Source organism: Artibeus jamaicensis, unplaced genomic scaffold (assembly GCF_021234435.1).
Source record: "Artibeus jamaicensis isolate MK-2021 breed Jamaican fruit bat unplaced genomic scaffold, CSHL_Jam_final contig_793, whole genome shotgun sequence".
Taxonomy (NCBI): Eukaryota; Metazoa; Chordata; class Mammalia; order Chiroptera; family Phyllostomidae; genus Artibeus; species Artibeus jamaicensis.
The window spans coordinates 10,974,944-11,096,839 of NW_026521975.1; the positions used below are offsets into that span (position 1 = coordinate 10,974,944).

Here is a 121,896-nt window from a genome sequence, read left to right on the forward strand (position 1 = left end):
GATATTCTACATCCTGGATCATCCTTCCGTATAATTTAAAACTGCAGCAATGCCGGTGGCTCTGGCCATGCAGTCCTTCTCAGGCACAGTCTTCCCAAAGGCTGGCATCCCAGTCTGCCCATGTGGCCTGAGCTCCCTCCCCCTGGTGCCTGTGCCCCCATTTCTGAGGGACTCATCGGGAAGATTCCAGGGAGAAAAGACCCTCTGAAGCCCTGCTTCTTGAGCCAAGCACAGACATTCCTCACCTCAGATTGGTCCTTTCATAAGCACTGACCTCTCCACTAGTGCATCCTCTTTCACTCTGTGAAGAAATCACAGGCTCTTTCAGCTTTGGGGAAATTTAAGTAACAAGGGCGAAGAGGCTGTGGAGAAAGACAGACCTGCATTCTAATTCTGGCTCAGGCTCACTATGAGCTCCATAATCCTGGACAATTTGCTTGGTGTCTGAGTTTAACATCTGAGGTGCTGCCTAGGGAGGAGGGAGTTGGGGTGACTGGCCATGGCTGTTTTCTCAGAAAGCTCCTTTCCCCTGAAATAACAGCTTTCAAATTCTGGTTCCCACCCACCTTCTTCTCTCTCTCACTTCCCTCCATGAACTCAAGTCCTCCATTCCAGGTGGAAAATGAGACATCCACTCCCAGGGAGCCCTCAAACACAACAACCCTCTGTTCAAAGTGCCGCCTCCGCCTCCCCTGCAGGGAAGTGTTCTGCATGGCGTGGGGAATGTAGCCCAGCCCCTAACTCAGAAAATCCAGTGGGGAGTGAGGTCCGGCACACAGGACCCACGCCCATGGGTAGGTTATCCCCTGGGGAATCAGGCCTGCATTGTACCTAGGCTGCTATAAGACTTGCTTTTGCTAAAACTCCCTCACCCTGAATGGAGGCAGGAAACGTTTACTGTATATTTTTAAAGTAACTTCTTAAAATCTGTGCTAAACCTCTCAAGTATGGAGTGTAACCAGCTCAACCACTTTTCCCTTTGCATTTGCAAATATGCTTCTTCTGTGATGTAATTAGCAACATCATCTCCTTTGATATCTATAAAAGATAACCACCTAAAGTGAAACTGTGCATAGTAAATGAGGACCATCCTCAATGTAATGTACCCAGAAAAGCAATAAAAGCCTGTCCAGGCAGGGGTCAGGCCCTCTCTCTCACTTAGAGAGTGGCCGTACCGTCCCTTTTTCTCCACAGGACTTCTGTAGTCTGTGTGAATTTGTTCATCTCAGCCACAACACATGGACTCCATGGGCCGGGGTCCACATCAACCACCCCTGCACCTGCCAGGACAGTTGCTTCTTACAAAGCAGACCTGTTGGGCTCTTCTCTCCAATTTTTCTCTTTTCTGATGCTCTTCCACTCCAGGCAGGCACTCTGCACGCCAGCCAGGTACCCAAAGGATCTCACCCACATTTAAGGGAGTTTGGGTGAGTCAGCTTACCAGTACTTAACCACATTTCTCATGGTACCATTCAGGTTGGCAGCATTAAACCACTAGCACCCTGACAAAGGGGCTCTGGTTTCATGGCCCCATTTATTGTTGTTAACAATCCCTCCACCCTCACACCTGGGCATCATTCACAGGGGCTAGACCCCCGCTTCCACCTCAGTCAAAATGACTCTTCTGGTATCCCAGAGACTCTGCCCACAGCCGCATTTTCCCATCATTCAGTAGTTCAAGGACTGGCCTGGGTGCCTGAATGAACCTGTGGATTTGCTCAGCACTCCCCTCTGGTCTCCCCATTTTCTCCTTGCCTTCTTCACCCTCTGTATTCACCCGATGAAATGTCGTATGTAAGTTAGGTCCTGAGAAGGGTAGAAGTCATTGTTTTTTAAAAATGCATTAGTCATTTATACAAAAATACAGACTCACAAATATGAATAAAAACATGAATAAATTTTAATTTTGCTTCTCATTCTGCCCATGGCTAGCGAGGAGGCAAGGAGAAGCTTTAATCAAAGAACAAGAATTTGGGCTTCATGTTTTTAAGACTTTAGGCAAAGCATGGTGGTCTTTACTCCGATGGCATGGAGTGGGGGTGGGGTCGGTCTTCCCATAGCCAGGGTCCTCTGAAAGCCAAGCCTGTGTCTTGGCAGACGGGCAAACAATGGCCGCAAACAATGGCCCCGTTGTGTCAGAGCAGCGGGGGTCTGGCCACCCAGGTGCGTTAAAGGAGGTTAAATGTTCAGAGGCTCCCAGGCGGAAACAGTCACGAACCCCTTTCAAACATGTTTACAAACCACCTCACATTTAAATTAGGCTAATGAAATAATTATGTGTAATTTATGCTATTATGTTACATATCACAATGTATTCATTATTATATAATACAGTACTTATTATAATAAGATATTGAAATCTATGTTTGGACTCCCAGTGGACAGTCAGGCTATATCTAGGGCCTGCTCACTTTCACTGCTCTGTAAGATTTTCTAGTGTTAGACTACAAAAAGCCCTCAAAAAAAAAAGTCCTTCCAGGACCACCTCATCCTTTCCTTCCCATTATGCTTTTTAGTAGATTGATTCAATATTATTCCTTTTTAAAAATATGTTTTATTGATTATGCCATTAGAGTTGTCCCATTTCCCCCCTTCATTCCCTTCCACCCTGTATACTCCCTCCCCCCATATTCCCCCCCCTTTAGTTTATGACCATGTGTCACAAGTTCTTTAGATTCTATATTTCCCATACTATTCTTGCCCTCCCCCTATCTATTTTCTACCTACCATCTATGCTACTTATTCTCTGTACCTTCTCCCCCCTTTTCCTCTTCCCACCCCCTGTTGCTAACCCTCCACGTGATCTCCATTTCTGTGGCTCTGCTCCTGATCTAGCTGTCCTCTTAGTTTGCTTTTGTTTTAGGTATGCTTGTTAATAACTGAGTTTGCTGTTCTTTCACTGTTCATATGTTTTATCTTTTTTTCTTAGATAAGTCCCTTTAACATTTCATATAATAAGAGCTTGGTGATGATGAACTCTTTGAACTTGACCTTATCTGAGAAGCACTTTATCTGCCCTTTCATTCTAAATGAAAGCTTTGCTGGGTAGAGCAATCTTGGTTGTAGGTCTTTGGTTTTCATGACTTGGAATACTTCTTTTCAGCCCCTTCTTGCCAGTAAGGTCTCTTTTGAGAAATCAGCTGACAGTCTGATGGACACTCCTTTGTAGGTGACTGTCCCCTTATCTCTTGCTGCTTCTAGGATTCTCTCCTTCATTTGAATCTTGGCTAATATAATGATGATGTGCCTTGATGTGTTCCTCCTTGGGTCCACCTTCTTTGGGACTTTCTGAGCTTCCTGGACTTCTTGGAAGTCTATTTCCTTTTCCAGATTAAGGAAGTTCTCCTTTATTATTTGTTCAAATAAGTTTTCTATTTCTGGCTCTTCCTCTTCCCCTTCTGGTACCCCTAGAATTCAGATGTTGGAACATTTAAAGATGTCCTGGAGGTTCCTAAGCCTCTCCTCAGTTTTTTGAATTCCTGCTTCTTCATTCCTTTCTGTTTGGTTGTTTCTTTCTTCCTTCTGGTCCACTCCACTGATTTGAGTCCCAGTTTTGTTTTCATCATTATTGGTTCCCTGTGCATTTTGCTTCATTTCACTTAGTGTAGCCTTCAGTTTTTCATGTAATTTGCAACCAAAATCAACCAGTTCTGTGACCATCCTGATCACCAGTGTTTTGAACCGTGCATCTGATACATTGGCTATCTCTTGGTCACTTAGAAGTATTGGCTCAGGGGCTTTGATCTGTTCTTCTGCTTGAACCATAATGTTTTGGTCTGTTCACGCCTGATTCGTATGAGGGGCAGAGGCTTATGTGTTCACCAGGGCATGTCTACTCAGTCTCTGGGTTGTGACTGGGGGCTGGGTCAGAGGGGAAGCAATGGCATTTGTTCCACTCTCTCTCTTGGATTTTGGTCCCCTCTGCCACTTCCCACAAGCAAACTGGGCCCTTCTGGTGCTGGTTCCGGGTGGGTGGGCTTGTGTATGTTCTAGGACCCTGTGGATCTCCCCAGTGAACTCTCCTGTGAGGCTGAGAGCCTCTCCTGGCACCTCAACCCCCGAAAGATTTTCCAATTGGCGCTTTTAGGCTTTATTTTACATTGTTAGGGCCCAGGGTTGCGTGGTCTGTCTCACTGACCATTTTTAAACCTGCCTGGTTTATCTACACGTGAATGTGTGTTCGTGAGCAGCCAGCCGCCTAGAGAGCCTTACTGGGTTTTTGTCCTGTGCCCTCCTGGTCCACTAACCACCACCTTTTCCTGCTGGGACCCCTCTCTGCCAGCCACCGACTCCACCCCTCTTATCTGTCTGGATGAATGGTTCATTGTTTTCAGACAGTTCAATTTTAAACCACATGTCTAGATCCCTCTAGATTGTGACTCTACAAGGTCAGAGGGTATGTCTTGCTTGTCTCAGCATTTCCTGTGCCAGGCACACAGGTTCATGGACTAAGTTGGCTCTTGAATTACCAGGCTGACCCTCCATCTGAGTTCTGGTGCTGCCACCATACGCAGAGTGTTGAGGACTTGCTGGGATGCCTGGTTCTGCTCCCCCTGGCCTTCCCCTGCAGCTTCAGCTGGTTCTTCTCCCTAGAGAGCCAGTTAGGCTTTGCTCCAGGACCGTTTACATTGTCTTCTGCTCTAATCCTCTGGCTAAATGCCTCCCCTCAATCCTATCTCTTTCAAATTCCTTCTGGATCACTTCTCTAGGATATTCACCTGGGCTCTGTATCAGTACTCAGGCATTCAAATGGAAGGCCTGGCAGTTGGTCATGGATCGTGGCTGGGAGCCTACCCAGGAAGGCATCCTTGAGTGGCTCCACCTGTTTCCCAACCCACCTGTAGAGTCCTTAATCTACCCATCATTTTCAGCTTACCCTAATAACTACCTCATTTTAATGTTGGTTTTACCTCTACCATTAGACTCTCAGCAGTAGAGATTTTAAATGGACCCCAGGTGTCCAAGAATACACCCACCTCCTGTAGACTTAGCTAATTCATACTCATTGACTTTCTGCTGTAGGAGAACGAACGTTAGAGCAACCTAACAAAAACACCAGGCCCTGATTTCAGCTTAAGGAAATAAGTCTAAATACACAAGGAACTTCAGGCACAAAGATTCTCATCTCTGAGTTACTTATAATAGGTGCAACTGTAAATAACCCAAGTGTCAAGGGTCCAATGCAGTTAAGTGACTTATAGTGGTGGTCTACTCAGTGGAATACTATGCAGTTTTTAAAAATACATGAATAAAATATTTGTAATAACAGGAGGAAATGTTTAGGTTCAAAGTTATGTGATAAGTAGGAATTCAAATTTTGTCTGTGATATGATAGATTAAAACTATGTGTATAAGCTATTCACGGAGAAGAGACTAGAAATCTAACAGTGTATCAAGAGGGGGTTTTTCTTGGGTGAAGACACATTGAGGATGTTTTTTCTTCTCTCCACTTGTAAGTATTTTCCAAACCTGCTAAAATAAGCATGTATTACTTTCATAATGGTAAAAACAACAACTAGTAAATTTTATTTTAAAAGACTATGTTAGGCATAGGCTGGGCTCTCTGTCAGAACCCTGTGTTGCAGATCTCTGCCAGGGTGGCTGCCATGTCCAAGAGGACAGTCTATCATCATTCAGTACCCAACGCTCAATAAAGGTTGTCATGACCCACAGAGTTTTAGACAAAGGGCAGTGGTTCTTTTTTTAAAACATATTTTCTTGATTATGCTATTATAGTTGTCCCATTTTTCTCCTTTTTATTCCCCTCTGCCTGTACCCACCCTTCCACCTATAGTTCCCTCACCTTAGTTCATGTAGATGGATCATATATATAAGTCCTCTGGCTTCTCCATTTCCTATACTATTCTTAACTTCCCCCTGTCTATTTTCTACCTAACATTTATGCTTCTTATTCCCTGTACCTTTTACCCCATTCTTCCCCCTCCACCTGCCTGCTGATGACCCTGCATGTGATCTCTATTTCTGTGAATCTGTTCCTGTTCTAGCTGTTTTCTTAGTTCATTTTTCTTTCTTTCTTTTTTTTAGGTTCAGTTGTTGAGAGTTGTGAGTTTGTTGTCATTTTACTGTTCATATTTTTTATCTTCTTTTTCTTAGATAAGTCCCTTTAACATTTCATATAATGAGGGCTTAGTGATGATGAACTCCGTGAACTTGACCTTATCTGGGAAGCACTTTATCTGCCCTTCCATTCTAAATGATAGCTTTGCTGAATAGAGTAATCTTGGATGTAGGTCCTAGCTTTTCATGACTTTGAATACTTCTTTCTAGACCCTACGTGCCTTTAAGGTTTCTTTTGAGAAATTAGTTGATAATCTTATAGAAACTCCTTTGTAGGTAACTGTCTCCTTATCTCTTGCTGCTTCTAGAATTCTCTCCTTATCTTTAATCTTGGCTAATGTAATTATGATGTACCTTGGTGTGTGCTGCCTTGGGTCCAACTCCTTTGGGACTCTCTGAGCTTTCTGGACTTTCTGGAAGACTATTTACTTTGCCAGACTGGGGAAGTTCTCCTTCATTATTTGTTCAAATAAGTTTTTAATTTCTTGCCATTCTTCTTCTCCTTCTGGCACACCTATGATTTGGATGTCAGACATTTAAAGATGTCCCAGAGGTTCCTAAAGCTCTCCTTGTTTTTTTTGTTTTTTTTTTGAATTCTTGTTTCTTCATTCTGTTCTAGTTAAATGCTTATTTCTTCCTTCTTCTCCAAACCATTGATCTGAGTCCCAGTTTCCTTCCCTTCACTGTTGGTTTCCTGTACATTTTTCTTTATTTCACTTTGCACAGCCTTTACCTTTTCCTGTATTTTGCAACCATACTCAACCACTTCTGTAAGTACCCAGATTACCAGTGTTTTGAACTCTGCATTGGATAGGTTGGCTATCTCTTCATCACTTAGTTGTATTCTTTCTGGAACTTTGATCTGTTCTTTCACTTGGGCCATATTTTTTTTGTCTTTGTGCACCTGTTATGCAGTAAGGGGCAGAGCCTTAGGTATTCACCAGCATGGGGCGACCCACCTCACTGTGTTGTGGTGCTATATGTAGGGGCAGGGTCTGAGAGGGAACAATACCACTTGCTCAGCTCTCTGCCGGCTTTTAGTCACTTGTGCTGGTACCCACATGCAAATTGGGCCCTTCTGGTGCTGATTCCTGAGCAGGTGATTTTGTGTACATTCTAGGACCTTTTGGGTCTCTCCCATGGACTCTCCTGTGAGGCTGAGAGTTTTTCCTGACTTCTCAACCCCCATAAATTTTTCAGTCAGAGGTTTTGAAGTTTTCTTTTCCTGCACTGGAACCCTGGGTTGCGAGGTCTTTCTCTCTCTACAGTTGTTCCTCCAGGTTTACCTGCACACAAATATAGGACCACCTGGTCTGCCAGCTGTCCCCTCACCCAGTCTGCCAGCCATCGCCTGGCCATGAGTCCTCTCCACCCTGGCTGCCCATCCCCACCCCTCCTACTGGTCTGGATGAATGTTTCTTCTTGGTTGTCGGACTTCCATACAATTTGATTTTCTGGTAGTTCTGGCTGTTTTTGTTTTTAAATTTGTTGTCCTTCTTTTGCTCGTGCAAGGAGACACAGTGTGTCTACCTCTGCCTCCATCTTGACCAGAAGTCTGAGTCAGTGGTTCTAATTGGGGTGCTAGGAGTTTGCAAAGACAACTTAACAAACATGAGAGGCAGAGCAGCAAAGCAGAAAAAAGCACTGGAGACATGGGTTCAAGACCTGCACCTGCCACTTACCACCTGAGTGAACTTGAACACACCCTTTCCCTTCCTTGGTAGAATGAGGAGGGTGGACTATATGATTGCCAATGTCTCTTTCAGTTCTAAAATTATGTTGAGATTCTTTTTCTTCTTTCAAAATTTAAAGAGGAAAGCCTCGCTGTAGAACACAGCAAATCTGGGCACATGGATTCTGGGTTTTTGACTTAGCACTGTTGCTACATTCCTGGCCTTAGTTTTCTTCTTCTTAAAGTTGAGTGAATGGATACATTTAGATTCCTGAGTCACAAGTCAGTGCTTCCCTTTTATCCCCACCCATGTACTCAGTATGGCCCCTTCTTCATGGGGATCCTGTGCCCAGAAGGCATTGCTTGGGTAGGCATTATATCCCCATCTGTGTCAGAGGTAAAGTGAGAAGGGAAATGAATTAATTGGTGTGAAAATGCTCTGCACTTTTAGAAAGTGGCTAAGAAACCCAATCCTGGGAGGATGATAGGGGCTCTTGTGTGGCCTGAGGGCCAGGGCTCCTGCTTTCACCATGGCCTGGGAGCCAAGGCCTCAGGAGTGAGGTTTCCCTTCACCACCTCAGTGTCCTCCTCTGCAGTAGCACTGATAGCAACATGCAACACACTCCTGATGTAGGTCTAGTCACTGGCTCTGGTGTCAGTTTCATTGGTCTGCAGCTTTGCAGTATGAGAATCTTGTCTCATCAAGCAAATCATGTACTTATCATGGACAGGGACTGTGTGTGGCAGTGTGCCGGACCCACCAGGTTCATACACCCTGTTGCTGAACAGTTGAGCACAGAGCAGTGAAAAGAGAACTTGGAGGTGTGCAGATCTAGGTTTGGATCCCAGGTCAGAGGGTCAGTTTCTGTATCTGTGAAATGGGCATCCTCTTTTAAGTGAGTGTTTCAGGTAAGTCCTTCTAGAAGCAAACACTGAGATGGAGTAAAATGAAAAGGTTTATTGGGGAGTAATACTTATGATAAGAGAAGAAAGGAGGCAGAAGTGGGTGGAGGGAGCCAACAGAGCTGACAAAGTCACAGGGTCCCTTTCAGCCTTATAGGGTGCTCTAGAGTGAAGACTGCCTGTTAGAGGAATCCTGTGAGGGGGGAAATAGCCAGGACCTTGCTCCATTGCCTTGCTCAGTCATTGGCCCAAGGGTCACCCCAAGAAAAGGTTGATGTTGGCTTGACAGCTGAGGCCACCCTGAAGTAGCTAACAGCTAGAGACTGTCAACTAACCACTCTTTCTTACAGCTTGAACTGAGTCCTTTCTTAAAGGTGCATCTCCATGTCTTCCTTCAGAAAACAATATAGTTCAGCACAGAGTGAGTACTCAGTACATGTTAATTTCCTTCATTTGCTTTGAAGCCAGACACACCTAGTCTCGAATTCCAGCTTTCTGACTTACTGTGTGGCCTGGGCAAACATGATCAAGGAAATTACCATCCTTCGGTTTTACTTGATCATCCAACCTGGACCATGACTCAGTGATGATGACAGTAAATGTTCATTTCCCTGAACCTCAGATTTCTCATGCATGAGATGGGGAGAATGATATGTACGTCACAGGGTAATGGGGACATCCGTAGGACCTGGTACTCTAGTTTCATGTCTTTTTATTCAAGACTTAATAAATCAAACTAAATAAATGTCTGCCTTCCTGCCCCATCTCAGTCTAAATGCTTAAGTGTGATCAGAAGTAACTTTATTAGCATCATGAGGGTCTGTCAAGATATAAATTATATGGAGGTAAGTGATTTTAGGGAGCAGGGCACTCCCAAAATTGGTTAACTTAAAAAAGAAATCTCCCTTTAAGATCTTTTCTTTACTTTTTTTTCAGATTTTATTTAATTTTTTGGAGAGGTGGGAGAAGGAAGAAGAAAGAGAGGGAGAGAAACATCAATCAGTTGCCTCTTACACACCCTCAGTGGGAACCTGGCCCACAACCCAGCCATGTCCCTGACGGGGAATTAAACTGGAGACCTTTTGGTTTGTAGGCCAGTGCTCAGTCCACTGAGCCAAACCAGCCAGGGTTCCCTTTAAGATTTTGACTTTGCCGTCCAGAACCCAAGCCATGTTTGTTCAAACAAAACCTGTGTCTTCCTTCCATGTGAAAAAGTTACAATCTTATACTTGCTCCAGTTTACTTATACCCCAAATCCAGACTGAGTTATCTTGCCTTCCCCACCCCCCACCGTGGAATGTCAAGTTAAAGTTGATTTCGGATCTCTGCCCCTGGGTAAACCCAGTCATCATGGGTAAACCCATGATTTCTAGGAGGCCTCTCCCAGACAGAGCTCAGAGAATCTACTCGTTTCCTCCCCTCCTAGTCACCTCTCTCTGTCCTATCAGATGCCTTGGGAGTGGAGAAGGAAGGAAAAATAGATTAAAAAAAAGAGAGGTATTTATCACAGAGGCCTAAAAGCATCTCAAGTCTGGAAAATTTGCCAGTTAAGATGCAGTTGGGTTCCAAGGGAAACTGAGAAGGGAAATGGAGGTCGGCAAGGAGAAGACGAATTAGATTTGTATGCGTCAATGTAATAAAACCCAAAGGGGACACAGGAAAGACCTTGGTATGCAGATAGGCCTGGACATTCTTTTCTAGACTTTTCCTCCTCCTCCCTGGCTTCCCTAATTTGTTTCTTTTTTTCTTTCTTTCAGAATTTTACATATATTTTTAGTTTTTATTTTTATTTTTTATCGTATTTTTCCATTACCACTTAGTCCCCTTACACACCCTCCCTGCCCTGTAATCACCACAGTGTTGTCCACATCCACGAGTCCTTTTTTCCTTTTTGCTCAATCCCTCCATTCCCTAACCCCTCCCCACCCCCTTCACTGTCATCCTGCTCTCTATCTATCTTCCCTCACTTGTTCCAACCTGTCAGAATGAAATGAGGAGCCGAGGAGCCAAGTGCCCTCTACAGGTGTCTTAACATTTGTGAAGCACTTTAACGTTTACAGACGCTTTCTCTTCTCACAGCATTTTGGGTAGGTATTTATTTGGCACAGATTCTCTGCTTGGTGAAACTTTAGTCAAGCCCCTGAACTTTCTTCTAGGCCTATCTGTCTACTTCTTTGTAAAACCCAGTTTTAGCAATACCCATGCTAAGTCAGTTTAGCCAAGAGTGTTCTCTCCTCAGTATCTTGTCATCCCCCAAATCTGACCAGGTTGTTCATGCTTCACAATTCCCCAGGAGATGCCTGATCACTCTGGGCTGCCATCAGCAAAAAATCCTGTTAGGCTGGTTTATCCAGAATCCCCCTCCCCCTGATGTGTTCTGTTATTAATATTTTATTCACTGATCCCCTACCTGATCCTTTGCTATAAATTCCCACTTGCCCATGCTATACTTGGGAATTGAGCCCAGTTGTACACCTAGGTCCCTTTTCTCCTATTGCAATAGTCCTGAATAAAATTCCCCTATCGCAATAATCCTGAATAAAAAATAATCCTGAATAGCTTTTACCATTTCAACTACTGTCCAGCTCTGGCTTTTCTTTGACATATTACCCCTATTTTATAAGTGAGGAAAACAAGGCTCAAAGAGGCTGTTACTTGCCTTGGATGACAGAGGCCAGATATCCTGTCTTGGCCACCACAATGGCCGCTGGAGAGTGCTCTGTGCCCTTTGCCTTCCTTGTGTTGAAAAGTGAGAGGTTATCTGTGTTAGGTCAACAAGACATCCCATTCTTACTTTGGTCTAATCTGGAGTGCTTTTTACCCCTCTTCTGTAGACGTGAAACTGAAGTCTAGAGAATGTCACCAAACAAAACACACAGCAAACAAAATACACAGCAAGTTAATAGGGAGAATTCATGAGCAAAAACTGACACAAAAAAATAATTAAAAAGACCAAGTTGGACCTTGGTGTCTATGAAAATTCTCCTCAGTGATATCTTCCTTCTGTCCTGTCTGGGTGCTCTAGTCCTAAAATCTCTCTTTACTTCTGTGAGTTTCTTGCTCCCAGGAAAGAATGAAGTCCACTCTCCATGCAGAGGTGGAAGGACTGACAGGGGCACCAAACTCCTTCTCTGTGGTATCTGCACTATAACTGGAAAGTCCAGCCTTTCGGCTTCAGCTATAATTGGACTTTGAACTTCAGAAATCAAGTAGCCAACAGGGTGGGGGGTCTTCATGGCCCTCTGAAATGGCACCACAGTGTTGGGCATCTACTTTTCCTTGGGCAAGGCTACTACTGCCAAGGAATGTGGAAATGTCAACTCCTCGTTCTGAACTGCATGGTGTCTGAGAGTCTGAGCTCCCTGCTCTGGAACTAGTCACTCCACAGACCCCACACTCAGAATCAAGTCTTCATGAGCCAGAATCAGGGATTCTCACAGTGCCAAAGGGTGGGGGAAGGTCTCCATTGCTTTCCTTTGCAGAGCTACACCAACTGCCTTCTCTTACCTCAGAACTCTGTTTGGCATGTCCTGCCAGGAGTTCCTATTCCTTTTTGGCACCTGTGAATCACAAAAAGTCAAAATGAAGTGACCTACGGTCCAATATCTCCATTATACCCTTGTTTCTTCATGTGGTCACAATTACTTCTACCCAGGTTCTACCCATCCCTGACCCCTCAAGCTACTTTTCCAGGTTGCCATGGCTCTCCAGACCCTGGCTCTCTGCTCCCCCTAAAGGAACCCACCATCTGGCCAGGATCTACCATGTGCCTAGCACTAAGCAGATATCCTAAGCCTAACACTCCTTCCCCAAAGTCACATACAGGGTATTTCTGATTCCTACCTCTCACCCTACATTTTTGCCCCTGCTCCCCAAGTTTCTTAGGGACTTCTCAAATTTCATTCCTTTTCCTATTCATACAGCTCTTTCCTTCCACATTCTCCCCTTCCCTTCTTCTGGAATGATCCAGCTGCATCCCACTATAACAGTCCAAAACTCCAGCAGGACAGGGACAGCCCTTAGGGAGGCAGAAGAGGGCCCAGGATCTCAGGCCACTCATTGCTAGTGTTCCCTGGTTTCTATTTCTTCATGTCCCCTCCCTCCCCTCCTCCTACTTGGCTCAGGCTGACCAGGAGCTGAGCAATGAGTACATAGTTTTTTTCCTGGTGGGGGAAGGGGGTGGAGATTGAAGAAAGAAAAGACAGGGTAAGGATGATTGGCATGGGGCCCCACCTTCTTTTGTCCTCTTTCTGTGGTACTCTGGCCCCTCAGGGAAATACACCTGTTTCAAGCTAGCAGCTGGTGGGGACAGGTTCACCTCTGCTTCTCACACCACTGCTCCGTGCTCAGTCCCGAAGGGCTTTTCTGAAGCTATGAGGAGAGCAAACTGGAGCAGGGTCCCCTCAGTGTTCCTGGGCTGCTTATGTTCCTGCCTCCTTTGGCCAGTGGTCACAGGTAAGTGATGCCCTTGGGGCAGCATTCTAAGGGGAAGGGAGATCACTGGGGAAGCTGGATCCTATCAAAAGCAAGGGGTGAATGGATGACCAGAGAGGGGCAAGATGAGAGAGAGGGGAAGAATGTTAGAGAAAGAACAGATAGAGACTGAAATAAGCAGAGAGATGTCTCAGGGTCAGGAGTGCCCTGGTTTTGGGAAACCCACTGGGGGAGCTAGCACTTCTTTTGAAGAGAGAACAGGTCAGGCAGTTCTATAGAAAGATGAAGAACGGGTTGAAGAGAGAGACCGATATGAGAAAAACAGGAAAGCTAAGTAACAGAACCAGGAGAAAAAATTATATAAAGATGTGGAGACAGAGGAAAAGATGAATGAGAAACAGATGAATCAAAACAACGTAGACACACAGAGAGGAAAAACATTCGAGTAGACAGGCAGAACTGAAAGGAAGAGGCAGCCTGGCTTGGAGAAACAAGGTGGGGACTAGAGGGCCGCTGACCTCTTCTTGGGCTAATGTCTTCAGGGTACGGCTCTTAGCCCTGGTGTTGGCCTGGGCCTCCCCCCATACCCCAACTTCCTCTCTGTATGGAGCTAGTGTGGAAGCAAGGCCTGTTGCAGAAGTTCCCCCTGGGTCCCCCACCGGCCTCTCCTCACCACCTCCTAAGCTGCCCCTCTGGCTCCAGGACCAGGTTTCATTCTGTATTTCTGGATGTCTCAGTCTTCTGAGGATCTGGGGCTCAGGGGATTGTGAGGGGTCAGAAGATCAAACCAAAGATATAATCACAGCTCCTTCCTTTGCTCTAGAAGCCTGGAGAGGCTTTCACCCAAGGAATCATTTCTTGGGGAGCAGGCCAGAAAAAAACAGGCTCTCTTACAAATAGTAAGAGACAGGATGCTGGTGAAGGGGAATATTCTGCCTTCTTTGAAATGTTTAAAGGATTAGCTAAAAGCAGCCGTCCCCATCCATTCCCCACCAATCCTCTTCCCCATTCAGCATACAGAAAACAACATCCAGAAGAAACCTTCAGAGCCTAGCCACTAAGAATCCTGTCCTAGGGGTAAAATAGATGGATGTGGAAGAAGGCATGTCCATGGGAGTCATGACTATGGGTAATGGGAAGAAGGTAGTTTAGAGTTAGGGGCCCTGGGACCCAGTCTTGGCTTTGCCACTAACTGATCTGGTTCCTGTGACCAGGTCCTATTTTATCACTCTCTAGGCCTCAGTTTCCCTACATAAAAAGTGAGATGGTGATTTTCTGTGATTTAAATTCAATGCAAGAAGTGGCACCAGCTCCACACTTGGTCCTGTGTTAGAGCCGTCAAGCTTAGGAGAAGCCAGGAAGTCTGTGGAGAGGAGCCTGAAAGGGCAAAAACTAGAGTGGGATTGGACAGGAAAGTGAGGCGGGGAGCAATAGGGTGTGAGGGATAGAAGGACTGGTCCCTGAGATAACCCTGGAGAAGTGCGGAGATGCCCTGCAGTGCTGACTGAGCCCTATGCTTTGTTGAAGGGGACAAAATGGAGAAGGGCCAGGAAAGGAGGGGCTGTGAGGTGGGAAGTGGCACCCCAAGCATCTTATTGAGCACCAAGAGGACATTGGAAGGAAAAGTAGTTTCCACGAGCTGACCAGTTAGCCACCCACATCTTCTAGTGGGAGCTTCTGGGAGAGTGGAAAATGGTCGGTACCATTGTCTTGGATCCCTGAGGGAACTTGTGGGTGTTCTGTCTACATTTGAGTCTAAGCTCTGTTTCCACACTTACTGGCCAACACCCTTGCCCAGGCCAAAGGGAGGAACCCCAGAGTTTCCACAAATGTCCCACAGTGCTAAGGGTGTCCTTATGGAAAAGTCTTGACTCTTGAATATGAAAGGAGAAAAAGATGGTGAATATAGGTGGGCTGGGCAGGGAGCCAGAGGAACTCAGTGGCTACTGGTGGCTCTCAGCAAGAATGACTCAGACAAAAGCCTGGCAACCCTGATTCCATTCAGTAATAAACCTGACTCAAAATAAGCCTCAGTCTCTAATACTATCAATGGCCCAGTAACCAAGGAGCTATCACTCTATGGGGCCACTGGGAGGTTATATGGGACTGTAACAAGAGTAGGACAGGGGAGATCCATGGTCATGGGGGCCCCAGAGGGAAGGGTCTTCTGCTCTCCCTTTCCCAGAGACCCCCAATCTGTCTGTTGGTCTGATAGAGACCCACCCAACTTGCCACCACGGCCACCAAAACCCTCCACAGGCCATCTGTACCACCCCCCGCCAAACCGTCACTATTTGGGGACACTCAAAAGGAGATAGTTTCTGAACAAGAGACACTGACAAGAAAACTGAGCAAATTTAGGCCAATTGTTCAGCAAAGTGTACAGCAAAGAGCAGGGACTTCAAATCAGAAGACCCCATGTCAGGGTCACCACTTACCAGCCCAGGGTACTTGAGAAAGTTTCCTTTAATTCACTGTTTTTATTGGCAGGATGAGTCAAATGGGAAGAGGCTGTAGAGAGGATAAAACAAAATATAAAATGGAAGAGCCATAAAACCTAGTTTGAGAGAGGAACCACTCCATTTTAGAGCTGGGAGATTGGGGGTGAGGACAGTGATGGAGCCAAGGATGGAATGGTCACATCTGTCAGCTCAGAGACATTTCCATTCATCCAAGGATCCTTGAGTCTCTAAAAATGAACCCCATTCTTCCTGTGGGTTTGCAAGAGCCAGCTTGGTTTATTCAGAAGGTGGCTCGTTTTATGAACTGAATGAACACCAGGTCTTCCATCAGTCAGAGGCCTTGCTCTGGCTTACACCACCGCTTTATGGTTTCTTGCCTGGCAACTCCTCCACACCCTTGGTTTCTGGACTCAGCTCTGGAGGCAGACGCTGTATTGGCTGTGTTTTATGTGTGAGTGATTTATGTCTTCATTGCTAGGAGAGGCCTTTTATGTGCTCAAACAAGTGAGTTTGCTACTGTGTCTGTTCTCTGGTTTTGTGGAACTGCTATGCTTCAGAGAGGCATAGAGTGTAGCTCTCAGAGCCACTTCTCTAAAGACCAGGACTGAAGACATTGTAGGCTGTCTCTCCTCCTACTTTCAAACTTTTGCCTCTAATGTTCATCTTCCTTTCTACTGAGCTGAATTCATGGCAAGCAGACAGTCATCACTGTATCCCCAGTCCCCAGCATGGTTCTGAGGTGTTGATTTGAAGTGAACTCAATTTATTGGCACTTTATAGAGGTTTGAATACTATACTTTTTCCTTGAGACTCTAAACAGGTCCCAGGAACTGGGCATCTGTGTGCGTGTTGCCTCTGTAACCATGGCCTTGATCACATGGAGGGCACTGGCTTGTGCTGCAGCTGGCTCACTACTCCACATGGACATTTTTAAGGTCTACACGACATCTACTCTCCATTTAGATATCCCCAACCAGAGTTGCATTTTGAGTTCTAAAAGTCCTGTTAGTGAGTTTAGGGGAATTCAGAATAGGAAAGAGCTTGGAGTTATCCATTTGCTGACCTGCTTGTGCCAAGTATCCTGGACACAAAAATGAATAAGTCATTGTTCAGACCTCCAAATCTTGTTTAAGGTCACATGGCTCATAAAAGAGGCAACTGGGACTAGAATCCAGCCTCCTGAATCCTTGTTCACTGGGTGTGCACCGCAGCTCACAACCCTTTACAAACAAACCTATAAATCAGCTCAGCCCATCAATGGAGGGAGAACAGAAGCATTTACAACCCCTGCTGATATACTCATTTGTTCACTCACTCATTCACCCATATATTTGTTTTTTAAAGTATATTTTATTGATTATGCTATTATAGTTGTCCCATTCTTTCTTTCTCCCTTTCTTTCCCCTCCACCCTGCACCCCTCTCCCACCAGCATTCCTCCCCACTTAGTTCATGTCTATGAGTTTTACATATAAGTTCTTTGGCTTCCCCATTTCCTATGCTATTCTTAACTTCCACCTATCTATTTTGTATCTACCAATTATGTTTTTTATTCCCTGTACTTTTCTTCTCATTCTTCCCCCAGCCCCCTCCCCACTGATAATCCTCCATGTGATCTCCATTTCTGTGATTCTGTTCCTGTTCTAGTTGTTTGCTTAATTTGTTTTTGTTTTGTTTAGGTTCAGTTGTCAATAGTTGTGAGTTTGTTGTCATTTCTCTGCATTTGTTAATTAAACTACTATTTAAACAGTGCCTGCCATATACCTGACATTGTTCTAGGGTAGCACTGTGTCTGTACACAGTGAGGAATGGAACAGACAAGGCCCAGCCTCTTGGATATAAGATCTAGCATACAGAGAGACATAAAATATATACAGAAAAATTCCCACCTACAAATGTCATGTTATAAGTACTGAATAAAAGTTATGACAACAGTAAAATAGGGAGACTTTGTTTAGATTAGTAAGTCTAGGAAGGCCTCTCTGAGGAAGTGCTGTACATATGAACTGAGCCCTGAAGGCTAAGTAGTAAGCCAGATGGAGGGGTGGGGCTGAGGCAGGGGGAAGGCACCCTGAGTTAAGAAAGAGTTTGACCCTTTGGAGCATTTGAAAGAGGTAGGCAGGTGCTAGATCATGCAGGACCCTATAAACTATGGGATGGGCTGCGAATTTAAGGAACTAAAGTGGACAGATGGTGATGGGTTTTAGGTAAAGGAGTAGCATGATTGGATTAGAACCTTGGAATAATTGCTCTGGACACTGTGGAGGAAAACAGATCGGAAGAGGGCAAGAGTGAAATGGCAGACCAGGTAGGAGATGGCTGCAGGAGTTCAGGCATAAGATGCTGTGGTTTGGCCTCCTGGTAGCCGTGGAGATCTGGAAAGGGAATGAACACATATAAAAACAATAGTAAGTGGAAGTTCTCCCTTAATAAAGACACAGTCTCAAGGGTAGCTGCCTCTGCTGGGATCCCAGAAATTTATGGAGACCAAGATAACAGGCAGCACAGAGTGCCATTTATTGAGCTTAGGTACTGAGCTAAGCACTTTACGTACATTACTCCATTGGTATTAGCGTTATCTACTATCATTCCACTTTTATAGATAAGGACCCCAAACCTCAGAGAGGTCAAGTAATTGGCCCCAGTTGCATGGTGAATGTTGGTCGGTTTAACTCTAGAACCCATGGTCTTGTCAGATTTTGCTGGTACTTGTCTATCTCAGACTTGGAAAGGACTTGTTTGTTAGGTGGTGTCAGAAAGTACCATGTGTGTCAGGAATCACCAAACCACAACAGTTACTACAGTACAGCTTTGCTGCTTCATTTCCTCCTCTCCCAAGTCAAAGACCAGTTGACCTGTGTTCTGAGGCAACTGGGATATCAGAAAAGTCACTAACATCCTTATAGCTTTCTTGAGTATCCCCTTCCTTTTTTATGGGTAAATAGAGCCACCTCCTTTGAACTGACCTCAATAACACCATTATTAGGTCAATAACACTGAGGAAAATAATTTAGAATCCGCTCTTTACAGTTGGCTCCAAGGCAAGAATCTTACCTCTTCTTTTCAGCTATGTCATTGAAGTCACACCTCAAACAATACCCATCAACAGGCGTTTCTTCACCTTGGATATTGCCCTGGGTCATTTGACTTAATTTCTCTCAGCATCTGGTATGACAAGCACCAAGGTTACTCCTGGCAATAACCCCAGAAGCTCCAGAACCAAGCCAGCTTTGGCCATATGCTCACCAGCTCAGTCCCCATTTTCTCTTCCCTCACACCTTTCCCTCCTCAGAAGTTCAGTCTCTAGCTTCCACCATCTTGGTTTTGGAGCTCATCTCTCCCTGGCTCCATTCAAAAGAGGCACACCCTCCTAGCCTAGGGCTGCCCACAGGAGTTTGGCTGCCTTCTGCCACCATGCTGGTCATACCTCCTAGGCCACAACCATCAGGTTGGTCTCCTCCTGGCTTGGGACCACTCTGACAGGCAGAGGAAAAACAGGTACAACCTCAACTTCTCTCCGACCTCAGCTAAAGGAACCAAAGAGATGGGGACATGTGACTTCATTGATTTAACAGAGGTCTATGAAGTAATTCCTATGTACCAGCCACTGTTCCAGGTGCTGGGAATAGGGCACTTTGAGGTAGCTTCTCTTCTCATTTTGGTTTCTAGGAACAATGGAGGAAAAATGCCCCTTAATCCCAACAGTGGTCAGTTTCTGTTTCCACTAAGATAACAGAAGGAACACAAACCCCTGTCACCTGTCACAGTCCCTACAGCAGCAGCTTCAACAACCATCAAATCCATCAGCTCACACCAGCCCTGAGGGGCAGCTCTGCATGCTGGCAGCTCTCAAACCCTGACCACAAAGGGGCAGAAGCCTGAAATCACCCACAGCCTCAGAACTTCTTGGAAATTTTAATATTTGGACAGAGAATCTTCACCCTTGAGCCTGGGAAGTGCCAATTTGTGTGTAATAGTTTCCACAGCCTGCTTCCTCCTCTGTGAGAGGGGCTGAGGCTGCATCCAGACACCATGTGGGGAGTGGTGTTGTGCTGATTCTAAAGCTGAGACACACACACAAGTGGCCTTGGGCTCCCTACATGGGGCAGCAAGGCTGGTGGTTCTGCCTCCCTCCTCCAACTTCCTCACACCTTTCAGGGCACCCACTGTTCATCTCAGAGTCAGTTTTCTCTTCAAAGATATCCTTGCAGTTCTGACCTTTCCTTGGCTCTATACTGCCCTAGGCATAGCCTGGTGAAGAGCCTCACAAATCAGGAAATAACAGCAGAAAAGTGAAACTCTGTGGGTGAAATGGCTAATGGGTTCCTCCTCTCCAGTTCCAGGAATAACTCAAGACAAACAGACCTGGCACTATAAATAAGCCTCTGCCCACAACACAGGCATGCAAGACACAAGCTTTGTTTTCTCTTCAGGGAGGGACTTCATCACTCTGTAGGAATGTTATTTCCCACACCATTTCTGCCACCACTCCTTTACCTAACAGCACACCCATCACCTCATCATCCCTGTGGGCCACACAGGAGAAATGCCTATTGACACCATTGACCTTGTCACCCCTGCAGCCCTGAGAGGACTTAGGACAACTGCTAGACATCTCCTAGCAGACACAGTTCAAGGGGGGAAAACCACCTTGCAGAGGTGGCAGAGAAATCCATGAGGGCTCCAGGAGTCACACTGAGGAACGCCACATCTCAGTATTGGCTCCAGTGCCCTCACTGTCCCATAGAGGACTTCTTTAAAATGACCAATTTTAGGTGATACCACATTCACGTCTTCTGACAATAGTCTTGTCATTCCAGGGGTCAAAAGCCATCACAACTCACTCTAACATCATCACAGAAAAGGAGACAACAGGAAAACTGGCAGAAATATTCTGAAATCATATCGCTAGCCACTGAAAATGTGCCAGACTCATCCCCAGGGTCATATCACTGCACATGTGGCAGGCCAAGAACTCAGGGCAGGTCAGTCATCATTTGTCCACTTCTTACATCAGCTCTTTGGAGGAAGGGTTAGAAGAGCCCAACTGTGGAGAGGCCATGCACTCGATGACAGTCCCACTGCTGAGCCACAGAAGGAAGGAAGACTGCCATACCTTCCAAGTTTTCACTCTTACCTGTGAGCCCCAGCCCTGTCACTCATAAGTTATGTAATCTTGGACAAATCACTTAGCCTCTTCAAATCTCAGTTTTCCTCATCTGTTAAGTGGGGGTACTATTAACTGAGAGAAACAATAAAGAACTATACAAATATACGGTATCAACACATCTGTACAAGTCATAAATCCCCAGTCAGTTGATACTCAAGGACTCAAAGTGAAGACAACATCTTCTGCAGAAACTGCCCGTGGGGTAGAAATGGCTTGATAGTGGGCATTCCTCACTACAGAAATCATTCTACAGAGCAAACAGACCCACTGACAACTCTTATTTTTTATTTTTAAATTTACTTTTAGAGAGAAGGGAAGGGAGAGAGAAAGAGAGGGAGAAAAACATTTAATCCACAATCCAGGGATGTGCCCTGACCAGAGTCAAACCGATGATCTTTCACTTTGCGGGTTCACTTTGCAGGACCTTTCACAACTGAGCCATGCCAGTCAGGGCCATTGACAAGACTCCTGAACACTTCTCAGCCATAACCAAAGGAAGGTTAGCCAGTTCCAAATGTCTTCCCTTTGAGGACACATGCTTCAGGACCTTAGTTTTCTTATCACAGTTGTGAGAGAACTACAGGAACAATTCCAATCAATATTCTCTGTGGCTCTGATAAGACAACTAGATCCTTGCCCCCAGGATCCAAGCAGCTGCTTCCAGGGCAGGCAATACAGGCCTTTTCTAAAGCAATCTCTGCTAAGAAAATGATATAAGAAACTTTTTTTCCTGATCTCCATAGCTGAAGATTGAATCCAGCAATGATGTGATAAAAGGTAAGAGTCAAGGTAGGGAATGGAGGAGTCAGGCGGAGCAGTTAGGAGGCTGTGGCAATAGAGTAATGAGAGTAACACAGCAAAGTGAACAGGAGACCATGATGGGAGACATAATTTGGGGGAATAATAGTTGGTACCAAACTATGATGTTGGGGACAAGGAAGAAGAAGGAATCAAAGGTGACTCAGGGGGTTCTGGCCCCAATATCTGGGTACTGATGTTACAATTAACATAAGGAAGGAGGATAGAAGAAACAGTTCAAGGAAAAGTTCAATTTAGGCATGTTGCATTTGACAGGCCAGCCAGGAAACCTCTGGAAGTGAGTCTGGAAAATGGGTATGAAGTCAGTGTAGTGTTAAAAATTTGTAAAGCATGAAAATAGGTGAAATTTAGCCAGGAAAAAAGTGTGGAAAGAGAGGGAAAGGGCTGGAGAAGGCACCCAGAAGATTGACTTCATCAGGGATCTGACAAGAGAACAGTAACAGCAAAGAACAGAAGGAACAGGGAAAATGTTGGGTGGAGAAGAATTGTCTAGCTTCAAGGAGGGCAAGTCTGTGCAAACACTAAGTGACACTGTTGAGGAAGGGAATGTTGAGGCTCAATGAATATTTGTTGAATGAATGAATAAATGGATGGCACCAAATTTTACAGAAGATAATGGGAACTGAGAAGAAATTGTTTTTGGTGACTAGAAAGGAGTTTTTTTGGTGAGTTTTGAGGAAAATGTTTTCAGTGAGGTGATTCAGGTGAGAAGTAGATGATGATAAAGAAGTGATGTTCCTGGGTGAAGCAAAAGAGGGGGATAAGGAGAAAATAAGATGCATGAAAGTCTTTTATTTTAGATCAAGAGAGACATAAATGTAATTGTCGGCCAAAGAGAAGGAGCGATGCAGAAAGTCTCTTGGACAGGAAAATGTGATGGACTAAGCCATCCAAGGAGGGAGCAGGGGAGCAGACCAGGAGGGAGGGAGGGAGGGAGAGAGAGAGAGAGAGAGAGAGAGAAGCCTTTCAGTAGAGATTTAGCCTCTCTTTTGGTTCGGGATAAGGGGCCTGAAGAAGGCAGAAACATTTCCTAATGGAGAGAGTTCTGGGACATTAAAGGAGATCAGATAAGATGGTTCTGGTCTTTTCAGTGAAGTAGAAAATAAAGTGTCATAGAGAAAGGAGGGAGAGGAGAGGACAGATCAGGAAAGGATAGGAGAGGAAAGGAGAAATCCGTTTTTCTCAGATACAATTCTTCATAGTCAAAACCCTAGCTCTCTGCTCTGCAAATGTTTGGGCAGGGTGAGAAAAACAGGCTTCAGTTGTCCAACACACTGATGGGAACTAAGGAGCCTGACTTGCATTCTGGTAAAAGACTAGGTCAGTTCATTCCAGCAAAGCCTGAGCAGCAAGAATAAGTCTGGGAATATTCTTTAGAATAAAGCTTAATCACCACATTTCTGTGCCTTACAACCTCAGTAAGGTTGTTTTAGTGTATAATAAATGTTAGGAGCAGATACTATCATTTTATTTTAAGGATAATATTTCTTTTTCTTAAATTTTTATTGTTGTTGTTGGAGGATAGTGTTTCTTAAAATGTAGTTCATAAACCACCTGTATCAGAATCACCTTAGGTGTGTGTTAAAATGCAGATTCCTGGATTCCACCCCATATATAGGGCCTTGGACTCTGGTCACGGGTTCCAGAATACATTTTTACAGGCTCTCCCAAAGATTCAAATGTACCCTAACTTTTAAGAATCACTTTCTTAACAAAAAAGAACTTTTCTGTAGCAACCTCCCCTTGCCCCCAGCCCACCAGAATTACTAGCCTAAGAATAACCTACTCAAGTTTAGTAGATTGGGTTACCTGAAAACTGTTCTCCTAAATAGATGAATAACCCGTTGAAGGAGTGGCTTAAGATTTATTGTTTAAATGGTGGTGAAAGACAAATACAACACTGTGGTTTTGATGTAACCAATGCTAATCTGTTCCTTCTAGCAACAAGCCCAAGAGATTTAGAGTCTTGTTAAGACTATATCTCCTACCCTCCTTACAACTCAGAGTCTCCTTCTGAGCAAGTTCTTATAATAAAGATTCAAAACACAGGCACACCCCTGTTTGAAATTGGTATTACCAAAGATTTTTTCAAAGGGAGAGGGTATTAGGCAACAGGTATCCTCTCATATATTGCTAATGAGACTAAATTGACATGACTTTTCTGCAAAGTATGTATTAATGACATGGAGATTTTATAACAGCGTTAACCAATAATTTCTCTTAGAGAAATTTATGTTAAGGAAGCAAGCTGAAATAATAAAAACAAAACCAAATATATACACAAAGATAGCCATCAAAACTTTACATATAAGAGCAACACATGGAAAAGAGTAAGTTAATTATGGGCTATCCTTATGATGGAATATTATTTAATGTATAAAGGCAATGTCCAGTGTTCCATAAGGGGCATGGACACACACCCTATTACACATACATACTAACAACATGATGGAACAAACATAAAGTAAATTTTCTTAAGGAAAATATGACAAGCAAAGAAGCAATATGCTTCTCAATTTCTGAGCTCTCATCAAGTCACAGATCGGTGGGTATAGCTGGACACATTCAGAAAGTGCTTCCAGAGAGAGAGAGACCTACCCCTGTGCTGCTGCTATTTATAGGGAAATGGGAACAGTAACAAAGAAAGGATGCCAGTTGAGGGAATGCCTTTGTTGGAAAGGGGTCCTCTAGAGCTCAGCAAAGGATGTTGATATGGAACACCTAAGATCTTGCTGTTGGGCTTAGCTGCCCAGTTCCCCTGAGCCACTTCCTCCATGCTTCCAAAAGAAGGAAGAGAAAAAAACTACCATCCAAGGCATAAAATATTTGTCTATCTTCAGGCTATGTGTACAAAAAATAAAAACATGAAGAAATGCTCATGATATCAGGTAAAGTTTAAAAACAGGATATAAGCCCTGGCTGGTGGATTGATGGATGGCCTATAAACCAAAGTGTTTGATTCCCATTTGGGGCACATGCCTGGGTTGCAGGCCAGCTCCCCAGTAGGGGGGGCATGATGGGCAACCACACTTTGCTGTTTTTCTCCCACTCTTTCTCCTCTTAAAAAATAATCTTAAAATATATATACATAATTCATGCTTAAAAAATAAAAGTAAAAACAGGATATAAAGTTATAAATTCTGTAACTAGAAAAACTGTATGTTTTCTTTTTAAATGTAGGAAAAAATCCTGGAAAGACATATAACAATGTGGTTGTTTGGGTAGTGAAATTATGGGTTTTTGGTTTCTCAATTACCTATATTTTGCAATTTTTATTTAATGAATATGTCTTATTTAATATAGTTCATGCTGTATAATTCTTTTAATACGCTACAGAACTTGATTTGTTGCTATTTTATTAAAGATTTTTGCATTAATATTCATAAGAAATATTGGTCATAGTAGATATAGTATTTCTTCTTATAGGATCTGTATCTGGGTTTGGTATTAGGATAATGCTTGTTCAAGAAAATTAGTTAGGAGGTGTTTCTTCCTCTTTGATTTATTGGAAAACTTTGAGCAGGATTGGCATTAGCTCTTCTTCAAATGTTTGGTAGAATTCATCATTGAATCCATTAAGTCCATGGTTTTTCTTTGTGGGGAATTTTTTAAATTGCTGATTCAATCTCATTACAAGTTACAGGTTTATTCAGATTTTCTATTTATTCATTATTTTTAAAAAATTATTAAGAATATTTTATTTTTATAGTTTTCATGTTTTATTTCTTTAAAAAAATTATACAGTATTTTATTGTTTATGCCATTACAGTTTTGTCAATTTTTCCCCTTTACACCCCTCAGACCAAGCCTCTCCGCCCACTCCCTCAGGCAATCCCCATGCCGTTGTACATGTCCATGGGTCATACATATAAGTTCTTTGGCTACTCCATTTCCAATGCTATCCTTTACATCCCCATGACTATTCTGTAACTAACAATTTGTACTTCTTAATCCCTTTACCACTTCACCTATTGCCCCACACCCCCACCCCATCTGGCAATCAAATGTTCTATGTGTTTATAATTCTGTTTCCACTATGTTTGTTTATTTTGGGTTTTTAGATTTAATTTTTGATAGATGTATTTATTGCCATTTTATTATTCATGTCTTTGATCTTCTTCTTTTTAAACAAGACCCTTTAACATTTCACATAATACTGGTTTGGTAGTGCTGTACTCCTTTAGCTTTTTCGTGTCTGGGAAGCTCTTTATCTGTCCTTCGATTCTAAATGATAGCTTTGCTGTCTTCTGGCCAAGATGAAGGTATAGATAGATAAGCTTTGCTTCCTCCCACAACCAAAAGAATGATGACAACAAATTTAAAAACAAAACAACCAGTACTTCCAGAAAATCAAACTATGGAAATCCAAAAACCAATGAATTAAAAAAGAAATAGTTATCCAGACTGGTAGGAAGGGCAGAGACAGGCAGCTGGGGCAGAGAGGATGCATGGCAAGGTGGCAGCTTTCAGACTGGGCTGAAAGACCAAAACTATGAACAGTAAAATGACAACAAACTCGCATTATCAACAACTGAACCTAAAATAAAAAACAAAAGCAAACAACTAGAACAGGAACAGAATCACAGGCATGAAGATCACATGGAGGGTTATCAGCAGAGAGGAGCAGGGGGAGAATGGGGGAAAAGGTACAGGGAATAAGAAGCATAATTGGTAGCTACAAAACAGATAGGGGGAGGTTAAGAATAGTATGGAAAATGTAAAAGCCGAAGAACTTATATGTACGACCCATGGACATGAACTAAGCAGGGTGGGGAATGCTGGACAGACTAGGGTTACAGGGTGGAGGGAGATAAAGGGGCAAAAAAATGTGACTACTGTAATAGCATAATCAATAAAATCTGTTAAAAAAAAAGAAATAAGTGGTAGTCTTGCTGGTTAGAGTAATCTTGGTTGTAGGTAAACTTCTCATCACTCTGAATATTTCTTGCCAATCCCTCTGGCCAGCAAAGTTTCTTTTGAGAAATCAACTGACTGTATTATGGGAGCTACCTTGTACTTAACTGCTTTTCTTTTTTTTGTTTAAGTACATTTTATTGATTATGCAATTACAGTTTTCCAAATTTCCCCCCCTTTATCCCCCCTTTGCCCTGAACCCCCAACCCTCCAGCATTCCCCCCACTTAGTTCATGCCCATGGGTTGTATATATAAGTTTTTTGAATTCTCTGTTTCCTATACCATTGTTAACCTTTCCCTGTCTATTTTATGCCTTCTGATTATACTTCTCATTCCCTGTACCTTTCCCTCCTATCCCCCCTCCCCACTGAAAACCCTCCATGTGGTGTCCATTTCTCTGATTCAGTTCCTGTTTTAGCTGTTTGCTTAGTTTTTGTTTTCATTGTTTTTCTTTTCCTTTTTTTTAGGTTCAGTAGTAGATAGTTGTGATTTGTTGTCATTTTACTGTTCATAGTTTTTGATCTTCTTCAATTTCTTAGATAAGAAATTTTTATTTTTTATTTTATTTTTTTAAATTTATTTTTTTATTGATTATGCCATTATGGTTGTTCTATTCCCCCCTTCATTCCCCTCCACCCTACCCTCCTGTCCCCACCATTACCCCCCCTTTAGTTTATGACCATGTGTCTCAAATTCTTTAGATTCTATATTTCCCATACTATTCTTGCCCCCCCCCCATCTATTTTCTATCTACTGTCTATGCTACTTATTCTCTGGACCTTCTCCCCGCTTCTCCTCCTCCCACTCCCCTGTTGCTAACCCTCCATATGATCTTCATTTCTATGTTTCCACTTCTGATCTAGCTGTCCTTTTAGTTTGCTTTTGTTTTAGGTGTGGTTCTTAATAACTGTGAGTTTGCTGTCCTTTCACTGTTCATCTTTTTTTAACTTCTTTTTCTTAGATAAGTCCCTTTAACATTTCATATAATAAGGGCTTGATGATGATGAACTCCTTGAATTTGATCTTATCTGAGAAGCACCTTATCTGTCCTTCCATTCTAAATGAAAGCTTTGCTGGATAGAGCAATCTTGGTTGTAGGTCTTTGGTTTTTATGACTTGGAATACCTCTTTCCAGCCCCTTCTTGCCTGTAAGGTCTCTTTTGAGGAATCTGCTGACAGTCTGATGGGAACACCTTTGTAGGTGACTGTCCTCTTATCTCTTGCTGCTTCTAGGATTCTCTCCTTCATTTTCATCTTAGCTAATGTAATGATGATGTGCCTTGGTGTGTTTCTTCTTGGGTCCAACTTCTTTGGGACTCTCTGAGCTTCCTGGATTTCCTGGAAGTCTATTTCCTTTGCCAGATTGGGGAAATTCTCCTTTATTATTTGTTCAAATAAGTTTTCCACTGGTGGCTGTTCCTTTTCCCCTTCTGGTACCCCTATAATTCAGATGTTGGAGCGTTTAAAGATGTCCTGGAGGTTCCTAAGACTCTCCTCATTTTTTTGAATTCTTGCTTCTTCACTCTTTTCTGTTTGGCCATTATTTGCTTTCTTCTGGTCCACTCCATTGGTTTGAGTCCCAGTTTCCTTTTCATCGCTATTGGTTTCCTGTGCAATTCCATTCATTTCAATTAGTTTCGCCTTCATATGTTCCTCTAATTTGTGACTAAAATCAACCAGTTCTGTGAGGATCCTGATCACCAGTGTTTTAAACTGTGCATCTGAGAGTTTTGCTATTTCTTCATCACTTAGATTTATAGGCTCTGGGGCTTTGAGATCTTCTTGAGCCATTTTTGGGCTGTTCACGCCCGTTAAGTATGAGGAGGGGAGCCTTGGACTCCCAGGTCGCTGGGTTGTGATGCTGTATGTGGGGGCGTGATCAGAGCGGGGAAATGGCAGCCCCCTCTGCTGTTTATTGCCCCTGGGTGAGGAGCAGAGCCTCAGGTGGTTCACCAGGGCAGGGCCACTTAGGTCGCTGGGTTATGACGCTGTATGTGGAGGCAGGGTCAGAGCGGGGAAATGGCGGCGCCCTCTGCTGCCGCTCGCCACTGGGGCTGCTGGGTCCCATCCAATCGCCCACTCCCTTGCTTGTCTATCCACGCACTGATGCGAGACCAGAGTCAACTCACAGCCCTGCTCCCTCGCTGTTTCCCCGCGGTCACTCGCTGAGTTGTCCACCAGGTCCAACCCCGCGCCTGGATTCCGTGCGCCTGAGTCTGTCTGACGGAGTTTTCCTGCGCAACCCCGCTCCTCCAGCTGCTGGTTTCGCCCCTTACCGGTCAGGCTGAAGAATTTGTTGTTAACAGACTTCCGAAAAGTTCAATTTTCTGTGTTCTGGCTGTGTTTTCTATTGCTAATATTTAGTTGTCTCTACACTTGGTTGTGTGAGAAGGCACAGCATATCCACCTATGCCTCCATCTTGGTGGAAGTGTGCCAGATAAGCCCCTTTAACATTTCATATAATACGAGCTAGGCGATGATGAACTCCTTTAACTTGACCTTATATGAAAAGTACTTTATCTGCCCTTCCATTCTAAATGATAGGTTTGCGGGATAGAGTAATCTTGGATGTAGGTCCTTGTCTTTCATGACTTTGAATACTTCTTTCCAGCCCCTTCTTGCCTGCAAGGTCTCTTTTGAGAAATCAGCTGATAGTCTTATGGGAACTCCTTTGCAGGTAAATGTCTCCTTTTCTCTTGCTGCTTTTAAGATTTTCTCTTTATCTTTTATCCTGGGTAACTTAATAATGATGTGCCTTGGCGTGTTCCTCTTTGGGTCCAACTTCTTTAGGATCCTCTGAGCTTCATGGTCTTGCATGTCTAGTTCCTTCTCCAGATTGGGAAAGTTTTCTTTAATTACTTGTTTAAATAAGTTTTTAATTTCTTGCTCTTGTTCTTCTTCTTCTGGAACCCCTATGATTCAGATACTGGAACATTTAAAGTTGTCCCAGAGGCTCCTAAACCACTCTTCATTTTTTTTTTTTTTGATTCTTGTTTCTTCATTCTGTTCCAGTTAGATGTTTATTTCTTCCTTTTGTTCCAAATCATTGATCTGAGTCCTGGTTTCCTTCCTGTCACTGTTGGTTCCCTGAATATTTTGCTTTATTTCACTTTGGATATCCTTCATTTGTTTTTTCATTTCTCAACCAATCTCAAGCAGTTCTGTGAGTATTTTGATTACCAGGGCTTTAAATTCTCCATCAGATAGGTTGACTATCTCTTCATTGCTTGTCTCTTTTTCTGGCGTTTCACTTTGTTCTTTCATTTGGGACATATTTCTTTGTTGTGGCACATCTGTTGAGTTGTAAGGGGGCAAGGACTTAGGTATGTACCAGGGTGGGCTGCTTTTTGGTGCTGTCTGTGGAGTAGGGGTCGGAGAGGGAACAATGCAGCTTGCCTGCTTGGCTCTAGCCCACTTTCCAATAAATTCTCATGTGAGACTGGGAGATTCTCTCACTGGGTCAACCCCCACCATAATCCACAGTCAGCTCTGAGTTTCAGTTTCCTGTTCAGTCAGCCCTGCCCATGCAGTCCATCACCTTGCCATAGGTCTTCTCCATCCACTTGGCTTCCCAGCTCCTTACTACCAATCCAGATGACTATGTCTTTAATTCCTTCATTGTTGGAGTTCCATGCAGTTTGATTTTCTGGCACTTCTGGTTGTTTATTGTTTTTAGATTGGTTGTTATCCTCCTTTTGGTTGTGCAAGGAAGCAAAGGGTTTCTACTTATGCTTCCATCTTGGCCTGAACATCTTAACTGCTTTTTTGCTGCTTTTAAGATTCTCTGTTTGTCTTTAACCGTTGGCATTTTAGTTCTGATTTGTATTTGGGTTGGGCCTCTTTGGGTTCATTTTGTTTGGGACTTTCTGTACTTTCTGAATTTCTATGTCTATTTCCTTCGCCGAGTTAGGAAATTTTTATTATTTTTTTTTCAAAAAGATTTCCAATTTCTTACTCTCTCTCATCTCCTTCCAGCACCTCCATGATGCAAACGCCAGAACAGTTGAAGTTGTCCCAGAGGCTCTTTGCACTATCCTCATTTTCCTGGATTTCTTTTTCCTTTTGCTGTTCTTATTGTTTTTTTTCCACTTCCTTATTCATTTTTGGCTTTATCCACTCTCCTGTTGATTCTCTGTAAATTGTCCTTTGTTCCTATTAGTGTATCCTTCATTTCTGACTGGATATTTTTTACACTGTTGAGGTTCTCATTAAGTTCAGTGAGCATCCTTATAACCAGTGTTTTTGACCTCTGCATCTGACAGGTTGCTTGTCTCCATCTTGTTTAGTTCTTTTTCTGGAGTTTTGTTCTCTTCTTTCATTTTTGTTATGTTTCTTTGTCTCCTCATTTTGGCAGCCTCCCTGTTTTTGTTCCTATGTATTAGGTAGAGTAGCTATGTCTCCCAAGCTTGGTAGAATGGCCTAATGTAGTAGGGGTCCTGTAGAGTCCAGTTGTTCAGCCTCACCTCTCACCCAAGCTGGGTGCTCAAGGTGTTCATCTGTATCATCTATAACTGTATCATCTGTTATAGTTGAGCCTTGATTGATGTTGGCATGTTCAAGGTCAGCCACCACCTGTGTACTTTCTGGGGCATAAAGCTACAAAGTGATCTGCAGGTGGCTAGAGTCTCAGAAATGATGCTTCCTGCCAGCTCTGGCTCTGTGGAGGGAGGGTTCAAAACAAGAACAATGGCCTCTGCCAGTACTTCTCTCTGGGAGAAAGCTACCCCCAAGCTCTTGCCCTGATGCGAGACAATTCAGTTCCTCCTCATATTTCTCTGATGCCTTTTAGTCTGTTGCCTTCAGGCTGGATCTCAGAGGGAGTGAGTTTGAGTAAGTCTGTGCATGGGCCCTTTAAGAGGAATTGCCTGGGACTCCAGAAGTTTCTGTCTTCCACAAGCTCATTTTCTGTTGTTGTTTTTTTAATTTTAATTGTTGTTCAAGTACAGTTTTCTGCATTTTTACCCCCATCCCAACCCACCCCCTCCATGTTGGTTTTTCCAACCAGAAGTTAAAGGATTATCTTCCTGGCACTGGAACTTTGGGCTGAGGTGTCTGATGTGAGACCCCCTCACTCCTGAGATACCATCCCAATTTTTAACCACCACATGTGGATGCTGAACCAGCCCATTTCTCATCTTTGCCCCTCCTACCAGTCTCTATGTGTTTTCTTCTTTAATTACATAGTTGTTAGGACTTCCATTCAGCTCAATTTCTGACAGCTCTGAATGATTGCTGTTGTGCAAGGAGGTGAGCTGTGTTTACCAATGCCACCATATCAGCTATAAGTTCTTCTGTTCTTTTAGAGATTTTGTTTTTAGATGGAGGGTGTAGCTACACCAGCCAGGGCCAGAAGTCCTTCTATCCGGCCCTGGCAGATAGATTTATTCTTGATAGGTTTTGTGTTTCTGATATAAATATTGACTATTTCAGCTAGGTTACCAATATTTTGATATGTAATTATTTATAGTTCTCTCTTATAATCCTTTATATTTCAGCAGAATTTATAGTATGTCTCCATTTTCATTTTTGATTTTAGTCTTCTCTTTTTTTTCTTATTTCATCTAGCTAAAATTTTGTCAATTTTATTGATCTTTTCAGAGAACTAATTTTTGGTTTCACTGATTTTCTCTATTGCTTTTCTCATCTCTATTTTATTTATCTCTGCCCTAATCTTTATCTTCTTCCTTCTTTCCTTCCTCCCTCCCTCCCTCCCTTCCTCTCTTTCTTTCTTCTTTTTCTTAATTAATCTTGCCAGAGGTTGTCTATTTTATCTTCAAAGAACCAACTTTTGACTTTATTAATTTTATGTTCAATTGTTTTTACATTATTAATTTTAGTTCTTTTCTTAATTAGGTTCTTCACTCATCTATCTTTTTCTTATTTCTTCCTGATGTTTCTAGCTTACCTTGTCACTGAAGGTTCCAGCTTCATGCAGAAAATATTCAATTCATAGTATTCTGATTTAAGGTTAGTGTTCCTTCCCCCATGTACTCCTTAAAACCCTAAACACTAAATCTCAGAAATCTGCAAATCCTGTGAGAGCACTAACTTACCATCTTAGTTTTCAACTCCTTCAGGTCTGCAAGTTTCCCTTTCTTTCTTCTGATCTCAGCTCTGCATTTAGAAAACAATTGTTGTACATTATCTGGCATTTGCAGGTTTTGTAGTTAAAGGCTTATCTCTTCTCCCATGTTGCTGGAAAATAGAGCTGTATTACTTTTATAAACAAACAAAGTCTTTACTTAAAAAATTGGACTGTGCTGTCAAAAAATTTTGCTGCTGATATTGACTTTTACAGAGATGATAGGCTTTGAAAAGATGCTACTTGTCAAAAATCTATAATAGTTTAGTATATTTGGCATGTCAATACCTTTAGTCTGGTAACTCAAGTACAGATGATAGACCATTGCTCCTATTTATGTTCTGAAGAGAATAAAATAAGGTTAATAATAATTGCATAGTGAATGTTTTCCAATCTAAACTTTATCTGGAGAAACTGTTTTGAAACCTTATTGAGTAGAGGACAGGCCCAGAATCTGCTACCCCTTAAACAAAGTTACTCATTATTCCAAATAATGGAAGTTCCTTTCAGGAACTACTGTAAAAGACACATGGACAAAAACCAAGAGGGAGGGTGGAAGCAAGAGAGGGAGATGGGTTTAGCTGGGGTGGCGGGGGAAGCAGTTGGGGGGGAAAGCAAACTGTAATTGAATAACAATAAAATAATTTTTAAAGGTTTTATTTATTTATTTTTAGAGAAATGGGGAAGTAAGGGAGGAAGAGAGGGAGTGAAACATCAATGTATTGTTGCCTCTAGCATACTCCATACTGGGGATATGGCCTGCAACCCAGGCATGTGCCTCAACTGGGAATCAAACTGGCAATGCTTTGGTTCTCAGGCCTGAGCTCAATCCACTGAGACAATAAAATAATTTTTTTAAAGGAAGTTCCCTTTTAAAGTTGAAACAAAGTCATTTTGGGTTAAGTAGGGACCAGGTTTCTCCTAACACACACTGAAGCTCAAACCCTGCATTTGTGCACACCAGCTGAGGAGTGTATCTCCTGTAGTTAGTAACTATTAATTGAGTTTAGAAGTAAGTCACTTATTTTAAATAAATTAGAGGTGGCTCAGGCTTTGTCTGTAGCTAGTTTGAGTGCACTCAAACATTTTAAACAAAACACATTGGTATTTAAATATTCTGCCTAGAAAATTAATTGGAAAAAATGATCAATTAAATTAACATCATGTTATGACGTCACCAAGGCTAGAGTTTGTGCACCTACTTAGGTTTTTGCTAGATTGGGACAAATGTTAGAAATGAAAAAAAAAAGGCGGGGTGGAAACTTAATTTGCTTTTAAAAAAATGCTATGATTCAGGTTGAAAGAGTTAACACTTCCTCCCACCAGAGTTTTAAATGGTCTGATCACCTTTGTAGTCTAACCTTGACTTCTTCCTCACAAGAAAGACAGCCATGAGTTGTTAAATTCCTGGATTTTTTTAAAAAATTGAAGCAACCCTGATCAGGTGCCTCATTCTTTGAAAATCCTGCACTTCCAGCCCTTAGTCTTTTTGTTGTTGTTAATTTATTGATTTTTAATGAGAGAGAGAGAGAGAAAATATTTATTTGCTGTTCCACCCACTTATGCATTCGTTGGTAGATTTTTATAGGTGTCCTGACCTAGGATTGAGTCCACAACCTTCTTGTATCAGGATGACACTATAACCCAGAGGCATCCAACCTTTTTGGCACCAGGGACTGGTTTCATGGAAAACAATTTTTCCTTTCCTGGAATATAGAGGGTCAGAGTCAGGGGAGACAGGAGGTTATGTGAGCAAAGCTTAACTCAACTGCTGCTGCTCACATCATGCTGTGTGGCCCAGTTCCTAACAGGCCATGGACTGGTACCAGTCTGCAGCCCAGGGATTGGGGACACTTGCTCTGATGAATTGACCTATGTAGCCAAGGCCTAGTTCTTAAAAATTTTTTTCACTTACAGTTGACATTCAATATTATATTAGTTTCAGGTGTACAGCATAGCGGTTAGACATTTATATAACTTAGGAAGTGATCCCCCAGATAATTCTAGTACCCACCTGACACCACACATACTTACTACAATATTATTGACTATATTCCCTATGCTGTACTTTACATCCCTGTGACTGTCTTGTAACTGCCAGTTTGTACTTTTTAATTCCTTCACCTTTTTGACCCACCCTCCCAACCTCCTCCCTCCTGGCGACCATCAGTTTGTTGTCTGTATCTATGAGTCTGTTTCTATTTGTTCATTTATTTTGTTTCTTAGATTTCACATATAATAGAAAGCATATGGTATTTGTCTTCTCTGATTTATTTCACTTAGCATAGTACCTTCTAGGTCTACCCATGTTGTCACAAATAGTAAAATTTCATTCTTTTTATGGCTGAGTAATAGTCCACTATATATACATACCATTTCTTTATCCATTCATCTATCAGTGGACACTTAGGTTGCTTCCATATATTGGCTACTGTAAATAATGCTGCAATGAACACAAGGATGCATATATCTTTTTCAATTCTCCACCTCAGTCTTTATTGCAGAATTTTTTCTTTAAGCTTTCCTCCAGGCATGTCTAAACTTTGTACCCAGAGCAGGTTTTAATTTTTTATTATCATCACTGTTATTTTTAATTCTCCCACAAATGTATGTTTTCATTGATTTTTTTAATAGAGAGAGAAGGTAGGGTGGGGGGAAAGAGAGAGCAAAAGTGAGAGAGACAGACAGACAGACAGACATCTATGTGAGAGAGAAACATCCATCAGTTGCCTCCCATACCACAGACTGGGGAAGTTGAATTCAATCTTTTGATGTACAGGATGATGCTCCAACCAACTAGCTACCTGGCCAGGGTCACATTATAGGATATTAAAAAAAAAATTAGAAGCTTCTGACCAAGATGGAGGCATAGGTGGAAGCACTGTACCTCCTCGCACAACCAAGTTTTAGTAACAAAAATGCAGCCAAAACACAGAAAATAGAACTATATGGAAGTCCAAATACAACAAACCTTCGAAATCCCTTCCACTAAAAAAAAAAAAAAATTACTCAGCCAATACAACATATAAGGTATATCTAAGTAATAAATCAGAGACACACGCAGACCAGTAAGAGGGGCAGAGCCAGTGACTGGCAAAGTGGGGTTGTGCAGGAAAACTCGGCCCCAGGTGTGGGGTTGTGACAGGCAGACCCAGTGAGGGCACAAGGTGGCTGGCTGACCGTGGTCATACATTCAAGTGCAGATGAACCAGGTGAAGGAATGAGCAGTGAGATGGACTGCGCAGGTCCCAGCGGCGGGAAGCAGCAGAGGGGACTAATATTGACCCTTTTTGACCCCGCCCCCACATACAGTGTCACAGCCCAGCGACTTGGGCGGCCCTGCCCTGGTGAACACCAAGGGCTCTCCCCCTCATATGTAACAGGTGAGAACAGAACAAAACATGATGGCCCAAGAAGAACTCAAAGCCCCAGAGCCAATAACTCTAAGTGACAAAGAGATAGCCAATATATCAGATGCACAGTTCAAAACACTGGTGATCAGGATGCTCACAGAACTGGTTAATTTTAGTCACAAATCAGATGAACAAATGAAGGCTAAACTAATTGAAATCAAGGGAAATGCACAAAAAATCAACAGTGATGAAAAGGAAGCTGGGACTCAAATTAAGGGAGTGGACCAGAAGGAAGAAAGAAACAACCAATCAGAAAAGAATGAAGAAACAAGAATTCAAAAAAATGAGGAGAGGCTTAGGAACCTTCAGAACATCTTTAAACATTCCAACATCTGAATTATAAGGGTACCAGAAGGGGAAGAGGAAGAGTGACAAGTGGAACACTTATTTAAACAAATAATAAAGGAGAACTTCCCCAGTCTGGAAAATGAAATAGACTTCCAGGAAATCCAGGAAGCTCAGAGAGTCCCAAAGAAGTTGGACCCAAGGAGGAACACACCAAGGCACATCAGAATTACATTAGCCAAGATTAAAATGAAGGAGAGAATCCTAGAAGCAGCAAGAGATAAGAGGACAGTCACCTACAAAGGCGTTCCCATCAGACTGTCAGCTGATTTCTCAAAAGAGACCTTACAGACAAGAAGGGGCTGGGAAGAAGTATTCCAAGTCATGAAATCCAAAGACCTACATCCAAGATTGATCTATCCAGCAGAGCTTTCCTTTAGAATGAAAGGGCAGAAAGGGCTTCTCAGATAAGATCAAATTCAAATAGTTCATCATCACCAAGCCCTTATTCTATGAAATGTTAAAGGGACTTATCTAAGAAAAATAAGATACAAAAGATGAACAGTGAAAGGACAGCAAACTCACAGTTATTAACAACCACACCTAAAACAAAAGCAAACTAAGCAGAACAGCTAGATCAGGAGCAGAACCATAGAAATGAAGATCATATGGAGGGTTAGCAACAGGGGGGTGGGAGGAGGAGAAGGGGAAGAAGGTACAGAGAATAAGTAGCATAGACGGTAGGTAGAAAATAGATGGGGGGGGCAAGAATAGTAGAGGAAATACAGATTCTAAAGAACTGGAGACACGTGGACAGAAACTAAAGGGAAGGGAATGGTGGGGGAGGGGGTGTGCAAGGTGGAAGGGAATGAACGGGGGAAATAGGACAACTGTAATGGCATAATCAATAAAATATATAAAAAAATTTTAAAAGCCTTTCAGAAAACCGATATTTATTAACAAAAAATCAAAAAAAATTTTAAAAAAATATCTAGAGAGAAGAAGAGGAGAGAAAAACAAGCACTGGCCCCACCAAACCGCCCAAACGTGCACGAATAGGAAAACAAGATTTCCACCCCAGCATTGATTATGCTGTTACAGTTGTTCTATTCCCCCTTCATTCCCCTCCACCCTGCCCCCCCATCCCCACCATCACCCCCCTTTAGTTTATGTCCATGTGTCTCAAGTCCTTTAGATTCTATATTTCCCATGCTATTCTTGCCCCCCCATCTATTTTCTATCTACTGTCTATGCTACTTATTTTCTGTACCTTCTCCCCCCATCTCCTCCTCCCACTCCCCTGTTGCTAACCCTCCTTGAGATCTTCATTTCTATATTTCCACTCCTGATCTAGCTGTCCTTTTAGTTTGCTTTCGTTTTAGGTGTGGTTGTTAATAACTGTGAGCTTGTTGTCCTTTCACTGTTCATGTTTCTTTAACTTCTTTTTCTTAGATAAGACCCTTTAACATTTCATATAATAAGGGCTTGGTAATAATGAACTCCTTGAATTTGGTCTTATCTGAGAAGCACCTTATCTGTCCTTCCATTCTAAATGAAAGTTTTGCTGGATAGAGCAATCTTGGTTGTAGGTCTTTAGATTTCATGACTTGGAATACCTCTTTCCAGCCCCTTCTTGCCTGTAAGGTCTCTTTTGAGAAATCTGCTGACAGTCTGATGGGGACTCCTTTGCAGGTGACTGTCCCCTTAGCTCTTGCTGCTTCTAGGATTCTCTCCTTCATTTTAATTTTGGCTAATGTAATTATGATGTGCCTTGGTGTGTTCCTTCTTGGGTCCAACTTTTTTGGGACTCTCTGAGCTTCCTGGATTTCCTGGAAGTCTATTTCCTTTGCCAGATTGGGGAAATTCTCCTTTTATTATTTGTTCAAATAAGTTTTCCACTGGTGGCTGTGCCTTTCCCCCCTTCTGGTACCCCTATAATTCAGATATTGGAGCGTTTAAAGATGTCCTGGGGGTTCCTAAGACTCTCCTCATTTCTTTGAATTCTTGCTCCTTGACTCTTTCTGTTTGGCCATTATTTGCTTTCTTCTGGTCCACTCCACTGATTTGAGTCCCAGTTTCCTTTTCATCTCTATTGGTGTCCTGTGCAATTCCATTCATTTCAATTAGTTTAGCCTTGATATATTTGTCTAATTTGTCGGTATAATCAACCAGATCTGTGAGGAAGCTGATGACCAATGTTTTAAACTGTGCGTCTGTGAGTTTTGCTATTTCTTCATCACTTAGATCTATCTCTGGGGCTCTGAGATCCTCCTGCACCATTCTTGGTCTGTTCGGGCCCTTTAAGTGTGAGAAGCGGTGCCTTGGAGTCCCAGGTCGCTGGGTTGTGACGCTGTATGTGGGGGCGTGGCCAGAGCGGGGAAATGGCGGCGCCCTCTATCGCCGCGTAGTGGCCGCCCTCTATGAGTGGAAAGGAGAAATGCGCCGCCGCGGCCGGTCCAACCGCCCACTCCCTCGCCTCACGCGCACAAATTGGCAACCACAGTCAACACGCAGCACCGCCTGCCCCGCTGTCTCCCCGGCGGTCGCTCGCCCGGTGGCTCGCTCGGTCGCTCACTAGGTCCAACCCTGCGCTTGGATCCCGCGGGCCTGATTCCGTCTGGCAGAGCCCTCCTGTGCAACTCCTGCTCCACCAGACGCTGGTTTCGCCCCTTACCGGTCGGGCTGAAGAATTTGTTGTTAACAGACTTCTGAAAAGTTCAATTTTCTGTGTTTTGGCTATGTTTTCTGTTGCTAATGTTGAGTTTTCTCTAATCTTGGTTGTGTGAGGAGGCACGGCACATCCACCTATGCCTCCATCTTGGTGGAAGTCAATAAAATATATTTTTAAAAAATTAGAGTATGTAGTTGAAAATTGTTTTAGTCCTAAATGTATGCACCAGAACTATCAAACACCAGAGAAGCACTTTCTACTAAATATTAACCTTATTAATGCTCTGAATATTTATTATATTTAAAAATCTCCCCTAATGACACTTTCGGAAAAAAGCTCTGTTGAAAAATGGATCTGTTTTCCTTGATTTAATATTCTTTCTTTAATTTTAAAAGATTTTATTTATTTATTTCTAGAGAGAGGGAAAGGGAAGGAGAAAGACAGGGAGAGAAACATCAGTGTGTGACTGCCTCTGGAACATCCCCTACTGGGGACCTGGCCTGCAACCCAGGCATGTGCCCTGACTGGGAATCGAACTGCAAACTTTTTTTTTTGCAGCCTGTGCTCAATCCACTGAGCTACACCAGCCAGGTGCTCTGGTTTTAAATAAGCTTTTTCTGAAGGTAAATACAGTTTTGCGGAAAATCAAAACAAGGTACAAAAACTAATGTGAAAAATAAAAAATTACATTGTCATCAGTGAACTTATACTACTAAGCCTTTTTTAATGGAGCTATAATTGACATATAACGTTATATTAGTTTCAAATGTACAATGTAATGATTTGATGTTTATGTATCTGTATCTTTATTAATGTGTCTAAACTCTTGTATAGGCCATTTGGCAAGAGGGCCACACAATGCCTTCCATGGAACCTAGGTACTTTTGCTTTTCTAGGCTCCTTTCTCTGATAAAAAATTTTTTTAATTATGTTTTATGATTGTGTTGGACTAAAGACTAATGTAATCAAGGCTGGATTCATTATTAAGTGTTCATTATTATTACACTATTTTTTCCTTCTGATTGTGAAAGAAATGAACACAAAAACAGTTTTGTGGGATTCTAAAAGCAGCTTGCGACACTGGGTCTGTGGGCGCTGCACCTCACCTATTCATGGTTTTGCTGGGAACTGCAAGGTGGTGGTGCCCTGAGAAATTGTAAGCTTGCGGAGGTTTGGGAAAAGCAGATTATCCTGATCAGTCCCACACATGATTCTGAAAAGTTAACAGAATTTACTCTCAATAAAAAGAATGATATAGGAAAGAAAAGCTATGGATTGTAAGTAGAGTGACTGCCACAAAGAAAGTCCTCAGGGGAAGTAAAATGAAATAAAATTAACAATATATCTTATGTAAGAGAAGGTGTATGCCCCTGAAATAAACCCCACATTATTCCAGAGTAAAGTGATTCACTTTTAACTTGAGTCCTTATAACTTTCTTGCGTTATTGGGTACACCCCAAAATGCATTAAAATGAAACCAGAGTTGATTATGACAGTAATCAATCACTGACAGTAAACAATATACTGTTTCCTCACCAGGTGGAAACACTGATATCTCACAGGTTACTCCACAGACGTCCTATGCACGTGAGACCACCAATTCATCCCATTCTACTGTCAGAGACACACAGCTGACAACATCAGAGAGGACGAAAGCCCAACCCTCCACAAACACCACACTGACTAACATAGAGGACACCTCACTCTCTGCAAAAATATCCACTCCACCCACCTCAGCACTCTCAGAGACAACTCAAGGACATGGAAACACAACAGCATCCTCTTCCAGCACCTCCACTCAGGGTACACCAGCTTCTTCCCAGACCCACTTCACAGACAGCACTGGCACCACCAGGAAAGCAGAGACCAGCATGGTCACTGGAGGGAGCACAACAGCCCTCCCTTCCATCACCACACGTGATAACGATTCCAGAGAGGCACACGTTCAAAACACAGGCAGAGGATGACAGGTCCCTTCCACTTACCCACACGTACACACGGAGGACACCTCACTCTCTGAAACTACAACTTCCACTCCACCCACCTCAGCACTCTCAGAGACAACCCAAGGACATGGAAACACAACAGCATCCTCTTCCAGCACCTCTACTCAGGATACACCAGCTTCTTCCCAGAACCACTTCACCGACAGCACTGGCACCTCCAGGAAAGCAGAGACCAGCATGGTCACTGGAGGGACCACAACAGCCCCTTCATCCTCACCAGGTGGAAACAATGTTACTTCACAGGTTACTCAGGACAAGCCCTATGCACGTGAGACCACCACTTCATCCCATTCTACTGTCAGAGACACACAGCTGACAACATCAGAGAGGACGACAGTTCCACCCTCCACATACACCACACCTACTAACAGAGAGGACACCTCACTCTCTGCAACTACAACTTCCACTCCAGCCACCTCAGCACTCTCAGAGACAACTCAAGGACATGGAAACACAACAGCATCCTCTTCCAGCACCTCTACTCAGGATACACCAGCTTCTTCCCAGAACCACTTCACGGACAGCACTGGCACCTCCAGGAAAGCAGAGACCAGCACGGTCACTGGAGGGAGCACAACAGCCCCTTCATCCTCACCAGGTGGAAACAATGTTACTTCACCGGTTTCTCCAGAGAGGCCCTATGCCCGTGAGACCTCCACTTCATCCCATTCTACTGTCAGAAACACACAGCTGACAACATCAGAGAGGATGACAGGTCCACCTTCCACTTACACCACACGTACTAACACAGAGGACACCTCACTCTCTGCAACTACAACTTCCACTCCAGCCACCTCAGCACTCTCAGAGACAACTCAAGGACATGGAAACACAACAGCATCCTCTTCCAGCTCCTCTACTCAGGATACACCAGCTTCTTCCCAGAACCACTTCACCGACAGCACTGGCACCTCCAGGAAAGCAGAGACCAGCATGGTCACTGGAGGGACCACAACAGCCCCTTCATCCTCACCAGGTGGAAACAATGTTACTTCACCGGTTACTCCAGAGAGGCCCTATGCACGTGAGACCTCCACTTCATCCCATTCTACTGTCAGAGACACACAGCTGACAACATCAGAGAGGACGACAGTTCCAACCTCCACATACACCACACCTACTAACACAGAGGACACCTCACTCTCTGCAACTACAACTTCCACTCCAGCCACCTCAGCACTCTCAGAGACAACTCAAGGACATGGAAACACAACAGCATCCTCTTCCAGCACCTCTACTCAGGGTACACCAGCTTCTTCCCAGACCCACTTCACGGACAGCACTGGCACCTCCAGGAAAGCAGAGACCAGCATGGTCACTGGAGGGAGCACAACAGCCCCTTCATCCTCACCAGGTGGAAACAATGTTACTTCACAGGTTACTGCAGAGACACCCTATGCACCTGAGACCACCACTTCATCCCATTCTACTGTCAGAGACACACAGCTGACAACATCAGAGAGGACGACACTTCCACCCTCCACATACACCACACTTACTAACACAGAGGACACCTCACTCTCTGCAACTACAACTTCCACTCCAGCCACCTCAGCACTCTCAGAGACAACTCAAGGACACGGAAACGCAACAGCATCCTCTTCCAGGACCTCAACTCAGGGTACACCAGCTTCTTCCCAGACCCACGTCACGGACAGCACTGGCACCTCCAGGAAAGCAGAGACCAGCATGGTCACTGGAGGGAGCACAACAGCCCCTTCATCATCACCAGGTGGAAACAATGTTACTTCACAGGTTACTCCAAAGACACCCTATGCACCTGAGACCACAACTACATCCCATTCTACTGTCAGAGACACACAGCTGACAACATCAGAGAGGATGACAGTTCCACCCTCCACATACACCACACTTACTAACACAGAGGACACCTCACTCTCTGAAACTACAACTTCCACTCCAGCCACCTCAGCACTCTCAGAGACAACTCAAGGACATGGAAACACAACAGCATCCTCTTCCAGCTCCTCTACTCAGGATACACCAGCTTCTTCCCAGACCCACTTCACAGACAGCACTGGCACCACCAGGAAAGCAGAGACCAGCCTCGTCACTGGAGGGAGCACAGCAGCCCCTTCATCATCACCAGGTGGAAACAATGTTACTTCACAGGTCACTCAGGAGAAGTCCCATGCAGGTGAAACCACCACTTCATCCCATTCTACTGTGAGAGACACACAGCTGACAACATCAGAGAGGACGAGAGTTCCAACCTCCACATACACTACACCTACTAACACAGAGGACACCTCACTCTCTGAAACTACAACTTCCACTCCAGCCACCTCAGCACTCTCAGAGACAACTCAAGGACATGGAAACACAACAGCATCCTCTTTCAGTACCTCTACTCAGGATACACCAGCTTCTTCCCAGACCCACGTCACGGACAGCACTGGCACCACCAGGAAAGCAGAGACCAGCCTCGTCACTGGAGGGAGCACAGCAGCCCCTTCATCATCACCAGGTGGAAACAATGTTACTTCACAGGTCACTCAGAGAAGCCCTATGCACCTGAAACCACAACTTCATCCCATTCTAGTGTCAGACAAACACAGCTGGCAACATCAGAGAGGATGACAGCTCCACCCTCCACAAACACCACACCTACTAGCACAGAGGACACCTCAATCTCTGCAACTACAACTTCCACTCCAGCCACCTCAGCACTCTCAGAGACAACTCAAGGCCATGCAAACACAACAGCAACCTCTTCCAGCACCTCTACTCAGGGTACACCAGCTTCTTCCCAGAACCACTTCACCGACAGCACTGGCACCACCAGGAAAGCAGAGACCAGCCTGGTCACTGGTGGGAGCACAATAGCCCCTTCATCATCACCAGGTGGAAACAATGTTAGTTCACAGGTCACTCAGGAGAAGTCCTATGCAGGTGAAACCACCACTTCATCCCTTTCTAGTGTCAGAGACACACAGCTGACAACATCAGAGAGGATGACACTTCCACCCTCCACATACACCACACCTACTAACAGAGAGGACACCTCACTCTCTGCAACTACAACTTCCACTCCAGCCACCTCAGCACTCTCAGAGACAACTCAAGGACATGGAAACACAACAGCATCCTCTTTCAGTACCTCTACTCAGGATACACCAGCTTCTTCCCAGACCCACGTCACGGACAGCACTGGCACCACCAGGAAAGCAGAGACCAGCCTCGTCACTGGAGGGAGCACAGCAGCCCCTTCATCATCACCAGGTGGAAACAATGTTACTTCACAGGTCACTCCAGAGAAGCCCTATGCACGTGAAACCACAACTTCATCCCATTCTACTGTCAGACACACACAGCTGACAACATCAGAGAAGATGATAGCTCCACCCTCAATAAACAGCACACTTATTAGCACAGAGGACACCTCAATCTCTGCAACTACAACTTCCACTCCAGCCACCTCAGCACTCTCAGAGACAACTCAAGGCCATGCAAAGACAACAGCAACCTCTTCCAGCACCTCCACTCAGGATCCACCAGCTTCTTCCCAGACCCACTTCACAGACAGCACTGGCACCACCAGGAAAGCAGAGACGAGCATGGTCACTGGAGGGAGCACAACAGCCCCTTCATCATCACCAGGTGGAAACAATGTTACTTCACAGGTCACACAGGAGAAGCCCTATGCAAGTGAAACCACCACTTCATCCCATTCTACTGTCAGAGACACACAGCTGACAACATCAGAGAGGACGACAGTTCCAACCTCCACATACACCACACCTACTAACACAGAGGACACCTCACTCTCTGCAACTACAACTTCCACTCCAGCCACCTCAGCACTCTCAGAGACAACTCAAGGACATGGAAACACAACAGCATCCTCTTCCAGCTCCTCTACTCAGGATACACCAGCTTCTTCCCAGACCCACTTCACGGACAGCACTGGCACCTCCAGGAAAGCAGAGACCAGCATCGTCACTGGAGGGAGCACAGCAGCCCCTTCATCATCACCAGGTGGAAACAATGTTACTTCACAGGTCACTCAGGAGAAGTCCTATGCAGGTGAAACCACCACTTCATCCCATTCTACTGTCAGACAAACACATCTGGCAACATCAGAGAAGATGATAGCTCCACCCTCAATAAACAGCACACTTATTAGCACAGAGGACACCTCAATCTCTGCAACTACAACTTCCACTCCAGCCACCTCAGCACTCTCAGAGACAACTCAAGGCCATGCAAACACAACAGCAACCTCTTCCAGCACCTCCACTCAGGATCCACCAGCTTCTTCCCAGACCCACTTCACAGACAGCACTGGCACCACCAGGAAAGCAGAGACGAGCATGGTCACTGGAGGGAGCACAACAGCCCCTTCATCATCACCAGGTGGAAACAATGTTACTTCACAGGTCACACAGGAGAAGCCCTATGCAAGTGAAACCACCACTTCATCCTATTCTACTGTCACAGACACACAGCTGACAACATCAGAGAGGACGACACTTCCACCCTCCACATACACCACACTTACTAACACAGAGGACACCTCAATCTCTGCAACTACAACTTCCACTCCAGCCACCTCAGCACTCTCAGAGACAACTCAAGGACACGGAAACACAACAGCATCCTCTTCCAGGACCTCAACTCAGGGTACACCAGCTTCTTCCCAGACCCACTTCACGGACAGCACTGGCACCACCAGGAAAGCAGAGACCAGCATCGTCACTGGAGGGAGCACAGCAGCCCCTTCATCATCACCAGGTGGAAACAATGTTACTTCACTGGTTACTGCAGAGACGCCCTATGCACCTGAGACCACAATTTCATCCAATTCTACTGTGAGAGACACACAGCTGACAACATCAGAGAGGACGACAGTTCCAACCTCCACATACACTACACCTACTAACACAGAGGACACCTCACTCTCTGCAACTACAACTTCCACTCCAGCCACCTCAGCACTCTCAGAGACAACTCAAGGACATGGAAACACAACAGCATCCTCTTCCAGCACCTCTACTCAGGATACACCAGCTTCTTCCCAGAACCACTTCACCGACAGCACTGGCACCTCCAGGAAAGCAGAGACCAGCATGGTCACTGGAGGGAGCACAACAGCCCCTTCATCCTCACCAGGTGGAAACAATGTTACTTCACACATCACTGAGGAGAAGCCCTATGCAGGTGAAACCACCACTCCATTCCATTCTACTGTCAGAGACACACAGCTGACAACATCAGAGAGGACGACAGTTCCACCCTCCACATACACCACACTTACTAACACAGAGGACACCTCACTCTCTGCAACTACAACTTCCACTCCAGCCACCTCAGCACTCTCAGAGACAACTCAAGGACATGGAAACACAACAGCATCCTCTTCCAGCACCTCTACTCAGGGTACACCAGCTTCTTCCCAGAATCACTTCACGGACAGCACTGGCAACTCCAGGAAAGCAGAAACCAGCATGGTCAGTGGAGGGAGCACAACAGCCTCTTCATCCTTACCAAGTGGAAAGAATATTACTTCTTGGGTCACTCAGGAGATGCCCTATTCAGGTGAGACTACCACCTCATTTCTTTGTAGTGACAGGCACAAACATATCTTCTCTTCTGAAATGATGATAGTTCCAAATCAGAACAACTGCCTTTTGGGTGGATAGAGGATATGTCACTGTTTGTAAGTATGACTTTTAGTGCACTCCCCTCAGCCGTCTCAGACAGAACTGAAGTAAATAGAAACACAACAGCTCCATCTCTCCAGTCTTCTGGTCAGGACACAGCTGCATGTTTTCTGAGTCAGTACCGGGAGAGCAATGAGACCACCAAAGAATCACAAACCATCATCCTCACAGATATGAGCATTTCAGGTCCTTCTTACCCATCAGTGGAAGCACTGTTACTCAGGAGTCATTCTATGTAGGTCAGACATCCACTACATACCATTCTCATATCAGCCACACACCACCAACAACTTCTCTAATGGTGGTAGCCCCTGTTCAGCTCACACCAGTTTTGGGAAATATAGAGGACATGTTACTTTCTTTAACTATAGCTTTCACTCCATTCACCTCAGGAGTCTCAGAGAACACTGATATAAATGAACTAGCAATAGCATCCTCTTTCACCATCTCTAGTTTGTACACATCAGTATTTTTTTTCATGACCATACAACTCAGAGCATGGAGATCCACAGGGAATCTCCAACCAGTGGTAGCTCAGCAATTGCACTCCTTTGTCTTCCACAAGTGAACACACTTTTACAGAAGGCATTTCTCAGGATAGTACCACTACTGATCAAACAATCACTTTATTTATTTCCAATGTCAGCATTACATCTCTGACATCATCAGATATTTCAACAACTGCAATTTCCACCTATACCACTGTAAGAAACACAATGTACATACCACAACCTGCAAGTAAAAGTATTAGTGCAGTCACCTTAGCAGTATCAGTGACAACTGGACTAGAGGGACAACCCAAAGCTTCCTCCTTCAGTGCAGCTACTCAGGACACACCTGCATCTTCTCAGAACTATTGGACTGAAGTCATGGAAACCACTGTGGAACCTGAATTCAGTGCAATCACAGTAGTGGGCACGTAAACTCCTTTCTTTTTACCAAGTGAACATACTCTGTCTGGGAGCATTTCTCTGGCAACCTCCTCTTTTGGTAAAACAACTTCTTCATCTTCCTTCAGTGTCAGCAACACAGTTCTGTCAACATCTGAAATGTTGACAGCACCAACCTCAAAGTATACTACAGTAAATAATACCAGGGAGGCATCACTATCTGTATCTAGAAGTTTTCTTTCATTCACTTCTAAAGTTTCTACAACATGGGAGTCTGATGTACTGTCAACAGCCACTCTCTATCAGTTCTTCAAATCCAAAATTATCCACAGTTTTCCACATCCACCAGAACAAAGGCACAAAGACAATGGGATGGCCACATAACAGCAGCTCATACTTTACAGATATTTTTTCATGAAACATTCACTGCCAGTGAAACAACAACCCTCCTTCATCTTTCATTGATAGCCATGTCACTCAGTCACAAAAAGAACTCTTGTCAACACCAATAGCTGCCACTATACTGGTCACAGAAAACATACCTACTTCTACAGCTAACACAATTTCCTGGGTTATTTCTAAAGTCTCAATAATAGGTGAATGGGGAGAGCTAACCACATACCCCTATTTGAGCATATCTCCTCAGGAGACACTTTCCATAGCACATTCCCAGACTCACTGGTGACAAGGCACAGGGACAACTGTAGATATTCATGTCAGAAGGACAGGCTCCAGTGTGACTCAAACCACCAAAACAGTCAAATCTGCATCTCCTTCATCCATACCAAGTAGACACTCATCTAAATAATCTGTAACAATAGGCCCGACAAGGCAGTTAGTATCACTCTCTACCACCACTTCTCCTCAAGAATCATCAATTATTCCCCAGATAGATCACACTCAAGGCACACAGACCACACAAGAATCACAAACCATAAGTTTAGTCTCTCCCATGACAAACACAATCAAGACAGTCAAATCTGCAACTTCTTCATTCAAACCAACTGGACATTCATTCTCAGAAAATGTTCCTCAGGACACATCCAATGCAGGTGAAGTGACATTCACCCCGGCACCCTTCAGGGAAAGTCACACAACTCAGGTCACTGCTCCTACCACAGAATTGTGGACAGCTCCAAGCAGCCCTGACACCATCCTGGGAACCTTAGGAGACATGTCATTTTCCATAACAAGTACCATCCCTCAGCCCACCTCTGTAGTGTCTACACTGACAGGCCCAGGAGGACCATCAAACATTTCCTGTGACCAGAACCTCACCTGACACAACATCAGCCATTTTCCAGACCCACCGGTTTCAAGACATGGTGACCACTAGGGAACCGCTCACCAGCACAATGGCCTCTTTGGTGATGGAAACCACTTTGGTGGGCATAGCTACAGGTTCTTCCTCCACTGTACGTAACCAAACAACTTCAGGAAGTGCTTCCCCAGAAACATTCATCTCAGTTAAGGTCAAGAGTTTCTCTACAACTTCCTCCAGGGAAAGCTACACAACTCAGTCTACAACTGAATTGTCCACTGCAACCAGTCATGAGACTACTCTAGGAACCATGGGAATCATGCCGACTATTCTCCCCAACACCATTTCTGCCATCATCTCTGAGGTCTCAACAACTGGGAGACCAACAAGACAGTCAACCCCAACTTCTCCCAGCACCTCTCCTCAGGGAACATCAGCTATTTCCAAGATAGCTCAGATTCAAAGTACAGGAACCACTGAGGGATCTGGAACTATCACTTCCACCCCCCAGAGGACTAACACCTTCTCAACAGTCACAGTTCCATTCACATAAAATATGCACACATTTCCACAAACTGTTACCCATACTCTGTCACCTTGAAGGACCAGCACAACAATCATCTCAAACCCAGTCAGAGGCAGCCACAGGACCCAAACAACAATGCCAACTTTGTCATTTAGGGCAACTGAAAGGCTAACTACAGTCAGTTCTACCACCCTGAGTGATGTAGCCTCTTGTTCTTCTTTCACTACTTTGTCCAGAAGTGGAGAAGTTCTGACAACAACCTCGAACTCACTCATCCATGAAAACATGACCACAGTGGTCATTCCCACCGTAGATTCTGGCAGTAACTCCTTGACAAATACCATGCAAGTCCCAACATCCTCAGTGAGCAAGTCAAGCACACCCACCCCTGAGCATCCTGCAACTGTTCAAATGGTAGCCTCCACTACCAACTCTACTACAAGGCCAACATATATGGGTTCTATGAGTAATCACAACAGCATAGCTGGATCCACACTGACTTTGTCATTTACACATACAACTTACCCTTTAATCAAGACCACCCCTGATACCTCTTCAGCATCTAAGTATTCTAAGACTATATCGCCTACACTACAGACATTAACAGGCTATGCTTTCTCTGACTACTTCTATGAACAAAGCCCAGACCATGCCAATTTTCTGTACTTCAACCAGTAATTCTTTATTCTCTCAAGCAGCCCCTGGCCCTGCAGTCACCTGGAACTCCACCACCATATTCACAGTTCATCCCACACTTCTATCTGGTATCAGCACTTTCTCAACATCCACAGCACCCTCAAGCTCCACTGTGAAGACTGAGACATCAGGTAGGAGGGGACCCCAGTGTCTTGGCCTCTTACTCAATATGGCCCCATCTGCTCAGTCTGGCCTAGAAGAGTGCTTGAGAGAGGATGGTGAGTTAACAATACCAGGTTATTGTTAACCTGGTTAGGACTGAGGTGAGGTTCACAGAGGATGAAGTGGATGGGGGTGTGGTGGGTGACAAGGTCACCATTCTCTCTGCCCCACCAGACACCTGCTTACCTGCAGGGAGTGGTTTGGGTATGATCAGAAGAAAGACAGAAAGGTTGCTAGTTGTCTCTTCCAGTTCTTTAAGTCTGTGACTCTTTTTGACTCTGCTACTCTGTGACTGTAAGACCCATTCCAGTCTTCTCTCCCTCCATGCCAGGAGCAATCACAACCTCACTGAGGACAGCCAGCAAGAGAAGCACAGCAACATCAGTACCCTCAACAACTTCCCAGGCCCTTATAACCTCAACTCCCAGCACATCCACAGGCACACACTCAACAGTTACCTCAGTCCCTATCAATCCCAAGAAAGGTAAGTGACACCACAGAGCTGGGACTTTTCTGCCCTGATATGGAGAGGATTGAGCTAGATGTGGAGCTTGTAGTTGTGGCAGCTGGACTGGAGCTACCAAAGAAGGCCCCTGTGGTAAGTTCTGTGGATATCTTCACTGCTCCTTTTGGGCCATGGGAAATCAAGCTTCTCCTCATGTCTTCACTATAGGATGATGTAATTGAATGCTCAGTCTCAGCCTGCTTGCTCCTAGATTCTGCTCTTTCATGTCAGAAGGGCCTCACAGGGAACAATGAGACAGCATCAGAGCTGGGTGCTGAGGGCTGGCTTTGTACATGGCACTGGAGTAGGAGGAGGTGAAGATAGAGAAGTGATCAAGGTGCTGTCCAGCAAGAGACAGGTCTGCTGCCTCACTAGGTGCAATTACAGGAATAAACCCAGAGTATTAGGCACAGACAATGAAGGGCCCCTAAGGGATGTGGGGGTGGGTTCAAGGTGATAAGGAGGCTTCCTAAAAAGAATTAATAGGAGCTGGGGAAGAGGAACACTCCAAGCCAGCAGGAGGGCCTGAACAGCTGGAATAAAGGTATAGATGTGAAAAACAGTCTCAGTATAGCATGGGGAGAAGATCCCCAAAGCATGGAGGGGGGTTGCTGGAAGTAAGGTGAAGAGTATTGAGAAGCGAGGCTGTGATGTAAGGGAGTCTTATGGATAATGGGAATCAGGGAATGTGTGGCTGGATTTTCATTTACAAATGGTGCTATGGTGGCTGGGGTAGAGGATGGATTCACAGGCCAGGAGAGCGATGTAGAGATTGTTGTGAATTCCAAGCAACACCAGGTGAGTATGGAAAGGAGACTCATTTGAGAAATGTTTAGGACAGAGTTTCTCAAACCACCCAAGGACCTCTAGGGGGTCCTAGAACAAGTTCTAGGGCATCTTCAAGTTTATACAGAGAAATACCATCTCAGGAAATGTCTCATTCTATGAAGTGATCTTTCAAGTACTCAACTGCACTGCATTGGAGGAGTTTTGTCTTTCCCCCTTTAAAACAATTATGAGTACCATAACAGATGCAGAATAATTTGTTGGTATTCTGACAGCAGGACTTGATTTTGTCCAAGCTGGGGAAGAATGACAATATCAGTTTAAAGAGTAAAGTGAGGAGATGGGTTGAACACAAGTGGAAAAGTGGAAAGAGGACAACTTGATGGCTCCTAGTTAGGGGAACAGAAGACAGGGTAGAGGAGGAGCTGGGGAAACACTCTGGGGATCCCTGTCAGCCAGAATAAAGTGGGAGCCTATGAGAACTTCCTGCTTTTTTTTTCTTTTGGTCCAGGTGTTTCCCTCTTTCCCTACGGGCCACACGTTAGAGACCAGGAGTTTATCAGGAGGAGAGTAGACTTCACCTCGCCGCTCTTCAAGCCCCAGATTGGCTTCCCTTTCGGCTCCTCTCTCCGAGATTTCCTCTATGTAAGTCCCTGGCTGCAGCCCAAAGAGAAGGATTTGAGACCTGTGTTCCCTGGGCTCTGGTTCACTCTCCAATGCTTCAAGATGGCCCTGTGACTGTGACCATGATCCTGATGGAAAGGAAGGGAGAATGAAAGCAACACTTGTTAGGCACCTACTGTATCTCTGCCTCTGGCTCAGTTTGCATGCACAGTATTTAATAGCAGAGCATCAGCCAAGGCAGACAGTGAGCCAGGCAAGGCTTGCCTAGCCACATGAGCAAAAGTGTCTACCACAGTAAAGAGATCCCAGGGCCCAGTAAGCTCTCTACCATTTCTTCAGGGCCCTTTTTATAAACAGAAAGCTCCATTTGGGAAAGAACTGTTTGGTGCTGTTTACATTGTTTGTAATTCTATGAAAGTGATGGAATGAGGGTTTCAGTCATTTAGCCCCATCTGTTGTGGCACCAGCTTCAGGATGGGGCCCAAGGGATTTACCCAGAAGAGTCTGTTCTGTGACAAGCTGGTCTATAGATGGTGCTGCTGTTGAGACCAGACAAAACCTAGCACCTTAGGAAGAACTTCAGGAGCAATGTCCTGAGGGTGAAGCATATTCGGGTGAGAATTAGGAAAAGTGGCTCTCCCAGCAGGCAGGGGGATGGATGACGCGACCTTCCAGAGGTTACTGACACACCTGAAGTGCTACCTAGTGAGGCCCTTGGGGGTCATACTTCTGAGGAGCTGTGGCTAGGCTGCTCTGCCTCCCTCCTTGAATGCTAACTGGAAGAACCTTTGTCCCCAGTTCACAGATAATGGTCAGATCATTTTCCCGGAATCAGAGTACCAGATTTTCGCCTACCCCAACCCTCCCCTTAGAGGCTTCACGGACAGGGACCAGCTGGCCATTGTGGCTCCATTCTGGGGCGATGCTGATTTCTCCAGCCACCAGGGAACCATATTTTACCAGGTGGGCCTTTCAAAGTATGGCATGCAGAATCTCCCAGAAGTGAGAGACAAAGGGCTGTGTGGAAGGTGGTGCACGAGTTACTGCTGTCAGAGCCGGGCTTGGTTTGGACAGGGATTGGTGCTTAAATATGAGAGTGGGGAGGAAGCGGGTCAGGACTATTATACAAACTCAAGAATACCCAGACACAACCGTGAGAAGGTCTGCAGGTGACAGGGATGGGGGTTGGCAATCCAGGGTTCTAGTTTAGAATAAGGTTGTAGGGGTCTTGCCTACCAAGCCTGAGTCAAGCAGGGCCCCTGCGTGAGCTCCTGGATCAGGTTAATGATTCCAGTTGCTGGGAGCAGGTAACAAAAGCTCCTGCAGATGAATGTAGGCTGTGCGCCTGCCTTAGACAAAGTACTGGAGAAGGTCCAAAGATGGAGAAACACATGCCTGTCCTCAAGGGGCCTTCGGTTGGACCTGGGGAGGTTCAAATAGGCACAGGTGGTTAATGCTGTCAGAGCCAATTTGTGCTAAGAGATGCACGAGTTCAGGTCCATAAGACTTAGGTTCCTGGGCCTTGACTCTCCACTCCACACACCCCAGGCTTCCCTGCTGCCCAATATGAATTGATCTTAAGGTCTAAGGAGCTACCTGAAAATGTAGGTCTGGAGGAGGGAAGGATGCCATATGTGGGTAGACTAAGGTGAACAGCATCACCATGTAGAAATTGGGGTCCTTTGGGAGTATTGAGCTGGGACCCTCATTTTCTTGTCCTTATCTGCCTGCCTTTCCTAGGAATATGAGACGCTCTATGATGACTACAAACCACTTGTAGTCCAGCAGGTGGAATCTTGGATTGAAAAGTTTACAAATACCTGGAACTACAAAGCCAGGTGGACCCTAAAGGTTACATGGGTCAATGCCTCTGCTTATCCTTCCCAGTGGACCTATGGGGTGAGTGGACTGATGGACAGCTCCCTGTGAAGCACCTGGAAATCAGACAGGGGCCAGTCTTCTAAAACCCTCTCTGACTCAAGGACAGATTGCTGATTATAGCGCTCCTGCCCACCCCCACCTTGATGCTGAGCACTTACCATGTACCAGGCTGCCCCAACACTTTACATTTGTGAGCTCAGCAGCCCAGATCACTGGATATTAGGAGGCCGAAATTTAGGAAATGGAATTTTTGTAAGTCAAAATAGCTGGCTATTGGCAATTTGATATGGCTCAACCTGATAATATTATCCGTATTTTAGAGATGAGAAAGATAATATTTAGAGAGGTTAAGCAACTTGTACAAGGTCAGCCAGCTAGCAAATAACAAAGCCAGGCCCAGAACCAAGGTTCTTCTGACTTCGAATGCTGGCTCTCAGCCATAAGCCCTCCAATGGCAAGGGGCACACCACATAACCCCCTGGTCTTCCCTCTGGGGATGCATAGCTCTTACAGTCAGAAGTTCTTCCTTGTGTCCCGTCTAAAGTCACTTGTCTCTTCACTGGTTCAACAAGTTCATTGATTACCTACTTCATACAAGCACGGTGCTTGGCATTTGCCTTCAGAGAACCTCCAGTCTCACCTGCTGTGGTTCTCCCCACCATTCAGGTTGAGGGGACATTTGCACAATGTTCTTAAATGTCCCTGAGGAAGCTACATAGGCCTCTCCCAGCTCTCTGGTGTCTTGGCTAATTTCTCAGGTTCCTGGTTCTGTCTTATATGAATTGTCTTCCAACTGATTTCTAACCCAGAGCCTCTTATGGCCCCTTCCTGCAAAGAAGTCACAAAGAAGGCAAATCTACCATGGTAGGTGCTTTGACACCAAGAGTGAAAGTTGTCCTACACTCTCCCAAACTTGTCAGCATGTTAAGCCCATGCCTTTCCTCCAGGTGGGCCAGGAAAAGGTGGTGTGTGCATCGAGGCACGGGTGCGGGATGAATGATGGGACATCGGGGATGACATTGCAGCTCTCTCTCATAGGCACCTCTTTGTTTGTCTCCAACCAACCCCCAGACCAGCACCTACCAGGCCATCCTCTCCACAGACGGAAGCAGATCCTTTGCCCTGTTTCTCTACCAAAGTGGTGGGATGCAGTGGGATATGACCCAGCACCCAGGCAACTGGGTCCTCATGGGCTTCTCCAGGTAGGACAGGGAGGGAGGGGCTGTCAGCACTAAGCAAATAATAGGAAATGGTGCAGAGCAGTGTTTTTGCCGCAGACATATTCCCATACCCCAGGACCAGGCTGATTCCTCATCGCTGATGCTTCTGACTCACCCTGGTGCTACTTCCCATTAAAAGATTCTATTTCTTGCTGTTTCACATGAAAAGATCTCTATTCACTGCCATTGTCTTTCCTCCCCCAGAACTTATGCAATATAATAATTCCCAGAGCTTTGATCTCTCGGATTTCTGCTGATGTTAGCTGACCTCTCTTAACTTCTCAAATATCATAATAATGGTAGCAAATAGGTATTGTACTAAGTACTTAACATGCATTATTTCATTTAATTATCACAACTCCATGAAAGAGATACCACTTATTACCCATTCTACAGATAAGGAAACTGAGGTACAAATAGATTAGTAATTGCCCAAAGTCACAGAGCTGGGAAGTGACAAAACAGGAATTTGAACTCAACAGCTGAGGCCGAAATCTGCCTTCCTGCTTTCTGGTGCCTCTGGTGGAGAATTAACTCCTCCTCCCCCAGGGCCATCAGTAGCTGGTGTGGGGTCACTGGGAAAGGTGTAGAGCAGGAGGGAGAGAGCTGTAGAGGAGGATGTGTGTTCCTACGTGTGAAGGTGGCTTAGTCTCTGACACAGCAGTTCTCAACCGTGGTATTTCTCAGTGCTGGTGTGTGTAATCAGTTGTGAACGTCCATGTAATTTGTTACTGGTAATTGCTGCAAATGATTTTCTCTTAGAGGGTGTTCAGGATTGTCCCTATAATTGTATGGCTTTTACTTTTTTAATGTTTGTGAAGGAGAAAGGAGTGGAATTATACAACTGTCTAGGAATTTCACACCATTCTGAGTGTGCCTGACCCCTTGCCCAAGGTGTCAAGCCTGCGTGAGTCACCCATCTGTGTCAGAAAAGAGTAGAAGATTAGGAGCCACTGCTCTGCAGTGAGGCTGCAGGCTTCTTGCTGGATTTTCTCCTACCTGGAGTGGAGAGATTTGAACCCCACCCCTGGGGGCATGGGGGCGGTACCCCTATTGCACCAGGTAACTGGGATTTGTAAATCCCAGTTCTGAGGGATTTACAAATGTTACATTTTATCTTTGCAATACTGCAAGGCAGATGCTACTGTAATGTCTTTTACACAGATGTGAAAACTAAGAATTGAAGAAGTTAAGTAACTTGCCCATGTTTACCACACTACTAAGGGTTGGAATCAAGAATTGAACTCATGACTGCCTAACTTCAGAGACTGGCTCATAACCTAACTATCCCAACATGCTGTCCCCACCGATTCCCAGTTGAAGGGAAACAAACCTGCAGAAGGCCTGAACTCTGATGTTTTCACACCCCTGCCTCATAACCAGTTTCTGGTGTGTTACTGATCAGATGTGGAATGAATTAGTCTCCCCACCCACCTCTTCCCCTTTCCTGCTTGGTGGGAATCAGTGATTCTGGCTGGCTGACTGACCAGCTCATTGAATAATTGCCTGACCAGCCAATAGCTGATGACTAGTTGGACTGAGTGAGTGACTGACCGGCTGACTGGCCTAATGAATAACTTGCCAACTGTGTGTGACAGAGGCCTACAATTCTTTCCTTTGCCTGCAGTGGAGATGGTTATTATAAAAACAGCCCGCTGACATTCCAGCCAGCGTGGGAGAGGTATCGTCCAGACCAATTTCTGAATTCCAACTCAGGTAAAAAGTGCCACCTAATCACACTTGAGCTAGACAAATCCTCTTCTGTCCTCTGCATTGTGGGCCATGACAGTCCTAGAGGGGCATGTCCACCATTCTGCAGGTGTCCCCAGTATAAACCAACCTCCCACAGATGTAATAAGCCCTTGGCACTGCCCAGGGAGCAGCCGGTAGCCCGGCTGGAACTTTGTCTCCTTCCTGGGATGAGCCAAACCAAGAAGGTCTCTCAGTGGGGGGTCCAAATTCTGGAAGAGAGGACAGGGATATGGCAGGGTATAAGAATGTGAATGGGGTAGTTGGGACAATACTCCAAGTGTCCTGTCCCAGAAATGGAATGTGAATCCACATGAGATTCCTTAAGGGAATCTACAGAGGAAGAGGTCCGACGTTCATTTAGTCATTATTTAACTGAGCACCTGCTACGTGCTGGACACTGTGTGAGAACCAAGAATATGAAACAAGAGGGAAAAGACTGACTATGTTTGCTCTCAAAGAACTCTCATTCTGGTAAAGAAGGCTAGTACTTTAGTGTCAGGAAGAAGCCCATTGCGCTTCCTTCATGACTCAGTGTACTATCTGGAGGCCCCAAAGGGAAAGAAAGTATCATTTACAAAATGAGAAAGAACAAAGAACATTTTAGCATTAGAAATCAGCCATGTAAATTGTGAAGCATAAATCTGGTTCTGTTTGTTCTGTGGCAAGAACTTTCGGTAAACAGAAGCTAAGTCAAATCATGAGCGCCATCTTGTGGAGAATGCTGTCCAGTTGGATTAGGGCCCTTCTATCAAGATGCATGGACTTGTGACCTAAGGGGTGCACTACAATAGAGAGATGGGTGTGTGTGTGTGTGTGTGTGTGTGTGTGTGTGTGCGCGTGCGCGTGTGCGTGTGTGTGTGCGTGTGTGTGTGTGTTTTGGAGAGAGTATCTGATGTTTTCCCTGATACCAGGTGATTGTGGAGAAGATACATGAACAGATAATCAAACAATGATTATTCTTTTCAAAGCCTTGACAAATTGTAATTATTTTGATAGTTACTTCTTATGTGTGAGTACAGGGTAAAGATCTAATGTCCTATCATATCTTACTGGACTCTGGAGCCCCACTTCTCACTCATGGCAGCTGGGGTGGGCAGTATGTAATTTACAATTAATTGAAGGTCTATTTCAGTTCAAACTGCCCACCAGGGTTTCTTCTCCCACTTACTTCCCCCTTCCAAGGATGGTATCTGGGCACAGCCTTGTGGTGTTGGAGCAAGTCCCAGTGTCAACATGCCAACTTCTTTGTGGCTCCCCAGCTGGCCTCTGAGCACTGGCCTCTTCCCTGCCTGCTTTGGCCACTGACATGTCTGGGCTGGGGAACCAGGGGTCAAGGGTGAAAGCCAAGTGTCTGAGCAGGTGGCTAGTGGCTGGTGGATCATTCGCTGATATACAGGGTGCATGTGCAGGAGCTGGTTTGGGGGGCATTGGAAGGTGCTAAAGCTTACAGGGACAGACAAAAGAGTAGAGGATGGGATGAACTGAAGGTCAGCGCCAGGATTTGGCTCTGAGTTGAGTATATGTGAGGCCTCCTTGCCCAATCCTCATCTCTGGGTTTTGCCCAAAGATCCAAGCTTTGAGGGCTTTTGGAGGTCACATCAAATGGAGTCTTTGGGGAGGAATTGCTGCCAATCTGAATTGGGTCCCCTCCATGGAAGAGCTATCCAGAGGGGAAAAGTGGCACACAGAGGGCACGCTTCTGAGTTTTGGTTTTCCCTAAAGCTAGAGCAGAACCTATGGTCCAAAGTCCTGGGATAACCCCTTCTTCCTTTGTTCCTCAGGCCTCAGAGGGCTACAGGTCTATACGCTACACAGTAGAGAAAGACCCAACTACCGTCTCAGGTGCCTGCAGCGGTTGAAGAGACAACCTCAGTTTTCCAGCTTGGGCTGGGACCACATCTCCTGCCCTTGCTCTTGGCAGCAGGGACTGTGGGACTTACGGTTCCAGCCCATCCACATAGGTAACACCTCCTTCCAGTCTCTTGAGGCATCTCCATTATCTCCCACAAGCCTACCCGCCATCCCTCTGGTCACACCTAACCTGTCCCTCCACAGAACCTCACGCCACACCACCCCCCCCACCGCTCCCCCACTGCCCAATCCTGGCATTCTGGGCCTGAGTATCTCTGGACTTGTTGCAGGCTGGTGGGGCCTCGGCAGCAGGCAGCTGTGCAGCTTCTCCTCCTGGCGTGGGGGCGTGTGTTGCAGCTACGGGCCATGGGGAGAGCTTCTCCAAGGCTGGAGAGTGCAGAGTCTTTGGCAGCTTGGTATGTGTGTCCACAGAGATCTGAACCCTTCCTTTGGAGCTCTCTGCTCTTCTCTGTCAGGAAGCAGCCCTGGAATTCACACTAAACAATGGGACCCACAGAATGATGCCTTTTGTCCCCATTCCCTCCAAGTTCCATCCCCTCACTGGCCCTCAATTTCCTGATCTTATAACTTCAGGCAGCTCCTAACATCCCTTCCAGCTGACATCTTAGGGGGTCATGATTGAATGCCTGCCCCACCTCCATTTGACTCCATAGCCCCAGCTCAGAGTGCAGTCATCCTTCTAGGGAAGGAGAGGAGTCTAGTCTGACCCTGTTCCTCTGGACCCATATTAGCAGGCTGTCCAGGGGAAGACATGGAATCATCTACCTCAGAGACTGACTCTTCAAAGGAGCTAGGGGGCACAGGGGGCAGGTAAAAGGTGTCCTCCCCCTCCTCCCTGTAATTGAAGCAGCCTCCACAGTCCCAGACCATCAGCCGTGCCCTCCCACTGCAGCATTTTTAACTCAGCACCCCACCCTTCAAGAAAGAAAGATCTTTATCTCTGACCCTGTGCTGGCACACCTGGGGGCTTGGCTGCAACAAGCCTACAAGGGAAACAGTCACTGGTCGATGGCCTAAAGTTATTGAGCAGGGTGGGATCTGTGCAGAGGTACTCCTGATTCCCAAAGCATCCCCCTGCCACACATCTCACCTTGCCCCATGAACCTTCCATCTGGGTTCTGCAGGTCCTCCACATCCCGTCCCACCCCCATCCCACCCCCACACTTCTCTACATGCTGCTCTTCTCCACAGAGCAAGAAGTGGAGCTGCAGGACTGGTGCTGCCACAGGACTGACCATTCCTCCTTCTGCGCCCTGTACCACCAAAGGCAGCCCCGCATCAGCTGTGCTTGGTACCAGCCCCCAAGGCCCGGTGAGGCGTGAGGCTGCTGGGGCCTGCCCTGGAACCGATGTCCGGGGAAGGGTAGCCTCTGGGGCCTGGACCAGGGCAGAACTAGATTCCTGGGTCAGGGCTGTGGCCACAAGGGAAGGTGACGATGATTCTGGTGTTTAGTGGACAGCAAACAGGGGGATTTTGTACATGGTATTGGGGAAGGCGTGGGAATGGGGGGGTGGGAGTTAATGAGCAGACATAGCTAGGGATGGGGCACAAAAATGCAAGAGGGCTTCCAGGGAGGATTCTAGAAGCCATGCTGGACACCTCCCCAGGCTTCAGTCTTCCTGAGCACACGCCCTGCCTGGGGGCAGTGGGGAACCTCGGACCTTTCCCTTGTCTGCCTTGCCAATGTGGTCTCTCCTTTTTCCAGCCTGGATGTTTGGGGACCCCCACATCACCACCTTGGATGGTGCCAATTATACCTTCAATGGGCTCGGGGACTTCCTGCTAGTCCGGGCCAGGGATGGAAACTCCTCCTTCCTGCTTCAGGGACGCACTGCCCAGACTGGTTCAGCCCAGGCTACCAACTTCATTGCCTTTGCTGCTCAGTACAACACCAGCAGCCTGGATCCCATCACGGTGAGAGAGGCCGAGGGTGTTAGACACACATCCCTGCCCCCGGCCACCACCCACTAGAGAGTCCTCTGGAACCTTCAGCTGGAGATCAAGGCCCAGGAGGAGAAAGAGAAGGAAGAAGGAAAGGGGGCGGGAAGTAGGGAGGATGCCTCCTACCAGTGTGTAGTTTGAGAGTCAACCCCGGAGACACAAGATTAGAGTCCAGACTGCACCAACTATGTGATTAAAGAGATAACTTAACCCCAAGTGCCTTAGTTTTCTTACAGAAATATAGGGATAATAATATTACCTACCCCCGGGGCTGTTGTGAGATGATCTAAGAAATGTGCCTAGCTCAGAACACTAAGCACTCTGTAGATACTAGGTAGAAAAACCTCATCATCACACTTTTTATCACCTTCATCTTTGCCCAGGGCTCAGGTTCTAAGCTTTTTGCAGCCTCCTTTCTCAGCCTCTGGGACCACCTATAAGTCAAGCTTAGTCCTCCTCCAATTTCCTTCCAGATTCAGTGGCTCCTTGAGCCCAATGACACAATCCACGTGTTGCTCAATAATCAGACTGTGATCTTTGAAGATGGAGAAGGTAGGCTGGGGACAGCCGTGAGGGTTCAGAGTGTATCCCATGCCTGGAAGCAGAGTTATGGGGTGTGGAGGCAGCAGCACTGGAGTAGAGGAGGGTAGTGGCCCCCCTGTGCTTGAGCAGCTTCTTCACCCAGCAGCTGGGCATCAAATATTTGGAGGAGGTCACTTCTCTCCTTCTTCCAGTGCTGTGACAGCTTGTCCCCAGGTAGAATTGGTGGTGCAACCCTGGGGGTGTTCTGTATGTTTGGTTTGGGGTCCCTGGAGAAAACACCTGCAGGATATCCCAGAGCTGCTTCCAGTCTTCTCTCTGAGCTTTCATTACTGTCAAGTCTTGGGCCTGCAGGGACTTGAGAGTGGTTTCTTCCTCATCTGTCTCCCTACATTCCAGACCAGGAAATCTTCAATACCACTGGAGTTATAATGAACCGCAATGGCTCCCTGGTGTCAGCCAGCTTAGATGGGACAGTGATCGTCTCAGTGATTGCTCTCTCCAACATCCTCCATGCCTCCTGCAGCCTCCCAGAAGAGTTCCGAAACCGTACAGAGGGCCTCCTGGGTAAGAAGCAGGCAGGACCCTGCCTCTGAGGCAGCAGCCACAACAGGAGCTCAGACCCCCAGGCTCCAGGCAGGCCCCCCTCCCATTGGATGCGGGCATCCCAGGCTGTTTCTTTTTCTCAGCCTCCTTGGAACAGAGTCCTATGGGCACAAAGGCAGGGAAGGTCTGGGACCTCCTCAGCTACCTTTGAGGCCCACTTCCTGTCCTCCTAAAGCTCCACTTGGGGGACAGCCAAGGGAACATCCAGGAAGGGCTCTGAGGAGGGTGGGGCCAGCAGCCATCCTTCTTCTCACTGCCCTTCACACCTTCCCACCCCTCCCTCCATCGCCTCCATTCCCTTCTTCCTTCATTCCTCCTCCCTCCCTGAAGCAGAGGAGTGGGTGCTGAGGTTACGGTCCATCCTCTGCCCTCCTCCTGGAGGACTGAACTAAGAACAGATGCAACAGAAAGAGGCTTCCTGGGCCGCCTGCTCCTCCTCACATCCTGAGTGTGACATGCGGGATTCTCCCCAGGGAATGGGGAGAACCACAGTCCCAGAGGAGCTGACCTCCTACTCTGTCCCACAGGGGTCTGGAACAATTATCCAGGTGATGACTTCAGGATGCCCAATGGCACTGTTATTCCCCAGGGGAGCACTGAAAAGGAACTTTTTCACTATGGAATGACCTGTGAGTCTGGACTTCAGAGTGCTGGGGTATATGGGACAAGGCCAGGTTGTCTCTCTGGTGCCTGTGGGAACCAGTCCTTCATGAGAGAGGGGTGGAAGAGTGAGGAGGAGACACTAAGGATTCTGGTGCCACCCTAGATTTTTCTCCTCTACCCCCTCCCACCCAAGTTTCTCTACCTGAAAGAGAGGACGAGGGAAGTGGGTGGCCCTCAGTCTCCAGAGCAGGGATTTCTAGACTCAGAAGTCAGAAGCCAACCTGTCTTTCCATGCCCTTCTCCCCCACCCCAAGCCATATAAAGTGAGGGTAAGGGGACACTGCAAACATAGCTGGAGTCCCACCCCTGGTACCACCACCATCGAACCTCATGTGTTATAGGGGAAATCAATGGAACAAACCTCCTTGGCAAGAGGGACAACCATCTGCCTTCCAACTTCACCCCAGTCTTCTTTGACCAACTGTTGAAAAACAACTCCGTGACCTCCGGGTGCAATGGAGATTCACAATGTATCTATGACACCCTGGCCACAGGAAATGCAGGAACTGGACAGCATACTAGTATGCTCTGGAGAAGATACCAGGAGATGAACAAAACCCTCAGTAAGTGGCATGAGGCCCAGGGAGGCATTTTCAGAGTTAAGGGACAGATGAGGAGCCCTAAGCTATAAATTTTTTAATTTACAAGAATTTTTAAAAATTATATTTAATTGATTAGGCTATTACAGTTGTTCCATTTTCCCCCTTTATTCCCCTCCACCCTGCATCCCCTGCCTCCCACCAGCATTCCCCTACCTTATATCACATCCATGGGTTGTCCATAAAAGTTCTTTGGCTGCTCCATTTCCTATACTATTGTTAACCTCTCCTGTCTGTTTTGTACCTACCATTTATGCTTCTTATTCCCTGTATCTTTTCCCCCATTCTCCTCCCTCCTCCTCTCTACTGACAACCCTCCACGTGATCTCCATTTCTGTGATTCTGTTTCTGTTCTAGTTGTTTGCTTAGCTTGTTTTTGGTTTTGTTTAGGTTCAGTTGTTGATAGTTGTGAGTTTGTTGTCATTTTACTATTCATAGTTTTTATCTCCATCTTTTAAAGTCCCTTTAACATTTCATATAATGAGGGTTTGGTGAACTCCTTTAACTCGACCTTATCTGAGAAGCACTTTATCTACCCTTCCATTCTAAATAATAGCTTTGCTGGATAGGGAAATCTTGGATGTAGGTCCTTATCTTTCATGACTTGGAATACTTCTTTCCAGCCCCTTCTTGCCTGCAAGGTTTCTTTTGAGAAATCAGCTGATAGTCTTATGGGAACTCCTTTGTAGGTAAATGTCTCCTTTTCTCTTGCTGCTTTTAATATTCTCTCCTTATCTTTAATCTTGGGTAATGTCATGATGACGTGCTTTGGTGTGTTCTTCCTTGGGTCCAACTTCTTTGGAACTCTCTGAGCTTCCTGGACTTCCTGGAAGTCTATTTCCTTTGCCAGATTGGAGAAGTTCTCCTCCATTTCTTACTCTTCCTCTTCTCCTTCTGGCACTCCTATGATTCAGATGTTGGAATGTAAGGTTGTCCCAGAGGTTCCTAAGCCTCTCCTCATTTTTAAAAAAAATTTGTTTCTTCGTTCTGTTCCAGTTGAATGTTTATTTCTTCCTTCTGCTCCAAATTGTTGATTTGAGTCCCAGTTTTTTACCTTTCACTGTTAATTTCCTATGTATTTTTCTTCATTTCACTTTGCATAGCCTTTACTTTTTCCTCTATTTTGCAACCATACTCAACCACTTGTGAGCATCCTGATTAGCAGTGTTTTGAACTCTGCATCTGATAGTTTGGCTATCTATTTGTCACTTAGTTGTTTTTCTGGAGTTTTGATCATTCTTTCATTTGGACCATGTTTCTTTGTCTAAGTGCACCTGTTATGTTGTAAAGGGCAGAGCCTTAGGTATTCACCAGCATGGGGCAACCCACTTCACTGTGTTATGGTGCTGTATGTGGGAGACAGAGCTGAGAGGGAACAATGCTGCTTGCTGGGCTCTTAGACGGCTTTCAGTCATTTTCTCTGCTACCCCGAAGCAAATTGGGCCTTTCTAGTTCTGATTCCCAGGTGGGTGATTTTGTGTATGTTTTAGGACCCTGTGGGTCACTCCAATGAACTTTCCTGTGAGGCTGGGAGTTTGTCCCACCACTGCAATACTCACAGATTTTTATAGCCAGAGGTTTTGAGGCTTTCTTTCTCTGTGCTGGAACCCTGGGTTGTGTTGTCTGTCTCACTCCCCCCATTGTTCCTCCTGGGTTATCCTAACACAAATGTGGGACTGCTGGTCTGCCAGCCTCCACCTAACGGTCCTAGTCCTCTGGCTGTCACTTTGTCTTGTGTCCTCTCTGGCCTGGCTGCCCATCTCTGCCCCTCCTACCAGTCTAGATGAATGTTTCTTCTTTAACTCCTTGGCTGTCAAACAGTTCAATTTTCTGGCAGTTCTGGTTGCTTTTTGTTTTGAAATTTGTTGTTGTCTTTCTTTTGGTTGTGCAAGGAGGCAAAGTGTATCTACCTACACCTCCATCTTGGCTGGTAGATTTTTTTTTTTTTGACTCATGCTATTCATCTGCTCAAACCCTCTCATGACTCACAGTTTTCAGCCCTCTTCCAAAGGTAAAACTCTGTTATGGTCTCAACAACCCTGTTTTTGGATTCAGCTCATACCAACCCCAGCATAATGTTCTGATCAGGAAAGAACTTGAGATGAATCTTGTTTGATGAAAAGATAAAGGGAAAATAAAGATGTGGCTATGAGGGCAATATTACTCTAACCTGCTCTTCATAGGTCGGAGAGCAGATACAAAGAATAATTCCTGCTTCTAGAGGTGAGTCACAGTCTTATGAATGCCTCACACAGATGAGAAGTCTAAAGAAGGAAGAAGGAGGCCTTCAAGGCTAGAGAGTATCCTGCCTCAGGCCCCAAGCCCCCTCTTTGTGTTCCAGATCAGAACCCGCCCTCTATCAATGGTTTCTCAGAACTGAAAGCCTACATGGGGAACACCACACTGATTCACTACAAAAGCAGCTCTAAGGATGTTACATTCACTCTCAGAAACAACAACACTGATGACTTCAAGCTTTTTGGTAAGGATGCTTGACTGGGGCCATAAGAGATGAGCCAGAGTCAAACTTTGGATAATTTTGCATTATTATACCCTGTGAAACTTCATGTCAGTTTTCCATTTGAATATCTGGGATCAGCATTGCTTAGGAATGACTCCTATAGTTTAAATAGGTACCTACCCCCACAGTGATGGCCAGCTAGCTAGACTGATCAGCATGTACAACTGATCATTTCATCTCAGTCTGATAATATGCAATCACCTTTACTCATCTCTTTGTGTAATCACCAGATTATTAGAATAAAGTGTAACAACTAATACTAATTTAAGACATTTTCATATCTACCTTTTAAAAGGATATAATGTGCAACAAGATTTAAAGAAATACAAATAACATCAGTTGGACCATTTGTCACTGCTTTTATGTTTTTCAACCATGTTTACCTAACTTTGTCTCTCTTTGTCTGCTTTTCTGTGTTAGGACAAAGCAGGGCTTCATCTCTCTTTCTCGGCAATGGTGTGGAGACCCCCACACCGGCAGCTTGACTTCTGCTGCCAGTACTAATTTGCTGGTGACCATTTTTTGCTAAACCGAAGCCCTTAGTTACCTTATTCTGAGCACCTCTCTGCCTCATTTTCTTTCTCTGGGCACAAGAAGGGATTGCTTTGTCTGTACCCTTTTACTCCATGTGGCATCTTCCCAGGGGCTAGGCAATAGCATCAGGAGATTTTCTCCTCCACTGGATGCTTCTCCTGGAGAGTGATGGCCTGGGAGTTACTCTTGTCTTTTCTTACTATCAGCTCCTCTTAACTTGCTGTTTAAGAAGACTTTCCTATTTTCTTGAAAAATATAAGGTAGGTTTGGTCAGAAGAGTCCTTATTGGTATGTAGCAGTGTTTTTACTGCAGTCTGGTGTCTGAAGGGGTGGCTAGTCAAAGGCCCAGGAAGTGAGAGAAATGGGTGAGACAGCAGGGCAAGGGATGGAGCTGCTGTGAAGGTGAAGCCAGTTTGGTCTGCAGTGTAGCCTGGGGATGTATCAGGAGGATCCTGACCTTCCTCCTCCATTCCCCACCCCTGGATGTCCCATCCTGTGCGGGCCTAGGCAGGTTGCCCTTTGGGAGTTTCTTCAGGAAGCAACAGCCTTCCCCTTTATGGAGTTTCACCCTACTGTCAGTTAGTTGGTCTAGTGTTACCTCCATCTCGGAGCATGTCCAGGATCACCCCAAGAAATCAGCCTTGCTCAAGGAAATTCCTGATGAGGTTTGAGGGGTGGCCTGAGAGAGGTGGCAGATATCTAGCATCAGCTCTCAGGGTGTTAGATGCTGAGGTGGGTCAGATGGCAGAGAAGAAAAGGCTTCTTCTTCTCTCAACAATCTCATCTTCCCTGGGGCAGAGAATGGAACATTGCAATGGACACCACGCTCGCTGAAACCATTCACTCTGGAGATTCTAGCGAGAAATGTCAAGAACAACTTATCATCTTTACTTCAGCCAAAGACTGTGGTCTGTGCTTGTAAGGAAAAGAAACAGTGCTTATACAACCAGACCAGCTGGGTGGGCAATTCCTCCTTGGAGGTGAGTGCTGGGAGGTGGGTGAGAAAGAGGTTTTCCTTTTGACGGGAAAAGAGGTGGGAATTGAAGGGATGTCATCAGTCCCTCTGTGGTATGTCTGTGTTGGGAAGTGGGTGGAGCTATGGTAGGTGACTAGAATAGATACCAATCTCAGGCCACAAGCTTATTTGTGTGAGAAATGGAACTCTCTTTATTGCTTGTAGCTCAGCTGAATTTCTATCTCCCAGCTCCCATTCTGCCAGGCTGGCAGGAAACTTCTGCCTCAGGTATTCTTAGTGGTTCCCAGCTCCATGTTTCTGGAACAAGCACTGAGGTGTGGGGTAGGAAGGTATGGTCCTTGGGCATGAGTCTACACTGATCACAAGCTCCATACCTGCTCCTCTTCAGACCCAGGCTGGTGCTCTGCAGTTCTGTGCCTTGCTCAGGCACAGGGAATCTTTTATAAGGTGGCTCCATGTCCTGAAGAGCCATTTTTCTCTGGGCTCTCGTCATCATGGTGCTGAGAAGAGAGGTGGGGGGAACCCAGGGGCTAGAAAATGGAAAAAACATAGAAAGTGAGGAAAAAGGGGTTAAAGTCAATATATTATCCTAGATATCCCAAAATATCCAGTTTCAGAAAGGGAGAGTGTTGGAAGAGTTGCTATTCAGGGAGATTTCCAGAGTCATCTCAGTAGAGGGGTCAGAAAAGAGAGACCAGGGAGCTTCATGAGGTTTCCAGAACCGTACCTTCCCTGTGCCATTGTTCTGGTTACACGTGTTCTCATTGTGCTGAGCAGTGAGGCTCTGTCTTCCTGGTTTGGGAGTCAACAAGGGAAGAATGTGCAGGAAACAGGGGATGCAGTTTTCAAGGGATAGTAGAATATTTATTTAGGTATTTAGCCCACATCTTACTCTAGAAAGGATTTCAGGCAAGGAGACATGGTGTGAGAGGGAAGAGGCTGAGAACCTGGGGTATAAGACTTTGGGGGAAAGAATGGCCCAGGGAGGTGAGTGGGCTAGAGGACTGTGTACCTTTGGGCAGGGATGTGCCAGCCCAGGGCCAGGTCAAGAGGGTACTCAGTAGACACTGGCAGAAATAAGACAAGGACTCAGGATCCATGGGTTCTCAGACAGGAGGAGTCAGTACTTAAACACCCAGATGCCCTTAATGGTTCAGCCTCCTGGCCACCCAGTGATCAGCAACCCATTTCAGGTGGCCGGTTGCAAGTGTGACGACAACAATTTTGGTCACTACTGTGAACGCTCCAAGGACCTCTGTGATGAGCAGTGCTTCCCGAATGTGAAGTGCATACCTGGGCAGGGCTGTGAGGCTTGTCCTTCAAACCTAACTGGGGATGGACATCACTGTGCACGTAAGCTGGGAACAGGGCCCTGGCAGAGAAAGGTTCTGGGGAAAGCTAACAACTGGAAGGTCTAGGACAGCCACAAGCACACCATTTCTCTCCCTTTTATAGCAAGTATTTAGAATGATCAACATAGTTGGGTGTGGTAAGGAGGTAAGGTAGGCATGCTGGGTGTGAGGCTGAAGGAGAAGAGATTGGGAGAGTCAGGGCAGAGCAGCCCTGAGACATCGATGGGGACAACCCAGGACAAAAGATTGAAGGTGGCCTAGAGAAGAGAGGAGACTTCTGGCAGAGCCAGCGTACAAGAGGCAAGCTGGGCCCTCAGATTCCTTGGGGTCTTCTGAGTTGCAAGACCAGGAGTCTCTGTACCTGCACCCCTCCCCCCCCAAGTTAGGACACTTGGAGGGACTGTCATAGACATCTGGCAGAAGATGTCCTCATTTTTCCTTTGAGTCCTCCTCCAACCAACTGTTCCTTGACCTCTGAGCCATTGGAATCATGATGAGGGAAATCACAAAGAGGTCTCTACTCAACCCAAGTGAAATATGAACACTGGCCAGAGTGGATAGAACCACAGCTTTATAAAGGCAGAAAAGGAGACAGAAGTGGGGAAAGTCTTCTGGGTCCTTTCCTGATTTACAGGGTCTGATAAACAACTCTCTTCCCTGAGAAGTGGGAGATACCTGCCTAGTAAAGGAATAGGGGTTTCCAGTATAGAACTTGGAAAAGGGAGAAGGATAGTTTGGGGTTCAGAGTGGCCTACAAGCAGAATGTAGATTGTGCAGGCTTTGGGGGAAGGACACCAAGCCTGCCCTGGGAGCAGGTTTCATGGTAGGTGATGGGCAGAGGGGAGGGGGGCTCCCCACTGATGTCCAGCATGGTGTTGCTGACCTCTGCTCTCTCTGTAGCTCTGCAATACTATGACCTCTGTCAGAATACATCCTGCCCTGTGAATCATTGCTACAACCAAGGCCACTGCTACATCTCCCAGGCTCTGGGCTGCCAGCCCACCTGCACCTGCCCCCCAGCCTTTACAGATGCCCGCTGCTTCCTGGCTGGGAACAATTTCACTCCAACCCTCAAGTCAGGTATCACTAGATGCCTCCACCATCCTCGCTGCCACTCTTCTCACTTGGGAGAAGATGGGACTACTCTAAGGGGCCAGGGCAAAGCTCCTCAAACTCATAGGAGAGAACTCCAAATTTCATTTGGGTGATAGTATGTTGTGTGGGCCATGGGAGTGGGTCGGGGGAGCTGTCCCAGCATGAACCATGGGCCTGAGTGATCTTATGAGAAAAGACTGAAGGTGACCTTATGGCTCGGTGAGAAGAGAGTCAGGGAAGCCCTGATCATAGTCAAGTGAGCTCTCAGGTGAGGGTCAGCAGACTCAGCCACTTCTGATTCCTCTCGTGATCTATCAGTATAGAATAGGACTGTCTCCCTGGACTGGCCCAATGGTCTTTTTGGTAAGTCTGGGTAAACCCATGAGATGATCATGAATCTGTTTCTCCCATCTCCAGAGTTTCCATTAAGAACCATCCAGATCTTTCTCAGTGAAGAAGAACATGCCTCTGTAGAAGAGGTCAACGCCTCGGTCAGTACTGCATACAGCTCTGAGTGGGGAGGAAGACCTTGGCAGGTTCTGGGCCAACAGAAGTGATGGTCTTAGCCATCACTTGTGCATTCTGTAGTTTTATCATCCATCTAGATCCAATTACCAGAGGAGATGGGAGTCTCCTGCCTCAGGAAAGGCCAGGGGTAAGGAAGGCAGGAAGTCTCAGGACAGAGACCTCTGAGGGGGTTGGAATGGCCAACTAGAAATGAGCAGAATCTAGGGTGGCCGAGTCACCCCAGCCTTTCTTTCTGAGAGTGCCTTGAGAGCTGCATTTGGGTGTTATATAGAAGAAACACAAGAAGGACTTTCACCTCCAGAAAGCCTTCTCTGACTCCCAAATGGACCTGGGGGCTCCTTCTTCCTGACTCCCATCCCCTGATATGATCTCAGTCACGGGCAGAGTAGCACAGTGGTTGAATTACTAAGGCTCTAGAATCGTGCATACCTGGGTTTCAAACCCAGGCTCTGCCACACATTAGACAAGGTACAATAATTAGAAAAATTATTTGATGTCTCATCTATAAAAATAGAAATAATAATCATACCTGTATTGATGGGTTGTGTCAAGGTTTAAATGATAGTGCATGTAAAGTATTAAGCATGGTACCTGAAACACAAGTGTTCAAAGAAAATTAGAATAATAATTACTACTACTACTACTTAGCACTCTACAGTCTGGTAAAACCTGGGGACATTTGTTTACTGCACCAGACTATTGATCTTTGAATATGGACACTCCCCTAGGTCTGGATAAACGATCTATGTTCAGTATACATGTGGGGAGAGAATGAGTGGGCGAGTCAGGGGTCAAAGGCAAGGTGGAGGCCATTCATTTTAGGTTATCCCCTTGTAATAGGAGGCTGGGGTGGGAGGAGGTTTGTAAAGTCCTTCATTTACCAATAAACCTTTATTTAGCAAGAACCCATGCCAGTGACAGGCTAGGCTGGGGCGTTAGGATGCAGAAATGGACTAGATGGGGTCATGGGGCTCAAAGATGGAAACAGCCAGGGTTGAGTAAATACAGTAAAATGGGAGATGTCTCCACTCTGAACTCAGCCTCACCCCACCCCACTATCCCCAACCATCTGCCTTAGGTGGCCTATAGACTGGAGAACCTGGATGTGCAGGCCTTTGTAACGAACAGTGAAGTGAAAAAAATGTAAGTGGGATAGTTCCCATTGGGTCCCTGAATCCTCCATCTTACCCCTCACCTCTTAGTTCCTCACTCTGCCTCTTTCACACAGTGATCCTCCAGTAGCACTGACCTCAGAAAAATCCCAACAATGGAGGGTCATATCGAAGTTCCAATACCGCCCTTGGGGTCCTGTCATCGACTTCCTGAACACCCAGCTGCTGGATGCAGTGGTGGAGGCGTTTTTACTACAGGCCCCACAGGGGAGGTGGAAGAGAAGTGAGGGGCCCAGGAACAACGTCGTCTTCAACACCATCTCTAGAAGAGATGTGCACAGTTTGATGGCATGTGAGTCACTACTGTCTTGGGGACACTCACAAGGATAGTTGAGGGAGGAGGTAAACGGAGGGAACTTGTCACAGATAGCCTACAGAAAACCATGGTTTAAAAAAGTATTCTACTTGCAAGAAGCAAGGTAATTTAGTTTTGTTTGTAGTTTTTGAGGAATTGTAAACATTTCACCCACTAGCTGTCTAGATTTAAGAGCAAGAGCAAAAAATACTACTTGACGACTACTCATGTGCATAGTTTTACAGAGCAATTACCCCAACTGCTGCCTTCCTAACCTCTGCTGCTAATGGTTTATATTCCTTTAATAAAATTATTAGTGATTTTTTAGCATTTTAAAAAAGATTTTATTTATTTATTTTTAGAGAGAGGAAAGGGAGGGAGAAAGAAATATCAGTTAGTGGTTGCCTCTCATGCATTCCCTACTGAGGACCTGGCCAGGAACCCAGGCATGTGCCATGACTGGGAATCAAGCTGGCAGCCCTTTGGTTCACAGGCCAGTGCTCAGTCCACTGAGACACACCAGCCAGGGCTGTTAGCAATTTTATTAAAGTACCACTGTACTTTATATACATAAACAAAGATATCCTTTTGCCTTTGTCCTATGGCTGGAGGACATTAAGCTGAAGACCCAGCCCAAGGGCAGAGATATCCCCTCCCTGAAAGGGTGTGTGATCCTTTGCAAAAGCCATCCCCAGTCCTGGCCTCAGGTCTCCCATCTAGAAAATGAGATAGGATTTCTGAGGTCCCTTTCAGCTCTGACATCCCTTGACTGTGCCAGAACAGGGATGAAATAAGTTGACAACCTTGTCAGAGAAGGAAAAAAATAGCCCAACCTATTTTGGACTGAGACAGAGAACAGGGCAGTGACCAGGCCAAATCCAACAGAGGCCCTTGTGTTGCTCAGGTCCAGGAGCAAGCAAGAGCTTCTTCGAGAATGCAGGCTCAGTCTCATCCCTCCTGGGGACGATGACAGGAAATCCTCCAAATTACTATGAGTATGTGTGGTAGAGGAGTAGGGTTGAGGGTAAGGGAACAACTACCCCAGACAAGACTACACGTTTTGTTCAAGAAAACAAACAGAACCCCATAGTTTTTATTACACAGGTACTATATGTTTATTTTATAAACTTTAGGAAATAAAAATTTACAAAAAGAAGAGAAAAAAATCACCTGTATTTCCAATCCCCAGAGACAAATCCATTTTGCACATATCCTTCTGATTTTTCTTTTATGCATAAGCACCTTCACACATATCAAATTTTTTTACAGTAAAGGGTTCAAATCATACCAAATTTTTCATAACCTTATTAAACAATTGTGAACACATTATATTGAATGTTGTGTGAATATTCCCATTTAAAATATTATTTTATGATATATTTTAATGTGGTGTGGTATAATATATTTTAAATAGGATATTATACTAATCGTGACTGTTAATTTGGTACTTACTATGTCATGCACTATACTGAATACTCTCATATATTATCTGATTTAAACTTTCTCAGCAAGGTAGGTGCTATTAACATTTTTTTTTAAGATAAAGAAACTAAGACTAAAAGAATTAAGAAATTTCCCCAAATCACACAACTAGTTAGTAGTAAAGGTTGAATTTCAACTCAGGCCTGGCTGACTTCAAAGCATACACTCTTAACCAATCATTGCCCATACTGGTGCTTAATGGTTGCACAATATTCCTTGTTGAACAAAACTTAAACATTGTTAAACATTGTTAAACATTGTTACTGTTTAAATCATACTGCTCTGGACATCCATGAACATAAGTATTTGTGTACTCTTCCAATTATTTCTAAGAATAAATGGCTAAAATGGAATTCTTGGTCAACAAGGTATAGATTTGGTTTTAATCAATTGCTTTCCGTGTTCATCTGTGTCTTACCTAACAGTGAACGTGAGCACGCTGCAGCGTTACCTAAAGTGCAATGGCTACGAGGGCTACAAACTGGTCTACAGCCCGCAGGGCGGCTTCACTTGCATGTCCCCCTGCAGTGAGGGCTACTGTGAGCACGGAGGCCAGTGCCAGCACCTGCCCGATGGGCCCCACTGCAGGTGAGTGGCGCATGAGGCAGAGGGCAGTGCTGGGGAATCCAAGCTGAGCAAAGACACTGCAAAGGGTCCGGAAAAATCATGGCACCTGGAAATTATGACGGTTCCCTTTGTAACTGAGAGAATGAGGATTAAGAGAAAAGGGGATAATGTGAAAGAAAAGGTGCGAGCGCCTACTCTGCATGGAGAATAAAGGTGCTATATTACCTCTGAAACTCAAATTGGCCGCTAGGTAAGTATTATGACTATTTTAAAGATGAGAAAACTGCAGTTCAGAGATGAGGGCCCTGCCCAAGGTACCCAGTAAAGTTAAGTACCAGGATATGTGCTCCAAAGTCAAACTCTTCCACCTGATTTTCCTTCTTGGGTGGACACCATGCTGTCTCCTTGTGGGAAAAAGGAACCCTTTATCTTGTGCCCCTTCTTAAGAGTGCCAGGCATGGGAGGCCCTCTCAGACTGGTGCCTTAAGTCCTGTTGACCCATCAACAGTCTGAGGGGTTCCAGGTGAGGAAAATGCACTAAGTCTGTAGGCCTGGTAAGAAGGGCAGCGTCACCTGGGCGCTTTTGTCACAGCAGTGCCCTCTGCCTACCCTCACTCCCCTACAGCTGCAGGCTGACTTGCCCTCTCCCGAGAAGGCGGGGGATAGAGCCAGGGCATGGGGTGGCGGAGAGCGCAGGGCCGAGCTTTTCCCGGCTGGAGAGGGGTTTGCGACTGCGCATGCTCACCTGTGCCTAGCCCCTCGCCTCCCCCTGCTCGGCTGATGCTGACCTCACGTTAATTGGCACCGCATCTGCTTTGCACGGTGGCTGCTCTTCAGCCCCACCTCAGGGCTAACCCGGCCTCTTTCCGTAAAGGGGAGCCCAACCTCAGGAATCGAAAACCTCAGGTCCCGCCGCAAGAGAGGGTGGCAAGGCTGAGCGCCGGCTTCCCCACTACTGACTGTGTCCCCTCTCTCTGTCCCCAGCTGTGTGCCCTTCTCCATCTACATGACCTGGGGCAAGCACTGTGAGCACCTGAGCATGAAACTCGGCGCCTTCTTCGGGATTCTCTTTGGAGCCTTGGGCGCCCTGTTGCTACTTGGGGTCATAGCGTTTGTGGTCCTGCACTTCTGGCGCTCCGGGATCCAGTACTCCTACCCCCTGGACTCGGAAAACTGAAGCCTCGCTCCAAGGAGCTTAGCTGTGCCTTAAGATACCTCAAGACCCTCCCCAGCCTCACCTGCATATTTCCAGGCGCCTGTCCTTTGGACAGATTGGAAAAAGGAAGATGACTGAAGGCGATGAAGGATTCTTCAAGGAAAATGAATAATGGGAATGAATAATGATAAAGATGAGCACAACTTATCAGTAGACACAGAGGTGAACTGGAAAAGATTAAAGATCTACTACATAAACCAATGGATTCTCACAAGGAGGGCACACACACACACACACACACACACACACACAAGTTAATAATGGGGCGATGGCTCCAACTTAAAAGCCGAAATGCATTTGCACATAAAACTCTCCAGTTTACTTCTAAGTCGAGTCTATTTAAATAAAATCTCTCTGACTTACTATGTTTGCAGAGCCTTGGGTTCCTTTTGTTGTTTTCCTCTGTTGGCTAAAAGGCCGGGCACTGGGGGTGGAGGAGCAGAGGTGGGTTAGACCCAGTCCTGCTTCAGCTCTCACTACTCCTCATTCCTCCAGCCTGGACTTGGATCCTTACTTCTCCCTCCACATCACTTTCTTCCCCTCACCCCAACCCAAGCCAGAGCCTGGCCCTCTGAAGGACTATAGTGATACCTCCCATACTTGGTCCTTTCCTGGACTCTAGGCAGAGTCTTCTGAGCTTCTCCACCCCACGGTCCCTCAGCACCACTCTGCTTGTTCCCAGCAACCAGATCTGTTTCTACCTCATCCTTCTCTCTTTGTAGACAGAACTTCACACCTTCCTCATGCAACAACTCCTACAACTGGTCCACAACTCCTGTGTCTCCCAGACCTCAATTCCAACTCTATGCAGAAACTGGGTAACTGCCTCCTGGTCCTAAACACCAAATCCCTGAAGAGATAATCTGATTGATCCAAATTATGTCAATTTTTCATCTCTGGTCCAATCTAGTGTGGCCCTAGGGTAGGAAAGAGGGTCCCACGTTACAAACCTGGTGCTCAGGCTCACTCTTGTAGATGAGTGAGTAGTGGTGTTGGAAGAAGTTCCCACAGAAACTTGGTCTTTAGGAGGTATAGCTCAGTGGTAGAGCATTTGACTGCAAAACCTTGGTCTTTGATCTGAGCAGTGCTCCAAACTCTCTGCTTTAGATAGAGAATGGCTTCTCCCACCAGGTGAAGCACCTCTCGTGTGTACAAAGCTGTAGCTTTAACCTGAAACGTCCCAAAATGTAATCATATCTCCATATAAAACCACATTCATTTAACCCCCATATTCATTTATCAATTAAGCACAGAGCCCAAATGGGCTCACTGTGAAGTCTACCAAACATTTCAGGAAGAAATTCTACCAATTCTCTATAATCTCTTTCAGAAGTTTGAAGCAAAAGGAATATTTCTTAACTCATTTTATAAGGCCAGCATTATTCTAATACCAAAGCCATCAAATCTAATGAGACATTAATACCTGATAAGACATCATAAGAAAAGACTTTTGGCCAAAATGGCGGTTAGGTAGACACTCTGTGCCCCCTTGCATAACCAAAAGAAGGACAAAACAAATTTAAAAACAAAGAACAACCAGAACTGACAGAGAACCAAACTGTATGAAAATCTGACAACCAAGGAGTTAAAGAAGAAGCATTCATCCAGACCAATGGGAGGGGCAGAGGCCAGTAGCTGGTGGAAAGGACTTGCAGCAAGGCAGTGGCTTTCAGACTGGGCAGTCCCACATTAGAGTGCAGATAAACTGGGAGGAACAACTTGGGAGTGAGACAGACCACGCACCCAGTATTTCCAGTACGGGGAAATAAAGCCTCAAAGCTTCTATCTGAAAACACCTGTGGGGGTTGAGGCAGCTCTGGGAGAAACTCCCAGCTTCACAGGAAAGTTTTTTAGAGAGATCCACAAGGTCCTAGAATGTACACAAACCCACCCACCCAGGAATCAGCACCAGAAGTGCCCAATTTGATTGTGGTTAGCAGGGAAGTGACTGAAACTGGCAGAGAGCGGAGCAAGCCCCGGTGTTTCCTCCTGGACCCCTCCCCCACACAGTGTCACAATGTAGTGTTGTGGGTTGCCCTGCCCTGGTGAATACCTAAAGCTTCCACCCCCTACTACTAACAGGTACACTGAGACAAGAAAAGAAAATGGCCCAAATGAAAGGACAGATCAAAGCTTCAGAAAAAATACAACTAAGCAACAATGAGATAGCCCAATCTATCAGATGCACAGTTCAAAACACTGGTAATCAGAATGCTCACAGAACTGGGTGAATATGGTAGCAAAATACAGGAAAAAATTAAGGCTATGAAAAATGAAATAAAAGAAAATGTACAAGGAACCAACAGTGATGGGAAGGAATCCGGGACTCAAATCAACAGTTTGGAGCAGAAAAAAAGAAAGAAATATTCAACCTGAACAGAATGAAGAAATAAGAATTCAAAACAATGAGGAGAGGCCTCAAATGAAGACCTCCATGGCATCTTTAAATGTTCCAACATCTGAATCATAGGGGTTCCAGAAGAAGAGGAGGAAGAACAACAAATTAAAAATTTATTTGAACAAATAATGAAGGAGAATTTCCCCAATCTGGCTAAGGAAATAGACTTCCAGGAAGTCCAGGAAGCTCAGAGAGTCCCAAAGAATTTGGACCCAAGGAAGAACACATCAAGGCACATCATAATAACATTACCCAAGATTAAAGATAAAGGGAGAATCTTAAAAGCAGCAAGAGAAAAGGAGACAGTTACCTACAAAGGAGTTCCCATCAAACTATCAGCTGATTTCTCAAAAGAAACCTTGCAGGCAAGAAGGGGTTGGGAAGAAGTATTCAAAGTCATGAAAGGTAAGGACCTACATCCACAATTACTCTATCCAGCAAAGCTATCATTTAGAATGGAAGGGCAGATAAAGTGCTTCCCAGATAAGGCCAAGTTAAAGGAGTTCATCATCATCAAACCACTATTATAAGGAATATTAAAGGGACTTATCTAAGAAAAAGAAGGTAAAAATAATGAACAGTAAAATGACAACAAACTCACAGCTACTAACAACTGAACCTAAAAGCAAACTAAGTGAACAACTAGAACAGGAACAGAAATGGGGATCACATGGAGGGTTATCAGCAGGTGAGTGGAAGGAGGAAAGAGGGGAAAAGGTACAGGGAATAAGAATCATAAACGGTAGGTACAAAATAGACAGGGGGAGGTTAAGAATAGTATAGGAAATGTAGAAGCTGAAGAACTTATATTTACGACCCATGGCCATGAACTAAAGGGGAGGAATGTGGGTGGGAGGGCATGTGCAGGGCAGAGAGGAATAAAGGGGGGGGGGAATAGGACAACTGTAATAGCAAAATCAATAAAATACATTTTTAAAAGACATCATAAGAAAACTATGCACCAATGGCTCTCATGAATATAGGTGCAAAAAATCCTCTACAAAAATATTACCAAATCAACTCTAACAATGAATAGAAAGAATTATACATCACGAGCAAATAGTATTTATCCTACATATGCAAGCCTGCCTGGTTCAACACACAAAAAACAATTAATGTAATCTATCACATCAACTGACTAAAGAAAAATTATATGATCACATCAAGAGATGCAAGAAAAAGCATTTAACAAAATCAAATGTCCATTTATGATCAAAACTCTCAGCAAACTAGGAACAGAAGGGATATTCCTCAGGCTGATAAAAACAAAAATATGTATGGTGTTATATGGGTTCTAGACTTATGGGGTGATCACACCATAAGTAATATAAATGTCTAATTATTATGTTGTACACCTGAAACTAATATATTGTATGTCAACTGTAATTGAAAAATTAAATTTAAATCTACAAAAAAAACGAAAGCTATTATCATACTTAATGGTGAGAAACTCAAAACTTTTCAGCTAAGATTAGGAACAAAGCAAGGATGTCCCTTTCCAACCCGGTATGTTGTTGAAAAGAAAAATCTGAATTGCTTTTCAACATCATACTTGGAGTCCTAACTAAGTCACATACCAAAAAAGGGGGGAGGATAAAAGATATACAGATTGGGAATGAAAAATTAAAACTGTCATTGTTTACAAATGACATGATCATCAATATAGAAAATCTGAAACCAATAGTGATTTTAGCAAGGTTGTAGGATACAAGGTTAATATATGGAAGTCAATTGCTCTGTTATGTAACAACAATAAATAAATAGAATTTGAAATTACACATTACCATTTACATTAGCAAATCCCAGAATTAAATACTTAGATATAAATCTAACAAAATATTTATATCCATATAAAGAAAAACTACAAAAGCAATGAAAGATGTCAAAGAACTAAGTAGATGAAGATATATTACATGTTAATGGATAGGAAGACTCAATATTGTTTAGATGTTAGTTCTTTCCAACTTGATTTATAGATTCAGTGCAATTGAATCAAATCTCAGCAAGATTTTTTGTAGATATTGACATACTGGTTTTAAAGTTTATTTGAAGAGTCAAAAGACCCAGAATAACCAACTCAATATTGAAGAAGAACAAAGTCAGAGGACCAACACTACTCAACATCAAGGCTTACTCTCAATATTTTATAAGCTGCAGTAATCAAGACAATGTGATATTGGCAAAAAATATATATACACAGATAGATCAATGGAGCAGACTAGAAAGCCCCAAATTAGACCCACATAGATATAATGAACTGATCTTTGATGAAGGGGCAAAGGCAACACAATGAACAAAGGTAGCCTTTTCAACAAATGGTATCAGAATAACTGAACATCTTCATGCAAGAAAATGAATCTGGACACAGATCTTACAGTTTTTACAAAGATTAACTCAAAATGGATCATAGAATGAAGCATAAAACACAAAGCACAGATTATAGACCTAAATTTAAAACTCCTAGAAGATAACATGGGAGAAAATGTAGATGACCTTGGTAATGGTGATGACTTTTCAGGTACAACAACAAAGATATGATCCATGAAAGAAAGAACTGATAAGCTGGACTTCATTAAAATTAAAATCTTCTCCTTTGTGACAGACAATGTCAAGAAAAGGAGAAAACAAGGCATAGACTAGGAGAAAATATTTGCAAAAACACATTTGATAAAGGACATATTAGAATGCTCAAAATATACAAAGAACACTTGAAACTAAACTGTAAGAAAATGAACAATCTGGTTAAAAAACAGGCAGGAGACCTGAACAGAGACCTCATCAAATAAGATATAACATGGGAAGTAAGGATATGAGAAGATGTTCAACATCATATGTCATTAGGAAATTGCAAATTAAAACAACAATAAGATACACACCTACTAGAATACTCCAAATCCAGAACACTGGCAACACCAAATGCTGATAAGAACATGGAACAAAAGGAACTCATTCATTGTCGGTGGAAATGCAAAATGGTGCAGCCACTTTGGAAGAGATTTTGGCAGTTTTTTACAAAACTAAACATACTTCTACCACATGATCTAGCAATCACACTCTTTCATATTTACCCAAAAGAGTAGAAAATTTATGTCCACACAAAAACCTGTTACATGTAGCTTGATTCATAATTGCCAAAATTTGGAATTAACCAAAATGTCTTTCAGTAGATGAACAGAAAAACTATGATACATCCAGACAATGGAATATTATTCAGTATTAAAAAGATATGAGCTTTTAATCAAGCCAATAAAAGAAATGAAGGAAACTTAACTGCATATTATTACATAAAAGGTGCCAATCTAAAAAGGCTATATACCTATGATTCCAAGTATGGCATTCTGGAAAAGGCAAAACTATGGAGACAGTAAAAAGATCAGTGTTTGCTAGGGATTAAGAAGCAGGAAAAGATGAACAGGAATAGCACAGAGAAGTTTTAGAGCAGTAAAAATACTGATACTACAATTGTGGGTGCATGTCATGCATCTCTTCAAACCCATAGACTGTACAACACCAAGAGTGAACCCTAATGTACACTATGGACTCTGGGTGATTATGACGTGCCCATGTAGGAGACAAATGCACTTTGGTGGGGATTGTTGGTCGGGGAGGCTGTAAACACGGGGGCAGAGAAAACATATGGGAATTCTTTGTACTTTCGACTTAGTTTTGCTGTGGACATAAAATTACTCTTAAAAAGTTTATTGATTTAAAAATATTAAAAATTTTAAATTAAAAAAATGAAGCGCATATAGCACTGGAAAGAGATGGGGTGGGGTAGTGGGGCACGTTGTGGAGCAGTTAGAAAGGCAGAGATGTAAAACAAGGAGGGAGGGATGAGGCAAGCACAGCGGACTGATGAGACTGCTCTGGCCCTGACCACTGCAATCCTAAATTATGTGATTAGGATTTCAGAATGTGACTCGAGGTCAGAGTGAGAAAGGCTCTATTTTAGCATAAGGTGTAAACATTACATCTCATCTTAAACCCAGGGAGGAAGGACTCTTGGCAAGGGATTGACCCATGCAGTGCAAGACATCATTGTTATAGTTACTTTGCGTCATCAAATGTGGGAAAGGAGGAACTGAAATAACAAAAGTAAAGTGGCAAGTAGGGAGCAAGGCCCCTACTTGCTCCCTACCAAAATTCTTTCTCCCCTCATCTGTCTTCATACACTATGTTTCTTCTCCTCCCAGACAACTGGGCTGGAGGCACTGGAGATGTTCAAATCTTGACGGGAGGACAGGGCTCACTATAGCATAAGGAAACCCACAGACTGGGAAGAGCGGAGGCCTACCTTTACCCTGGTGGGAAAGGACATTTACAGGGGGGTTGTCAGATTTAGGAAATAAAAATATGGTAAACCCAGTTAAATCTGAATTTTGGATAAATTGTACATAATGTTTAGTGTAGGGATGGAATATTTGAGACATCCATATACTTTAAAAGGTATGCATTGTTTATCCGAAACTGATTTAACTGGTATCCTGTGTTTAATCTGGTAACCTGCTCAAGACAGCTGAGTCATTGAGCATGTAGAGAAAGGGTGTCATGAGAAAGGAAGAAGGCACCTGTGGGGGACACCCTCCTCTGGCTAGGAAAGAAAGGCCTCTTCATAAATGGTGCAGTTAGATCAAGGACACTGTGGCAAATTTTCATCAGCCCACTCCCTGACCCTCTATGGTTTGGAGCCTACCACTTACACACCTGGATTGGAGAACTGATGGGCACTTCTTCAGGGCTCCAGATACATATTTGTTTGGCAGAGAGGAGAAGCAGACCACCCTCCCTCACCCCCAGTTGGTGGTGGGCAGCTGAGACACCCTCAGTGGGCCCTGGGAGAGCTGTCTGGGAGATGCTTTGCCAGAGACACAGATTCCCTTGCCCATCCATTTCTACTTTGAGAGGAGCTTTTCAGAAACTGTCTGTGAGCCAGAGGCAAACAGCTTTTAATGACCAGGATTACCAGTAATAGACGACTGGCAGAATATACCAATACAAGTATTTATTGATAACAAAAACTGGTGCCCACTCATTTCATTTGGGGCACACCCACAGGATTATTTATCATTCACTGCTTCCCACTACCTGGTGGCCAGTCCCCCTCACAAGGGATGAAGGAAAGCCAACCTTGGGCAGAAGCTTCAGTTGAAGTCTCTTGTCAGAAAAGTTCCACCTCCCATTGTACTCGTGGCCTCGTGTTTTTCCCTCTGAGATTGTGCTGAGTCACAGGTGACCTTAGACAGACTATCTTGTTTAGGTCCACACCCACCTTTGCCTCTACAAAATATGTGGCATTTTCACCTCATATACACACACTTTTGAATCTTAAATACCTGGAGAATTTTCTCCAGGCACTTTTGGTTCTTGTTGGTTTTATAACATTACTTCCTCTAATTTGGGCCATTTCCAGTAATTCACTCTCTTTCTCTTTCTCTTTCTCTCTCTCTCTCTCTCACACACACACACACATACACTTTGATTCCCAAACGCTTCTAATTAGTGTATTCCATATTTTACAAATTTTAGGCTTTCAGTAACATTAATCAGCATTGTATGTACCCATATGTCCTTAAAAGTATGTAATTAAGATTAAATTATCCATTTTATTAGGTATCACTGAATTAAATAAGTGCAAAGCAAGAAAAGAAAAAAAATTTAAGAATTAGATTTATATAAGAGCAGGGTTATAGTCATTTATACAAACTGCTCTCCATTTATGCCTAATTATAGTGCAGCTTAATAATAATTACATCATAAAATTTATACTTTGACTTCAACATTGAATGCCATTTTCTTCTCTTTGTTTTTATTAAAAACCTCACCCAAGGACATGATTATTGATTTTAGAGAGAGGGAAAGAGAGGGAGAAAAACATCAGTATGAGAGAGAAACATCAGTATATTGCTTCTTGCATGCACCCTGACCAGGGACCGAGCCCATAACCAGGCATGTACCCTGACGGGGAATCAAACCCATGATGTTTCAGTTTATGGGGCAATGCTCTAACTGACTGAGCCACATCAGCCAGGGCTGAATGGCATTTTCTTAACTTTCAGAATCCAGGGCCCATATTTCATGGCTGTCTGCTCACTGGCCCATCATCTCAGTCATTCAGCAAACATTTGAGTGACCTCCATGCCCAGGGCTCTGTGGCTACAAAGATGAATACTATATGGCTCTGGTCCTGAAGTGCATATGATTGAACAAACTTGTAAATAAATAAGTCATGGTATAGCATATTAAGTATTATAACAGAAACCTAAATAGACTGAGAAGTTTCCTCTTTAGGGAATTTGGGGAAAGCCACCATGAGGAGGCACTGAATGAACTGAGCTGTAAAGCGTGACCAGGAATTTTCCAGATGAAGGGACCAGAGGGAGGAAAAACATTCCAGGGACAGGAATCATGATGTGAAAACACATTTGATCAAAGAAAGTATAACTAGGAAGTAGTAAAAAGTTCCCTGTGGAAGGAACGTAGGATGCAGGACATGAGGCCATAGGACACAGAGCTGAGAAAGTTGGCTAAGGCTGTATCACATAGACCCTTATATTTAAAGCTGGGCGGGGGCGGTGCAGTTAACCCTGTAGGTAAGAATAGGACTAGCTTTGATTTTAAAAAGGAAAGCTCTGGATATAGTGTGAAGAGTATCTTGAAATTTAAAACAAGTGGTTTCATCTTAAGAATATAAAAGAGAGCAGAATAATATTTCATGAATTTCTTTCCATGTAAATAAATATACATCTCAATAACACTTGTATAGATTGTGTAAAATAACACTATAATTAATCAAATGGCTACACTGGAATATCTTATTTATGTTTTGTTTTGTTTTTCTTTTATTGGCTGTTGTAAATAGTTCTGTAATGAACATTTTTAAAAATTAATTTACTTTACAATTCCAGTTGACATACAGTATTGTATTAGTTTCAGGTATACAACATAGTGATTAGACATTTATATACCTTATGAAGTGACCACCCCAATAAGTGTAGTACTAATCTAAAGCCATATATATGTAATGAATATAGTTATTTATCAGTCCTTGCATAAATTCCTAATTATTCCCTTAAGATAAACTCTTAGGAATAAAATCTGGGTTAAAGGGTTGCACATTTTTAAGACTTTGGGTAGTCAAATTGTTCTCTAGAAAGTTTGTACCAATTTTATTCAAACCTATTAAATAAAAGGTTGTTTTATTTAAACAAAGGTTTAAGAATGCTCTTTTCTCATACCTTCATTAGTACAAACATTGTAATTTTTATAAATTTTTACTTATTGACACACAAGAATATCTCATTGTATTAATTTACCTTTTTTCCTGATGAAGTCAAAGTTTCTTTTTTGTGGAAAATAGGCACTTATATTTCTTCTTTTTGAATTGTCTGTCTTTGCCATTTGTTTACTTTTCTATGGTATGTTTGCCTTTTTATTGCTTTGTAAGAGCTCTTTGTATATTAAGGGTATTTTGGTTTTGCCATATATGGTATAAATAAGTTATTTCAGATTGTTATTTCTACACATCTCTAACCTCCTCTACTAACTTTAATTCCTGTGGCTTAAGACATCTTTGAGTCCTCCATGGCACATAACGTAATGTTCCTTCTATTAACAGTGCTCAACAAGTATGCCAGGATGAATGTTTTAATTAATTTTGTTTAACCTACTTTATAAAACTCATTATTCCCCCATTTTGCAAGAGGGAGCGAGTCAGTTGAATATGCATACTCCCCTTATTCAGAGCAATATTCAAGTTGCCTTGTTTCCTTTGTTCCTTTAACAAATATTTACTGAGCACCTTCTATGTGTCAGGTACTGTCCTAGACCCTAGGGATACAACAGTGAGTAAACTCTTTCATTCCCATCGAGGGAGACAGATCATAACAAGACAAATAAAATATGTTTTATGCCATGTTGTGACCAGTGTTATGAAGAAAACTGAAGCAGAAGAGGGTGATCAGGCAGATCCACCAAAGAGATCAAGGAGGTGGAGCAGTTAGCTGAGTGGGTATCAGAAGGTAAAGCATTCTAAGCAGACTGAGCAATGCATGCAAAGGTCCCAAGGCAGGACCATGCCCCCAAGATCTCACGCATTCAAGGAACAGCAAGGAAGTCAGTGCTGCTGGAGTGCAAGTCTGCAGGTTAAGGAGGCTGGCAAGGGGGTGCAGATCATATACAGCTTTGCAGGTCTTTGAAGGAACTTAGCTTTTTCTCTGAATGAAATGGAAGCGTTTAGAGCAAAAGCATGGCATGGCCTGCCTTACATTATAAAAAGACAGACCTGGCTGATGTACTGGAACTAGACCGAGGGTGGGAGGCAAAGGTAGAATTAGGGAGACCTGTTAGGAGGATGTTAGTAACCTAGTTAAGAGATGATGGACTCTTAACTTGGACTAGGGTGACAGCAGTGGACATGTAAGAAGGGATCAGAGTCTGTGCACATTTTTACAATAGTAAAGTCAACAAAATTTCCTGATGAATTGGATGTAAAATGTGCAAATGACATTAATTGAGATGAAGAAGATGCAGACACTGCAGATTTAGAGAAAAAGATGAGGATGTGATTTTGAAAATGTTGAATGTGAGGTATCAGACCAAGTGGAGATGTTGAGTATATAAGTTAACAATAGTTATATATAAAAGGTGAGATTTTAGAAACTTTTTTTCTTTCTTTTCCCCTCCTCTTTTCATTTCTTTTCAAAATTTTTTTCTGCCTTGGTCCTTTTGAATTAAAAAAATAATTAATCATAAGCAAGTTCTACTTTTACAATAGGAAAAAACACATTTAATTTTAAACATAGTAATAATGTGATTTATGAGATATAGGCAGAGGAATGGAGTATTACATACTTTCTTTTAAATCTGCCTGAGTTTAGAACTTGCAATTCAAGTCAATTCAACAAACATTCTCTGTGCTATTACTACAGGTCAGGCACTCTGCTAGGTTCAGGGGATGCTGAGATAAACAAATATTGTCCCTGCTCTGAAGGAGCTCACAATTCAACAGGCTCCAGAGCCAGCCTCAGTAAGTGCTGTGGTCCAGATCCAAACCAAGAATGAGAGGAGCATGAAGGAGAAAGGAGGTAGTGGGAATGTATCATAAAAATGTCAAAAACACACACGTCAAATACATAACATCTGGGTTACACTGAGTGTAATTTTATTATGAGATAGAAGCACATAGTCAATAACAAATGGGTGATCTAAGGTTACTCTTTACTGAAAGACAATCTATATGCAAGGTAAATCCAAGGACATGTGGAATAGAGGAAGCCCCACTCCACACACAACTCAGGTATCTGTGAGTCAGGGTCCCACTGCCATGTCTAGGATTAAGGGTTAGGCCAGCTGACCTTCATGGGAACCTTCCAGGTACATCTTGGTGTAGTAACGGACTTCATTCTGCTGTGGGTCTCAGGCCATAAGCAGCACAGCCCCCCTCTTGGCACACTGCCATGCCTGGCTGCAGCTGATGTTCTTTAGTCCCTCTTGACACGCAGCAGGGAGACTTGGGTGGGAGGCATGTGGGTGTGCAGTTCATGGTGGAGCTGGAGGGCAAAAAGAGCAGGTGAGTAATTCAAGCCCATCTGGCCTATGAGCTCCCCACAGACCTAGTACAGGAAGGGACAATGGGAGAGAACAAATGGGGAGGTCAGCAACATTTCTTGAGCCTCCCACAAGCTGGGCATGGGCTAGGGGCTTTATGTACATTATGTCATTTAAACCTCCCAGTGAACTTTTAATACAGGTACGATTAGCCTTATTTTATAAGACAGGAGAGTAATGTGGAGTAACTTACCCAATATCACACAGTTAGGGTTTACATTCAGATCTACGTGGCTTAAAAGTTCCTCATTTGTCTGACCCCTGGGCCCTACACCAATGGCCAGCTTCCACGAACCGATGCCAAACACCACAATGGCCTGGTTCCTACACCTCTACTCTTGACCTGCTCCTATCTCCCTACTTTCTTTCTGACCCCTGAAATAGTTTCCAGTTTGGATGGGGGGGTGGCTCAGATATGACACAACCCTGGCTTTTCTCTCCAACTGGGATTCACACTTGCTACTTTGATTATCACATGAAGTGGGCATTTGTCATTTATTTGGCTGTCCTGCTTCAAACTCTCTATGTCATGTTCAGGGAACTACTTCTTATGGGAGTCTGATGGGTCTCCTTCTCCCTAACAGAACTTCAAGAGTCCAAATATTCCTATCCCCTGGTAGCAAGATGTAGGCACAAGAGCTAGGCTGAGCTGACCCATTTTAACCTTCAAAAATTCAACCATTTAAAAAAACCTAACCTGAGAATTTTACCACTAGAAGTTTTATTCAGTGATCTGGCTTCAGGAAAATTTTCCCAATTTGTTGTACAAATATATTCCAATCTTGGTCCCAATCTACAGCATACATTAATGGCTTTTTTTTCTTCTGCCTAGCATCTCTATTTCCTTTGGGGCCTGTCCTGCCCATTCTATGTGGTTCAAGTTGGGCTATCAGTCATGGTGGCCCTTGTAGATCAATGAGATCAGCCCTTCATGAGTATGATATGCAGATCTTGAAAGAGAAAGTGCCTTGTGAATCTAGGGTTGTCACAGCCACCTTTTCTTACATATGGAGAGAGGCCCTGACAAATGAAGAGAGCAGAGCCAAGAAAGAGAGAGAGAAAGAAAGAGGAAATCCTTGATGATCATGTTTGAGCTGCCAGATCCAGCATAACTGAAGCTGAAACAGCCGCTTCTAAGTATCTCAGCCAATACCTTGCCTTTTCTGTAAAAACCATGGTGGGTTGGTTTTCTCCCTCTTGCAACCAAAAGTTCTACCTTCCTGCCCATTAATATGATTGACCTTCTCCCAGAAGGCCTGACTTTCTAAAAGCCTGAGGAAATTGGGGATGAGGAAAAGAATTTTTTTTTACATAGTGAAGAAGAAGAATTCAGAACTCAGGAAAAACAGGCAGAAGTAAAGCCAGGCAAGGATTTTTAGATTTAGTTTTTAATACTTCATAAGAAACTAGACTCCTCCCAAGTGTAACAGTTGCTCTTCTGTGCCTGGCATATCTTCCCAAGAGTTCCCAAGAATCTCTCACTCTCCTCTACTCTCCCGACTCTCCTAGTCTCTCAGTAAGTGTTTACCCACCTGGTGCATCAGTCTTTTTGCCACTCTGGGGTCAGTGAGGTCTTCTGGGGAGGCCACATTCAGTCGCAGGAGGAAGAAGCCTTCATCTCCATCTGCAAGTTGAGAACAGTAGGAAAATAAAAAATATGGCAAAGGTGGTACAACATTCACAAATCAATAAATGTGATTCACCACACAAACAAAATGAAGGATAAAACCCACATGCTCATATCAATAGATGCAGAAAAAAGTTTTGATAAAATCCAGCACACATTTATGATAAAAAGAAACTCTCAGAAAAGTGGGAATAGAGGGAACATACTTAATATAATAAAAGCCATATATGACAAAACCACTGTCAGCATCATACTCAATGAGCAAAAACAACAAGCATTTATCTTAAGATTGGGAATATGAAATGGATGTCTGCTTTCACCTCTCTTATTCAACATAATACTGGAAGTCCCAGCCACAGCAATCAGACAAGAAGAAAAAAAGGCATCCAAATTGTAAAGGAAGAAGTAAAACTGTCTTTATTTGCAGATGACATGATACTAAACATAGAGAAGCCCAAAGATGCTATCAAGAAACTACTAGAACTGATAAATGAATTCAGCAAAGTAGCAGGATACAAAATTGATATCCAGAAATCAGTTGTATTTTTATATGCCAGTAATGAACTAACAGAAAGGGAAATTTAGAAAACTATCCCATTTGTAATTGCTTCAAAAAGAATAAAATACCTAGGAATAAACCTAACTAAGGAGGTAAAAGAAAATTTACCTGTACGTGGAAAATTATAAGACACTGAAGAAAGAAATTGAAGATACAAATAAATGGAAGCATATACCATGCTCATGAATAGGAAGAATTAATATCATTAAGATGCCCATACTACCCAAAGAAATCTATAGCTTCAACACAATTACTATCAAGATTCCAATGACATATTTCACAAAACTAAAACAAATATTTTAAAATTTAGCCCTGGCTGGTGTGGCTCAGTGGATTGAGTGTGGGCCTGCATAGCAAGTGGTCACTGATTCAATTCCCAGTCAGGGCACATGCCTGGATTCCAAGAGGCAACCACATACTGATGTTTCTCTTTCACTCTTTTTTACACCCTTCCCTTCTAAATATAAATAAACAAAATCTTTAAAAATGTATATGGAACCACAAAAGGCATAGCAACAGTGATCCTAAGATAGAACACAGTTGGAGGAATCACACTACCAAACATCAAAATATACTACAAGGCTATAGTAATCAAAACACCCTGGTACTGGCATAAAAACAGACACATAGATCAATGGAACAGAATAGCCCAGAAATAAACCCACACCTTTCAGTTAATTAATATTCAACAGAGGAAGTAAACACATACAATGGGCTATATACAATAAAGATTGTTTATTCAATAAATGGTGTTGGGAAAATTAGACATAGGTACAGAAAAATGAAACATGACCGCCTTCTTATACCACACAGAAGAATAAATTAAAAAATGAACCAAAAACCAAATGGTAGACCTGAACCCATAGAAACCCTAAAAGAAAGCATAGGCAGTAAAATTTTGGATATTTCTCATAGAAATTTTCTATCAGATACATCTCCCCAGGCAAGGGAAACAAAAGAAAACTAAACAAATGGAACTACATAGAACTAAAAAAGTTTTGCACAACAAATGAAAACATCAACAAAATTAAAAGACAACTCACAGAATGGAGAACATATTCACTGATACATCTGATAAGGAGTTAATATCCAAAATGTATAAAGGACTTACAAAACTCAACACCAAAAAAAATAAACAACCCAATTAAAAAATGGGCAAAGGACCTGAATAGACACTTCCCCAAAGAGGACATACAGATAGATGTCCAATAGACATATGAAAAGATGCTCAATGTCACTAATCATCAGAGAGATACAAATTAAAACCACAGTGAGATACAATCCAACACCTGTCAGAAGGGCCATAATTAATAAGTCAAAAAAACAAGTGCTGGTGAGGATGTGGAGAAAGAGGAACTCTTTAGCACTGTTGGTGGGAATGCAGACTGGAGCAGCCACTGTAGAAATGGAGATACCTCAAAAAATTAAAAATGGATCTGGCTTTTGACCCAGAGATCCCACTTGTGGGAATATACTTGAAGGAACCCAAAACACTAATTCAAAAGAACATAAGCACCTGTACATTTATTGCAGTGTTATTTATAATGCTAAGATATGGAAGCAGCCCGAGTGTCCATTGGTTGATGAATGGATAAAACCACTATGGGACATCTACAAACAGAATTATACTTGGTCATTAAAGGAAGAAAATCTTATCCTTTGCAATGGTAAGGATGGACTTGGAGAACATTATGCTAAGGGAAATAAGCCAGTCAGAGAAAGACAAATACCATATGATTTTACTCATATGTGGTATTTAATGAACACACTGAACTAACAAGCAAAATAGAGATAGATTCAAAGAGAACAGGATGATAGGGTGGAAGGAAGTTTAGGTGCTGGAGGGACTGAACAAAAAGGAAAAAGGACTCATGGGCATAGACAACAGTGTGGTGATTGCTTGGGGGAGGGGACTATAAGAGGACTAAATAGAAATGGAAAAAATAATACAATAAAGATTAAATTTAAAAAGGAAAAAGAAAAAAGAAAAGATGAAAAATTTTAAAAGCATTTAAAAATAAAAATATGTTGATAATTTGAGTTTTTTTTTAAATAAAAATACAATAGAAATTATGAGTTTGGGTGTCAAAGAGACTTTCACTTGGAACCCTACTGCTCTCTTTTGTTAGATCTCTTTTCATCACCTGTCATGTGGGATAATAATACCCACTTCAAGTGATGGGTTTGTTAATTATCATTTTCAATTTTATTTTTAAATTTCATTTGACATTTAATATAATTTTATACTAGTTTCAGGTGTACAGTGTAGCAGTTAGACAATCTTATAATTTACAAAGTGATTCTCCAGTATTTCAAGCACCCACCTGGCACCATACACAGTACATTACTTGCTATATTCCCTATGCTGAATTTTACATCTCTGCAATTATTTTGTAACTATCAATGTGTACTTCTTAATCCTTTCCCCTTCTTTTCCTAGCTCCTCATCATATGGTGGCTTTGAGTCCATTTACTTCTCTATTTACTTAGAGAAGATAACACGCAAAGATTGTACTGCATGCCTGGCATCAGAGAAAACATTCATTGGTTGTGAAGTATTTTTATATCACCTCTGCCTGGAATAAAAAGAAATTCAGCAAGGTGATTGTAATTAATATTTTTATTTTACCTTCCCAGAAAGGCAGGGCAAGTGGAGGATATTACAGGGATGAAGCATGAGGACAGAGTGATGGCAAGTGGAGACGGAGGCCACAGGCTGACCGGGAGCTGAGGTAACCAGTTAACCAAGCAGCCTTGGACATGGGACTTCTCTAAGAATTACCTGCTGTCTTAGAGATGTAGCTTTGAACTCCCAAACCTCCAACTCGTTTATTTATTTTGTCACAATTTATGGTGCCAACCCCAGCAACTGCATCTAGTGAGCCCCACTTCATGGGATCCAAGCTGCTCAGAGGGCAACAGCTTGGGTCAGATGCCCACATGGTGCTCCTCTGTGTGGCTCTGGCTGAACCAGAGGCTTCTAGAGCATGAGGGCTATGTCTTCTAAATAAACTTCGGGGCCTTACCTGGTGCACACTAGTTACTCAACAGTTAACTTCATAGAAGGGCAGAGCTAGAGGACCTCATTGTTCATCCATTGCAACCCTCTCCAGCTACTGGTGGAGAAACTGAGGCTCAGAGAGGGGGAAGAACCTTTCCTAGGTCACTCAGGTTAAGGGCAAAGCCAAGATCTCAAACAATTTCTCCAGATATTCATCCTCATGCTCTTTCCATACACCACCCTAACTCCACTTGTTACTGATTTTAGTAAGAACCACTAGAAGGTCATGAAGAGGAGAGACATCAGAGACAAGGCTCAGAATCGGCCCCCCAGATCCTTCCTCCCTACACCTTAAGCATGTAGACGTCCTGGAGACTCAAAAACCCAAATCCCCCAAGATCACACCTAAATAGCCTGTTACCTGTAGTGTCTTCTGTGGTCCACTTCATCTGAGAAGTGGTAGGTGTCAGGGGCTTCCCTCCAGCTGTGCTGACAGTCTCTGAAGTCTTTGCTGAGGCTGTGGTCTTGGCTGAGGTGATGTCAGTTTCTTGGCTGCTGTTAGTTGTAGTCAGAAGGACAGAAGGACGAGAGCTCCTGCTGATAACAGGCCCACTGGTTGTGCTATGTGTGGTAGAAGTCTCTGGGAGGGTGGATTTCTGGATGGGGGGTACTTCTGAAAGGCTGTAGACCATACGAGAGGACCCAGTAGAGGAAGTCACTTTGCTCACTGTTGACCCAGCCTCTGTGGAGATCGTAACTGCTCCTGAGATCTTAGTATGGCTTGCTGTCTCAACAGAGAGGGGTAAGGTTTCATCCAAGGGGTTCGTGCTTACTGTCATCAAAGTTCTACTGGAGGTGGTGGCCTGGGCTGCTGTTGATTCTCCTGTGGTGCTATTGGCAGTGTGTGGGGGCTGAACTATGGTATCAGGAGTGACTGATTCAGTAGTGCTGGCTGTTGACAAGGTCTCAGAAGAGGTCATGATCCTGGTAAGGTGTGATTTTGCTTCAGTGAAGTCAGGCAAAGCTGATGTCTCAAGGGTGGACAAGGTCCCCCTTCTTCCTGTGGGGCTATGGTCTATGTCTGAGGTCCCAGTAATGGTGGCAGTTGTTTCTAGTTCTATAATGCTGCAGTTGGGAACCGCAATGTTAGTGGTGGTGTAGGTAACCAAGGCTTTAGTTGGGACAGTGACGTCAGGTGCCAGGGTTTGTGAGCTGGTGATGGCTGGAACTGAGTTGCTCTCCAAGGCCAGAGCCCTGGCCTTTGCAGACATGTGAGCCAATGGTAAGGCATCAGTTGTGATCCTCTTTGCCTCTTCAGAGCTGTCATCAGTGCAAAGGGTATCAAAGACAAAGAGATCGCTACCTGTAGCAGTCTCCACAGTGGTCATTCCAGCTCCTGAGGAGCTGCCACTTGTGGCTGATGTCTCCATGGGAACAGTCGTCAGAATCATGAACTTGGAAGGTGTTATTTTTGTGAGGGCCCTGGTCTCTGTTGCAGAAAATATGTTTTTGTTTTCTCTGGTCTCTGATTCTGAGATGGTGCTGGCTGGTATTAAGATCCTGTCAAACGTCTGGGTGTTCAGGGTTTGAGTTTCTAAAGGGATGTGGCTTGGCACAGAGGGCTCAGCAAGGCCAATAGTCTGGGAAGCTCCCTCTGAGCTTGTGTTGACCCCCAGAGTCACAGCTGGTAGTTCTGTGTGGTTCATTGTCACTGGAGGGCCTGGTTCACGGGTGCTGGGGCCTGTGTTGGATAAGATAACTTTGTGAGCCATGAGTTCCAGTGGACTGACCTCACAGTAGTTCTTATGTTTATGCCCCGGGCACTGCTGGGAAGAGGGTGGGAAGGAAAGCTGCCTTCCCTCCTTGGGTCATCTATATTTACAAGGAAGGAGGTAGTATTGGGAAGACCAGTTCCATGCGACAGCCACAGAACTTGGGTAGCCCTAACGGATGTCCTCTGATGGCCCACTTGAGGCAAGCAAACCTCAGAATCTAGTTTATTATTGGTTTGAAGGCTTCAGAGGGACTGTGTGGGGCCAGGATCCAGCCTCAAGGGGGAGCAAAGGAGGCAGAAATCTACATGAGCCAAGAACTACAGAGCAGGGACCTCAATTCTCAGAACTTTCTAAAAGAATGTTTATCACTTTCCATCAATATTCTTCTCACCCAGTAAATGTTTCCCCATGGAAATAAAAACACTCCAACCATAAGAAACTGTGAAGGCTGACGGTGAAGGCTGACGTCATACAGCCGGAACCCGCAGGGGTTAAGAAGGAGATAGTTAAATCGTTAACCACAAACTTCAGCTGAATGTGACTGTAACTTTTGCAGAAGAAATATTTATCATTTATATAGCCTGGGAACGGAGGAATTATGCCTGAAGTTTTTCCCTGAGCCTGTGAAACGTGCTTGAGCTTTATTCAACTAACTCTTATAAAATAAGCACAGAGACCATGTTCAGGGTCATTGTCTCTCCATCAGAGGACAATGTCCCACCTGGTCCCCACTTTTCCTTTAACTGTGTCTTTCTTAATCTCCCATCTCGTCCCCCACCCCCAGGGACCTCCTCCCCACACAGGTCACAGCAGGGAACATCTGTGGTTTTGTGTTTAGAGGTAGCTGGGGGACTAGGAGAGAGGAACCTCCAGAGACAGTATGGGTGGTGGCTGCTGCAAAGGGGAGGGGAGCAGGCAGAGCCCTTGGGGATCTAGCAAGGGGAAGGGGGCAAGTTTCCTGTTTCTGCTCAAGCCTCTCCTAAACATGTGCCTGAGGTGGCAGAGACAGAACCCCAGAACTCCAGAAATTATGTACCCGGCAGTTTTCACTGGTAACAGGGAGTCAGGGGAGGTAAAAGTTCACTTTTTAGAGAGATTCTCCTAGCATTTCCTCACAGCATACAGTGTCTCTGTTCACTGCTGACAAGTTCTCTGAGACTACGTAAGTAGAGGACCCCTGGGTGCCCTGAGAGAGGCTACAACAAGCTCTTTCACAGGTTGACAATGGTGCCTCTCCTGTCTGCCAAAGGGGAGGGGCTCACTCTGTGAGTGGACCAAGGAGCCTCTTGGGGAGAGTTGCCAGAGTTAGCAAATAAAAATACAGGATGTTCAGTTAAATTTGAATTTAAATTTCAGATAAACAAAGAATGATTTTAATGGCAAATAATTTTTTTAGTATGTGTATTTGTTTCCCATGCAATATTTGAGACATACTAAAAAAAAACTTCATTATCTGAAATTCAAATTTAAGGGGACACCCTGTGTTTTACTAGTAATCCTACTCTTAGAAGGAAGACGATCAAAATATAAGCCCCCTTTTTTAGAATTCTGATCATTTGAGATGGTCTTTACTGAGATCTACTGTCCCCAAAGTACCCAAGGACCTAAAGGAGGTCCAGAACCATGGGGTCACATCTACCAAGGGTGTTGGGACAGGGCCCCAGGCCCTCAGCTTGTCCTCAGCTTGTCCTCCTGTGTCTCCCACTGAATGGTGAAAGAGCACTGGGTTCCAGTCCCAGGTCTGTTGCTTACTAGGTTTGGAGTCTGATGATGTAATGATTGAAATCCTGACTCTGCCTCCCACTAGTGAGGGCAGCCACGTGGCCTCCCCAAGCCTGTGAAAGACAGCCCCAGTCCCCATGCTGTTGTGCTGATGAGGACAAAGAGGAGAAGGGAAATGGGAATACTCTGATGTTCCAAAGCCTGCCAAGGGTTATTAAGCATCTGCTCCCCACTGTGTCCTCTCAAGGAGGACATACTTGAGAGCACACAACTTATTTTAACGCAGTGAGAATTTCCGGCTTTACCCACATGACTGTTAGGTAGGTCACAGCATTTGCTCTCTTGCCATGTTCCGTGCAGTCTAACTCCACACCCAGATCATGCTTTTACAAGAATGTACTTTCAAAGCCCCAGATATTTCTCTGAGCCTCCTCAGTCCCCACACAATGGAAGGAAGCAGAGACTTTCTGGCTCAGCCCACACAGCCTGAAACCCAAACAGTGGTTTGCGTTCTTGGGGTCTGACCACTGTCCTCCCCTGACACCCTTTTGTCCTGTTCCAGGAGCCATGTGGTGTCATCCTGCTTCCCAAACCCATAACCTCTTCATTTCCAGGGCTTTCGCAGTCTCCTACCCACGTCTCTTACACGCAAAGGGTCTTCTCGGACAGAAGACTTCAAAACAGGGGTGTTCTCAAATACCACCCTGGCCTCTATAGCTCTAGAACGTTCCAACTTTTCTGCTTCATAAGTTAAATCAAACTGGTGGACAGTGAAGCATGTGGACTTTGGACCCCGAGTTTGAGTTCTCTCTTTGCTGCTTGCTCTGAAGCTTACCACCTATGTGATGCTGGCCAAGTCTCCCAGCTCCCAGACTGCATTTTCATAAAGTTGTGAAGAATAAATTAAATTAAATGTAAAATGTGAAGCACAAGCCTTGTAGGTCAGAGTGCATGCAAGAGGTAGTTGGTGTGTCTACTGGTTAGGCATGTGTGGTATCAAAACCTGGCTCTGCAGGTATTACTTAATCCTAGTAAACTTCAGTCTCCTCACTTTTAATGGGAGGGAGAGGGTAAGAATCAAATCTCTCTCATTGGGTTATTATGAGGATTAAAAAGATAGTGTACTGGAGTAATGTGGGATATCTCTGTACCTTCTTCTCAATTTTGTTAACCTAAAGTTTCTCTTTAGAAAATGAAGTCTTAGCCCTGACTGGTGTGGCTCAGTTTGTTGGTGAAAGGTTGCTGGTTTTATTCCCTGGTTTGGTCCCTGGTCAGGGCATATATGATAGGTAACCAATAGATGTTTCTGACATCAACATTTCTCTCCCTCTTTCTCTCCCTCCCTTATCTTTTCTCTAAATAAAATAAAATAAAATATTTAAAGATAAATAAATTAAATTTTTAAAAAACCTGGGGAAGTGAGAGCCTCATCAAGGTAAGAAATGAACCTGATGACCAAGAACTCCACCCCCAGAGAAGAAGCAGATCTGTGTCTTCCCTGGTGTTTGAGGAGCCAGCCTGGAGCACAGCACACCCCTCCCCTTCCCCAGTACCATGTGTGGTCCCCTCTGCTTCTGTTCTTCCAGCCCTTCTCAGATGAATGGAGACTGACCCATTTCCTCCTCCCTGTGTTCACCAGTGTGGTTGGGACACTGTGATTTCTCAGTGATTTCCTACAGTGTTGGCTCCTCCCTTGAGGCTGGGAAGTGATAACCATCCCACTAATCCTCAATAAATTTTTACCGCTTAAACTGGAAAATAGATAAGGCATGTATAGGGTAAATAGAGGCAGTCTGGCTTCCTCACTGAGGCATCTGGGTAACTAAGGGAAGTGGTTTTCCCATAACCTTGAATGGGCCAGATAAGCAGTGTTCTCACAGTCTTGAGACTGAGTTCGATAAACACTTCCCATAACATGAAGTAGGCTCAAATGAGCAGAATTATGCTATGAGATATAACATGCTGTGTTATATCATTTGTTGGCTTTTTGCTGGCTTTGTTTGTCTCTAGTACTTAAGCAGGCATAGGCTTCTTACTATAGAGGCATGCAGCTTACAGTGTGTGTGGCTCGCCCACCCTTGAATGAAGGCATGTCAAGCATCCCCATGGCTCTGCACATTTTCTTCCATCTCCCTGAATCTAGAGTGGACCTGCCAGGCCTTGACTGCCTGCAACACAGCATGATCATTATTTGTCAATGGAAGTTTATTGATTATAACGCAGGTACTATTCTGGCACAGGATGATGAGTGTGGGGTATGTGGGAATCTCTGTATTTTGTGCTCAATTTTGCTATAAACCTAAAACTACTCTAAAAAAATAGTCCATTAAAAAAAGATAATGCATATGACAAGCTTGGCACAGTTCCTATTATAGATCAATGTTAGTTCTCTCATAAAAGTCCTGCTTCTCAAATTCACCCTCTCCAAACAGTTTGCAACAGTCAGATATTTTACACAAAAACTGTATTTTAAAGGAAAAACTTGAAGGAGTTAGAATCTTGTCAAGCTATGCTTTTTAGCTTTAGTCATGTTTACCACGAGCTGGCACCTCCCTGCCCCCAACTTGCTCACATTCCCATGGGCAGAAAGGTAAGCACTCAGTGACCTCACAGTGACATTGCTCATTTGTATGGACTGAAGAGTCATACATGCTTAAGGGGACACACTGCCATTGGTATATTCTTTCATCAGTAATAGTGAAACTGAAGGTCCTTATGACTTTGATTATTTTCCTTTAAATCCTAGCATTAGAAATCATCTCTCTCTCTCTTTCTGTGTGTGTTTGTGTGTGTGTACACACAACACACCCCTCAAAGGCCTAGCCTTTCCAACACAATCAGCAACATCAGTCAGTAGCTTGAACATGACTGATGACCACAAGGTCTTGACCTCTGGCAGACTAAAGATAACATCTTGACCTAAGTTATGTTTCAGTTCCTGAGCCCTAAGGTGGATGGACCCCCCCTGGCTACTTTCCCATGAACCCAGAATAGATAGCAGAGGTGTTCTCGAGACTTAGAGAAGTGATTTATGACCCTTACTTCACCTCCAACCAATCAGCTCCCAGCATAACCCTCAAGCCCCTAACCCACAGTACCTCGTGATTTTGCCCTATATAATCTGTGACCTATATGATATTATATAGTTCAGACTTTTGAGCATTAGTTTCCCATTCTCCTGGATGGCACCATTCATAATAAAATAACCAATCTTTCTCTACTGTAATTCTGAGTGTTTAGTGTTCAGCTCTGCTAGTGCCAGGTGGATGAACTCTTTCTGTTAGATAACACAAATAATACTTCACATATAGATTAACAGTTACTTAATTAACTCAGGATAGCTACCCTCACCCACAAAGAGCTGCCAGGATTGAAAGGCACACCCAGAGCCCTGCCAGGAAAGAAGCCCATGGGACTCTCTTACCCCCTTACCTGCAGAGCTCCCAGCAGCCCCAGCCTCCCAGAAGCAGAAAAAAAGGGGCAGAGCCAGGCCCCAGAGAGAGCCCATTCTAGCTGGGACTCCAGCCACCGCTGCCCAGCAGGCCTTCTCACAGCTTCTCACAGCCACCTGTTCCTGCTTCCTCTACCCAAGGAGGAGGGGCTGGCCACCTGCCTAGGTATGACCAAGCAGTTCCCAGACTGCAGCCAGCTAGCTGATCACAGATGCACAGGCTGAGAGCTGGCAGGGTGCACTTCAAGGGCTGTCAGCAAGATAACCCTCCTGCCTTCCTTTGCCCAGTGACCTCTCCTCTCTTAGGTTTCATTTAAAGATAGGGAATCATTTCCACAGTGACACTCACTCCGCAGTCCTGCAGTGGGGAGGTAATGGAAGATGGTGCTTCACACACCTTTCCCCCTCCCCACCTTCTTATGCCTCTGGCTTGGGCTATTAGTTAGACAGACTTGGGTCTCATTCCTAATCTTAGACTTTATTAGTATAATCTAGGACAAATTAGAGAAACTTTCTGAACCTCAGCTTCCTGGTTGTTAAATGGGCATAATTCCTACTTCACTGGACTGTTTTGCAAGGATTATATGAGAGAATGAAGTCTTACACAGTGCCTGCTACACACTTGGTGCTCATCAAAAACATGTATCTTAGGCATTCAGTATGAGTGAGGGCCCTGATGTCTGCTCCTAACCTCATGCAGTGGAGAAGGGACAGCCCCTTGAGGTCTGGAGGAGACAGCTTGCCAGGGTGAGGCAGACAGAACTCTGATTCTAACATCCTTCCAGTGTCATATCCTGTGATTCTACATCCCAGTCAGAGGCAGGAACATGTCCCTCCACTGGCCTGGAGGTGTGGGGTAGGAAGGCACTAACTAGCTGGGAGAAGGGAAGGGGTAGTCCCAGCTGTGCTGGTCTCAGTCGCAGGGTCAGGGAGAAGGAAAGTGTGAGGGTGATGACTTAGGGAAGCTTAGGGGATTTGGCCACAAAGAGGGGAATGAAGCTGCTGAATATATATCCAAATGCCTTAGAGAAGACTGATAAGCCCACAAGTGGTCATATAAGGTACCCCCAGCATCTCAGGACAGGAGTTTTATGATGAAAGCAGCTCCAGAGCAGAGGAAAGCTCGCTGGATTGGCACCAAGAAATTACAAAACCTCAGGGCTGAAGGAACTTTAAAGTAGATCAGAAGGTCTAAGTTCTATTTCCTATTTCTTCCTTAACAGTGGCCCAGGACTGCGTGATCTGGCAACTTATTTGTCCTCTCTGGGCTTCGGTCAACAAGAGCTCTGAAATCATCTTGGTCATGCAGTCTGAGGGTCTGCACTGGGTCTGTGACTATCTTCTAGAAGTTGACCCTGCATTGAATAAAGGGATCTGCTACTGGAAGGAGAGAATCATCCCAGGGCATGTGATGAGGGGAGATGCTATGAGAAGAGACTGAGGGAGCCCCAAATGAGACACGATCCAGCACTCAGAGTCCAGGATCTTGGACTCCAGTTCCAACTACATGCACCGTTGAACTGTAGAGTACTCCTGTAATGAGCTGAGCCCTCCTATTCAACCTCAGTCCTTCACTTTATAAAGTGGGAGGATGGATTTCCATTTGGGTGGCTTCAGGTAAGAGAGGGGACCTGGGGCCTCAGCAATGATCTGAATTCTGCTCAACCCTGTTCAGTGGTGTGTGATCTTGCATGAGTCTTCCTCCTAAAGAAGATGAGGAGAAATCCAGCAAGAATGCAGCAAGAATGCAGCTCCTTTCTGCCACCTCCCTCCCCTCCAGAGCTACCACCCTGGCCAGAAGAGGAACTTCCGCATTCCAGTAGCCAGTGGCTTAATCTACAAACAAAGGTGTTCCGGGTGCCTCCCCTCTCCTCAGCTTGGAGCTCCCCCTCTCCATTTCCTTTTTATTTTCATCACATAAATGGCCCACAGCCCAGCTCCAGACGTTGCAGGTGAGGAAGTAAGGAACACTATAGGAGGGAAGTCTGGCTGAATGCTTCTCTGGGTTTGCTGAATTTGTCTGGTCCATCTTCCTCTGTTTCTGGGGAAATTTCCACGCCTGGGCACATGACTGTTGGCTTTAGGGCCATAATAATCTATTCGGACAGTTCCTGGATCCCTTTTTTCCCAGCCAAACTCAGCTCTCACCCAGAATCATCATAGGAGGCTGGTTTCATTAACTTAATGAACATACCTGAAGCGCCTGCTGTAAGCCAGACACTTTTCTAGGTTCTTGGAATGCTTCAGTTACTAAAATGAATTTCTGCCATATGGAACCAACTTCCCAGTGAGGAGAAATGGCAAACAGTAGACATATAAATAAGTGACTCACACAGGGAAGAATACTATGGAAAGAAGAAAATAACTTGGGTACAGTGGTTGGAGACCTGCAAATAATTAACAGGAGAAAAGACAAAGTTTATTTACAGGTACATCAGGAAGTTGCTCAGGAGTGGCTAACTCACTGAATAAGCAGAAATAAAGGTGTATTTACCAAACTCAACAAGGGGATGGAGTGAGGGAGGGAAAAGTTTGGAAAGTTCTGTTGGAGGTCAATTGGCTGGAAAATCCCTCTGAGGTGGAGTAATGGCAGCCGCACTTTTGGAAGGCACTGCTTTAGTCAGATAAAGAAAGTCCAGCTAACATTTCTTTCTGTATCTTCAGTAGTTCAAATGCTTCCACTTTTAATCTTTATACCAAGTCTAGGGTTCTGAGTAGATCCTCACAGGCTCAAAATGTTGAGTGTACACAGACTGTGTAGATGGGACCCTGTCAGGCAGGAGAGGTGCTGAGAATCATCTAAGTTTGCCAGGACCTGAGAGTGGGCCCCCCTCCGAGTCCTGCTTCCTTCGGTGGTAGCATAGGAAACTCCAGGGAGCCCTCTGTTCATTTGTCCATAAGATTTTATTCATTTATCTTTAGAGGGGAAGGGAAGGAGAGAGGGAGAGAAATGTCAGTGTATGGTTGCCTCTCATGCATCCCCTGCTGGGAACTGGCTGCAACCCAGGCATGTGCCCTGACTGGGAATTGAACCACGATTCTGTGGTTGGCAGGCCTGAGCTCAATCCACTGAGCTACGCCAGCCAGGGCGGCATTTGTTTCTTTTGTGTGAATGTAACCTACACACAGTAAACTGTATCAACATTAAGTGGTATATTGCTTGATGAATTTTTACATAAGTATACTCCCAGGATGTATTTGCCACTCAAATCACAATAATAAGGCCTTTTCAGCACCTCAACAGGCTCCCTTGTGTTCCCTTCCAGTTGGTATCCCCTGAAAACCACTATTCTTACTTGTATCACCGTAGGTTAGTTCTACCTATTTTTGAACTTGATATGATGCACAATTATATGGTGTCTGGCTTATTTCTCTTAAAATAATGCCTGCAAGACTCACTCATGTTGTTGTATATAACAGTACTTTATTATTTTATGTTGTTGGGTAGTATTCTATTATATAAATATGCCACAATTTATTGGTGTATTTCTCTATGGATGAACACTAAGATTGTTTCAGTTTTTCACTATTCTGAATAAAGCTGCTATGAACATTCTTGTATATGTCTTGGGTATACACACAGGAGTGGAACTGCTGGGTCTGTGGGTATACATGGTTTACTTTAGTATACAGAATCAAACAATTTTCCAAATCGATTGTGCCTGCTCATACCATACCAGCAAATTATGATAGTTCCAAATGCTTCACAGTCTCATCAATAATTGGTATCACTGGTCCTTTTAACTTTAGACGTGCTTGTGGATGTGGATTTTTCCATTGTAGTTTAACTTGCAGCCCTCTATTTTCCCAGGTGGTATGATGCTGCCAGGGAAATGACTTTCATGGGGAAGGTATTTGGAAGACACAGGAAGGGAGAATGTAAGGGCCAAGTAAAAATAAACTATGCATGCATGCCCAGGCCAGGTGGCTCAGTTAGTTGGAGTGTCGTCCCATGCACCAGAAGGTTGCAGGTTCAATTCCTGGTCGGGGCACATAACCTAGGTTGAGAGTTCTCCCCCATGTCAGGAGGCAGCCCACTGATGTTTCTTTCACTGCCTCTCTCTCTCCCTCCCCCTCCTTTCTCTTTAAAATCAATAAACATATCCTTGGGTGCGGATTAAAACAGTGCATGCACATGTGCACACACACACTCAACTAGAGAGGAACCTGTGACTGAAATATGTCTCCGAAACTGTCTCTTTAGTTTGGATAAACTTAGCTATGAGGATCCAGGATGCCCACAGATGATCCATCCCAACCAGAGAGGCCACATCTCAGTCTCACCTGCAAAACTCTTCTTAGAAAGGAAAGGAGAACTCAGGCTCTGGAAGTATGAGTGGGTGGACTCAAAGAGGGCCCACTGTTGTCTCTACCCTAGGCTCCTCTGTCCCTGGCAAGAGGAAAACCTGTAGCTGGAAGAGCTGGAGGGAAGAAACATATGTTTCTGAAAGCCCACGGGTGGGATACCTTATATACACCATTTCAAGTCCTCTTGGTCTCATGCCCTACTCCAGCCACTACTGCTGAGACCATTTTCCCAGGAGCAACCAAGCAGTGTCTTGCCATGTGCCATTTGCTCTCTGCCTCAGGGTTTCCCTGACACTAAGGCTTGGTGGGAAGAGAGCTGGGAGCTGCTCAGCTCTCACATACCAGCAACAAAGGACTGGGAGAGTTAACAACCTATAGAGCAATTCATAGACCATGGGAATGGGAACCAATGGGCAGATGCTTCCCATTTCACTCCTGGGACTGATGCTTCTCAGACACACTTTATAAGACTTCTCCGAAGATCCCACAGGATAAAGCCACCAGTCAGCCATAGCAGGGGCCCACTGGGTAAGCATCTTTGTACTGGGTCTCACTTGTTCCTTGTTCTACTGTCCCTTTCTCTCACCCCTACTCACTGGGATTGTGTTTCTAAATAAATTATTCATGTTCTGCTTTTAGAGAAATTAAGATTAGCAAAAGTGTAGAGCGAGTCTTGGATGGGGGTCATGGGTCATTCCATTCATTTGGATCACAGGAGTGGGAAGGAGGACAGCTAGTAGGCAGTAAGGCAAAAATGTGCCTTGGGGCCATGAAACCAGTGATGGTTTTTGAGTAGAGAACTGGCGACACTAGAGCTCTGCTTTTGGCAGTACAATGTGGGCAGAGACCAGTTAGGGGACAGTCCAGGGCAAGAGGACCGGTTAGGAGGCCGTGACCTGGGACTTGGACAATGTGACTATAAGGGGAGCAGATATGAATCACATTGTGAAGTAGAAGTAGAAAGATCTGGCACCTTGCAGAGGACAACTTGGGGCAGAGAGAAGTAAAAGATGACCCTGAGGTCTAGAGTCCAGAAGGCTGGAGGGCAGGGATCTATTCATAGAATAGGAGGAGAAGCATGTCTGGGAGGGCAGGCGAAGGGCTCAGCAGACCCCTAAAACCCCTGGCCTCGCCTTCCTACCACTCTGAAATACTCACATGGAGACCCTCCCCCAGAAGCCAGTCCAAACCCACCAGATGGACCCCTACCTCTCCTTTCTCCCTGGGAAGAGGAGGTGTGGGCATGAGGTTACAGGAGTCAGACCATGCTAGTACAGGTCTTACAGGCAGTTATATGATACCTGGGAAGGAATATTGGAGAGGCACAAATTACTTAGCCAAAGGGTGCTAGGTTCTTACTTTCTACTTTAAAGAAAGGTTTGCAAGATTCTCTGTAACTATCACAAAATAACAAACACCATGAGCCAAATGTATGTGTTTTAATTTGTATGGCTGATTCTATGCAGATTTAGATGTGTTTACAACTGCAGGTTTCCATTTTTCTCTGGTTGGACCACTTTGGAAGCACACAGGATGGCAGCTGAGAGACAAGCACCACTGTGCCCAGCAGACCAGCAGGTCCAGGTGACGAAGTGAACTCTGCTCCATGGCTCTGAGGAGGAGCTTCAGGAGAGGTGTGAGGCTCTCTCCCTGACTCTCTTCACAGAGATGAAGAGGGACATCCCTGGAAGGCTGGTTTGGAGAGCCCGCTGGACCTAAGTGAGCAGAAAGTGAAGGCCTGTTCCCTCTGTAGTTCAGTTAGACCAGTACGGATCTGTGGCCTGCTAAGAAGCAGGCAGCACAGTAGGAAGTGAGCAGAGGAGGAGCGATCTAAGCTTCGTCTGTATTTACAGCTGCTCCCCATTGCTCACATTATTGCCAGAGCCTCGCCTAATGCCAGATCAAGAGCAGCATTAAATTCTCATAGCAATGCTAACCCTACTGCAAATTGCGCATGTGAGGGATCTAGGTTGCATGCTCCTTATGAGACTCTCATGCCTGATGATCTATTTTAGCCAGCCCTGGGGATCAGTTGCAAATACAGATGATCATTAGCAGAGAGGTTTGACTGCACTGACACGATAATAAATCGATCACTTGCAAACATATCAAACCCCATCAATGAGTGATAAGTGACATTTAAGCTGCATCTGGTGGCAGCCTTTATAGTGACAAGTGAGTTGATGTACTTCATTTGTACAACCGCATCTGGTGGCAGGCTTTAACTCAGAATCTGACACTTATTTTAGTCTGCACATGGCCCACCCATTATTTTATTTACCATTTCTACCCGTGCCTCTTTCTCACACTGTGCACTTGTCTCAGTCACAGTTTTGTAAGCCCACATGCTAACCCTAGCCAAAATGGATAAAAAGCATACATCACTGGACAGCTTCTTCAAAAAGGGGAGAAGACCCAATGATGAGACTGGAGAAGACTCTAAGACTGCCAGAAAAAAAAGAAAGCTGCATTTAAAAGAAAATATCAAGAGTCCTACTTAAATTATGGGCTCCTTGTAACAGGTGAGTCACATTCTCCAAGGCTGCCTTGTATAATATGTGGCAACCAGCTGTGGCAGACCCTGTCCAGCAGAGTCCGCCTGTTGTGGCTGATGAGGAGAATCAATGCACAGGTGGCAACAACCCTGTGTGGAAAAAAGGAACAGGCACAACTACTCTCTCAAGGGGAGAGTGCCTATGGTGCCTCGGCCACTCCCTCAAGAGGGGAGTGCCCCGACCCTTGCCTAGACAGGCTTTTATTGTTTTCCTGGGGTCTTACATCATGGAAAGATTTATTATCTATCACATAGAATATTATTGTCTACATTCTTGGTACAATCAAGGAAATAAAAATAACATGCAGAGGGGGGTGGCAATGAGCTGATTAGCTCTGTCCTTGGGAGAGCTCACACAGGCTTTGGAAATTACCTTGAAGATAGACAATACACATTTGTTGCTTTAGACCAGGGTGAGGGAGTTTTAGCAAGAGCAAGCCATAACAATCTGTAAGCATTGTCTAGGCCTGATTCCCACGGGAAAACTCAGTTTGAAGGTCTGGCTCCTGTCCACCACTTCACTTCTGTAGGTTTTCCATACAGAGCTGAGTCACAGTTGCCAGACTTAAACAAACCAATACCCTACAACCAGCTATCCAACAAAGTCATGAAACCTTCAAAACTGCCCTGCCACTTGCAGACCAAGCACTCTGCATTAAAAGACAAGCCTTTGGAGTTATTCAAAAGAAAAAAAATATGAACACAAGGCCACCACTTCATCAAATGTGTCTGAACTGAGAGCATAATTTTTAGTGGCTAACCGCATTGCCAAGGCTAAGAAGCCCTTTGCTATTAGTGAAGAGTTGATCCTGCCTGCTGCTAGGGATATTTGTCGTGAGTTTTTAGAAGCTCCCATTCCAAAGGTGGCACATGCTCCTCTTTCAGCTAGCACTATAACCAGACAAACTGATGAAATTGCAGAGGGTATTGAGGCACAATTGTTAGAGAGGACTAATGAGTCACTGTGGTACAAAATCCAGGTTGACAAGTCTACCGATACTGACAACAAGGCAACAGTGTCTGTTTTTGTGTGATATATTTTTCAGGAGGATGTGCATGAGCATACTTTATGTGCACTTTTGTTGCCAATCAATACTGCAGCTGCAGAACTATTCAAGTCTTTGAATGATTACATATCAGGAAAACCAAATTGGTCATTTTTTGTTGGTATGTGCACAAACGGAGCAGCTGCCATGACTGGACAGCTTTCTGGTTTCACTACTCAGGTCAAAGTGGTCACTTCTGAATGTGAGTCTACGCACCGTGTCATCCATAGAGAAATGCTGGCTAGCCGAAAAATGTCACCTGAACTTAACAACATTTTTCAGAATGTGATTAAAATGATCAACCACATTAAAGTACATGCCCTTAACTCATGTCTGTTCATGCAGCTCTGAGGGGATGGACGCAGAGCACACACATCTTCTCTTACACACAGAGGTGAGATGACTTTCTAAAGGGAGATCGCTGGCCAGTTTTTGAGCTATGACAGCTGCTCCGGAGATTTATTTTAGAAAAACAGTCACCCCTGGTAGCATATTTCAGTGGCACAGAATGGGTTGCAAAACTTGCTTACTTGTGTGACATGTTCGAACTGCTCAAGGAACTCAATTTGTCACTTCAGGGGACAAGAACAACTGTGTTCAAGTTGGCAGATCAAGTTGGCTGCATTCAAAACCAAACTGGAATTATGGGGCGACAAGTGAACATTGGGATTTTTGACATGTTTCAAACATTAGTAGAGATATAGAAAGAGACTGAGCCAGGGCCTTCTTTCTCCCAGCTGGTGCGTGATCCCTTCAGCTTTCAAAAGAGTGTGAGCACTACTTCCCAACCACAAAAGATCCCTGAACTGGGAAGGAATGGATCCGTGACCCATTTATGAATAAGCCAGGTGCTAGAAGAAAATCAACTGCTTGAGATCACAAATGACAGCTTAAAATTATGTTTTGAGACAACTTCAAATCTTTATACGTTCTTGGTTAAAGTCAAGGTAGAATATTCTGAGATTGACACTGGAAAGCCTGCTTCCATTGCCAACACCCCGTCTTTGTGAAGCAGGGTTTTCTGCAGCAACAGCAACCAAAATGAGACTACACAGTAGACTGGACAGAAGCAACACATTTTCGGTGTCACTGTCTCCCATCACCCCCCGATGGGACCATCTAGTTGCAGGAAAACAGGCTCAGGACTCCCACTGATTCTGCATTATGGTGAGTTGTATAATTATTTCATTATATATTACAATGTAATAATAATAGAAATAAAGTTCGCAATAAATGTAGTGCTCCTGAATCATCTACAAGCCACACCCCTCTCACCCCAGTCCATGAAAAATTGCCTTCCATGAAACTGGTCCTTGGTGCCAGAAAGTCTGGGGACCAATGAGGAAAGGGAAGGTCAAAAAGGCTAAAGGAGTTGCAGGAAGTCACCCAAGTAATAAGTGATGGAGCCAGGGCTTGAACCCAGGTCTACATGGCTCTGGGTCCAGGCTCTTCCATTGCATCGTGCTGCCTTTCTCTCTTCTCAGAGTCAACATATGCTAGGATGGGGTCCAAGGCTTCACCTCCAGTGCTAGTCAGAGAGCTCTGAAAAGGTCAGGGCTGAAGCCAGGACTCAGAAAAGCAAAGGACAGAGGATGACTCGGGCAGAAAGCAGCAAAATACAGTCTGTAAGCCAAATCTGTCTTGCTGCCTATTTTGTGTATAGTTAACAAGTTAAGAATTTTTTTTATATTTAGAGTTCCAGCCAAGATGGAGGTGTAGGTGGAAACCCTTTGCTTCCTCGCACAACCAAAAGGAGGATGACAACCAATTTAAAATCAATAAACAGCCAAAAGTGCCAGGAAAATCAAACTGCATGGAACTCCAACAACCAAGAAATTAAAGAAACAGTCAACGAGACCAACAAGACTGGTAAGACAGCGGATGGAGAGAACCCAAGGCAAGGTGACGGGCCACATGAGTGGGGCTGACTGAGTGGAAAAATAAGACTCAGAGATGGCTGTGGACTCTGTGGGTTGTCACAGTGGGAGAAACTCCCAGTCTCACATGAGAATTTGCTGGAAAGTGGGCTAGAGCTTAGCAGGTGAACTGCATTGTTCCCTCTCTGGCCCCTCCCCTACAGTGCCACAAAGAGGGTTCCCCTGCCCTGATGAATACCTAATGCCCCACCCCCTCACAACTTACCAGGTGCCCAGAGACCAGGAAATAGGGCCAAAATGGAAGAACAAAGCAAAACTTTAGAAAGAGAGCTAAGCAATGAGGAGATAGCCAACCTATCTGATGGAGAATTTAAAGCCCTGGTAATCAAAATGCTCACAGAACTGATTGAGTTTGGTTGAAAAATGAGAGAAAAAGTGAAAGATACCAAAATGAAATAAAGCAAAATATTCAGGGAACCAATAGTGACAGGAAGGAAACCAGGACTCAAATCAACAATTTGGGACAAAAGGAAGAAATAAACATCCAACCCTAACAGAATGAAGAAATGAGAATTTAAAAAAGTGAAGAGAGGTTTATGAATCTCTGGGTCACCTTAAAACATTCCAATACTTGAATTATAGGGTTCTAGAAGGAGAAGAACAAGAGCAAGACATTGAAAACTTATTTGAACAAATAATGAAGGAAAACTTCCCCAGTCTGGCAAAGGAAATAGACTTCCAGGAAGTCCAGGAAGTTCAGAGAGTCCCAAAGAAGTTGGACCCAAGGAAGCACACACCAAGGCACATCATCATTAAGTTATCCAAGATTAAAGATAAGGAGAGAATCTTAAAAGCAGCAAGAGGAAAGGAAAGAGTTACCTACAAAGGAGTTCCCATAAGACTATCAGCTGATTTCTCAAAAGAAACCTTACAGGCAAGAAGGGGTTGGAAAGAAGTATTTGAAGTCATCTATCCAGCAAAGCTATCATTTAGAATGGAAGGGGAGGTAAAGTACTTCCCAGATAAGATCAAGTTAAAGGAGTTCATCATCACCAAGGCATTATTATATGAAATGTTAAATGGACTTATCTAAAGAAAAGGAATATCAAAAATATGACGAGTGAAATGACAAACTCAGAACTATCAATGAATAAACCTAAATTTTTTTTACACTTTTAAGTTGTTGAAAAAAAGCTAAAAGAAAAATAATATTTCATGACACTTGAAAACTATATAAAATCCAAGAGTCAGAGTCCATGGGTAGAAACACTGGTTTCTAGCCCTAAAACCACAGCTGTGTTGGAGTTCTGCCCCAGCTCAGGCCTCTTTCCTGACTTTGGCAATTGCTCCCTGACTTTGGGGCCTGAAAGCCAGGGAGGCAGGAGCAGGTTGCCACTACCCTTTCTGGGAGAATCTCTAGGGCACTCACCATGCTCTGCATCCTGTCGACATTGATTCTGGCAGCATTTGGTGCATCCTCCACCCTCAACACCATCTGCAGCACCATCTTGGTATTCTGAGAAACTGGGAAACATGGGATGAAAGCTCCTGTGCTCGTCCTTGCCTTCCATCCCCGTGCTACTGCCCAACATCCTCTGCACCTCTCTGCAGACTCCTGCCTGTCATCAAAAGTCTACACGAGACAGTCAAGAGGCATCTACACTGCAAGAGAAGGTGGAGCAGTTAGGTAGAACCCAACCACCCTATTCTCCACCCTGATCCCCAACCACCAACAGCTTAACCTCTCCCTGTGGGACCTGAAAAAGTGACTCAGAAGGGACAGTAGGTGGTAAGGAGCAGTGAGGAAACAAAGCTGGAAGGAATGTGTAGGCAATTTTGACATAAAATGGACAGACTTCAAGGACCACAGGCTTATTAGGGACCTCAGGCATTTACATCCTGGACTTGGCCTGAAGTACAGGGGCGTACCTCTGTCAGTCACAGCACCCGGCTCTGCTGGGGGTCGAAAAGAGCCTGCATGTGAGTTACCAGGGTTGCAGAGGGCATGGTGGTCTGGGCAGCAGTCAGGTACCACATGGCAGAATGCATCACAGTAGCAGCTCCCTCTGTTGCAGTGGTGATCTGTTCCAAGGCAGCAGAGGGGCTGGGGTTGGGAGCAGCTGCCTACAGAAAAAGAGACATTAAAAATAGAGGTATTTAACATATGGTGTTAGAAAACTGTATATCTATATGCAAAAGAATGGATTTGGACCTGTACCTCACACCATATACAAAAACGAACTCAAAATAGGTCACAGATCTAAATGTAAAAGTTAAAACTATAAATCTTCCAGGCAAATCCAAAGATGTAAATTATTATGACCTTACACTAAGTCATGGTTTCTCAGATATGATACCAAAAGCATAAGTGACAAAAGAAAAGGTAGACAAACTAGACTTGATCAAAAATTAAAAGTTTTGTGCCTTTAAGTATCAAGTACTATCAAGAAAGTAAAAAGACGACCCATGGATTGGGAGAAACAATATACACATCATGTAAGTGATAAAAACATTTTATCTAGAATATGTAAAGAATTCCCACAACACAACAACAACAAAAAAGACAAACAACCCAACTTTTAAATGGGCAAAGAATATATCCAGCCCTGATCAGCATGGTTCAGCTGGTTGAGCATCATCCTACAAAGCAAGAGGTTGCCAGCTCGATTCCCAGTCAGGACACATGCCTGTGTTGCAGGCCCTGTTCCTGGTTGGAGCACGTGTGAGAGCCAACTGATTGATATTTTTCTCCCTCCCCTCTCCTCTCTTTAAAAATAAATAAATAAAATATCTTTTTCTTAAAAGAAGATATACAAATGGCCAATAAGCTCATGAAAGGAGACATCATTAGTCATCCAGAAAATGCAAATCAAAGCCGCGATGAGATACCACTTCACACCAAGTAGGATGACTAAAACAAAAAGAAAAGAAAACAAGGTTAATGAGAATGTGGAGAAATTGGAACCCCATGCACTGTAGTAGAATTTAAAAACAGGCCCTGGCTGGTGCAGCTTAGTAGATTGAGCGTGGGCTGCAAACCAAAGGGTCACTGGTTCGATTCCCAATCAGGGCACATGCCTAGGTTGCAGACTAGGTCCCCAGTGGGAGCCACATAAGAGGCAACCACACATTGATGTTTCTCTCTCTCTTTCTCCCTCCCTTCTCTTCTCTCTAAAAATAAATAAATAAAATTAAAAAAAATAAAATGGCACAACCACTTTGAAAAAGGGTTTGACAGTAAAAACGGTTTGACAGTTTCTCAGAATGTTTAACATAGAGTTAACCATATGGTTCAGCAATCCCACTTCTGGATATATTCATAAGAGAACTGAAAAGATATGTTCACATAAAAATTTGCATGAATGTTCTTAGCAGCATTATTCATAATAGCCAAAAAGTGGAAACAATTCAAATGTCCATCAACTGAGGAATAGATAAAACAAATATGGTATATCTATATAATAGAATATTAGTCAGCCACAGAACAGAATGAACTGTTGATTCTCCTACCATCTACTTCATGATGAGGGAGTTTATCTTCTTTAAAGGATGGGGAAAGCAAGGCATTGGCAGATAGGGACCATGGTCCAGGTTACATGCTAATTCTGTGGCTCAGGTGGAAATAGGCCCCAGGTGTTCTCATGTCCAGGACTCTCAATAATATTCTCTACTTTACCTTGACCTTCCCAATTGCCTGCTGGTGCATTAGCACCTGCCTGGGGCTTTGTTTAGAAATAAAATTATAGGGCCTTCCAAAGTTGACATGATCAACAGGGAGCAGGCCTCTGAGAGAATGTAGGGCTAGGTGTGGCCAACCCAGCATGTTATGGAAACAGGGGCCAGCAGGTGTCTGATGAAAGGGGAACCAGCGGCCTGGGGGCTCAGACCTCTTAAGGTAATGGTGAGATGGCTGGGCTGGGCCAGGGTGGAGGCTCTGAGTTTGGCCTGGCTTCTGCCTGTTGTTTAGCTCAGGAGTCTTCTGTAAATGATCAGTTTCCCTTCTCACATCCCTTTTCCCAAGTGCCCAGTCCAGCCTCAGGTTGCCACCAATGCCAGGGATGGAACAAAGAGAACTGGAGCTGGAAAAGAGCCCCAGAGACCAGCCAAACAAGGGTTGTAGCTCATTTGTAAGTCAAAGATCAATTCAGTCGTCATGACAAACATTTTTCGGAATGGAATAGGATAGGATAGGATAGGATAGGATAGGATAGGATAGGATAGGATGGAACAGAAAATATTCACATACATTGTTTACATAAGTGTAAATTGGAGTTTAAAATTTTTGCTTTATATATATGCATGTAGGTACTGGATCACAGTGTGAAATATATTTATCAATGTAGATTATAGCCAGAAAAGATTAAAAGCCACTGATCTAGAAATAAAAAAGCCACTTTCCCAAGGTCCTGTCTTAGAGGGTGACAGAGCTGGAAGTAGAGCCAGCAATCCTGACTTTTCACCTGCTCTTCCCACCACACCACGCTCAGGGTTCACACTTAAAAGGCCTCTGGTTGCACTTGCCACCAACCTCTGCCATTCTCTAAACACCCTGTATGCTTCTGCTTCTGAGCCACTGCTCAAGCTGTTTCCTCTTCTTAAAAGACTGTTCCTTCCATAGACAGTAGCAGAAAACATTCTTATCTTTCAAGGTCATGTTTAAATTCAACCTCCCCAGGGTTGCTAAGGAACTAGCTTATTATTCTGAAAATGACAAATGAAGAATCAAACATTTATCCAATTTTTTATACCAACCAAAGGGAAATATCTTTTTTATAGGAGAATTCCAGCTAATAAATTCAGAAAGAATGACAGAATTAGAGAACTGCCATCTTGAAACCACTAATAAAACAAAGGAATCTAATGGACAATCATCAGCGGAGGCTAAAACCATTAAAGAACAGCTGAGAGGGAACTAGTATAATAGACTTACAATGGATGCAGCAGGCTGATCAAGTTTAACACCAGTGAAAGTAGAGCAACTAAACGTTGTATGTCTCCTTTGAGATGCAATAGGAAGTACAAAGCCCCAGCTATAAATACCCCTCCCAAAAGAAATGAATTTTAACTACCAGATTTCAGAAAATGCAGAAGACAGAGAAATATCCACAAGGATTCAATTAGACAAATCCAAAGGGTAGGACATTCTACAAGACAAATGACCTGGTTTCTTCTCAACAAATTAAGAGCATAAGAAAAAGGTGGGGTTGGATATAGATTCAAAGAGACTTTAGGAAATATACCAGTTAAATGCAATGTATGAACTTTGTTTGGATCCTGATTTAAATGAATCAACTACAAAATGTCCTTTTTGACAGAGAAATATGTGCATTGATAGGCATTAAATAACAGTAATTACTTTAATTATTTCAGCTCTGATACACTATTTTGGTTATATTTTTAAAATATGTTAGATAAGAACTTGGTTAATAATTTTGAAGTTAGCCAATAGATTCATTATACTAGTCTCTCTACTTTTGTATGTGTTTGAAATTTTTCATAATAGTTTTAAAAAATAAAATCAATCTATTCTGAGAAGTCTTTCTACATCCTCTCAACTGGGATTAACCTTTCTCTCTTACTCCTAAAACATATTGATTTTAACTTCTAACATAGCACCAATACCTATCTCCATATTGTTACAGCCTTCTTTCTGGAGGTGTGTATCTGTCTTTCATACCAGAAACTGGAGGGCAGGAAATGCATTTTTGTATATCTAGTGCCAAATAATTTTTACTTAATTTAATTTAAAAGCTCTGAATTGAACTTGGGCTCACACTTGACCTCCCACAGCGTCCATGAGCCAGAAGAAGGTTACAGTTCCTAATAGTCCTGACTGGCAACATCAGAAAAATGACAGCACAGTGAGGGAAAAGAAGTCCAACTGCATAGTGAGCAAACACCTATTCACTCACCCATTCATTCATTCATTCATTTCAGTCTATTGAGTGACTCTTTGAGCCAAGTGCCATGGTGGATCATGGAGATACATTCCACTGCCCTGCCCCAGCATCACCCCCAAAACACCTTTCACTAGTTCAGTCTAGTGAACAGAGAATCATCACACTACAAGTAACCAGTATGTTCTCATACTGTATGGAAAGTGCTGTGCTGCAGTTAAGAGGAGACAGCCACTGGGTTTGGTGGAGAGGTGGTGAGCCCCTCAGAAAATGGCTCCCTGGTAAGGAACCTCAGGTGGATGCTCCGTGATCATCCCATTGGCTTCGTATCAAGAGGCTAGTGAAGCACAAGCTGTGGGACTTACAGCCAAGATGGAAGTGTAGGTAGATACACTTTTCCTTCTCACACAACCAAAAGAGGACAATAACAAATTTAAGAACAATAACAAAAAAAACAGCCAGCACTGCCAGAAAATCAAACTGTATGGAAGTCCCAAAACCAAGGCATTAGAGAAGAAACATTCATTCTTCTTTAGAAGAGGAGGAGGCATTCTTCTTTAGCAGGAGGGGCAGAGACACATGACAAGGTGGTGGATGGAGAACCAGGCAGGTGACGTGGCAGCTGGTGGAACAGGTGATTCCACATCTGTATGTAGATAAACTGGAAAGAACAACTGGGGAATGAGAAAGTTTGTGCAACCCAGAGTAACAGCACTGGGAAAAGAAAGACTCAAAACCTCTGACTGTAAAAACCTGTGTGGGTTGCAGTGGCAGGAGAAACTCCCAGCCTCACAGGACAGTTCACTGAAGAGACTCAAAGTTTCCTAGAAAGTACACAAGCCCACACACCCAGAAATCAGCACCAGAAGAGCCCAGTTTGCTTGTGGGTATCAGGGAAGTGACAGAAAGCCAGCCAAGAGCTGAGCAAGAGGCATAGACACACATTTTAATTCTACTACAGTGCATGTGGTTCTAATTTCTCCACATTCTCATTAACCTTGTTTTCTTTTCTTTTTGTTTTAGTCATCCTACTTGGTGTGAAGTGGTATCTCATCGCGGCTTTGATTTGCATTTTCTGGATGACTAATGATGTCTCCTTTCATGAGCTTATTGGCCATTTGTATATCTTAAGAAAAAAAATTTTATTTATTTATTTTTAAAGAGAGGAGAGGGGAGGGAGAAAAACATCGATCAGTTGCCTCTATGACCCCTCCCCCACATATAGCACCCAAACACAGCCAAATGAGTTACCCCACCCTGGTGAATACCTGAGGCTCTTCCCCTTACGATGTAACAGATATGCAGAGATGAAGAAATATGGCCCAAATGAAAGAACAGATTGAAACTCCAAAAAAACATCTAAGTGATGAAGAGATAGCCAAACTATCAGATGCAGAGTTCAAAACACTGGTAATCAGGGTGATCACAGAAATGGTTGGGTATGGTTGTAAAATAGAGGAAAAAATGAAGACTATGCAAAGTGAAATAAACAAAAATATACAGGAAGCTAACAGTGAAGGGAAGGAAACAGGGACTCAAATCAATGATTTGGAGCAAAAGAAAGAAATAAACATTCAACCAGAACAAAATGAAGAAACAAGAAATCAAAACAACAAGAAGAGGCTTAGGAACCTCCAGGACAACCTTAAACATTCCAACATCTGAATCATAGGGGTGCCAGAAGGAGAAGAAGAAGAGCAAGAAATTGAAAACTTATTGGAATAAATAATGAAGGAGAACTTCCCCAATCTGGCAAAGGAAATAGACTTCCATGAAGTCCAGGAAGCTCAGAGAGTCCCAAAGAAGTTGGACCCAAGGCACCACACACCAAGGCACATCACAATTACATTAGCCAAGATGAAAGATAAGGAGAGAATCCTAAAAGCAGCAAGAGAAAAAGAGACAGTTACCTACAAAGGAGTTCACACAAGACCGTCAGCTGACTTCTCAAAAGAAATGCAGCTGGAAAGAAATATTCAAAGTCATGAAAGACAAAAACCTACATCCAAGATTACTGTATCCAGCAAAGGTATCATTTAGAATGGAAGGGCAGATAAAGTGCTTCCCAGATAAGGTCAAGTCAAAAGATTTCCTTATCACTAAGCCCTTAATATATGAAATGTTAAAGGGGCTTATCTAAGAAAAAGATCAAAACTGTAAACAGTAAAATGACAACAAACTCACAACTATCAACAACTGAACTTAAACAAATACAAAAACAAGCTGAGCAAACAACTAGAACAGAAACAGATTCAGAGAAACAATGATCATAAGGAGGGTTATCACTGGGGATATGGGGAGAGAAAGAGGGAAATGGTACAGGGAACAAGAAGAATACATGGTAAGTACAAAATAATCAGGAGGAGCTTAAGAATAGTATGGGAAATGGAGAAGCCAAAAAACTTACAGGTATGACTCATGGATATGAACTAAGGTGGGTGATGCTGGCGGGAGGTGGGGTGCAGGGCAGAGGGGAATAAAGGAGAGAAAAATGGGACAACTGTAATAGCATAATCAATAAAATATACTTTGTAAAAAAGGCACAAGCTGTAGAGCCAGGAACAGGCCCAAACAGGGCTGGGTGAAGAAACCAACAATAATAGTTTACACCTTCTCCAGAGCAATTCTCTTTAAACATGTTTTATGATTGTACTGAAGAGGTGAGCTCACACACTGCTGGGTAGGGTGAGGAAGGCAGGCAAAAGGTAGCCTCCTCCTCCTCTCTGTGGTTCCCAAAAATCCTGCTCCAGCCCCAAACTCACAAACCCCACTCAGCAAAACTGAAGCCCTGCCCTTCCCCAAAGTCCTTTATTACAAAGAAATTTAATGTGCTTGTTATTACTTAAGCATGTCCCTTAAGGTTCCCATTCCCATTATATTCCCACCAATGACATCTAGCTTTCCCCTAAAGAAGTTCTGATAAATACAACTTTATCCATCCATAGCATTTCTAGGGACATTTGAGCAAACCTAACAGGTTGGTGCATGGCCATTGACCAGTGAGTCAGCCTATTAACCTGAATCTGGCTTTGTCACACCACCTTTCCTCATTCCCCCACCCAATAGTGCACGTTCTAGAGCTACACGATATTTCTATCCACAGGAACCCCTCTGGACATTCCTCTGGACTCCCAGTGAAAACAAACCTTCCTAAGTTAATCATCAATTATAAATATAAAGATAGTACACAGAAAAGCCACATTAAGCACTAGCAGGTGCTTAGTAAGTATGTGAATAAATGAATTAATTAATGAATTACTAAACATTAGCCCCCAGGAGATGGATCATGCAGGGACAAAAATTAATACATGAATAAATGATCAAATGAATGATTGGATGAATGAGGAAGGAAGGGAGGGAGGAAGGGAAAGAGGGAGGAAAGAAAGAGCCTAGAGACCAGGGTCCCTTTGACCTCCTAGCATGGCTCCTCACCTGTCCCTGAGTTTGGGGCAACAGGACTCAGCCACAGCAGGAGTAGGAGAACCAGCCACATAGCTGCAAGCATTGAGCAGAAACCAAGTGTTTCAGGGACCAAGGCTGAGGCTTTTAATATCCCATTCCAGCAAGCTCATTTGTTATCTGCACCCCTAGGGAGGAGCCAGCTGACACCTGGGCAAGGGCTGGGGTGTGGCACCAAGATAGTGAGTGACACAAGTGTCCCAGCTGCTTAGAATAGCTTGCACAAGCAAAGGTAATGCAGTCAAACCACTATTTTTTCATCTCCTGGGGTCTTCAGAGCCCATGAAAAGAGCAGAATCAGAGAAATCAGAGTGACATTGTTGTCAGGGAATTGGGACATCATCTAGTCTGACCCTCTCATTTTGTAGACAAGGATAAGGAGGCCCAAAGAACACAAGCAGTGCCCCATTTTCACACAGCTCAAATATTGTAAAGCTGAGGTGAGAACCCCAACCTCCTTGTTCCCATCCAGTGTTCTTTTCACCAAAATGTCATGGAGGTACTCAGAGACACCCCTTGGGAGAATCAGCTCAGCAGCTTTATTCCCTACTTAACCCCAGAGTTGGTATAAGTTGTATACATTACATGGCTATTAAAAGTTGAACAGAAGATTTGAGGGGCAGAGAATAGGAGAAGGTGGGGTAGATATTTGAGGGCAATATTCATGATAGGAAAATGAAAAATCAGGTGACTCCATTGGTCACTTGGGAAATTTCTAACTATAATGTGGTACCAGTTCTGTCCTTGGCCCAACCAGGTTTCTGTTCAATCCCTACATGTGGCAGAGGGTCTGTTTTAAAACAGACAGTGGCTGCACAAAACAGCCTCAATAGTCACTCCTATCCTTACCCTATCACCTTCCACTCTAGAAGCCAGAAGAGTTAGATCTTAACTTTCTAGTCTCCCTTTACTTTGCGATTAGTGATATAGTTCTGGACAGCAAAACATAGATAGAAATATGCTATAGAACTTCTTGAGTTTTTCTTTCTTATAGAATGGGCAGGCAGCACAGGGGAGCTTGCTGGCAATGCCCCCTTTTCTATCTTTTTGTCTTTAATGTAATGTGATGCCTGGAGCTGTGGCAGTCATTCTATAATCATGAGGCAACGATCACACAAGGATGGAGAGGCAATATTTTGAAGCTAGTGAAGCAGAAGGACGGAAAAAGCCTGGGCACCAAAGACATCATTGAATAATTAAACCAGGGTTACCTATCACTTCCTTGGGGCTTCTTAGAATGTGAAAAAAATAAACCTCTGTTTGTTTGCTATTTTTAGTTACGATTTCTATAACACACAATGCATAACCACATAGTGATGATCTTTGGAATTGCTTGAGCCATGCTGGAAAACTACGTCCAGGGAGGCCATGATGGAGACTGTACTCTGTAGGAGATGGGATACAATGACCCACAGAAGTCCCTTCCAGGGGTACTATGAGATAGAAATAGAAAGTGCAGAAACTCATAGCTTATGAATATTTGCTTCAAGGGACATAGAAATATTTGGGGAGGGGGGTCTCAGGACTATAAATGCTATCACTTTGCCACATTTAAAAAACTCATCAATTAACAATACTATTTAACATCCATTCTAATCCAACTTTGAGGATCCAGCAATGAACAAGACAGATACAGTTCTGCCTTTAAGAAGTTCAGTCTAGTAGTAAAAGAGGCATACAATGACAGGCAATTATAATATAATATGATGATGACTATGACAGGGAGAGACAGAGGATGGGGACCTAACAGGGGCCTGGGAGGTGGGATGAAAGCAGGGGACTGGAAAGACTTTTCAGAAGTATACTGCTTATGCCAAACTTAGAAGATGAGTTGGATTTATCCAGGCAGAGCACTGGGTGGGGTGGGAGAATGTTCCAAGGAAGGGAATGACATGTTTAGCAGTTCCCATGTCGTACATTTAATTCTCATAATTTATTTTCATTACTGTATAATATTGCGCTATGATAGGAAGGTGAAATGGTGCTGATGCTATAAAAAACAATATGGTGGGTTCCTCAAGTAATTAAAAACAGAACTGCCATATGATCCAGCAATTCCACATTTAGGTATATATCAAAAGAATTGAAAGCAGAGGATGGACAGATATTTGTACACCAATGTTTATAGGACCATTATTCACAATAGCCAAAAAGTGAATGAAAGCAATCCAAGTGTCTAATGGATAACCCAAGTATGAATGGATAAAAAAATGTGGTATATACACACAATGGAATATTATTCAGCTTTAAAAAGGATGGAAATTCTGGTGGTTTGAGGGGAACCCCATCTTACAGAGTACTCCCAGTGACAGATGAAATGAGTCATCCCAGACACAATCTGTTCTATGGGAAAGGGGGTGGTGATTCCCTCTAGTGGAGAATGTCCCAAGCCCTTCTCTGAAATGTCTTTTTTTGGGGATCAGTATGTGTAAGGGTGCACAGCATGCATAGCTCTTCAATCAATGACAAAAGGCTATAGTTATAGAAAACAGGTATTATCTATAGATAACAATGGAAGGAACACAGAGGTCTGCCTCAGGTCAGGGTCTGTTAGTAATGCTGACACCAGAGGGTCTTTAAGGCATGTTTCATGAGATAAGGAGTTCACTCCTTATGGACCTTGAACTTAAACATCCGGTTTATATCAACAGAGCCATACAAAGCAAAACAAGCTTCAAAGTATACAATGCATTCTTCAGGCCTGATTTCCCACGGGAACACTCAGTGCTAACATTGGATCATGCCTGCTTCCTGCAATCTTGGCCTTCCGGTCAAGTATTACAGGCCTTTTTCAAAGGCCTAGCTTGTGTGGGGCTACAGTCTCTGATACCACACAAAGCAGTCCCCAGTAGTGGTTAAAAATCAGAAGGAATATCTCATCTATGGTGACACCTCTGATGAGTGAGAGGATCCCAGCTCCACAACAGGTTCCCAGCACAGGGTTCCAGCACCAGGAAAAAAAGTCCCCATAACTTCTGGCTGTGAAAACCAGCATGGATTGTGGATGAGTGAAACAGAGTGCTCCTGGAGTCCCACGCAGTCCTCTTAAAGGGCCCACAAGCTGACTTGGACTCACTTGGTCTTGGCTCCAGCACTGGGGTAGCAGCTTAAAAAGCCAGGGATGTATAGGAAGAAAGTGAATTTTACAGCTTCAGGATGAGGGCTGGAGGGTCAGTTTTCTCTCAGAAGCAAGTGTTGGCAGAGGCCATTGTTACTTTGCTGAATCCTCCCTTGTGGGTCCAGACAGGTACTATACCTGAGTCTCTATCAGTCTAACACTGCTCACCCAACCCTGGCAATTCCCTGAGATCCTGCCATACCCAAGAGCATATGTGTACCTCTTGCTAAGTGGCCCTAATGGCAGACATCCTTGGTTCACAGTTTGGCCCTCCCAGGCACTTCCAAGCCCAGCATGAGTAGCAGCCATCTGCTAAGTGGCCTAGGAAGGGAAGAGGTGGCAGCTGACCTTGCCCTGCACCTCATGGGAAGCCCCTGAGCCAGCTGATGAAGAGCTTCAGACCATACTGGAGCACCATATAACCACCTTCACAAGCAACACACCAGCAGAGCTGCTGGGCACCAGAGTCCTGCTGAAGTGAGTCCTGCTTCATGAGTCAGACCCTGAACAGCATCTCTACTTTAATTACAGATACACCTCACAGTCCATCAACCTAGGGAATAAATCCCTCTGATTTGCCAGTCCCTCTGATTTATGTGCTAAGAGCACCCAAAGCTCAACTACAAAAGGAGGACGCACATA

At 44.1% G+C, this 121,896-nt stretch overlaps 3 protein-coding genes across 5 annotated transcripts; 2 read left to right on the forward strand and 1 right to left on the reverse strand.

The window, feature by feature from the left end:
• Positions 1–45,244: 45,244 nt before the first annotated feature.
• LOC128628509 (mucin-4-like) lies at positions 45,245–46,139 on the forward strand. Its single transcript, XM_053672841.1, has 2 exons — positions 45,245–46,091; positions 46,126–46,139. Exons 1-2 carry the CDS (start codon positions 45,245–45,247, stop codon positions 46,137–46,139), a joined length of 861 nt encoding a protein of 286 aa, XP_053528816.1.
• MUC4 (mucin 4, cell surface associated) lies at positions 46,121–74,867 on the forward strand. Of its 2 annotated transcripts, XM_037131833.2 has the most exons (23): positions 50,454–50,613; positions 51,932–52,065; positions 52,843–53,007; positions 53,785–53,943; positions 54,997–55,127; positions 56,773–56,861; positions 58,679–58,858; positions 59,039–59,164; positions 59,961–60,080; positions 60,475–60,683; positions 61,184–61,262; positions 61,650–61,817; positions 62,384–62,485; positions 62,861–63,082; positions 65,460–65,600; positions 66,972–67,153; positions 68,343–68,502; positions 69,402–69,581; positions 70,014–70,087; positions 71,203–71,267; positions 71,353–71,588; positions 73,499–73,661; positions 74,625–74,867. In XM_037131833.2, exons 1-23 carry the CDS (start codon positions 50,454–50,456, stop codon positions 74,815–74,817), a joined length of 3,438 nt encoding a protein of 1,145 aa, XP_036987728.2. In that variant the 3' UTR covers positions 74,818–74,867. The 2 variants fall into 2 exon arrangements, with proteins under 2 accessions (XP_053528795.1, XP_036987728.2); XM_053672820.1 differs by lacking the exons at positions 70,014–70,087; positions 71,353–71,588; positions 73,499–73,661; positions 74,625–74,867 and adding exons at positions 46,121–46,469; positions 49,970–50,098 and having other exon boundaries at positions 50,461–50,613; positions 71,203–71,227.
• Positions 74,868–86,373: 11,506 nt separating this feature from the next.
• MUC20 (mucin 20, cell surface associated) lies at positions 86,374–118,207 on the reverse strand. Of its 2 annotated transcripts, XM_037131852.2 has the most exons (6): positions 118,110–118,207; positions 110,710–110,904; positions 110,210–110,304; positions 92,469–93,788; positions 88,393–88,484; positions 86,374–86,802 (listed from the first exon to the last, which is right to left on the reverse strand). In XM_037131852.2, the coding sequence occupies exons 4-6, from the start codon at positions 93,751–93,753 to the stop codon at positions 86,734–86,736; spliced, it is 1,446 nt and encodes a 481-aa protein (XP_036987747.2). In that variant the 5' UTR covers positions 93,754–93,788; positions 110,210–110,304; positions 110,710–110,904; positions 118,110–118,207; the 3' UTR covers positions 86,374–86,733. The 2 variants fall into 2 exon arrangements, with proteins under 2 accessions (XP_036987747.2, XP_036987739.2); XM_037131844.2 differs by lacking the exons at positions 110,210–110,304; positions 110,710–110,904; positions 118,110–118,207 and adding an exon at positions 98,977–99,133.
• Between the last annotated feature and the right edge of the window lie 3,689 nt (positions 118,208–121,896).

What these genes read in the sequence shown, in the direction of transcription:
- LOC128628509 (XM_053672841.1), top strand. Translation starts at nt 45,245, where the DNA reads ATGGTCACTGGAGGGAGCACAACAGCCCCTTCATCATCACCAGGTGGA.
- MUC20 (XM_037131844.2), bottom strand. Translation starts at nt 99,052, where the DNA reads ATGGGCTCTCTCTGGGGCCTGGCTCTGCCCCTTTTTTTCTGCTTCTGG. An exon ending in GACCACAGAAGACACTACAG is followed by an intron (nt 88,485 to 92,468) that starts GTAACAGGCTAT and finishes CTCAACTTGCAG; the next exon opens with ATGGAGATGAAGGCTTCTTC. An exon ending in CAAAAAGACTGATGCACCAG is followed by an intron (nt 86,803 to 88,392) that starts GTGGGTAAACAC and finishes TTTGCCCTCCAG; the next exon opens with CTCCACCATGAACTGCACAC.
- MUC4 (XM_037131833.2), top strand. Translation starts at nt 50,454, where the DNA reads ATGCCAGGAGCAATCACAACCTCACTGAGGACAGCCAGCAAGAGAAGC. An exon ending in CTCTCCGAGATTTCCTCTAT is followed by an intron (nt 52,066 to 52,842) that starts GTAAGTCCCTGG and finishes CTTTGTCCCCAG; the next exon opens with TTCACAGATAATGGTCAGAT. An exon ending in ATTTCTGAATTCCAACTCAG is followed by an intron (nt 56,862 to 58,678) that starts GTAAAAAGTGCC and finishes TTTGTTCCTCAG; the next exon opens with GCCTCAGAGGGCTACAGGTC.